The sequence below is a fragment of the Hemiscyllium ocellatum genome, chromosome 8 (assembly GCF_020745735.1).
Source record: "Hemiscyllium ocellatum isolate sHemOce1 chromosome 8, sHemOce1.pat.X.cur, whole genome shotgun sequence".
Lineage (NCBI taxonomy): Eukaryota > Metazoa > Chordata > Chondrichthyes > Orectolobiformes > Hemiscylliidae > Hemiscyllium > Hemiscyllium ocellatum.
In genome coordinates, this window is record NC_083408.1 from 100,074,974 (window position 1) to 100,219,152 (window position 144,179).

General features: G+C 42.4%; 1 protein-coding gene across 1 annotated transcript; it reads left to right on the top strand.

Annotated features, from left to right (window-relative positions):
• Positions 1–2,740: 2,740 nt before the first annotated feature.
• Positions 2,741–72,869, top strand: LOC132817987 (tandem C2 domains nuclear protein). The gene is made up of 14 exons (XM_060828563.1): positions 2,741–2,803; positions 3,501–3,837; positions 26,499–26,664; positions 28,928–29,062; positions 31,891–32,082; positions 37,971–38,141; positions 38,801–38,886; positions 45,613–45,688; positions 47,727–47,812; positions 49,800–49,916; positions 52,946–53,137; positions 56,746–56,857; positions 61,699–61,907; positions 70,845–72,869. The coding sequence occupies exons 3-14, from the start codon at positions 26,631–26,633 to the stop codon at positions 70,950–70,952; spliced, it is 1,518 nt and encodes a 505-aa protein (XP_060684546.1). The 5' UTR covers positions 2,741–2,803; positions 3,501–3,837; positions 26,499–26,630; the 3' UTR covers positions 70,953–72,869.
• The last annotated feature ends 71,310 nt before the right edge of the window (positions 72,870–144,179 follow it).

The window sequence follows — 144,179 nt, forward strand, 5'->3', positions numbered from 1 at the left end:
CTGCAGCACTGTGAGTCAGACCTGCCTTTGGGCAAAGAACTCAAGAAGAAGAAACGTAAACCAGAACTGCACTTATTCCAGCTGGAATTGCAAAGATTTCTCAGAAATACAGTACAGATTACATAGATTCTATGTGATACCTTTCAAAAAGTGCTTTTACCAAATTCCACTGATAAATCCACAAATATTTTTGATGGGTCAATCCTTGAGAAAAAAAAAATCCAAATTAAAGAACTTCTTTAAAGATCTCCCGTTGTTTCAGGAATGCTGTCTCAGGAATTCAAATCAATTGCACCCAAGCTTAGTCTGTATGCAGCACTTAAAGTCACTAATCTTTGCAGGAAAAGACTTAAGATTGTTCAATTTGTATTTTTTGCAGGTCTTGAATTTATGTTAGGTATTGGTCCATAATTCCTAATGTGGAACATAAATCCTTTTAGTATTACCTGAGTTACAGCTACATTCTGCTTAGGTTGGAAACAAAATGACTGTGAGATGCTGGTGGAAGAAGGTGTGATACTGAACTGAGGAGATTGTGTGTTTCTGTGGGCTGAGGTACTTGTATTAGTCTGGATTCAAGTGCTGATGTATTACATTGTCACAGTTGAAGAACAATCAATTAGTCACTCTTATTTTGCATGTGGAGGATTCTTTTGCTCTGAGAGCTGAGAACTAGCTAGGCAGCAAATCAGTCAGAAGAAAACAAGACAAAAGAATTTGAACTAATATGCAAATCCAAGAATCTCAAAATCAACTGCTTAACTATCAATGATGAATTAATTACTCTTTCTGAATAACCCAGAGATTGACGTGTACAACTTTTATCTTTTATTAGAATGACTTCTCATTTCTAAGTTATTTGTATATGTTTTCTATCTTTACTTCTTTTCATGTCTAAGAACATAAGAAATAAAAGCAGAAGTGAGCCCTTCAGCCTGCAAACGTGACCCACCATTTTATAAAGTCATGGCTCTTCATAGTCCTCAACTCCTCAATATTTCAAAACTATCCACCTTCTCTTTAAATACTTTCAGTGATCTAGCCTCTGTAACTCTCTGGGATAGAGAATTTTGGAAAAGTAGCCTCTGAGAGAAGAAATTCCAGTTTTACATAAGTACTTATTCTGTAACTATGCACCCTAATTCTAATAGCTAGTGAGCTTACTCTTTTATTTCTCATGTAAACTTGCTAAAATTTGTTCCTTTTTAAAACATAAATCCATTTGTGCTGGGAGAAGACCCTTTGTAAATTAACCATGTTGTGACCAACTAAGGGAGGCAGGTGATCAAAGATTAGATTAGATTAGATTACTTAGTGTGGAAACAGGCCCTTCGGCCCAACAAGTCCACACCGACCCGCCGAAGCGCAACCCACCCATACCCCTACATTTACCCCTTACCTAACACTACGGACAATTTAGCATGGCCAATTCACCCGACCCGCACATCTTTGGACTGTGGAAGGAAACCGGAGCACCCGGAGAAAACCCACACAGACACGGGGAGCTATTTCATTCATCTTCATCCAATTTAGGGTAATTTAGGGTATTCTGTCTCAACCTGTTATAATTTGGGGAACATCATTCAAGGTCTGGTTGAAACATGAGAAGTAATGCATGAGGAGATTTGTTTGGAGCTTAAGGTCCATTGGACTGAATGACCTATTTCTTTCCTGTGAATTCTATGTCAGTCTTTATTGTATAGCAAAGAGGATTTTAAGTAAAGCTGAAAAGATGCATGCTGTCAAAGTTTGTATTCATCAGGACAGAATCATAAGAACACCAAATTTCAGAGAGAACAACAATTTATGCTGCATTAGAAGATGGTGCTAATTGGTTGGAAAGTAGACTCTGATTGGTGGAGATGTTACCATGGTAAATGCAGAAGAAACAGTTAACTTAGTAACTTTCTTTTAAATTCAAAGCAACCAAGCCAACTCTGACTGGTCAATGTATTGTCACAGCAAATAATCAGGAATGGTCATCCCCTGAGCTTTTTTTGAAAAAGGCACAAAGTGTGGACATATTCCATTTGTGTTTATAGGGTTTTTTTTAATGCTCATCTATGTAAGGTATTATAGGAGCTGTGTACAGATAGAGTTACAATGTTGGAAATCTGAAAAAGTGCACATGTTAATTTAAAAAAATTGGTTACAAATGTTCCTATGTGCATAATCTCCAAATATCTTTAATATATTACCATCACCGCGGCAGATAAGTGAATGGTGCTACAATTATAAGCATTGGGTGTTGTAATTTTACTTCAATTAAAATAAAATATATGTTGGGATTAACTGAGACCCCATTGCAAGTGATAACTATAGACTTTGTAAATGTTCATGCGTTGTTATTAAACTTGAATTATTTCTTTTAGAAGACCTCATTGAGTTCCTCTAGTCTTTAACATTCTTGGATTCTCATGACTTTTAGAAATATTCAAATTAACTGATTTCCTGTTCCATTTCCTGTATTTATTTTGAGGGTTTTTTTTTCTGCCACTGACTTCCTTTCAATTTCTGGTACAGAGTAAATCTGCAAAAGTAAAACTAAAACATGAGAATATCTGCATGTCTGCATTAATAACAAAAAACAATTGATTTTAATGGGATGAATAATTCTTCTATGGCAATCAATGGGTGACTTTTGAATTGCATTCTTGTCTTGGGTAAACATGGCAGTGAATTAGTGCAGGTAAAAACAATGACTGCAGATGCTGGAAACCAGATTCTGGATCAGTGGTGCTGGAAGAGCACAGCAGTTCAGGCAGTATCCAACGAGCAGCGAAATCGGCGTGAATTAGTGCAAGTGAGTTAAGTGACCAACCGGTTCCTATAATAAATGAACTTATTCAACTTTTGATAAATGTTTATCTGAACAAACTGAAATTGAATTAATAAGAAATCAGAGAAATCTTGATGCGAAGTATTGCCAATATTCCAGTTTTTAAAAAAATTACACTGCAAATACTTGAATGCAAATACTTTAAAGATGCTTGCAAGAGGCTGGTAAATGTGCAATTTGAAAGTGATTTTATTTTTGATGAGTCAAATTAAGTGTTACGTGTAAGGACGTTTTCGATATTTTCTAATAAACCTGCTGATGCACGTCCTGAGCTGATGGGACACGAATACATGCTTCCTAGTTTAGAGGTAGATGCACATCACTGCACCTGAAGAAAGCCTACGATGATTGATAGCGAGAGAAAAAGACGCAAGCGACAGGTTCCGTGAGGGTTAATGGATCAGTGTTACGAGACGATGAGGAGCTGTAGGACCCAGCGGACGCTTGGTACTGGTTAAGATAGAGTGTGAGGTTTGCCTATCGGGGTGAGTGCAGGTAGCTGGGCTCCGGGGAGGGAAGATGGGGTTTGTGACAGAGCCAGCAGCTCGGAAACAACAAGGGCAACCTGTGACAGGGACAAGAAATCAGGAACTGCACTGAGGAGCTGGTGTGGGCGAAAATTACAGAGAAGTTCATTTTTCTCTGTCCTGACTTCACACAGGTAACTTTGTCAACCTGAACTTCCACTGGGGCTGGAACCGATTAAAATTAACAGAAAGCACCCCAAGGCTAATTTTAAGTCCCAATTCTCGAAACAACAACAGCAACGAAAGATGCACCCTGCTCAAAACAATTCCTCTGTGATTTAATTCTGAGAAAAGGCCAGTAGGAGTTGAGCGAGTTTCCTCCTCAGTTTGGAGTGCCGGCTGCGATAGGATCCGTCGGAAGGGAGCTGACCCTACATTACCTTCGGCTGTGAACCCGAATTGCCAGGACCAGGAGCTGCATGAGGAAACCCAGGACCATTCTGGAGATCGGAGTCCAGCATAAACAGAGAGGTGAGTTTGTGAACTCTTCTCTCTCTCTTGAACAAAATACCTTCGGTAGTGACCTTTGGGATGTATGTGACCCCGGCGTGCTTGTAAAAAGAAGTCACAGAATCGGGAGAGTTAGGGAAGAGTAATCCGAACAATACAAGGTTCACTTGACATTCAGCTATAACTTCCACCCAGAGTTGTGAGGTTTGTGGGAACAAGTTTCATGACATTGGGTGGTGTTGGATCACAGAATACAGCAGAGAAATGTTGAACAAGTTCGCCCAGCTGTTCAGTGCCATCCAAATAACTTCCAAACGTGGAGAGCTCTGCCTAGTAGATTAAATGGGGGGGGGGGGGGGGATCCCCCATTGCTACACAGTTGGAAACATAGATTCAAATTGAGTTACTAATTTATCTTGAGAGGATAAATGAAAGGGTTAAAAGTTTAGCCATGTCACGTCAGTAAGTGTGTTTACTGATTAATTTCACAGTCACTGATTTGCACAGCATTGGCACCCTACAGATTTACACAGTGCTGTAAGTACACCTTCAGATGTGCTTAGACACTTTTGTTTCTTAAATTACCAGCCCAGTTGTGCACAAACTCGATTAAGAGCCAGGGATTTTTACAGGAGAGGTGCCCAATTTTATTTTTAACTGTTTGCTCCTGTATGAAATACCAAATTATCTGGAAGATATCACTGGTTCATTTCTGAGATTCATTCCCTTGAGTTAGACAAACAAGAGACTCTTTAAAATTAGCACCCAATGCGGTGACCACTCACTTTTCAACTTGGTGAAATACTTACTGGGGCTAAAGGGCAAGGATTGGCACTAAACAAGGGTCAGTGGTATGGTCGGAATTAAGTTGTGAGGTGACTTTGGAATTGGGGTGGGGAGAATTGATCAGGGAAAAAGATGATAAAAGATATATAGTGCAGAGCATGGGGATTGGTGATAGAAAAGATCACATCATAATAAGTATTATCAAGCTCTCATTTGTGATCTTTTCCAATCAACCTGCTTAGGGATAGAACATAGAACGTACAGGCACTTCATCCCTCAATGCTGTGTCGGCCCTTTATCCTACTCTAAGATCAGACTAACATACATATCCTTCATTGTACTAGCTTCCATGTGCCTATCCAACAGCTGCTTAAATGTCCCTAATGTATCTGACTCTACTATGCAGTGCATTCCACACACCCACCACTCTGAATAAAGAAGCTCCCTCTGACATCTCCCGTAAAGCTTCCTCCAATCACCTTAAAATTGTGGCCCCTCATGATAGACATTTCCACTGTGGGAAAAAAACTCTCTGGCTATCCACCCTATAGTCTCTGGTTAGCCACCTATGGAGTGTGTGGGACTTGACCTCAGGTTCCCTGGCTCAGAGGTAGGGATATTCTCACTTTGCCATAAGGGCTGGCTGGTCTTTCATTCTATTTTTGTCTGTGATTGGAAACATCTCATTTGTTAAGAGACTCTGCATAATGTTTGAGGCATCTCTCCTCTCTCCATGTGTCAATGGGTTGCTGTAATACTGAGTTAAAAAGAGATTTGTTACAGGCAAATCCACTTGAGAACAATTTCTCCAATAGCCATGTTTTTTTAAAATTTGTTCATGAGACGTGTACGTCACTGGTTGGACCAGTACTTATTTCCCAAGCCTAATTGCCCAGAGGATAGTTAAGAATCACTCACGTTGCTGTAGTTCTGGAGTCACATGTAGGGCATACCAGGTAAGGATGGCAGTTTCCTTCCCTAAAGGTCATTTGTGAACTAGATTTTTTTTTTCCTGACAATCATCAATGGTTGCATGGTCATTATTAAATTCTTATTTTCAGCTTATTATTGAATTCAAATTCTGCCATCTGCCTTGGTGGAATTTGAACCCATGACCCCTTAATGGGTCTCTGCATTAATAGTTTGGTGATATTGCCACTAGGCCATCGCCTACCCAGAAATGTACATTTTTGCTTGATGGAACAATGGACTTGGCAGTGCATTGACTGAATATTCTGGAATCTCAGACTGCAAATGGAGAGCGGGGATGAGGTTGGCTGGATGTCTGACATGAGTCACATTGGTGCCAGCAACATAGGACTCGATCACCGTTCTGGCTGGTGTTGGTTTGAGACCAGCTTACCTATGGTGGAACTCACAGCAACGTGGTACAGAGCTGCATGCAGTCAGAAAAAGTCAAGGAGAAGACGGCCACTAGGATATAATAGTGGAGAGCATGATATTGAAGAAACAGCGTCTCAGAATTTGCTGGGAAAATACTGAGGAGTTAAATCCACACGTGTTGTATCTTTTAAAAAAGAAATCAGAATCTGTGATGAGGAAGTTAAAAATCACACAACACCAGGTTATAGTCCAACAGATTTAATTGGAAGCACACTAGCTTTTGGAGCGACACTCCGAAAGCTAGTGTGCTTCCAATTAAACCTGTTGGACTATAACCTGGTGTTGTGTGATTTTTAACTTTATACACCCCAGTCCAACACCAGCATCCCCAAATTGTGATGAGGAAGAGTTACTCAGCGATTAGCGAAATGCTGTGAACTGCTGGATGATTTGCACCATTATGTTTGCAATCACACACTCACCCTCACTTCTTTGTGAATTGTGAGAAAGCACCACATGCTTGCCATGAAAACAAACTAAACTTAGTGCAAAAAGTTAATCCAATGTTGTAAAGACGTTTTTAACGATGAGCTATCTGTTTTTTACAATGGCATTAAGTACTGACTTGGAATAATTGAAACAGCTATAATCTCATTCCGATAGATAGTAAATTAGTCCTGGATGATGCTTTTAAAGTTAAATTTTTCTTATTTTTTTCTTCCTGTTTCTTTTCCTGCTATCTTAATCAAATTATTATTACCTCCTATATTTCTTTCTTGGCAATTGATTTGATTTTCCTGCACTGCATTTACTCCTTCATATTGACTCCCTTTTTTTATCTTTAATTCTCATAGGAAATCAATTGCTGGCCCCAACATTCAACAAGTGTCCACTCAAATGTACCATTAACTTTGTTATCAATTTAGACCCTGGAAATTTGTGGTGAAAAGACCTGAAGGGTTGAGGGGGAAAAAAAAATCACAAAACACATCATTACAAATGACCAAATGAAACAGTAATTTCATTCTTCATTATTTGAATTGTACTTTTACTGTAATTGCATATAGAGTCATAGAGTCATAGAGATGCACAGCATGAAAACAGACCCTTCGGTCCAACCCGTCCACGCCGACCAGATATCCCAACCCAGTCTAGTCCCACCTGCCAGCACCCGGCCCATATCCCTCCAAACCCTTCCTATTCATACACCCATCCAGATGCCTCTTGAATGTTGCAATTGTACCAGCCTCCACCACATCCTCTGGCAGCTCATTCCATACACGTACCATCCTCTGTGTGAAAAAGTTGCCCCTTAGGTCTCTTTTACATCTTTCCCCTTTCACCCTAAACCTATGCCCTCTAGTTCTGGACTCCCCGACCCCAGGGAAAAGACTTTGTCTATTTATCCCAACTATGCCCCTCATAATTTTGTAAACCTCTATAAGGTCACCTCTCAGCCTCCGACACTCCAGGGAAAACAGCCCAAGCCTGTTCAGCCTCTCCCTGAAGCTCAGATCCTCCAACCCTGGCAACATCCTTCTACATCTTTTCTGAACCCTTTCAAGTTTCACAACATCTTTCCAACATCAATATTCCAACAGTGGCCTAACCAATGTCCTGTACAGCCGCAACATGACCTCCCAACTCCTGTATTCAATACTCTGACCAATAAAGGAAAGCATACCAAACGCTGCCTTCACTATCCTATGATTCCTCTTTCAAGGAGATATGAATTAGATTACTTACAGTGTGGAAACAGGCCCTTTGGCCCAACGGGTCCACACCGACCCGCCGAAGCGCAACCCACCCATACATTTGCCCCTTACCTAACACTATGGCAATTTAGCATGGCCAATTCACCTGACCTGCACATCTTTGGACTGTGTGAGGAAACCAGAGCAACCAGAGAAAACCCATGCAGACACGGAGAGAACGTGCAGACTCCACACAGTCAGTCGCCTGAGGCGGGAATTGAACCCAGGTCTCAGGCACTGTGAGGCAGCAGTGCTAACCACTGTGCCACTGTGCCACCGTGCCGCCCACAAGTGAACCTGCACTCCAAGGTCTCTTTGTTCAGCAACACTCCCTAGGACCTTACCATTAAATGTATAAGTCCTGCTAAGATTTGCTTTCCCAAAATGCAGCACCTCACATTTATCTGAATTAAACTCCATCTGGTACTTCTCAGCCCATTGGCCCATCTGGTCCAGATCCTGTTGTAATCTGAGGTAACCCTCTTCGCTGTCAACTACACCTCCAATTTTGGTGTCATCTGCAAACTTACTAACTGTACCTGTTATGCTCACATCCAAATCATTTATGTAAATGACAAAAAGTAGAGGGCCCAGCACTGAACCTTGTGGCACTCCACTGGTCACAGGCCTCCAGTCTGAAAAACAACCCTTCACCACCACCCTCTGTCTTCTACCTTTAAGCCAGTTCTGTATCCAAATGGCTAGTTCTCCCTGTATTCCATGAGATCTAACCTTGCTAATCAGTCTCCCATGGGGAACCTTGTTGAATGCCTGACTGAAGTCCATATAGATCACATCTACTGCTCTGCCCTCATCAATCTTCTTTCTTACTTCTTCAAAATACTCAATCAAGTTTGTGAGACATGATTTCCCCTGCACAAAGCCATGTTGACTATCCCGAATCAGTCCTTGCCTTTCCAAATACATGTACATCCTGTCCCTCTGGATTCCCTCCAACAACTTGCCCTCCACCAACGTCCGGTTCACCGGTCTATAGATCCCTGGCTTGTCTTTACTGCTCTTCTTAAACAGTGGCACCACGTCTGGCATCTTCCAGTCTTCCGGTATCTCACCTGTGACTATTGATGGTACAAATATCTCAGCAAGAGGCCCAACAGTTACTTCTCTAGCTTCCAGCTTCCATATCCTTTTCCACAGTAAATACTGATGCAAACTATTCATTTAGTATCTCCCCCATTTTCTGTGATTACACACAAAGGCCGCCTTGCTGATCTCCTCTCCCTAGTTACACTTTTGTCGTTAATATATTTGTAAAAACCCTTTGGATTCTCCTTAATTCTATTTGCCAAAGCTATCTCGTGTCCCCGTTTTGCCATCCTGATTTCCCTCTTAAGTATACTCCTACTTTCTTTATACTCTTCTAAGGATTCACTCGATCTATCCTGTCTGTACCTGACATATGCTTCCTTCTTTTTCTTAACCAAACCCTCAATTTCATTAGTCATCCACATTCCCTATACCTACCAGCCTTCCCTTTCACCTTGACAGGAATATACTTTCTCTGGATTCTTGTTACCTCATTTCTGAAGGCTTCCCATTTTCCAGCCGTCCCTTTACTTGCGAACATCTGCCTCCAATCAGCTTTCCAAAGTTCTTGCCTAATACCGTCAAAGTTGGCCTTTCTCCAATTTAGAACTTCAACTTTTAGATCTGGTCTATCCTTTTCCATCACTATTTTAAAACAAATAGAATTATGGTCGCTGGGTCCAAAGTGCTCCCCCACTGACACCTCAGTCACCTGCCCTGCCTTTTTTCCCCAAGAGTAGGTCAAGTTTATCTCAGGCTTATTTCACATTGAGTGCTGATTGTCAGTGACATTGCCAAACTAGACACTCACAGCATAAGTGATGAACAAGTGACTTATTCAATTCAATTTGCGCTTTGAAATTGCAACCCCATTACTGGCTAATCCGGTACTAAAACCACTTTTGCCATAACCATTTTATAAAAAAAGATTGTTCACAGGAATAGGGTGTTGCTGGCTAGGCCTATACTTACAGCTAGGCCCATTCCTATTGCTCAGAGGGCATTTAAGGTTCAACCACAATGCATGGGCATGGAGACACATGTAGCTCAGACCAGCAGCTTCCTTCCCTGAAGAACATCAGTGATCCAAATGGATTTTCCTGACAATTAGCAATGGTTTCATGGTCATCATTAGATTCTTAATTCCAGATTTTTATTGAATTCAAACTTCACTACCTGACATGATGGGATTTGAACCCAGGACCCCAAAACATTATTTGGGTCACTGGATTAATAGTCTAGCAATAAGGCCAATGCCTACACTAACAACCTGTCTTTTAGATGAGACATTTAGCAAAGCCTCATAAACTCTCTTGGAAAAACTTGGAAGATTACATTCAAAGATTGAAGGAGGTCCTGGTATGCTGGCCAATATTTATCCCTCAAGCAATGTCACTAGAAACAGATGATCAGGTTATTTACCTTGAGGTGGGAATGTTCTGTCTGTGAATTGGCTTCCTTACTCTACATTTCAACAATGACCACACATTTACAGAAATTAGAAGGTTTTAAAATATTTGAAACTCCCAAGATCATAAAAGTTCTGCATAAGTGTGGTAAAAAGCATTTTTTTTAACTGTTAAATCCTCCAACCTCACCATATTCCTGATAAATTTAACCTTTACTCATTCTGAGCAAGCTACTTAAGGCTGACCACTATACTCTGACTCGATAATACACCATCACACAAATCATGGCCATTATTAATTTGAAGGTTAGGAGGTAACCTGTTACTCTGAGTTACAATCCCATGCATGTTGTGGAAGATTCTGTTCATCTCCCAGTATATATGCCAAGATAGTCCTATGAGTACAATGGAGGTGGGAGTGAAGGTGATAGGTTGGCGAGAAGGTTGGAGTGGATAGGTGGGAAGGAAGATGGACAGGTAGGACAGGTCATGAGGGCGGTGCCAAGTTGGAAGGTTGGATCTGGGATAATGTGGGGGGAGGGGAAATGAGGAAACTGGTGAAATCCACATAGATCCCATGTGGTTGGAGAGTCTCAAGATGGAAGATGAGGGATTCTTCCTTCAGGTGTGAGGTGGTAAGGAATTGGCAATGAAGGCAGCTTAGGACCTGCGTGTGTTTATGGGACTGGGAAGGGGAGTTAAAGTATTCAGCCACAGGGCAGTGGGATGTTTTTGTGCATGTGTCCCAGAGATGTTCTTTGAAGCGTTCCGCAAGTAGGTGTCCTGTCTTCCTAGTGTAGAGGAGACCACATCGGGAGCAATGGACACAACAAATGATGTGTAAGGAAGTGCAGGTAAATCTCTGATGGAAGTGGAAGGCTACTTTGGGAGCTTGGACAGAGTAAAGGGGGGAGTTATGGGCGCAGGATTTGCGATTCTTGCGGTGGCAGGGGAAGGTTCCAGGAGGGAAGGAAGATATGTGGTTATGTTCAGTGAAGGAATTGGTCTTCCTGGGAGCAGATGCGGCGGAGGCAGAGGAATCGGGAATAATGCTATCCCTTATTTTCAATTTCTCCGCCCCCGCAGCATCTTCTCCCAGGAGAACCAGTTCCACCATAGAACCTAGAAGATTGGCTCCTTCTATAAATGCCACAGTTTCCCCTCCCACATACTTGATGGTGCCCTCCACTTCCCACAACTCCACCCTCAAACCCTACCACTCCAACCACAACAAGGACAGAAACTCCGCCCTCAAACTCCACCCCCCTCCCATTTATCTCTGAGCCCCCTTGGCTCCACAAGCCTCATTCCTGATGAAGAGTTTATGCTCGAAACGTTGATTATCCTGCTCCTTTGATGCTGCTTGACCAGCTGTGCTTTTCCAGAATCATACTCTTGACTCTGATCTCCAGCGTCTGCAGTCCTCACTTTCTCCCAGTGCTCATTATGCTGCTGGATTAGTAATGCAGACTAAAATTTGCAAATTCAAATTCTGCCATTGCAGTTGCGAAATTCAGTTCATTAAATAAATCTAACATTATAAAATTGGCATTCGTAATTGTAACTCAGGATTGTCATAAAAATTCAACTAATTCACTAATGCCTGTTAGGAAAGAAAATGGTTTGATCTATAGGTTCCTGGAAACCGACAAAAGCATGGTAGATCATAACCCCCTTTCAAATGGCTCAGTAAACCACGCAGTTGATACACACCAGACTCGAGAAGGTGATTGAGCACTAATTTCTCAAGGACAATTAGGAATGGGGAAAAATGACTACGCTTGTGACATTTATGCACTGTCAATGAAGGAGAAGAAATACCTGTTCATTCCTGACTGCCCTCCCACCTGTAGGTGGAGGCTTACTGGAAATAAAGCATTATTATTCATTCCACAGTGGAATCAAAACTAAAATAAATCTCTAAACCAAGATTTAGTCTTGGATTCAGACTGCCATTGTGAATTGTTGCTTTACTTGAATGTTTTGACGTCAGTTAAATTTACTGATAAGATTACAGCACCAGTAATCTATTGTGTGAACTACGAAATCAAAAGTATCATAAAGTGAATGGAAACCATTTGAGCAATGACTATTGATTTACAGTATCCTTGTATTAAAGCTTTATCAGTGAGTGATGATTGGTGCTTTAATGTGGGCCAACAAAAACTACATGCATAATAGAGCTGGTTTTTTTAACATGAACTTTTAGCTTTACCATGTTTTGTTGGGGGTGCTCACTTTTGTTTCTGGCGGCATTTCTCCAGCATTCTGTGTATTTGCTTGCAGAGTTCTCCTCCAGAAACATTCTGGAGCAGGCTCTGAAGATATTCAGCAATGTTTGGACCTCCTGTTGTTGAAACTACTTTCCTACTGTACCAACAGTACATTGAAATGTACCTGTAGTTGAGCCAATGAATTTGGTGGGTGACTGACAAGCTGTTTTCCATTTTTAGCATTTGACTGGAACATGGAGTAAAGAAGGGACTGTAGTGCAAGGAATTGAGAAGAAGTGTTTAAACCATCCAGACTCAGTATATTTGAGTACAATGATTTAACTGGATTTGAGTTTACCTATATATAGTTATATCTAATACATAATATGTAGTGGTTATATCAAGTACAGAGCCGCAGAGTCAAACAGACACTTCAGTCTGACAGTCCATGCCAACCATAATCCCAAGCTAAACTAGTCCTGGCCCATATCTCTCCAAACCTTTCCTTTTCATGTACTTATCCAACTGTTTTTTAAACATTTTAATTGTATCATCATCCATCTGGAAGTTCATTCCACACGTGGACCACCTGTGTGTAGAAAAAAAAATGCCCCTCATGTCTTTAAGTGTCTCCCCTCTCACCTTTAAAAATGTGCTCTCTAGTCTTGAAATCCCCCAAACAAGGGAAAAGACAGCTACCATTAACTCTATATATATATATATATATATATATATATATAAGGTAGCTTCTCAACTTCCTACACTTCAATGAAAAAATGTCATAGCCTATCTAACCTTTCTTTACAACTTCGGGTTATATCAAGTATATGATATTAGTAGCAGTCTTAACTGGTGTAGTTGTTAAACCGGGGAAGTAGACAGTACAAAAAACAAGATAAGGTGATGCTGGAAATCTGGACCAAAAAACAGTAAACACTGCAAAAATATTGTAGGTCTGGGCACATCTGTGTGAGCGAGAAACTGAGTTATCTTTTCAGGTCTGTGATATTTCTTCTTCAGAATGGGAAAAAGTTGGAGGTTTTGGGCAAATGAGGAAGGTGGCAATAGGAAGAAGAACAAGAGAAGAGATTGAAGAAGAGTCTGTTTATCTCCATGGGTCTATGTGTTAGGAGTTAGATAATATAGTCAGTTTTGCTATAACGTGTGTTAATTCAACACGAATCGACTTTAACGTGATTTAAGAATTTAGAACATTGTTTGTAGAATGCAAACTTTACCTGTACTGGCTATAATGTGATTCCAGCCCCATCAATTAAAATGACACTGCTATTGCACGAGTTTCTTGTAGCACGAAATTGCACGAAAACAGAACTGTCGCATTATATCAGAACCAACGCTACACTCCAGATCCTCTTACAGGTACACAGAAAGAAGGGTTTTGTTTTAAAAATGGAGATTAAAATATAAGCCCTGGGCCATCTTGTAATGTTAGAAATCTGAAGGTTGTGAGTTCAAATCCAGTTTTGATAAACTGTGAAATTGACTTCAAGAAGTTTGGTTTTGGAAACGGACTTTGGAAGGTCCTGGATTACTATAAATACTCAACTAGATTGCTCGTGTGATAAGAACATATAGTGCCTGAGATGCTCAGCAAATCCAACAGCATCAGTGGAGTGACAAACTGAGTTTAATGTTTAAAGTTAATTTTGACTCAGTGTTAACTTTGTTTCTGCCTGCCTGATTGTAGCTAGGTCTGCTAAACATTTCCAGCATTTGCAGTACTCTAAGTTTGTTACTATCATTTGTAAAGAAAAGCTGTCATCTTTACCTTGTCGAGACTAAATATATCTCTCTTTATGACACACCTCTATAGCAGGGGTGATTTGAATCCAGATCTTCTAACTCAGAGCTAGGAACACTGCCACTGCACTCTATGATCCCTTATCTTGTCTGATGTACATGCCTCACATTGTGGTTCACCTGTTCAATTTCAACCAGGCAATTAGAACTGACTCTGATGCAACTTTGTCAGTGTTGCAAGAACATTTAAAAATGAAGCAAGAGGATAATCTGTTCCAACTATTTAGATATTTCAGAAATCATCTGAAAATGTACTTCTGATAATTGATTTTTTTAAAGCATTGTACTTCTACATTGGTGATAAAGATTAAGCAGGACTGGAGGATTAAAAAAAAGTTACATGAGCTCATTCTCAACAACATTGCTCCCCACCCCCTCTTAATGGATTCTGCCCACTCATTTATGGTTCTGTAGAATTCCCCTGCTTAATCTCTCTGAAGATGTGGGAACAGATTTGCTAACCCACGATAGGCCCACAAAAGCAAAATTGGCCAAACTGTACCAAAACACCCAGAATTCCCATGCAGGCTCACAAGCCAAATGAGACCCACGCAGACGAAGCAATACGCTTCAAGCTCCCGCTAACAATGACAGAGCACCACAAATATCTCAAAGCCCCAAGGGCAGTTTCACAACTCAGCAATACCAAAGCCACACAAAGAGCAGGCCAGACAGAGTGGCACCAGCAAGGGGCATGCTCCAGGAACAGGACAATGGAAGCACCTCACCACTTCAGAGGAAACATTAACACCTATCTATGAAGAGGAATGGAACATCGATACTGTCAGGATGTTGCATTGTGTGAAGAAACAGGACATTCATCTGATTTTTGTTTTCCAATTAGCATCCTTGCAACTAGATTACTCCATTTCCAGATGCATTGTAGTTTCCCATTTCTTGATCAGCATCATTGTGCAGCATTATTATAAAACTGGACTCATGCTCAGTTCCGGGAAGAGAAATCTGATCTACCTGTTCAGACTGTCATCTAACCTATTGGGCAAATTTCTCCAACAGAAGATAACGCAAAAAATAAACACGACCCTGCGCAATCTCAATTCATTCTCAAATTTTAAAAAAATCACTGGTTTTGGGTTGTCCTGGATTCTTTATTCTAACCAAATAATAAATAATTCAAAAGTGTGTTTGGTGCTGCCTAAGTAATGGTTCCAGGGTGCCTGGGTGCAAATTTTCTGATGATTCCATTGCTTCTTCTTTACAAAACAAACTTCAACAAACAACTCTTTGTTGAAACTTTTGGTCAGCCCTCATTATGTCATCATCTTTCACTTTTTTGTCAGTATTGTCTCATTATCCCTTCGTAGCCCTTTGGTACTTTCTTCGAACATTAAAGCAGTTAATGAATTCTCAACCTTAAGCTATTTCTGAATAACGTGAATAGCATAAGGAATGCATAAATGAATCTACTAGTCACCTCCATCCAACTGCAATTTTATGATTCATTAACCATCTACTTTCTTTTGTCTAACCAATCTGTCATTAGTTCTGTTAGCCTAACCTTCACTAAAAACCTCAAATTGGTGGTTCTTTCAAACTGTAAATAGAATGAGGCTCCAGCAAAAACATTTAACATGTATTGTGAATAATCATGCAATTTGGCACATGTTGTAGTTACCAATGTGCTGAACAACTGTGTTTGCTGAGTTGCTGAAGAACTGGAGACACTTAATTCATACAAACTGTTCTCACGTTTCGCACCAGTGAACCCTTTCAATCAGTGTTGTCTGACAGCAGCATTTTTCTCTTTGCTATCCTGAGCTTTACTGATGGACAATTACTTCAAATTGCCATATATGGTTGGCAAGAGAGGAAGATGACCAACATATGTTTAGCAAAGTTTAGTTAGTCCAGTGATGTTCATAGAAGGAACTCCTAAACCACTGGATCGCAATCTTATAGACATTATAAGCATTTTTGACAAAGCTGTATCCATTATTTACTCTTCATTTCCCTGTTAGGGTTGAACTACTTAAGGAGTGACATGTAGGCCAGACTAGGTGAAAACAGAAGGTTCCCTTCACAGAAGGACATTAATGAATTAAGGAGGGTTTTACAGCCATCTAGCAGCTTCCATTTTCCTTTTCTAATGATTAGTTTTGTTGGATTCAGGATTTGAATTCACCATCTTTATGTTAACAGTGATCATCGCTAGGCTACATTAAGACCTTATACTTGAGGGCTGGATTTATCTTTTAGTGACAGCAACATCAGCTAGAATTCCTAGGACATGTGTCATACACACAGAATGACACTGCAAATATATTTCCAACAATATTTCCATGAAGCTTAGAGGCACAGTAGCTGTGCAGATCAGATTGGCTTTGTCATTATGTATGATACTACTTGGATGGAACTTAATATCATAAAATCCCTACAGTGTGGAAACAGGCCATTTCACCCAACAAGTCCACACCGACCCTCCAAACAGTATCCCATGCAGATGCATTCCCCTACATTTACCGCTGACTAATGCACCTAACCTACACACCCTTGAACACAACGGGCAATTTAGCGTGGCCAATTCACCTAACCTGCACATCTTTGGACTGTGGGTGGAAACCCACACAGCTACAGAGAGAATGTGCAAACTCCACACAGCCAGTCGCCTGAGGCTGGAATCGAACCTGGGTCCTTGGCACTATGAGGCACCTCTGAGCCACTATGCCAATACAGTTGAATATTTAACTTTGAACCTTTTAAAATAGGGTTATTATCTATAAAAAGTGTTCACACGGCGTCTGTACGTCAAATGCATTTTGAATAGTTACTAAGTAAGATTGTGTCTACATTACATGTCTCTGTCTTTGTCTTTGATCAATACAATATTGATACATTTCAATCATGTATCATTAATAATGACTTGAATCTTGCCCCCTCTTTTATGTAAGGACACTGGAAAAGGTGCAAAACAAAACTGGAGGAAGGTTTTCAGAATGGAGAGCTTATAACGATAAATAAAGACGGGAGACGCTGTGTTTGGTCTGCTGATATGAGAAAGTTGATAGCTGACTTAAAATTTATGAAAGTATAGAAAAGAAGTTTCCAGTTATGTGAGAATCCAAAACTGGAAGTCATAAATCTAAGATAGTCAGGAAGAAATTCAAGATAAGCTTCTTTAATTAGAGAGTGGTTAGAATGTGGAACATGGCACAAATGAGATGTATAGCACAGATGTTTAAATGCCAACAACTTAGATTAATATAGCTCCCCTGCCCTACATTTACCCCTGACTAATGCACCTAACCTACACATCCGCGAACACAATGGGCAATTTAGCGTGGCCAATTCACCTAACCTGCACTTTGGACTGTGGGACGAAACCCACGCAGCCACAGAGAGAATGTGCAAACTCCACATAGCCAGACATACATCACAACACAGTCATAGTGTTCGGTGCATTAGTTTGAGGGAAATGGGTCTGGGTGGGTTACTCTTCGGAGGGTTGGTGTGGACTTTCGCACTGTAAGGAATCTCATCTAATCTCAGAACCCCCACATCCCAAGGAATTTTTTGGGTTCAGTGTGAAGTAAAATTATACACTAAAGCACATAAGATAATATTTGGATATATTTATTTTCTTTTTGATTGAACAATCAAGTAGGTTTAAGGGAGAACCTCAAAAGAAGAAAACGAGGAGGAGAGGAGAGAGCTTTGCTCAGGAAATTCTTGTGGTTAGGGCCCAGGCAGCTGAAGGCACAGCATTGATGGGTGTTCCTAATTTTGTTTGCTACACCAAGCGGCTAGAATGGAATGAGTGCAGATGTTTCAGAGAGTTGTGGGGCTTGAGGAGCTTACAGAGATAAGGAGGGATGAGGGCAGGGGGGAATTTAAAGAGAAGGATGGGAATTCTAAAATTTAGGTGTTGTGTGGCAGGGAGCCAGTGTTGGTAAGTGAGCACATGGCTTATTCATGAATAAAATTTGTTGTGACTTAGAAAATAGTCAGTAGAGGCCTGATCATCTCAAGTTAAGAGAAAGGTGGAATATGAGAGGTCAGCCAGGACTGCATAGGATTTGTCAAATCGAGAGGTAACAAAGACATGGATAATGGATTGAACAGCAGCAGTTGAATGATGATATGGGAACAAAATAAATTGTCTTACTGATGGAGCAGCAATGTGGTCTGAAACCCATCTCAGAGTCAGGTACGACACTGAGATTGTGAATCATTTGGTTTAGCTTCAGATTGTGACCGGGAGAAGGCTAGAGTTGGTAGTTAGGGACCAGAGATTGGGAGTCTGGGCCAAAGACATAGCTTTAGTCTTCCCATTATTTAATTGGAGGAAACTTCTATTCATCCAGTAAATTGTCTCTCAGTTTAGTGGAAGAGTTGGGGTGACATGATAGCTCACTGGTTAGCATTGTTGCTTCACAGTGCCAGGGACCTGAGTTCAATTCCAGCCTTAGGTGACTGTCTTCAATGGTGTTTGCACATTCTCCCTGCATCTGCTTGGGTTTCCTTCTGCAGTCCAAAGATGTGCAGATTAAGTGGATTGTCTATGCTAAATTGCCCTGTAGTGTGCAGGATAGGTGGTAATTGTGGGAATAGCGTCAATCTGGCTAGGATGGTCTTCGGAAGGTCAATGTGAACTCAATGGGCCAAATGGCCCCTTTCTGCACTTGTAAGGATTCTATGAGTTGAGAGAGCTGGAGGTGAGGTCAAGCTGAGTCTGACCAACGTACGTGTGTAAACCAAAATTAAACACCATTGGTTGATGTCCTTGAGAGGCATCATGGTGATTAGAAAATACTATGGGTCTAAGGACAGCCATTGCAGGACACCAGAAGTAACCCTGTGGGAGCAGCAAGTGAAACCTTTTTAAATGGCTATAATTGGATGAATAAGAATGGAGCCAAATGAAAGCAATCTCACTCAGTTGGTTAACAGTGAATAATGTTTAAGAAGATAGGTCACCTTCATCACCGTTATTAAGAATGTGCTAATGACTTTGCAAAGTATCATAATGGTTGAAGAAACCTGACTGGAGGGATTCAAATATGAAATTCCTGAACGGATGGATGTGGTTTGAGGGGTGGCAATTTCCTCAAAGACTTTGGAGAGTAAGGGAAAAGATAGATAAAATATGAGAGGGAAAGGAATAGCAATATATTCATAAGGTGAGAGGAAGCAACAGTGGAGGAGACTCATGTGAAACATAAATAGCGGCATGGAGGTGTTGAAACAAAGGCTTGTTTTTACATTGTAAATCCCAAGTAATTAATCAACATTGTGTGAAAGCATCCATGTTTCCTGCCTGCAGGTCAGCGTGTGACCTGTGCACAATTAAACTGGAAGTGTTCAATCAACAACCTCTAGACTGTATCTCACATTAGCAATGACTGTGTCTCTTGTCAAAAACTTGTGTAGGTCAGAGATGTTGCTGACATTTCTTTGAGTCACTGCCTAGTCCTGCAAGTGTTCTATTCGCGGATCTCTCCCATTCATTGGACAGGAAATTAGACAGGAAGCAGGTTTTGATTTTGAGAATTTGCATACAAAACTACACAGCTCAGTGAAAGGAAAGAAAGATATTCCCTACTTGAGATGTTTATCTGAAATTTTTACATCAGAAGCTTTAATCTGCCTTAACTTTAATCCTTCTGCCTCATTGTTTATTTCAGCATCTTCTTTATATTTCTGATTTGTTGCGATTACAGATTGCATTCTTTTTGCTTACTCACAAGACTCCTAAATGGAAATATAATCGAAATGAAGCCTCAGCCTCAAAAACCAGTATATCTTTATTATAATTACACTTTCAGCGGATGAGTTTATTTCTTTTTAAGGCAGCAGTGGGCAAGGATCAGAGGTAATTAGAGAAAATTAACAGATGTAGAAGTGAATGATGGGTGGTAGATTTAGCTCCACTCCCTATAAAAGTAGATCGAGCAATTACAGAACAAAAACATTTAGTCTTGCAGAAAAACTCCTGAATTTATACAATATATTTCATGACCTCCGGATGTTCTAAGCCCTCTATAGCTAATGAAGTGTTTAGGAACTATAGTCACTGTTGGGATGTAGGGAACATAGCAGCCAATTTACACAAACCATACAAATTCCATAAAGTGAATACAGACTGGGGAAATGGAAGTAATATCATGACTCAGATTGTTGTGGTTCTGTTCGCCGAGCTGGAAGTTTTTGCTGCAAACGTTTCGTTCCCTGGCTAGGATATCAGCCTATTTGGATACATAACGAGCTGGTATGGCAACAGCTCTGCCCAGGACCGTAAAAAACTACAGAAAGTTGTGTACACAGCCCAGACCACCACTCAAGCTAACCTTCCATCCACACTTCTCATTGCCGTTGCTGCCAACATCATCAAAGACCCTCCCACCCCAGTAATACTCTCTTCCAACCTCTCCTATTAGGTAGAAGATACAGAAGCTTAAACACACATGCCAATGGGCTCACAAATAGCTTCCCTGCTGTTATTTGACTACTGAATGGACCTAGGAGAAAGTGAGGACTACAGATGCTGGAGATCAGAGCTGAAAAATGTATAGCTGGAAAAGCGTAGCAGGTCAGGCAGCATCCAAGGAGAAGGAGAATCGACGTTTCGGGCATAAGCCCTTCTTTAGGAATCATACTGAATGGACCTCTCTAATTTCAAATCTGATGTTTATCTTTTATGTACCTTCTGTGTGGCCATAACTTTGTATGGCTTCTCACTGTCTAAATACCCTATGATCTGTATGTCCTTGTATGTTATGATCTGCTTGTACTGTTCATAAAACAAAACTTTTCACTGTTATTAGGTATATGTGACAACAATAAATCAATTCAAATTACTGTGGTAGATACATTTCATAAGCAACTATTGATAACTTCACTATTCCAAAACAGTGCTCTCAATGAAAAATCATTCAGTGTATTTAACTTCCTTCAACTGTTTCATCCTTTATTAAAACTAGCCCTTGTGTTAATTGACCCATTTCAAAAACTTCATAATCATTTGGAACTGTCATTAAATCTATGAACATCAGGCAGCTGACTGAGATGTTGATAGATTGATGCTTATACTTTGATGATAGCCTTCAAACGTATGTCAGAAGACAGAGTTAAATAGCAGGACAAGATATTTAAATGCTCTAATGGCTCCCCTGAAAGACGTCTAATAGATCCAATGAGCTGGACATTTCCAATGAGTTCATCCACTTTTTTATTATATTCATGTCTACTTCGGTCAATCCAAAAAGGTCATCTTACCTCTATCAAAGAGCAACTGATCTCTTCCAAACATGTTTAGAGACCATCTCCAAAAGGGTACTACACCTCTTCAAAGAAACCAGTAACTTTAGAACTTCTCTCGTTACATCTGAAGTGCACGTGTCATATCTTGAGCACCCTACCATTAAAACTTATGGGAAGCATATGTACTTTATATATCTCGTTGCCTCTATGAGCTAAGTGCAAATTACAGCCTGGTACTGTTCAACCTGCTCCTCCCCAAACCAGCCACTTCAGAAATGGTAGAGACCAGTTTAGGGAGCAGGACCTCTGTATTTCAGCCTCCTATACCATGTTTGGTTAGAGCCCCTCTATCTGTGCAAAAGTTAAGGCAAGAATTTCTGCCATTGCAGGAAAAACTCATTTTTATTTAACAAAGAGTATTTCTCAAAAGTAAAACCCTAACAAAAATCACAAACATTGTGAAAGCTTAAAATGGAAATGACAAGATTCTCATTTTAATTAGTAATTCTGATAATTCATAAAATGCTGCTACTTCTCGAACTGTTCATATGATAAAATGACAATATGGAAAGGTATTGACATAAACAGCAAATGGAAAGATTCAGCCCCTTTCCCAGCAATGCATTTTACAGACAATCAATCCCAGTGAAGTATTAATTCTACTTTGATTTCTGCCTTAAATAATTCTTTTCAGTCCTTCTCCTTGGACTGCTGAAGATAGCTGCTGAAGCAGCTTAAGATTTCTTTATTCCAAGCTCTGAAGTCCTGAAGATTTGTTTTCAATTCTGACAGCCTAGAGATTTCTATAAAATGTTGCAACCTGAAATTTGTTACAAACTAAAGCCTCATAGTCTGAAGTCTTCTTAAAATTAAAAAAAAAACCTGCCCTTCTGCTAGGATGATTTCTCTTCGTTTGAAAGCAACCTACAAGTAGTGCAGGGCAATCTGTCTACCAGAAACATGAATCTGTCAAATTTCATTCCATTGAAATCTACTCTATCTGAAAGCCATAATGGGACAATCCACCACCCAGTGAAAATGTAAATCAATGTCTTTCTTATTGTTCTCCCACCTCTCTGCATCCATGCTTTGTAGCCTTGCCACTTTGTAAGCATTCTTGGTTAGAGACAAAATTACTGCAGAAGCTGGAAATCAAAGTAGACAGGCAGGAGGCTGGAAGAACACAGCAAGCCAGGCAGCATCAGGAGGTGAAGTTGACATTACGGTGTTCACCCAAACCGTTGTCTTCTCCACCTTCTGATGCTGCCTGGCTTGTTGTGTTCTCCCAGCCTCCTGCCTGTCTATGTTGTAAGCATTCAGCAATTCTTTGGTAGCTGATTTGAGTCATTTAACTTCAATCATGTGATTTCTTGGTAGCGTTGTCTCTTGTCAAAAGTTAAAATGACTTTCTGACCTTTGGTTAAAAAAACGGGTAAAGAAACAATTATGTTTACATGAAACGCAGAAGCTGTATTCACTATGTTTCCTCATTTTATGATGTATGTTTATGACTATTTCAGTTAAATATCTACCAACAACATATACATATAATTAGTAAGCAACAGCAGTGGATAATATCTCAACTGTGAATTTAATTGAAGTCATACACAATTTTATATCTATAATCATTTCAAAACTGTGCTAATGATAATATATGGAGGAGAAACATTAACTTGTTTTTGTTTGTTCTTGCATCACTTGATAACTGTATGTCATTATACAGGTTGCCCATAAATTGCTTAGAGTCCGCTTTGCCACAATACAGCTCTTCCAATCACCTTGTGAATGGAAGAATCATTCTATTTACCTACCACTGGTTATCTGTCAATTAGCAGGGGATTGGTATTCTTGTTTCTTAGACATCAAAGTGCGTCATGCATAATTAAGTACTTTGTTGATTGCATACGGGTTGATTTTTTTTCATTGTGTTTCCAGACATTAATTATGTTAAAGACACAGTATAAATCCAATTTGTATATCGGAGAGGTTTGAGGGAGTGGTATCAGGGAGTGATTTGGAGATTTGAAGTATGATTGGATGAGCACCTTAATCTAAAAATGAAAGTGGTGTTGCACACATCATCATTTCCTTCTTTTCTCTAATTTATGGGAACAGATCTAGGGGTGGAGTATTATGTTCACTGCTTCAGTACTGATCTAGTCAAATGATCTTGCTGCCTTTTGTGGAACTTGTCAAATTTCATTCCATTTAAACCTACACTATGAGGAAGTCATAGAGTCATAGGCATGTACAGCAGGGAAACAAACCCATTGGTTCAACTCATCCATGCTGACCAGATATTCTGAATTAATCTAGTCCCATTTGCCAGCTTTTGGCACATATCCCTCTAAACCCTACCTTTTCATATACCAATCCAGATGCCTTTTAAATGCTGCAATTGTACCAGCCTCCACCATTTCTTCTGGTAGCTCATTCCTTACACGTACCACCCCCCGTGTGAAGAAGTTGCCCCTTAAGTCCCTTTTATATCTTTCCCCTCTCACCTTAAACCTATGCCCACTAGTATTGGACACCCCTAACCTGAGGAAAAGAGCTTGACTCTTAACACTATCCATGCCCCTCAAGATTTTATAAACCTCTACAAAGTCATCAATGCTCCAGGGAAAGTAGCCCCAGCTGATTCAGCCTCTCCCTATACCTCAAACTCTCCAACACTGGCAACATCTTTGTTAATCCTTTCTGATAGCAGGAGACCAGAACTGAATGCAATATTCCAAAAGTGGTCATACCAATGTCCTGTACAGCTGTAAGATGATCTCCCTACTCCTATAATCAATGGACTGACTTATAAAGGCAAGTGTGGCAAATGCCTTCTTCACAACTCTGTCTACCTGCAACTGTACTTTCAAGGAACTATGAACATGCACCTCAAGTTCTCTTTGTTCAGCAGTACTCCCCAGGACCTTACCATTAGGTGTATAAGAACTACCCTGATTTGCCTTACCAAAATGCAGTACCTCACATTTATCCAAATTAAGCTCCATCTGCCACTTATCAGCCCATTTGTCCATCTGATCAAAGTCCTGTTGCACTCTGAGGTAACCTTCTTCACTGTCTACTAAAAAAACATTTATTTGTGTACAATAACAATTGTTATGCTAACTGAACAATTATTAGATTTATTTTTAAGACATGTTTGCTTGGCATAATATTTAGCAAAATATTGGACTTTGCTGTTCTGTTCAAACAGGTTTTCAGCTACCTTTGGCAAGTGCCTTTGCCACTTCCATTAAAATATTAACAGTCTTTTTTTCCACAAAGGCAAGCTCATGGTTAAATGAGTTAATGAGTTTTTCTCACCCAAGGCAAGTCCATAGCTAAAAAGGGCAATGTATATATTCTTTAGCCATTTACCAAAGAACTGTTAATTAGAATCAGTATCGGCATAGATTCGTAATGATGGGCACTTGTAGGTCTCCTTGAGCTAAGTCCTTATTGCTATGCATTTATGTTAGATAAGCTATTCTGTACTAAACCTATTAAAATGTAATTTTACTCCACAAACTTTCCAATTTTATTGAATTTCTAAATCCTTGAAACATCAGCCTTTGGTTGAACTCTAAACAATTCAGCTCTCACCTACTATCTTGGGAAGTGACAGCAAGAACCAGCAAAGAATGAAGACTGATAGGACATTGATATACATGTTCTGAAACATTAAACACAAGAGCAAAATCTTGAGTTTTTTTTGCATTAAATTTCTTTGGCTGCATACTGAAGCCATTGTAAGAAAATGAATGATTGGATAAAGAGAGCATTTCGCTTGACTAATTAGCATAATTGAGGTAAAAACAATGACTGCAGATGCTGGAAACCAGATTCTGGATCAGTGGTGCTGGAAGAGCACAGCAGTTCAGGCAGCATCCAAAGTGCAGCGAAATCGACGTTTCGGGCAAAAGCCCTTCATTAGGAATAAAGGCAGTGCGCCTGAAGCGTGGAGAGTCTTTATTCCTGATGAAGGGCTTTTGCCCGAAATGTCGATTTCGCTGCACTTTGGATGCTGCCTGAACTGCTGCGCTCTTCTAGCACCACTGATCCAGTAATTAGCATAATTGGATTAATTGTGTGTACTGGAAACTGAAGATACGGAATGGTCTCAGCTGGCATTATATAGTCAAGAACATCATATAATAACAAATAATTAAATTAAACAAATGAAGTCATAATGAAACAATCCACCACCCAATTAAAATGTCAATCAATGTCTTACTTCTTGCTCATCACCACCACCCCACTTCAATTATGCTTTGTAATGTAATAATGTTGTACAGATCAAATATAGCGGTCACTTGGCGAAACTGTGGAAAAAATAATAAGAAAAACTGGTATTTGATGTTGATTTTCAACTCTCTCCATTTAGGGAGAAATGTTGCCAGGATGCAGTGAGAATGTATTTCTTTTTGAATAATACCTTCAGATTTTAACAGCTACTTAGACTGGAGCCTTATCTCACCAATTCAATGCCTGACCTAACCAGTACTATTGACCATTAATTACACTCAGTACTGCATTGGAATTCCAACCTATGATTGCAGCATGGCAAGGATTTTACATTTTACAATGCAGCAAAGGTAACTCCAGTAATAAAAAAAAATGTACTGGACAAGCTGGAAAACCAAAGCTAAACGTGACATTCTGGAGCAATGTAGCTGTTTTGTCCCTCTTCTGGAGAGTGAAACAGAGTTAATATTTATGTGATTCCTCTTCAGAACTGCTACCAAAGATAAATACCAGTTGAGTGAAGCACCTGCTTTTTAAGTGCAAATTTCTAAAGGATACTTTCCCTTGATTTATTATTGGTTCTAACACAAAATATCACTGACTTCAATTGAATTTAATTTAATATGTATTGTGTACGGTAATTTTTTTTGTATACAGGGCAATAACTCATTGTTGCTGGTCCCTGTGGTGTCCGTTCCAGTTTGAACAATGCGCATTTTATTATTTTGCAATTGTATTTTAGTTATTGGATTACATAAATCTTATGGTTTTCTAATACAATACTCAATGCCTTTGAAAACTACTTAAGCTTTTTTTGAAAATAAAGAAACATTCCTTTTATTTATACAGGTGTCTTGTGATATGCAGAGAACATTCATAACTTTAAAAATACATCCAGAACCTCAACCTGAGCTACAAATCTTCTCAAAACTTACTTTAAAAATAATTCCAAAAAGTCTTGGAGTCTGAGTATCTGGGAGAATGGCAGGTCTACAGTTGGTTACACCTTCACCAGGTAAGTGACTGGATTCCACTAAGACTTAGGAGTTCAGTTTTAATGAGGGAAATGTTTGTTATGAGTTCAGTGTCTCACTCTTTGCGCTGCTCTAGAATAACCTGAAAGAGTAATCTGGGTTAGCTGCCATCCCATTTTCCTGTTACTAGGTGCCTCGTGAACTGCTTTGTGACCAATTGTAAATGTTGATGGATTTTCTAATCACAGTTTCACACCACAGGATTTGTATTGATTTCTTTCTTGAGGCATTAAAATTAAGCATATTTATGAATTAGATATCAGAATTAGATAACTTGAACATCAGCCTATTACTAAGTTAGATTACCATGGAGGTCCCATCTTCTCAACTTCTCCTCTTGCCTGAGGTATGGTGACCCTCAGGTTAAACTCTCCACCAGTCAGCTCTCTCTAATAAGGACCACAGAGCTGCTCCCTCATTTCCCCAGGACCTGAATTGAATTCCTGGGTAATGAGAGAGCAGCCCTGAGGTCCCTTGGGACTATGGTTTTACTTTTACTTTATATTTACAATAACTGCTGATTAATACTGAAGTACATTTAAGATCATGTATAAAAGGAAAAAGTGGCTGTAAACTGTCAGAAATAGGCTGCTATATTTCTATCATATATTTTTTACAGTGGGAGGTTAACATCCTTGTGTTGATACCAATTACAAATCTAACTACTTATGAGTTTGCTTTATAAATGTGCACTGTTATTACACCACCATTTATGTCTCCATTTGGACACATGACTTGTTGATAACAGACCTTGAGCTAATACTAATGCAAATTACTAAGTCAGAAAGGTTGAATGACAGACTTTCTGTCATCAATCAAAAAGTAGAATCCACCATTTGCTGATCTTATAACCTTTTGCATTTCAGGAAGTTGATCACTTATTATTCCTTGCCTGATGTAGCGTAATCATCTCTCTTTGGTTAATTATAGGGGAGGTGGTATCAGAAATCTGGTTATCTGATATTTTGGGGTTGCATCAAAAATTCCATTTGAATAAGAACACAGTGTTGTACATTCTTCATAGTAAATATAATAAAGTTAAATATTGAAATGGCTATTACCTCATCAATGCCACTCTTTCTCCCTATCCCGAACTCTAAAAATATATTTATCTCCAGGGGTTGGGAGGAGGTTTCTCCCTATCTCTCATCATCCTGTCCCCTACATAATCTCCAACTTATCCTTATCCAGAAGTATATGCCAAAATTGTTTCATGATATTTGAAAAGCATATTCACTGATAATCGATTTGAATTCAGCTTGTATTATCTGTCAATTAAATACCAATTATATATCTTAGTATTTGATTTGCCTTTCTGATAATCACCTCAACAAAATCTTGTTTAGATTTCTAATTTATTAATCAGCTCATTGAAAATGTCAAAGGATCCTTACAGTGTGGAAACATGCCCTTTGGCCCAACAAGTCCATACTGACCCTCTGAAGAGTAATCCACCCAGATCCATTCCCCTACCCTAACACACCTAACCTATACATCCCTGTACAATATGGGCAGTTTAGCATGGCCAATTTACCTCACCTGCAATTTTTGGATTGTGGGAGGAAACTGGATCACCCAGAGGAAACCCACGCAGACACAGGGAGAATATGCAAGCTCCACACAGACAGTCGCCTGAGGCTGGAATCGAACCTGGGTCCCTGGCACTGTGAGGCAGCAGTGCTAACCACTAAGCCATCACGTTGATGGTGTATATACCTCACGTTATCTATTTCATTGTCCAGAACAATATATTTGTTCACCTGAACATAGCTATTGGACATTTGTGAACTCATCTATTCTGCATAACTTTTTCATTCTGGCAGGATATAGAACTAATTAAATCAGATCAATTATTTTATACACTCCATTGACAGTGAAGTTGAGAGTTCTCTTTGAATATAGATGAATAATATCCTTGAAACCTATCACCTGAACTAAAAGCTTAGTGTCTTCAGAAAATAAAAGAAAAGTGAATTTCCACTACACTGTTTATGAATAGCAGGTAATGTAGAATAGATCCATCTCCCAATGCAAGAAAATACTAACTTGAGAAGAGTAAATTAACACAAACTCTTCAACTTGTTCTGGCTTCTTGAAAGAGTTTGACTCCCCTTCCCCTAGCTCGTTCCTCATTGCTGGTTCTCCATAGACTTGCTAATATGACTCTCTTTGTAAGCCTATATTGAGCAATTGCTCACGCGTAGCTTACACTGCATTTCTCTTAAAACTTAACATCTCTTCCAGCATCGCTTTGGTTGCTTATTCCAGTTTTCATTGGATTGTTGCTTAGTGTCATACTGGGGCTCACAGCAGATTTTCTAAAGAATTGCTGTAAATCATTTTCAAAGGACAACAAAGGAGATGACAGCAAAATTAAAGGTAAGGTTCTCTTTCTCATGTTAAATTGTATTTTGTGGTCACAATGTAGTAACTGATAGATCCAGAAGGATAGATCCCAGATGGTTAAGGGTAAGGTATTGGCTTGGACAGAGGATAATACTAAATAGTAGATTGGGATAAATGAGCCCTTCTCTGGATGACGAACTGTAACTGGGATGCCGCAGGGTTCAGTTCTCAGATCTAAACTATTTACAATCTGTATAAATGAAGTGCAAGCAGGGACAGGGTGTAACATAGTGAAATTTGCGGATGATACTGAAATAGGCGGAGAAGCAGGCAGTGATGAGGAGATCAAGAGTTTACAGATGGATATTGATCGGCTAGGAGAATGGGTCAGAATCAGGCAAATGGAGTTTAATGTGGATAAGCGCAAAGTTGTCCATTTTGGCCAGAAAAATAAAAGGGTAAATTATTATTTAAATGAGAAGTTGATTCAAAATGTGTTACTGCAGAGGGATCTGGGCATCTCTGTGTGTGAATTACAGGAAATGGGTATGCAGGGGCAGCATATAATAAAAAGGCAAATGAAATCCTAGCACTTATTGCAGAAGAACTGGATTATAAAAGTAAAGAAGTATTGTTAAAGTATATAAGGCAATGGTAAGAACACACCGGGAGTACTGTGTCAAGTTTTGGTCTCTTTACTTGAGGAAGTGATTTGGAGATGCCGGTGTTGGAGTGGGGTGTACAAAGTTAAAAATCACACAACACCAGGTTATAGTCCAACAGGTTTAATTGGAAGCACACTAGCTTTCGGAGCGACACTCCTTTATCAGGTGATTGTGGAGGGCTCGATCGTAACATAGAATTTATAGCAAAAATTGTTATGTTAGATGAAAGGCTTAACAGACAATTAATTTTTCAATGTATAATTTCAGTTACATCACACTGTAAATATTTGCTATAAATTCTGTGTTAGGATTGAGCCCTCCACTATAACCTGATGAAGGAGCGTCGCTCCAAAAGCTAGTGTGCTTCCAATTAAACCTGTTGGACTACAACCTGGTGTTGTGTGATTTTTAACTTTGTACTTGAGGAAGGATATGGTGGCACTGAAGGCAGTTCAGAACAGGTTCACCAGGTTGATCAAAGAACTATTATACAAGGAATGGTTGAATAGCTTGGAGGATGTACTTGCTGGAGTTTAGAAGAATTAGGGGGGAGTCTGATAGAGGTATATAATATGCTAAAGGGGATTGATTTGGTAAATGTTGAACAGACGTTCACCCTTGTGGGACAGTCTTGAACAAGAGGTCATAGATATTGAGCGAGAGGAGATAGGTTCAAAACTGAGATGAGGAGAAACAACTTCTCTCACAGAGTTGCGAATCTGTGGAACTCATAGCCCCAGAGTGCAGTGGAGGCAGAATCAATCAACAGAATCAAGAAAGAAATGGGTATGTTTCTGTTGGAAAATGGGTTAAAGGGCTAGGAGCAGCATGCAAGAAAGTGGAGTTGAAACGAGGATAAGATCAGCTATGATCATGTCAAATGGAGAAATGGGCTCGAAGAACTGAATTACCTACTCCTGCTCCTAATTCCTATATTCCTATAACTTAGGGTAGATTTGCAACCTTCTGTTTACATGCGTGACTGGCTTTATGGCTTAGTCAAATTCATTAGGCAGATCCAATTTCAGCCTGAAAATTCACTCCATTAGTTGCATTATTAGTCAAGTGTTTTATTGACCAGATCATAAAATGCTAATTTGTCCCTATTTACATTTTTCTGCTTGCGACTCAACTTTGGAAGAGTCCATGTGAATCCCATACCAATCATCCTTCTAGGAAGATTGTAGAACTGTAGAGTTTAGTCCCCATAAACTGAAGTTTACTTTGTCAGGTAACTGGATAATATTCCATTTTTCTTTTCAAGAAACCATCCTTTGAATACTTATGCACTGTTTTCTGTTAAATGCTCTGGAAATTCAAACATTATTGTTAACAGTAAATAATTTAGCATTAGAATAATGTGAATGGGTACTATCACAAAAATTTGGATGACCATTCGTATAAAAGACCACGTTTATTGTGGAACATCAGAATAAAGGTGAATTTGACATTTAACCTTTGTAGTATTTGGAAAACTGGTTTCTGACTTGACTTATCCGCAACTTCTAGAGCGTCAATTTAGGGTTCCATCAAACGGACAGAAATTTGTAATCTAAAACAAAATCACTTGCCATGTGGAGCAACAGTAATGTAATAAGTTATGGAGTTAAACATCCAATTTGAGTCCTGTCAACCCTTCAAGCATCCCAGGGGTCCAAAAGGCAAAGCCATCACTGGTTGGGCAGGGGAGATGCCAGGGGGAGAAATGGAGAGTTTGGAGTGGGCTGGTTATAGTATTGGAGAAAAGTACACAGATATGGAGAGACAAGAACATGGATAAATAGAAATATACAAACATACTCATTCGGAGCAGGAAAATGCAACTTGGCCCTCAAGCCTTCTCCGCTATTTAATAAGACCTTGGCCAATCTGATTATTCTACATTCCTACTGATCCTCTTGTAATCTTATACTCACTTCCTTGTCATCACTTAGCCCAGGGGCCAATAGGAGGCTGTTGGTGTCATGAATTGAGTGCGAAGTGTTAAAAATTTTCAGAGCAGCCAGAGAGATTTTTCTCTGACATTTAAAAAAAAAATGAATTGAATAGAACAGAATTAAATTGCTAGTTCTTGCTTTGTTCATTAAGTATTATTACAATTTTGGTAGTGTTGTTACACAAATAGCTCAAATATTAACAAGGTTGATAATGAAGAATAATTATTGCAAAAATCAAACAAAGTTAAAATCTTCTCAGTTCCTACAGAGCCTGAAAGTCCACCTTCTAAACCAGAGTCCAGTGCTAGCCAGAAGAAGCTCAGATTTACTGAGGACATCTTGCTGTCCAAACTGCCTCCTGATGGTAAGGAGGTACGCTTTGTGGTACCAAATTTAACACCGACTTATATACAACCAGGTTTTAACTGGAAGTATGAAGACACAGCACAAGGTATGCCAACAACATAGACATTGCTCTGATTGTTTGCATTTTTGTTTAATTGTTGAGAATGTTCTACTTTAACTTCTGATTGTAATCTTTACACTGATCCTAATCATGACAACAGCAATAATTTGCATTCGGTTAGAGGAATATAGAAGAATGACTAAGTCATTTCATTTGGTGTAAAAAGTGAAAGCTGAGACATTTGGAAAGCTGAGTGAAGATTTGAAGGGATAACTGGATGGAATTTCAGAGTGTGTGACCTGGCTGTGCAAAAGGCAAAGCCATCACTGGTTGGGCAAAGGGCAAGCGAGACACCAGAGAGAGAAGTTGGAGTTTGGAGTGAGCTGGTTATAGTATTGGAGGAAAGTATACAGATATGGAGAGACAAGAACATGGATACATAGAAATATACAAACATACTCATTCGGAGCAGGAAAATGTGTCTTGGCCCTCAAGTCTTCTCCACTATTTAATAAGACCGTGGCCAATCTGATTATTCTACATTCCTACCTATCCTCTTACCATCTTGTATTTGCTTCCTTATCAAGAATCTGACTTAAAAATATTCAAGGTTTCTGTTTTCACTACATTTTGAGAAAAAGATTTCCAAAGACCCTTGAGTCTTTGTGAAGGAAAATAAAATGCTCCCTATCTCTGTATTAACTAGGTAATCCCTTAATTTTGAAAAGCAATCCCTGGTTCTGGACCTTGTACTGTCGCTGGGTCAAAATCCTATAACTCAGTCCCTAACAGAATTGTTGTTGTACCTACACAAATAGACTGTAGTGGTTCAAGAAGGCAGCTCACCACCAACTGGCCCAGCCAGCAAAGACAACGTGCTTTGGATGATGTAAAAAAAAAGCAAAAAAAAATTCTTTCTGCAGGCACCCTGTAGACCCGTAGGATCTTACGTTTCAGTTAAGACACTTCTTACTTGTGTGAGTTTTCCTAAAACAGTATGTTATAGCTGATGCACCTATGCTTAGGTCATCTTCAATAGCATTAAAAAAAATCTGGGCATGGATATCAAGGTAATGAAGAATCCAAAAACATTTATTACATATATTACATTCCCAAGCACACCCATTTGGGCTAATAATAATTTTTTGGTTTGCAACAGAGGAGCATGCTTCAAGTCGAATGTCATTTTTCAAGTGATTTGACATAATGTGGAGTTTGAGATCTTTATGCCCTTAGGTCACCAGTTATGATGTAGTGTTGATATCATGGGCATACTGACGTACTGACCTGCACTATAATTCAGTTTTCAGATGTTTATTTACTTACTTAACCGATTTAATCTTACTTAACCTTAATAGCTTCCTCATGTCTTCTTCACAGCTTGCTTCCCTACCTATTGTTTCTTTCCTAGCGAAGTTCCAACTTCATCAAAGTCATTTATATAACTTGTAGAAGGTTAAGACCCTGGCATCTGTCCATGTGACATGTAACTCATTACATCTTACCAACCAGAAAAAGACACATTTATGTCTACCGTCAGCTTCTGTTAGCCCGCCAACCTTGTTTCAATGCCATTATGTTAATATCCCCTGATCTGATGGGGAGACGATGGCCTGGTGATATCATCACTGGACTGTTAATTCAGAGACCCAGGTAAAGTTCTGGGAATCAGTGTTGCAAACCTGCCATGGCAGATGGTGGAATTTAAATTCAATAAAAATCTTGAAGTAAGAGTCTAGTGATACCATGAATTCATTGTCGATTGTCAGAAAATCCTATCTGGTTCATTAATGTCCTTGAGAACAGGAAACCACCATCCTCACCTGGTCTGACAAATATGTGACTCCAGACCCACAGCAATGACTCTTAACTGCCCTCTGGGCAATTGGGGATAGCAATAAATACTGACTTAGTCAGAGATTCCCTCATCCCATGAATGAATTTTTAAAAATCCCTACAGCTTTTACTTGCTTCAATAGCCTTTTGTGTAGTAATTTACACCTTCTGGGAATCTAACAAATTACATCCAGTGCCCACCAACCCCCCCCCCCCCCCCCGCCCCCTTTATCCATAGCACATGTACATGTTACCCTCTCAAAAACGTGGAAAAACATGATTTTCTTTTCATTAAAAGTTGATTCTGCCTGATATCTTGAATTTTGTTGTACGCCCTGCTGTGATGTTTTTAATATTAGCTTCTAACATCTTTCCTATGCACATGTTAACTGGCCTATAGATTCTTGCTTTCTGTCTCCATCCCTTTTTAACTAAAGGAACTATAGTCATTATTTTTGACTTGAATAGAACCTTCCCTGAATAAGGGGGAGTTTTGAATATTAAAACCAACACATCAACTATCTCACTAGTTATTTCTTTGAAGACCTTAAGATGGAATCTACCAGGATGTGGGAATTGTCAGTCCACAGCTTCAACAATTTGCTCAACTAAATTCTGTGGTGATTTTGGTTTTCTTGAATTCATCTTTCATGATTTACAGCTTTGATGGGAAGATGCTAGAGTTGGTCTGAAGTAGACAAGGTCAAAAGTCAAATGGCATCAGGTTAGAGTCCAACAGGTTTATTTGAAATGAAAAGCTTTCCCCAAGTTTGCAATATCAGATAGACCTGTTGGACTTTAATTTGGTGTTGTTTCATTTTTGATCTGATTTACAGCTCTTTGTGGGTTGTCTTTTGTATCCTCTGTATTGAAGATTAAAACAAAATTCATCCACCATCTCCTTATTTTCCCTCACTTTTCTTACAGGTATATGCTTTTTAAAAACTGTTTAATGCCATCTTTAAAAAAAGTTGAAAGAATTGCAGATGCTGTAAATCAGAAACAAAATTAGAAATTGCTGGAAAAGCTCAGCAGGTCTAGCAGCATCTATGGAGTATAATCAGAATTAACATTTTGGCTCCATTGACCCTATCTCGTTCTGAGGAACTGTCACTCAACACAAACCATTAACTTTGATTTCTCTCCACAGATGTTGCCAGACCTGCTGAGCTTTTCCAGCAATTCCAGCAATGTCTGGCAACATCTGTGGAGAGAAATCAAAGTTAATGGTTGTGTTGAGTGACACTTTCTCAGAACGAGATAGGGTCAATGGAGCTAAAATGTTAATTCTGATTATACTCCATAGATGCTGCTAGACCTGCTGAGCTTTTCCAGCAATTGTTTTTTGTCCTTTAACATTTTTAGGTCACCACGGACAATGGAACCAATCCTTGCAATTTTGTTTTCTCATCGAAATGTAATTATTCTGAGTATTTTTAAGTATTCCCCTTCATGTTTAACGCTGTACCTCTATTGACCTTTCCCTTTAACTAATTTGTCAATGCAGTTTAGTTAGTTCTGCTTTCATGCCTCCACTGTCATTCTTATTTAACTTTAAAATACTAGTCTTCTTCAAGCTGAATGTACTGCAAAGGGGAATGAAAAGTATCAAATTTAAGACTTTGGAGAATTAAAAGCCACTCTAAATCAGTGAGTACATGGTAATGACCAAGCAGGTTTTGAAACACTAAGATATGGAAAGTAGGACAATAGTGGGCCTTTCTGCTCTTTAGTCCAGCATTCCATTCGATGATGGCTGATCCTCTATGTCAGTGCCATATACTTGGTTTCTCTTCATACCTTTTGATGCCTTTAATGTCTTAAAAATTCATCAATTTCTGCCTTGAATATACTTGGTGACCTGGCCTCTGCAGCCTTCTGACAGAATTCCACAGGCTGACAACTTTCTGAATGAAGAAATGTTTTCTCATCTCAGTCTGAAATAGCCTACCTTGAGACGCTAATCCCTGCTTCTCCCCAACCAGGAGAAACATTGTCTGTGCATCTAATCTGTCTAGCCCAATTAGAATTTTATACACTTCTATCAGTTCTTCTAGAACACAGAGCATAGAATAATACAGCACAGGAACGGGCTCTTTGGCCCATGATGTTGTGCTGAATAAAATACGAAATTAAATTAATCCCTTCTGCCTGCACAGGGTCCATCATCCCTCCATTCCTTTGATTAGATTCCCTACAGTGTAGAAACAGGCCCTTAAGTCCCAACAAGTCCACACCAATCCTCTGAAGAGCAACCCACCCAGATCCATTCCCCTACACTTACACACCTAACACTACGGGTAATTTAGCATGGCCAATTCACCTAACCTGCACATCTTTGGACTGTGGGAAGAAACCGGAGCATCCCGGGGAAACCCACGCAGACACGGGGAGAGTGTGCAAACTCCACACAGACAGTTGCTCAAGGTGGGAATTGAACCTCAGTTCCTGGTGCTGTGAGGCAGTATTGCTACCCATTGAGCCACCATGCCGCCAATATGAAAGTGCTTGTCTAAAATTCCCTTAAATGCCCCTATTGTATTTGCCTCCATACAATCCCTGACGGTGTATTCCAGACTCTTATCACTATCTGGGTAAAAGATTTGGCACTCACAGCTCCTTAGAACTTTCCTCATCTCACCTTAAATATATGCCCCCAGTTTTAGACATTTCAACTCTAGGGAAAATTATTCTGACCTTCAACCCTGTCAATGCATCTCATAATTGTATAGGCTTCCATCTAGTCCCCTCAGCCTCCGCCATTCTAGTGAAAACAACCTGAGTTTTTCGAGCCTCTCCTTATACCTTATACCCTGTAATCCAGGCAGTATCCTGGTAAACCTCTTCTGCAACCTCTCCAAAGCTTCCACATTCTTCCTGTAGTGTGGCAACCAGAATGATCAGAATATTCTAAGTGTGGCCTAACTAAAATCTCATAAAGCTGCAACATGACATCCTAACTCTTGTACTCCGTTCTACCACCAGTAAAGGCAAGCATGCCATATGCCTTCTTTCCCACCCTATCTACTGTGTGGCCACTTTCAGGAAGCTATGGACTTGAACCCCAAGATGCCTCTGTACATCAATGCTGTTCAGGGTCCTGCCATTAACTGTATACTTTTCCTTCACATTTGACCTCCCAAAGTGCAGCACCTCACACTTACCTGAATTAAACTCCATCTGCCATTTCTGTGCCCATATATACAACTGATCTATATCCCACTGTATCCTTTGACAACCTTCTACACTATCCACTACTCTGTTGATCTTTGTATCATCTTCAAAATTACTAATCCAAGCAACTACATTTGCATCTAAGCTATTTATATATATCACAAACAGCAGAGCTCCCAGTACAGATCCACTAGTTATGGATCTCCTGCCTTCCATGGACAAGCCAATTCTGAATCTATGTGATCAGGTCACCATGGATACCTTGCATCTTAATTATCTGGATGAGCCTACCATGAGGGACCTTGCCAAAAGTCTTACTAAGATCCATATAGACAACATCCACTTCTCTACCCTCATTGATCACCTTTGTCACCTCTTCGAAAAATTCAGTCAAGTTAGTAAGACATGACCTGCCTTGTACAAAGCTATGCTGACTGTCCCTAATTAGGCCATGCTTTCGCAAATGTACATAAACCCTATCCCTAAGAATTCTGTTCAATAGCTTTCCAATCACCACTGTGAGACTCACTGGTCTGTAGTTTCCTGGATTGTCCCTATTCCCCTCCTTAAATCGAGAAACAGCATTGACTACTCATTCTTCTAAACCTTAGTGAATATAAATCCAATTTATCCTCCTAAAATAGTCCTGCCATCCCCAGTGAGAACCTTGTGAACCTCTGCTGCATTTTCTCTGTGGCAAGTGTATTTTTTAGGTAGGATGATCAAAACCACACTCGCTACTCCAAGTGTGGTCTCGCCAAGGTCTTGTGTAACTGCAGCAAGACATCCTTACTTCTGAACTCAACTCTTGATGCATATTGGAAACAATCATGTGCAGATGAATATTTTTTATAACTACACAGCTAAGCCAACGTGTTGAACAAGCCGACTTTTAAAATAGTCGATATCCATTTTTATGGCAGGTTTCTCAAGAGCTCAATATTCTGAAAGAAAACAGGAGCTAACCAATCTACATCAACAGCGGGCACAGTTTGATGAAATCTACAATCCTAGTTTTATGATGAAGCAAGTTAGCCAAGGAGGAGGTCGTCACACGCTATCTGCAGGAAACCCAGGCACTCTGTCTGGGTCAGGTATGAAATGCTCTTGAATTAATTGTTCCAAGAGAAAGGACAGTGATTAGGAAAATTAAAAATATGGAAAGACACAACTTAAGGCCAGATAATGGAGATGACAGTGAAGGAAAGAATAAACAAAACTGGAGGGGCACAGTGTGTATGGAAGAATGAAAGAGTCAGGTGTGCCGTTTTTATTAATTAACGCAGAGGTGATTAGAATTATTTGTCAATTAACTAAAGACAGCATTTGGGCTGGAGAAATATGATCTTTTAACCTTGATGGAAACCTGGCAACTTTGTTCCATTAATAATACCCTGTGATACAATCACTTCAAATATATCAACTGATGGCCTGTACCTATGATACAAGCTTAGCTAACTCAATAATCCTTGTTGACCCATTCCCATCTAACTGGAAGCTATCAATCAGCAGGTAACTGATTTGATGATGTGTCTCTCTCTGTCATGCACATACACACGTTCAATATCAAGAGCATACAGGGCAATACTGTATTCTGGGTTCCCCAGGGCTTACTGATCTCACAACCTCCACACTGTTCCCCCATGGACCAGGGAACCAACCCTATAACAGAGGTTAGCACACATGATCATCAAAGTCCATAATTGAATTATTATTCTTTCTTGAAATGCCCGATGTACTCTTTGTGTTTCAGCTTGGGAATTGAGGAGCCCAAAAATGAGTAATGCACAAGGCTTAAGCAGTTCCATGTTTGATCTTTCAAATCCACAGTGCATGCAAGTAAGTTTTCAATTAACTTTGACTTCTATAACTAACCCTGATTACAATCTTATTGGAGTCTGAAGTTGATATTGTTGGAACAGGTGTGCATCTTCTCTTATAATCCCAGATGAAACTGTGAAATTATATTACAATCCCAGACAAGGCTGCTCAATTTATTTTACAATCTGGCTCAGAACTTTATTGTTTAAAGAAGTTGAAATTTAAAATCTCAGGCTGTGGCTAAGAGAATAAAAGTGCAAGGTCCAACAGTATTTTTAAACAAACATAAGAAACAAACACACAAACAAAACACACACAAACACATGCCACTTATACTCTCAACATCCAGAATTAATATTAGGTAAATGTGAGTTAACAGAGAAACATGGCTGAACACTCACAAAGTACACAAATAATAAATGTGGCCAAGGCAATCCCCAGAGATTTCTCAGCAACGTACCCAGATACTATGAGTCACCGAATCTCATTTATAACTGACTCCTTAACAAGGGATTCCAATGACTCAGTTTCTGAAATCTCACCATGAAACTTGTTTAACAGATCTATTCGGCCTGGAGACTTTCCTGCTTTTTTTCCTTAACCTGCAAGACCTGTCAGGCATGATCGCTCAAACCCAGGAGAGCCCATTGGCTGCTCACCACTCAGCTCCTTAGCCTCTCCTCAGGAACCTGTATCCTCTATGGAGTAGACAAACAATTTAGCTCAGGCTGATTCTACATCAGGGTTTCTCCATACTTCAGTCTTTCAGCTGCACTATGTTTCAGCTGCCTCTAACTGACCAAAAAAGACTGACTGACAAATGACTATTGAACTGCTGCTCAGTAACTCTTGAACCCATTAAAACAGTCCCAGATGGACTCTACTTACTGGGCAAATGTCACCAGCAGTGGAAAGTCCTGCACCCAAATGATACCATCTCCACAGGCTGCTAGCTTCTGCAGCACAAATGGATACAGAAAACGGAATAGGTGTATACCTTCTCAAATCCCAGCCTCTACATAAGAGGCTTATTTTGTGTGAACGGAAATATAAGGTAAATATAGATCAATTATGTCTTCTCTTGCTACTAGATATTTTCACACTGACCAATTGGCAAATCATTTTCCAATGTGAAATAGTTCACAAGATGCTTTGAAATTTGATATGATTTGTGATCTTGTTTTTAGGCAAGTGTTCTTGGTGAATTAGTTTTCATTGACACTTCATTTTGGGGAACCCTACCATTTGTCTTTTTCTATGATGGTGACAGGTTAAAATTGGATAGCTGGTTTGACCTTCTGACGTATTGAGTGAAGAAATTATGTGCCTCCCACAACTGATGTTAGTGGACAGATTGCTTTGATGTGCTGCATAGTTTGATCCTCATAGCCACAAAAATACTTCAGGTCATTCCCCCTCACCTTTCACCTTAAGGAGAGTGCCTCAATCCTTTGTGCATTCATTTGAGCACAGCCAATTGTCTTCAAGGAATGTCAAAGACAAGTTTCTCTCCTGTTGGATTGGTGCTGAGGTGGTGGCTGTATGTGGTGCATATATTCCAGGGTTCCATAGATATTGATGATGATTTGATGCCAGATGTATGAATAGAACCTACTGTTTCACAGGATGTCTGACACAGTTTTAAGTGCCTTTCCTGGTGAGTTTTTCAAGGTCCTGTGTATAGCGAGGTCAGTGCTGCTCCATGAGCTGAGAATGGTATGGCTGCTGGTTGATCTGGCTATGTCGGACAGCAGCAGGGACTACATCTTTGAAGTATTTCTGATAAACTCTCCTCACGGTAGCATTTAACTGCAGGTACAGCTCCCAGATGGGCTTTCTGCATGCACTGGTTCATTGGAAATGTGTCAACTAATGTTATGAAGAAGACCACCCATGACCCAAAAGTGGGCCCCTGGCTATTGGTCTGAAAAGCTTAAAAACATCAAATGCAGTGTGAGTCAGACCCTCATAGGCCATACCTTTCATGCAAAGCCTCATCTTCCAAGTACAGGATGCCAATGTCCTACATTTGCTCTTATTAACCTGACAGCATGTTTTGCAACCCACTATGTCAGTCTGATGTTATTGGCTTTGCAATAATCCCACTGACCTGCACTTGGATTGGACATAATGTCGGGGAATCATGTATGGATGTACTTGTTGCAATCCAATAGTTTGTCAACAGTTTTACCATGCAGTCATCATTGCAGGGGTAAGTATAATGGGCAAATTGGCCTCCTTCTGCACTTTAACACTTCTATGATGTGGTGACCTAGCATCTAGATGGGAAGCAGCTTTGAGCTGCATTGCCACTTTATTGTCCCAGTTGCCTGGGGACTTATCTGTAGAATATAAGTAAAACAGCAAGTTCCCCATGTAAACCTGGAAACAGATCTCCAAAAGTAAGTAAAATCAATAACCAGCTTGCTTATTGCTATAATAACGAACACAAAATATTGTGGATGCTGAAAATCTCAAATACAGAAAACAAAAAATGTTGGAGAAACTCAGCAGGTTTAGTATGATCTGCAGAGAGAAACAAAATTGCTGTTTCGAGTCTGATATGACTGTTCAGAATTGAAATGGGCTGGAAAGTGGTATTCTTTTATACTGTTGGCAGAGGCAGGGGAGGACAAAATGGAACAGATATTGGGGGGAGGGAAGATTCAGAGAGTATAGCAAATACACAGCAAGAGGTGAGATTAAATGAAGAGATGAGGTTGGAGTCTGGGGGAGGAAAGTTCCAGAGGAACTTTTCCTCCTAAGTGTTTTTGGAGTTCGCATGCCTTTACACCTCAAAGGGGAAAATGTTTCTTGTTAAGTGCGAATACAATAAAGAAAAAAATAGAACTGGGGCATGGGACACCTTTGGGATTGAGGTGGTGCTAATGGACAGAGAGGTCCAGAGTGTACGTGTGGCAATGCACAACAACACTGAGTGTAGATCTCAGGATGTGGTGGGAGTAGCAGTATGAAGAGTGCTGTACGTCTCTAAGATAGTTGTCATCTTGAGAGGATTCAAAACATGAAGGATGGACCTTCATTTGGAATCTGTGCAGGGTACAGAGCTGGAGACAATCATTCAGGAAGGGGATGTGTCTCTGGAAATGAGTTTTTGTGAACACTTTATCAAACTATCTGAAGGAAAAAGAACACAATGAAGGTGAACAAGCCAAAAGATTAAAATGGAAACTTTTTTCAATGTTATCAGATAAATAAGCAATCAGCATGCACAATTGCTTTGTTCACCTTTTCCCCCAGTCCTTTGCTCTTTATATTGGATTCTTCTTTAAATTTTCCTCTAAATTTGGAGAGCTTTCTGATAATTCTCAAGAATATATTTTAATTTTTTAATGTGTTCTGAAGATGGAAAATAAAAGCTCAAAATCTAATGAGCCAATTTAGCCAATAAAAATGTGTTGCAAATTCTGCCACTTCTGCTCATTTAGATGATCTAAAAAAAATAAGTACCAAATGAAATCCAAGAAAGCACCTCTGAGTTTGTGAAACATTGTTTTCGTTTGAGAGGGATTCCATCTGCCTCCCACTGTTAAGTGTCTCTTGAAGGTGTGAGGGAGTATTCTTGGCATTTTCTAAATGATATTATGATATACTCCCAGTGAGTTGGATTGCTCTGTTTATAACTGAACAGATCTGGGTATTTCCTTTGTCCTTTTCCCACTTTCCAGGGGGAGGCAATAGTCTAGTGGCATTATTGCTGGACTATTAGTCCAGAGACTCAGGTGATGTTCTGGGGACACAGGTTTGAGTCCTGCCATGACAAATGGTGGAATTTGAATTCAATAAAAATCTAGAAATACGACCCTGTTGATGATTGTGAATCCATTGTCAATTTTCAGGGAAAATCCCATCTGGCTCACTAATGCCCTTTAGGGAAGGAAACTGCCATTCTTACCTGATCTGGCCTACATGTGACTCCAGACCCACAGCAATGTAGTTGATTCTTAATTGCCATCTGGGCAATTAGGAATGGGCAATAAAGGCTGGCCTAGCCAGTGATGCCTTTGTCCTGTGAATGAGTTAAATGAAACTACCCGGTATTCTCCCAAAGTGATAGGACTCTACCCTCCCCTTGGCAAAAGTGTGGACTGCAGATGCTGGAAACCAGTGTTTAGATCAGAGTGGTGCAGGAAAAACACAGCAGGTCAGGCAGCATCCGAGAAGCAGGAAAATCGATGTTTCGGGCAAAAGTCCTTTATCTATTCCTGATTGGCCTCTATTCCTGATGAAGGGCTTTTGCCCAAAACATCGATTTTCCTGCTTCTCGGATGCTGCCTGACCTGCTGTGCTTCTCTATCCTCCCCTTGCTTGGTCTAACTGTGGTGCAGACAAAAGATCGACTGAACCCACTGGGGAATTAAAGACCTTGATATGCCAATGGTTAGGGAATTGTTGGACGAACTCAAGAACTGTGTGCAAGAACCATGAGAAATTCCAGATGTAGCAGGAATTTACTCAGATTCTGCTGGACAATTTCCCTGAGTCTGAAACCACCTGAAACAAATGATTACATTTTGGAGGGTTCTGATGCAGTTAAACTGATAATTATTGAGGGAAAGGTAGAGGATTAAAAACCTACTTTAATTCCTGAGTAATTATTAAACTGAATGCCAGACTCGCCCACCTTTTACCCCTGCACCAATTATATCCTTAACTCCTTAAAGTCCAGACCCCTAACCCTACCACTTCACCCAACCCCTTCCCTGACCAGACCCTTTCTTTCTCTCTGCATACCCCTCCCTAATTCCACAGCCACCTCCAGTTTAACACCACTGTCCTCACCCCCCCTCCAAAGACCTGACACAACCTATGCAGGTTCACTCATAGATCTCAACAAGGAATGGGAAAATCACCAGAAGTCAGAACATTTGCAATGCTAGCAATGAAAGACTGGGGTAGTGGTGTGTGAACTCAGTTTCTCTTGCAGAGATCAGGCACAGAATGATGGACTAAATAGCCTCTCTTAATGCTCTAACCATTCCGTGAATCTTTGGAAATCCTCATGGCCTCTCTGTCCAAAGCATTGGAATCCAGTGCTACAGTGTAAGGGCTGAGTGATGTTACTGGAAAGTCAAGTGGGGATTCAATGAATGTCAGTCATTGAGGTGCCTTTCAGATAAGATTATTATGTTAACTATTTCAAGTAGCACTGATTCCAAAAACGCTTTCCCTGACAGCAGTATTGGTCTTCTGTGTAGAACACTGCAGTTTTTTAAGGCTAGGAACCTCCCATATTTCTCTTGCAGTGGAGTAGCTTACTAGACTACGTCAGTGGACTATATACACACGTGTTCGACGACTGTAGACCGGGCGGGGGGGGGGAGGGTTTCAACAAGCTGGAAAACCTCGGTAATTATTTTTATAACCCTCATTTACCAGATTTCTTTTTACAAAAGCTATGTTTCACATCTTGCCTTGGAGTATTGACGTCAGAGTTTTTCATTCAACTGTGACATGCAACAGAAACATATGCATCTTCAATACTTGGTGAACCCTTTCTGATTGAGGGTTTTTCAGCACGGAAGAAGGTTACATAAGAGTAGGCTATCTAGCCCCTCGAGTCTGCTCTACCATTCAATAAGATCATGGCTGATTTTTTTCATGGACTCAGATCCACTCACCCACCCACTCACCGTAACTCTTAATTCCTTTACTGTTCAAAAATATACCTTTTCCTTAAAGACATTCAACAAGGTTATCTCAGTGTCTGACAATAATGCAGCATGACTGCTCCTTCACAGTAGCTTTAATTAACTTTCTGCAGGTATGTGCCAATGTGTTTTTAAACACCATGCCTTGAAAAGATTTCAATAGACAGCAATGCTATGTGGAATAATCCAATTAAATTAAGGGAAGGGAGGAGTCCTTTCCTTTGTACCATGCAGTGAGTCAGCAAGCTGCTACTTGCGGTTCAGAAAGCACTTCTCCAGAAAATGAGCAATCACTGTTTAGAATTTCCTTTCACTGTGCACAGTATATTCTTTTTCAAACCTAAGACAAACTTGGCCAAGTTAGTAACTAAGATAGCCACCCACACCCACTATCCTCACACATCAAATTTGAATTGCCAACATTCCAGAATTATCCTGAAGTCACTCAAAAATAAGATTAAGAAAACATTAATTTCCTGTGCAACTGTTTCCAGCAACGTGAGGAGAAAATCTCTGTGGGTCATCAGTTAGGCTAAGTTTCAGCAGAGTTTCAGTAAAATTAGAACACTGACGCTAATGATTTCGCAATAGTTCAGTCCACAACCTGGATCAGTTGTTGCATATTGTATACCGCTTGTCACCCTATCCAGTATTTCTTTAACTTTGTTCTCTTTAATGCCTGATCATTTTACTGTTCAGTACATGGAGGGGAACTGTGTGTTTTCAGCGGTCATCTACAAAGCAGTTGACCAAAGTTTAATATAAGCATAAAACATTAATTCACAATATGAGGAAATGCCTGGCAATGAAATGGGGGCAAGTTCAGCTGAGGCATTGGATGAATATTTGGATAGACATGGAGTATGGAGATAACACAAAAGATTGTCACAAGGGAATAGAATCAGTGCAGGCCTGATAGGCTAAATGACCTCCTTCTGTACCTTAATAGTTCTGTGATTCTGTGAAGAATGCTAAGGAATTGAATACCACATTCCTCTATTTCCTGCTCAAGTGACAAAATGTTTTCCCATTCCTGAATCAAAATTGTTTTTTTTTCTTTTTATGAACGCAGAGGTTTAGTTCAGCCTCCAGTATAAGCAGCACAATGTCTTCTTTGATGGATTCCCAGGGAAGCTCTCGAAGCATAGGTGAGTTTTGAAAACAATATCACCTGGATCTAGTTCACAGTGCATTTTTAATAGAGCTGATAGCTGTACAACTGAACGGTTTCAAGGAATGCAACCCCTTGGTTTTCTGCACTACAGGTTTGATGGCATGCCTGACCTCGAATTAGTTAATGTTTTTCTCTCTCCATCTATCTGTCTCTGTCACTCTCTCTCTCTTACACACACACTCACTCTCTCTCTCTCCCTCTCTCTCTCCCTCTCTCTCTCCCTCTCTATCTTGCTCCGCCCCACCCCGCAACTCCTTCTATAATACTTTGCACTGAACTTTAGGCATCTGCTGCCTTTGCAGATGCACACCCCCTCTCTCTCTCTCTCCCTCTCTTGCTCTCTCTCTTTCTCTCAAATACACTCTCTCAGAAACATAATACCCCTTATCTATCCATACCAAACACATGGCTGCAGCAAAAGCACAAAGTTTTCAATGTAGAGCCCTGCTGGAGGCTGTTTTGTACCCCTGTCCATAAGTTGTGTGCTGAGTCACTGAAAAATCTTCTTAATTTTCCTCAGACTGGGCAGCAGTGGCAAGCATATAATCAAAGATATATTTTTATTTGAATGTAAGTGGAGCCTGGGGAAGGACATGTCACAGTTATTATTTAATGTGGCAAAATCGCAGACATTGGACTGGTTCTAACAGCAGTAGAGGTTAGGGGAGAGAGGTTAGGCATGAGAGAGGTTAGGCTCAACTCTCACCTCCACTCAGCCATTGCCATTGGCTGGGTAGTGTTTAATTTGGACCCTGTATCTTACAGCCTCACTTGGAGCACTTGCTGGTGAAGATATTTTAAAACTGCAATCTTCCAGTATACTGAATAGAAGAGTTATTTTCTGTTTAGCACTGGCAATGGTCATTTATTTCAGACAGTTCCTATTCATTTTTTTTCTCTCCCGCCCTCATTCCCTTAGTGACCTATTTACATAATAACAACAATATAACCTCCTTACTCTTATAATTTCTGCCACAATTGATAAAGGCAAGTGTTCTGTATGCCACCTTAACTATTCTATTAACCTGCCCTGCCATCCTGAGGGATCTGTGCACTAGCACCTCAAGATCCCACTGTACCTCTGAGTTTCCTAGTGTATTGCCATTCATTGAGTACTCCCTCTTCTTGTTACTTCTTCCAAAGTGCATCACCTCACAGTTTTAATTCCATCTGCCACTGTTCTACCCATCTGACTAATTTGTCGATGTCTACCTGTAACCTAAGACCTTCTTCCTCACTGTGAACCATCAAGCCAATCTTTGTGTCATCAAACTTACTTATCATCCCCCGCACCCCATATTTTCTTCTATATCATTTATATATCATGATCAAGCAGGGACCCAGCACTGATTCCTGTATTATGCCACTGCACACCAGTTTCCAGTCACACAAACAGCCTTCTACCACCACCCTCCGTCTCCTCCCAATTTTATCTCCAACTTGCCAAGTTACTCTAGATGCTTTTACCTTATTTATTGGACTCATGTTGTGGACTTTGTGGAAATCCATATACTACATCAACAACACTACCCTCATATACATACTTGGTCACCTCCCCAAAAAATTCCATCAGATTTGTTAAGCAAGACCTTCCTCTGACAATGATATGCTGACTATCCCTGATTAATCCTTGACTCTCCAAGTGGACATTAATTCCCTCGTTCAGAAGTTTCTCCAGTAGTTACTCGACTACTTACTTTTATGACAACACTACTAAGCCGGTCAGCCCCTCAAGAATGCTATCCCTTTTGGTTGCATTGTGGCTGATCTATACCATGATTCCATTTGTCTACCTATTGTGTACAAGAATATTTGTTTTAACCAAATTGTAGTGACTGTGGGATGTCAGGTTGCTCAAAGCATTATTAGAAATGAAAATCTCTCAGCCTGCATCTCCATAATGGAAATTATATGGATGTCACTAATACATGGAGGACCTTATAGAGCAAGAAACATGGCATGTGGGGGTGACCGAAGATATACACATTTAGAAGTTTATGGTCTTTTTCCAGATACACTTACAGATGACTTTGGAAAGCTCAACCTGAAGCTGAGTTACAACCCAAATGTGGAACAAATCTGGATCAACATAGTACAGGTAAGGCCTAACCGAGCCCTAGGTAACGAAGACAGAACTCACTGGAGAAACTCAGTAGGTCTGGCAGCATCTGTGGAGGAAAAGCAGTGTGAACATTTTGAGTCCAGTCACCCTTCTTCAGTTCTGAAGAAAATTTACTGGAATTCAAAAATCAATCCATAAATGCTGCCAGACCTGCTGAGTTTTTTCAGCAAATTCTGTTTTTATTTCTGTTTTCCAGCAGTCTCAGTTCTTTGTTTTATATTTCTGTACAGTGGAAGCTGTGTTGTAGTCTTGCTATAATTTATTTTCCCTTCACTTTTCAATCCATCCCCTGAATGATGGTGTCCAATTTGCTGGCGTTTCTCTTTCTGTTGCAACAATAATCTGTAAGTCTATTCCTTTGCTAGCTGCTGTTCACCTTCATATAATTATTCAATATTTCCTAATTTAGGCAATGTGCAAGTGGATTTTATTTCTCATCCTCATCTCCCCCAAAACTAAGCTTGTTCAGTGGCTAGACTGATATTGTTACGACAACCCCAAACATTGTCTCCATGATACAGGGTAGGTGGAGTTGCGAGGGTGAGATTAGTGGGGATGGGAGAGGGAGGGTATAGTGTCTACTCCTGCCTGTCCATTTTTCTATTGAGGCCCAAATGGTCAAATTATTGCTCCCTTAAGGCCCTCAATCTGCTTCCACTGCCACAATACAGTCGGCAGTAGAAGGTGAGTGAGATAGAAAAGGCCAACTTGTCACCAAATGTGATGACAGGCAGGAAGAAGAGGGGAGGATACATACTGTGGCATATGCCGATGTATATTGGTGGGGGGAGCACTCTACCTAAGATCGTCTGGATCTGCTCTTCTCTCTGTGTCTGGCCCCCAAAAAGCACAGCCACGCCAGCACACCACCACGATATTGCTTTGGGTATCTGATCCCTCCCTGGCCCAAACTCCAGGATATACCTGACTCTGGCATCCATGAAGCTGCTTTGTGGAACTGTTTGTAGTCTGATACTCAGCTTAGTTAAGGCTGTTTTCGTTTAGGCCCACTTTTCTTCCAGGAATGGGGGAAGTGAGAGTCTGCCCACCCATAAAATCTAGCCCCTTGTCTAGAAACAGGGGATCTGTCAGTGTCTCTGAAGTAGGACTGGGTCAGAACTGGTCTCAAATTGGGCCATGGGCTGGTCCTGTGCACTTTTCGTGTAAATCATGTATTCAGTATTTACAGCAAACTTTGTTTTAACTGGCATTTATGAACTGGCGCTCTAGATAAACAAGCAAAAACTGTATACCTGAAATACTGCAAAGTTTACTGTATTATTGCAATCTTTGCAATGTCCAAGTAGTCTGTTGAAGGTGCGAATGAGAAGGCTATCTGCCGGTAAGTTTTATTTAAGGCAAAGTTGTATTATTATTTAAGTGACATATGCTGTAAATAAAGTGTAACAGTAATGTGTATACCCTCGTATTATGTTTCCGTTGGTTGGTGTATATTTTTCAATGGATCTCTGGATTACCTGGAATATTTGATCAACTGGTACATTCCTGGTCCTATAGATGCCGGTTAATAAAATGTTTGCTGTATTTATGTGACTAAATATAGAAAAAGATATTTCACATTGAAAAGGCCACAGCAACAGCTGATAAGTAACAATGATGATTTATTAGCTGGAGTTATGTTTTATATCCAGGTTTCATACTCTTCAGTTTCAGAATGTATCCCCTTCTCCTATCCTGATTAGGGATTGGAGGCTTCAAATCTTTCCTTTTTAGAAAAACGTGTCGATATGCAAGATTTTCTAGTAGACGCAGTGTGCAACATGATAAACGCCCCTGCTAATAACTCCGTTAACTTGTACACTAAAAAGTAAGCAGCATTAATAAAACAGCAAGTGTTAAAACTTCTTTATTAAATTATTCAAATTAAAATAGGATAGTATTATTATATTGCCATTCCGTGAATTAATGAGTTGTAAATAATTATATTCTCATCCTTGAACAGATTAGAGACTTGTATCTGCGCAGTAAACCTGCAGAAAAGGTTACTGTTTATCTGAAAGGAACAATAACATTACCAAAGCCTGTGCACTTCAAATCTTCTGTAAAAGATGGTGCCAGTGTAAGTATTCTCCAGCAAAGTCTGAACCTCTTCGTGAAGTTATTGCTGTAACCATGTAACCATCTGCTATAATTTTGTTTTCATCTCAATATTCCATGCTGTTCCTGCATTTGAACAGTCAGAGCTGTGATGATATTAATACCAAAAATGACCATATAATTGCTTCAACGTCACTAATGTCTTTTCGGGAAGGAAACTGCCATCTTTACTTGGTCTGACCTATATGTGACTCCAAACCCACAGCAATGTGATTGACTCTTACCTGCCCTCTGCATAATTAGAGATGGGCAATAAATGCTGACCTAATCTGCAATGTCCACATTGTGTGAATTAATTTTTTAAAAACTGCAATTGACAACTGATATTCCTACAGTGCTTTTTATCTAAGTATTCCAGGTTCATTTACAGGATCATTATAAAGCAAAAGGTGACAATAAACTATATGAGACACCAGGTCGGGTGACCTGAATGATTGGTCAAAGAGTTAGACTTTCAGGACTGTCTTAATTAAAATGTGTAATGTTAAATAAAAATTTTAGTAATCCACCACTTCTGTATCATAAATATTGAAGTATGTGTAAATATTATTATTTAAGTACAAAAACAGAAATTGCTGGAGAAACTCAGTAGGTCTGGTGATATCTGTGGAGAGAAAGCAGAGTTAATGTTTTGGGTCCAGTTAACATTTTGGGTCCAGTGACCCTTCTTCAAAATCCGAAATATCAACTTCGCTTTCTCTCCACTGATGCTGCCAGACCTGCTGAGCTTTTTTGACAATTTCTGTTTTTGATTCTGATTTCCAACATCAGCAGTTCTTTTGGTTTTTTTTCATTTAAGTACTTCATTGAGAACCCAAGCCATACATCGAAAAGTATTGCTGTCAAGGCAAGGTTCTGAAGGAGTAATGTTCATCTTACATTAAGATCAACCAAATCACAATCTCGAAGAGTGTGGTGCTGGAAAAGCACAGCCAGTCAGGCAGCACCTGAGGGGCAGGAGAGTTGACATTTCTTCATCAGGAAAAATGAACAGCTTATGCTCAAAACATCGACTAACCTGCTCCCTGGATGCTGCCTGACCGGCTGTGCTTTCCCAGCACTACACTCTTTGACTCTGATCTCCAACATCTCCAGTCCTTACTTTCTCCAAATCACAGTCTTTGGATGGAGACAGTTAATCCAAAAGGAACAGATCTGTTCTGTACAGTTCCTGTGAGTCCTTACTAATCATGACTAGCAGGTCACTATTGCTATCATGCAAAGATAGCTCAGTTGCTGGGTAGTTAATTAGTGATGCCAACGGTGTGTGGGTTCAATTCCTGTATCAGCTGAGGTTAATATGAAGACTCACCTTTTTGACTTGTCCCCTTACTTGAGGTATGGTGACCCTCAGGTTAAACCACTTCCAATCGTCTCTGTAATGAGAGAGCAGCTGTATGGTCTGGTCGGACAATGGTGACTTTATGATCATGCAATAAACAATCTTATTCTGTAAGATAAGTGCCTCTTTTGCTAAGACTTAGCTGTGGAATATCATCTATAAGTAACAGCTAGACAGAGAAAGGAGAATTGGTGGCAACAATCTATCCAAGCCAGAGTGTCACATGCTGATAGTGTTAATATTTAGAATATGATTGCTGTATCACTACCTTTCCAAACTGGATCTACTGGGACAAATTTAGTCAAATTTCTGAGTAGCCTTGATTGCCCTGGGTGTGGTGGTGGCAACTAGTGCTGAAATTGGGTAGACTGTATAGGAGGTTATCCATTATTTGTACAAATATTGACTCTCCTTGCTGGCAGAGTCTGGAACTTTGTGATATGAAAAGTATTACTGAGTGACTGGTACTGAGGGCCCAAGTGTGCTGTAATGTTCTATGTATTTTATGTCGAGTAAATATTAACCTGAAATGAGAAATCATTGATCTTATTTAGGCAACTGTTTCAAATAAATGAACAGTTTCTTCAAAATGACTGAATTGAGTTATCTTGGTGATGTTTTGCTACCTAGGAAATTGAGATAAATTAAAAAATTAACTGCATCAGTGCAAAGCTTCACGTCAGGAAAGTGGGTGGTGGGAGTACTGCAGTGGATGTTCATGGATGGAAAGTCAAATGGGCCAGAGATGTTAGCTGTGCTCAATTGTAAAAGAGCATATGAAATTCTCCACACCAATTGCTGAATATCAACATTTACTTTTTTATCTTCGTATCGTTTGCTCAGAATGCATCCAAGTGCTTCACAACCCATGTATTATATTATGCAGAAATGCTACGTGGGAGGAAAAATTCACTTTTCCAAATTCCTGATCATGATCATAGTTGGTGTTGCTCTGGATTTTTAACTGTAATGTAACTTTTTGGAACAATCTAATAGTCATTTAAGTTCATTCACTCAACTGAAATCTTGAATTGAAACCCCATCCTATTCTGAATATTTAACTCATGAAATTACAAACCCTGGATTCCCTTTGTGGGATGGGGAAATGATTTGTAGTATTGGGAGTAGAAGATCCTTTTGGAGAACCTTTTATTCCCTTCTATTTCCTTCCTGGTAGTCTGAGCAAATTGATAGATAGGCCAGCATCTGGGCAGGAGGATTAGAGGCAGGATATTGTAGCCAGGGGTCCTCAGGACAGGCAGTTGAGAGTGGAGTATAATGTCAGTGTCTGAGGGACTGAGGTCTTAACAAAAGGGAGGAAGTGGAAGATCAAGATTTAGGAGATGGCAACAGAGGTTTCACAGTGAGAAGGAGAGTTGAGGACATGAACATGAGGTGTTTGGTGTGAATAGGAGATTGGAAGGGGGCGAGAGGGTTGGAATCAGTTGGGAGATGGGCCAACATGGAAGATGAGGAGTGCGATTTGAGCCGGGGGGGTGGGGGTGGTGGTGGGAGGGAGAACATTCCATCATGTTTGGGGAAGATATCAACAGCAGGAGAGAAGTAGTGGAGGCAAATTAGTCAGGGGCTTTTGCAGCCCTGTTGGTTCAAAGATTAACCCACTCTCTCTTTTCTGACCTTGTTTTCAGGATTTGCTGTTTATGGAAACGTTTGTGTTTAATATTTCACTGCCTATTCTCAAAACACATGGCCTGGTTATCAGTGTTATGACTCAGACTCCACGGAAGAGGATTGTTGGTGAATGCTCAATGCCACTTAGAGAGTTAAGCAATGTGGAATCAAACCTCTGGCTTGATATTACTCCACCTTCAAAATCACCGGTGAGTTTTTGGTTATTGGTGATCATTAGGTTGTTTTGAAATTTTATTTAGAGTTTTCTAAGATGATGGTTTTATGAACCTTAAGATCAGTTTAAGGAGTTGGGAGGGATGGGAGCAGTTGGGAGGTAGGCCACCATTTATATTTGGTGACTTTTGTCCACTGGAAGCAGGGTGACTATATAATTTGTATGGTTTCCACAACCTATTTTAAAGGAACGGGTGGAAAGTTGTGGGAAAAATTATTTTCTATGGTTTCCCATCATTCACTTAAAGCAGGGCAAGGTTCATCAGCAGGAACAAGCCCACAATATGTTTTGCTGCATCTTGGGGCAAGATTTCATCAAAGGATTGAGAGGGGGTTCATGTCTGCTGACTGGAGAGCCATTGAGGGACCCATGCTGTCTCTTTTTATGGGAAGACCTCTCGACTCACATGCCAATCAGGCAGTGGCAAGGCCAGAGTGATCCTTCACCTGGAATCAAGACCTGGGAGGTGAAGGTCTCATCTAATGACAGCTGAGGCCATTCAGTGGCCTGTTGCTGGAAGAAGACCCACCAGAGATCCAGGATGGTGGAGGGACCTTGGTCACAGATATAATCAGATCCGCCATGGTCTTTATTGAATGGCAGAGCAGGCTTAAAGGGCCAAAAGGGCTACTCTTCTTTGTACCTTTGTATGAAGTTAGTGTTGTTTTGTTTTGCTTTACGGGCTGTTGACTATTATGGGAAGAAGAGGCAGCAGAGCTGGAAGCAGTGGATCTCCATAGAGTCATTGAGATGTACAGCACAGAAATAGATCCTTCAATCCAACTTGTCCATGTCAACCAGTATTCTAAATTAATCTAATCCCATTTGCCAGCACTTGGCCCATATCCCTTTAAACCCTTCCTAATCATATACCCATCCACCTCCTTTTAAATATTGTAATTGTACCAGCCTCCATCACTTCTTCTGGCAGCTCATTCCATACATGTACCACCCTCTGCTTGAAAACTTTGCCCCTTAGGTCCCTTTTAAATGTTTCCTCTCTCATCCTAAACCTATGCCTTCTAGTTCTGGACTCCCCCATCTCAGAGATAAGACCATAAGGTCACCCCTCTGCCTCCGACACTCCAGGGAAAACAGCCCCAGCCTATTCAGCCTGTCCCTATAGCTCAAATCCTCCAACCCGGGCAACATTCTTATAAACCTTTTCTGAATCCTTTCAAGTTTCACAACGTTCTTCCTGTAGTAGGGAGACCAGAATTGCACACACTATTCCAAAAGTAGCCAAACCAATATCCTGTTCAGCCCCTTGCTGATACCCAGACCCTTAATGAATCCTGAACGACCATCCCCCCACCCCACTAGCTGAGAAGCTGACAAAATGTCTTTAGCTTCCATACATACTGCATGGTGAGAGGTGTTGGGTTAGACTATAAATAATTACTCATTAGCTACGCAAGATCCTCAATGGGTAGTGGTGTGGGAAGGTTGATGATGGGCATTCCCTCCCAGATATAATTCTGGTGGAGGTGGGTAAGCAGTGGGATATGCCACCCCCCTGGCTAATAATCTTATTACCTAACTCATCAGTGAAGGCAGAAGATTCTGTGTATGAGGATGCAATGAACAAATGCATAAGGTAAGTATGAAATATTTGACAGCATCCACCAGAATGGTGAAAAACTATGTCTGTACTCAGTATTCATTGCCTGTAAATGTAATTCTTCACTGTCTACTATCTTTGTGCTTCTCAGAATATCACAGTAAAGTCATGGAATACATATGGAAGGGTTGTGTTGATCATTTTAATCATGGAATTTGAAACCAAGAACGAGCAGTCACCGAAAGCAAGACACTGAAATGACAACTCAAACTGCTGGAAATCCTCAGCAGATCCAGTAGTGTCTATACAGAGAGAACCAGAATTAATGAGGCGGCTGTTGACATTGTATCTGAATGCTACTCTTTCCAAAGACACTGTTTGACCTGCTGAGTATTTCCAGCAACTTCAATCTTCTCTTCAGTAACTTCCTTTCAGAGACCTCTTGTCCCTGGTTTCGAATACCATTAATAAAAGCAAAATGCAGTATCATGGACTCAACGCCAACTCTCTTTATCTCTCTTCACCGATGCTGCAGAACTGCTTTCTCCAGCACTATCTGTTTTTGTTACAGGTTTCCAGTAGCTGCAGTTCTTTATTTATATATTGCTATTATTAAAATAATAGGCCTATATCAACACAACACACCCACACCCTTAGTCGCTTCCTTCCAACATTTTCTGTTTCCTTTATTCCAATCAGTTTCTGTTTCTTTTTTAACATCATTTCTATCTCACTTAATGTCTTGTGCATTGAGCATTAAAAGAATCATAAAATTCCTAGTGTGGAAGCAGGCCATTCAGCCCATCGGGTCTACAATGATCCTTACGAAGATCATCCCATCCGATTCCTACCGTGTCCCTGTAATTTTGCATTTCCATCAGCTAATCCACCTAACATCCCTGGATACTGTGGGGCAATTTAACTTGGCCAATCCGCCTAACCTGCATATTTTTGCACTGTGGGAGGAAACCAGAGCACCCAGAACAAATCCACGCAGACATTTGTCTTTCTGAATCAGCTGTTTATTTTCCCATTCAGAGGCCCTTTAATCCCCATCGGAACCCTTAAAGTGAATTATAAAATGTGAGTGATCCTTGAAGTATTTGTCACTCAATCACATGATAGAAAGTAAAAAACACTTTGGAACGGTAAACCCTTTCCCTGAAGTTACTCCAAAGTAGATGATCAGAGGACTAAAAAATGAGATTAAAAAGAACAAGGAGCACAGTTTAGGGAAGGTATAGTATAATTATAATAAAAGGAATATAGTAAAGAAGCAGTGAGAATGAGCTAAGTGTCTGATGTTTTTCAATGTAAAATTGTGACACTAACATCAAAGTTAATAATATAGCAGTGGTCCTTCTGGTATTGCAGGACATGATTTACATCACATTGAGATTTTTAGTGTTCCGGTAGATAGATTTAATGCATACCTACAAAACCGGTTGACCCAGGTGAGAAACTGCTCTTAATTTGAAAGGTATTTGATATTTGTCTTCCAAACTGGCATGTGTGAGTCAGTTCCTGATTAATATGTAAAACCTGTTGCATTTTACTGTAGCTGCTTTCTAAACATAATTTCCAGATAATCTGGACTCTCAGGAAGCACATTTTAAAAGAAAAGGTGAATGATTTGTCCTGAAGCGTGAAGGATTTGGCTTCTGCTCAGTAAATGAAAAGTGCTATTTTTGTTATCATTTATACAACCCACCAGGAGCCGTGTCCCATTGCAGGTCCTGTTTAAGGTTCACATTGGACATGGACATGTTTCAATCAGGTCGAGCAGGTAACCACTGTCAATCAACTCAAGTTTGACATTATTGTGGGTGAAGTCAGCACAATCTTTGCAATCTCTGATCCTTCAAAACCCACTTAGGAATTCATCTCCAAGTTTTTCAATGCAATGGAAAACGGGAACTTGCATTGTCACTTTCTTTTCTTTGTCGTTCCACTTGTTTTTTTCCAATTTTTCTGATTCCCTGTTGAAGTATAAATATTTTTCTCCTTCTATTTTCACCCAGAACTGCCATTCACTTCTGCAAGTAGGAACATGTTTCCAAGCTGTCAGCAATCGGATCCAGCTGCAAATCCTGGAAGCACAGAATCTGCCAAGTTCTTCTCCTCTGACACTGAGTAGGTGTTAACACAGACTTTGTCCTGAAGTCGACAAGTTGATATTTGTAACATTTTTCAGCAATAAAATATATGGATTGGAAGGGCTTGGGCTGGGGATGACAGAATTGGTGTAGAACTTTGGAGATGGTCATCTTTGAATTAGGAGTGGGGAAGGTGACAGAATACAATCCCAAAACCTCAATGGTGAGGCCCTAGGGAACTAATATTAGGCCTGAGGCCTCATGAATATTGGGCCAGTATGGCTCATAGAGTCAGTAAGGTTTGACCCTGCTGCTTGAGTTTGTATTGCCCTCAGGTAAATGTGAGCTGGAAAGGACCAGAGATTGGGCGGCATGTTACCTCACAGCACCAGGGATCTTAGTTCAATTCCAACCTCGCATGACTGTCTGTGTGGAGTTTGCACATTCTCCCTGTGTCTTTGTGGGTTTCCTCCATGTATTCTGGTTTCCTCCCTCAATCCAAAGTTGTGTAGGTTAGGTGGATTGGCCATTCCTAATTGCCGTAAGTGTCCAGGGATGTGTAAGCTAGGTGGATTAGCCATGGGAAATGCAGGGTTACGGGGATAGGATAGGGGAGGTGAGTATGGGTGAGACGCTGTTCAGAGTCGGTGCAGAGTTGTTCGGCTGAATGGTCTGTTTCCATACTATAGGGATTCTATGACTGGGGTTGGAGAAATCTTCAGCAATTTACGGAATGTAGTAAAGTGAAGCCAACTCTCAACTGTGCAAATGTTACCAGCCTTTATTAAACATAACTACTTACAAAGCAAAGAATAAACAGCCGAAGAATGTGGGAAGAGAGTATTGAGTTGGATAATAAGCTCTGATCATACTGAATGACATACTCCTACTCCTATATTCTATATTTTCTACATTTCTATAACCTATCAAAGCCTTAAAGATTTAAGTTTTAGCTGCATGTATTCTGATGTTACCTTGGCTTTGGGGAGGTGATGACCGAGGATATTATTGCTAGACTGTTGATCCAGAGACCTAGTTAATGTTCTCAGGATTTGTGTTTGGCAGAAGGTGCAATTTGAATTAAATTGAATTTAAAATTCTGCAACAAATGATCATGAAACCGTTGTCAATTATTGGAAAACCTGTCAGTTCACTAATGTCCTTTAGGGATGGAAACCACCTGGTCTGGTCTACATGTGACTTGAGTCCCACAACAACATGATAGATTCTTCACTGAGCTCTGGGCAAGAAATGCTGGTGGAGTTAGTGACACCCATACTTTGCAAATGAATAAAAATAAACGACATAACTCCTTTTGCATATCCTCAGAGGCTATTCTTGGATGTTCATTGTGTATTAAATGTTCATTCAAATGTGGGGTGTTGTTAATGGCTGCATAGTTCTCTGCTGAAGTCCTTTCTTTCCTTATTTGTCCTTTGAGACATAGTCATCGATGTTCATCATCTGAGGTTGTGTGTGTGTGTGTGTGTGTGTGATGATGTACTGATTCATGATCCCTCCCCTTGCTTTGGCCCTCTGCGTCTGATATGCGTTCACTTTTGAGGAGGTCACAACATTTTTTTGCTTGTCTGTATCAGGAGCAGTGATCCTGGATAACCCTCGCCCAGAACCTGATGTCCATATCAAAATTCTTAATGGAGTCTTCAGGGTTTCCATGTACAGGTTCCTTTGACCATTGAGAGAGTTACCCCACATTTCAGCTCCCTGTACAAGATTGGTTTCCACAGGCCAGCATCAGTCGTGTTGTGGCTTCCCTGAGGTTCTGTTGATGTTTATCAGGCCAGCTCGAGTGAGTTCCCTCGTGTCTGGCATTTTATCCTGAGCGTTTAATCTTCTGACGCTTTCAAAGATGAGACTGAAAATGATTGAACTTCATGGCATGCCAGCAAACTTCATGGAACCATCACGATGAATTTCTCAGGGCAGTCAAATTTAACAATTCAAACACAGAAATTTCTGGAGAAACTCAGCAAGTTTGGCAGGATCTGTGAAGAGAAAGCAAAGTTAATGTTTTGAGTCCAGTGACTGTCTTTCAGAATAAATTTATCAGCTATCTCCAAAGGCCTTCACTGCTGACCGACAGTTTTAAAGAACTTGCTCAGAACAATAAAGAAGATTTCAAGCTCCATGTTCTGTTCTGGGTATTTCCCATGGTGTTAGCTACATGTAAGCACCATATCAATTGTTCATGAGGGTCTGACATTAATAAACCTGCTCTGATATCTGAGTAAACTGAATTGGGCATTTCAGCTGGCTTGACCATCCACCCACATCTGTTGGTGCTTCAGACCTGCATCTGGAGGTGATGGACCCCAGTCCATCTTGCTTCCACACCCCCAAGCACGACTGTGGTGGCTGGGGCCTTACCAAGGTGGCATTTGCGTTGACCCACCTGTCTCCTCCACGAAACTCTACCCCTTTTTTTTCTGTATCCACTCAAACAAAGCCTTAATAATTTTAAAAATCACCTTCAGTCTATAGCATTGCTTTCTGGTTTCAGCTTTGTAAGTTTTTTTCTGCCTCCTCTCCAATGGCTTTATTATCTTATTTTTAATCCAGTGATTTGAGAAGAACGTGGAACTTAAGCATGGCCTTATCAATTTGGAAACCCTAATGTAACTATGAATTGTATATTTAGTTGGGACCCAGTAATACATTGAAGCTGATTTAAGCAAAAGATGAAATTTTCAACCCACTTGTTTAACTCATCTGGGAGTGTCACCAAAGTGCCTGTTTTGATGTTTGTGGTTATACACTTGGCTGTAGTTAGTACGACAATTGAGTATTACTGGAAAAAGATACATTTTTGCTGAAGCCTATTCATCTTGTGTTTGTCAAGATGATTTGCAAAAATACCAAAGTAAAGAGAACCTCACATTGTATTTTTTTTTCTTATTTTTTTTTCCCCAGCACCCATGGTGTGTGTGTGTGCAGGTGTGAGACACAGTGAGAGACACAAAGTGCACGAATCTTTATTCAATTTCCACCACTAGGAAGATAGGAAAGCACCCGGGTGGCCAGTGACAAGCAGTGCCCTTCACATCAAAGGGCAATGCTGTGTGATCAAACAGTGAAGGGGAGGGCAGGGACTAAATCAAAATAGAGTTGGAGGGGGAAATAATGCACTCCACTCCCTGCGGCGCCCACCTCTCCCTGAACAACTCCAGGATGTTGGTGGACACCACGTGCTCCTTCTTCAAGGACAACTGGGCTCTAACGTAACTGCGGAAGAGGGGCAGGCAGTCGGCTCTAATGACCCCCTCCACGGCCCGCCGCCTGGACCTGTTTATGGCCAGTCCTGACATTGTATAATCTGTTAAGAAGTGATTGCTGATTGGTTGGCAAATGGATTTTGATTGGTAGAGGTGTTACCATGGCCAATGTACCAGTTAGATGAACAAAAAAGAAAAGCTTTGACAAACTATGATTTTGTTTTCAGCATTATTTAAGTTTGTTGATATTTTGTATTTCAAACTGTGACCTTTGATTGGAGCATACAGAGGAACCTCGATTATCCAAACAAGATGGACGGGCAGTATTTTGTTTGGTTAATTGATTCAAGGCCTCTCCTCTGTGGCTCAGAGTTTTCTGAAGTTTCCTTTTCCCTCACTCTGCCTGCCTTGCGCCCTCTCTCTGTCTCAGGGTTTGTTTTTGAGCAGACACACACTTGTGTATAAAGGACCTGCAGCATTGCTGAAGCCTCCCCCCACCCCAATCAGTTCAATGGGATTGACACAGTGAGCACTTGCTAAGTCCACAACCCGTTCAGGAGATTATGCAGCAGCACACTGCGCACGAGACCCTGCTTCCCCGTCCAGCCCCTCCCACCATTGCCACTACCACCCAGTCTGCCACCTGCACCCCTCCATCTGCCCCCACCCCGCCCCCGTCTGCCCCAGCCCACCTCCGTTTGTCCCCAAACCCGCTCTGTCTGCCCTCACCCTGCCCCCGCACCCCCGCCCCTCACGTCTGCCCCAATCCCATCTGCCCCCCCAACCCCACCCAAACCAGTCCCCTAGCTGCCCCGTCCTCTGTCTACTCCCCCCCACCCTGTGCTATCTCACCCACCGTCCATCCCGCCTCCCCCACCGCCTGGGCAGCTGAACTGGACACCAACAGTAAGACTGCTGCTGCCTTTAGGGCGGGGGTGGGGGAGGAGGTGTGGGGTGAGTCTCAAAATAGCTCGGGCGCGCACACACGCGCACACAACTTCTTACTGCAACACTTTGACAAATTCCACCTCTGCCCTGTGCAGGATGTTGGAGAGATTATCTGGGGAAGAGAGGCTTAGGGTACACCCCTATGTAAAACTCCAGGGAAAGTGTGGGGAGAGAGACACAAAGAGGGGGTGGGAGGTCAATCATTTGGAGATGTTGCCTGGGCTCCCATCAATGTCCTGGACAGTTCTCGGCAGCATTTCAGTAAGCTGAGTTCGTTTTTAATCATTGTAAACAAAAGACACGATCAGTGTTGGAAACACCTCTTTGATGTAGTGTTTCAATCAGGACCTTGAGATCTTCTTCGGATAATCCAAAATTTCGGATAATTGATATTTGGATAATCGAGGTTCCTCTGTATTGATGATAAACATACACTCCAAGGAATCCAAGCAGAGTATTTGTATATTTATACTTCTGGGAATGAAATTTTGAATCAGGTATTGAAATCTCTTATTTTTCTTGCTGAATGAATATTTTCTAAAGATGGAATCACTTGGAAGTGCAATCTAAATATAATGTTTCCAGGAAATCATGACAAGTGGAAGGAACTTGAACAGGTCAGATTCATTCTCTAATATATCTAAGTATTAACTATCTCTTCTCACCTGCCCCCAACCCCAACACCTCTCCAATCTAGATTTCTATGTGAAGGCAATAATGGAAACCAGGGATGGGCTGTTTGACAAGAAGAAGACGCGCCCTCTGAAAGCTGTGAATGGTCAGGTGAAATGGGGAGAAACATTCCTGTTTCCTGTTATTCAGAATGAGCTCCATCTCCAGAGAGTCAGTTTCAACCTGAAACTTTACAGTCGCAGTTCAGTAAGAAGAAAACACTGCTTGGGACAGGTAATGCCAGCTGATACACCACCATTGGTAGTACTTATGAGTGGGAAGTGAGCCTAAACTTATCTTGAGACTTGGTTACAAACTCACTTTCCAACAAAGCGTTAGTTATCGAGGATACAGTTTACCTACTGACATTTAAGCCTTTCCTTCCATTTTTACACTTTCTGTTGTTTGAGTATCTAGGGGGACAGGTGATAGAATATGTCCATAGACAGATCCCGTCTAAGGCCACTCAGTGGTTCTTGTGATCTTTTGACTGAGATGAAGATGAAGGATGTCCATTTGCAGATATACCTGAATGAGCCAACAAATCCACATTTTTAAATAAAAGTAGATAATATTAAAGAACAACAGAATTGTTGCAGTGGAGAAGGGGGCTATTCAACAAGGGAGCCTCCAAAATGTCCATCTTCTTTCTCAACCAAGGACTCCCCAGCACTGTTGTGCCCTCAGCTGTGTCCAGCCCATGTCCTGTACTTCAGCCCTTACTCACTCTCTTCCTTCACAATAGCGATAGGTGCCCCTTGTTCTTACCTATTATCCCCATGGAGAGGATCATTTGCCACTCTGCCACCTTCAGTGAGTTGCCACCACCAGACACATATTCCCCTCCTCTCCCTTGTAAGCCTTCTGCAGGGACCATTCCCTCCAGGACACCTTGGTCCATTCCTTCTACATTCTCAATACTGCCCACGCAGCCCCATTGTGCCTTCTCCTGCAACGGCAGAAGGTGTAACACGTGCCTATTAATCTCCTCCCCCCTCAGTATCCAAGGCTCAAAAATAACTTTCAGGTGAAGCAGCACTTTACCTGCACTTCTCACAATCTGGTCTACTGCATTCACTGCTCACAATGTGGTCTCTTCTTCACTGGAGATTCAAATAGTAGATTGGGTGACTGCTTCACAGAACATTTACATTCTGTCTGCAAAAAAGACACTAAGCTTCCAATTGCCTGCCTCTTCAACACACCACCCTGGTGCTTGGCCAACACCTCTGTGCCCCAGTGAAGCTCAGAGCAAACTGGAAGAACACCTTATTTTCCACCAGGGACCCTGCAGCCTTCTGACTTAATCTCGAGTTCAACAATCTTTGGGCTTGAGCTCTCTCATGTCCTTACCCTAACCCCTACATACCAGGCCTTGTTATTACATACTCTGCTATTACACATAACCCATTGTGAGTCACTAACAGTTGCCATTAATAGCTACTCACTCTCCTAGCTAGATCATTATTCAACTCCTTTGTCTGTCCAACTGTTTGAGTCACAGGGTCATAGAGATGTACAGCACGGAAACAGATCCTTTTGTCCCACCCATCCATGCTGACCAGATATTCCTGATGAAGGGCTTTTGCCCGAAACGTCGATTTCACTGCTCTTTGGATGCTGCCTGAACTGCTGTGCTCTTCCAGCACCACTAATCCAGGACCAGATATCCCAACCTAATCTAGTCCCATTTGCCAGTGCTTGGCCCATATCCCTCGAAACCCTTCCTATTCATATACACATCCATATGTTTTTTAAATATTGCAATTGTACCAGCCTCCACCACTTCCTCTGGCAGCTCAGTCCATACACGCACTACCCTCTGTGTGAAAATGTTGCCCCTTAGATCCCTTTTATATTTTTCCCCTCTCACCCTAAACCTATGTCCTCTAGTTCCTACTCCCCCACCCCAGGGAAAAGACTTTGTCTATTTATCCTATCCATGATCCTCATGGTTTTATAAACCTCTTTAAGGTCACCCCTTAGCCTCCGATGCTCCAGGGAAAACAGCCCCAGCCTATTCAGCCTCTTCCTATAGCTCAAGTCCTCCAACCCTGGCAACATCTTTGTAACTCTTTTCTGAACCCTTTCAAGTTGCACGTCATCCTTCCGATAGGAAGGAGACCAGAATTGCACACAATATTCCAAAAATGGCCTAACCAATGTCTTGTCCAGCCACAAGATGACCTCCCAACTCCTGTACTCAATACTCTGACCCATAAAGGAAAGCATACCAAACGCTTTCTTCACTACCCTATCTACCTGTGACTCTACTTTCAAGGAGCTATGAACCTACACTCCCAAGGTCTCTTTGTTCAGGTACACTCCCTAGGACCTTACCATTACGTTTATAAGTCCTGCTAAGATTTGCTTTCCCAAAATGCAGCACCTCACACTTCTCTAAATTAAACTCCATCTGCTACTCCTCAGCACACTGGCCCATCTGATCAAGATCCCGTTGTAATCTGAGGTAACCTTCTTCGCTCTTCACTGCACCTCCAATTTTGGTGTCATCTGCAAACTTACTAACTATACATCTTATGTTTGTATCCAAATCATTTATATAAGTGACAAAAAGCAGTGGACCCAGCACTGATCCTTGTGGCACTTCACTGGTCACAGGCCTCCAGTCTGAAAAACAACTCTCTACCACCACCCTCTGTCTTCTACCTTCAAGCCAGTTCTGTATCCAAATGGCTAGTTTTCATTTGATCTAATCTTGCTAACGAGTTTCCCATGGGGAACCTTGTTGAATGCCTTACTGAAGTCCATATAGATCATGTCCACCACTCTGCCCTCTTCAATCCCCTTTGTTACTTTTTCAAAAAACTCAATCAAGTTTGTCAGACATGATTTCCCATGCACAAAGCCATGTTAACTATCCATGACCAATCCTTGACTTTCCAAGTATGTGTAAATCCTGTCCCTCCGGATTCACTCCAACAACTTGCCCATTCTGACGTCAGGCTCATCGGTCTGCCATTCCCTAGCTTGTCCTTACTATCTTTCTTAAATAATGGTACCATGTTAGCCGACCTCCATTCTTCTGGCACCTCACCTGTGACTATCGATGATACAAATATCTCAGCAAGGAGCCCAGCAATCACTTCCCTAGCTTCCCACAGAGTTCGAGGGTACACCTGATCAGGTCCTGGAAATTTATCCACCTTTGTGTTTCAAGACTCCAGCACTTCCTCCTCTTTAATATGAACATTTTTCAAGATGTCACAATCTTTTTCCTCTCATTCTATATCTTCTATGTCATTTTCCACAGTAAACATTGATGCAAAATACTCGTTTAATATCTTCCCCATCTCCTGCGGCTCCACATATGAGCTGCCTTGTTGATCTTTGAGGGGCCCTATTCGCTCCCTAGTTTTTGTCCTTTTTGTCCTTAATTTATTTGTAAAATTCCTTTGGATTCTCCTTAACTCTATTTGCCAAAGGTAACTCATGTCCACTTTTTGCCCACCTGATTTCCCTCTGCAGTAACTCCTACTGCCTTTATAGTCTTCTAGGAATTCACTCGACCTATCCTGTCTATACCTGACATATGCTTCCTGCTTTTTCTGAACTAAACCCTTAATTTTTTTAGACATCCAGCAGTCCCTATACCTACCAGCCTTTCCTTTCATCCTAACAGGAATATACTGTCTCTGGACTCCCATTCTCTCATTTCTAAAGGCTTCCCATTTTCCAGCCATCCCTTTACTTGTGAGCATCTGCGTCCAGTCAGCTTTTGGAAGCCTAATACCATCAAAATTAGCCTTCCTCCAATTTAGAATTTAAATTGTTAGATCTGGTCTTCTTCTCTTTCTCTGGGCTCTATCCCCACCTATCGTTTACTCATTAATATCTCCCCCCACCCTATCTTTTGCATATAAACTGACATTTTCCCAGCTACCGTTCTAAGGATGAGTCTTTTGATCCCAAAGGTTAACTCTCACTTCTCTCCACAGATGCTGCCAGACCTGCTGAGCTTTTCCAGCAATTTCTGTTTTGGTTTCTTATCTACAGCATCTGTAGTTCTTTTGGTTTTTATTTAGTGAGAGGGTGATGTTATTGGAAAGTTGTACATTCTCTCTGGGCTTTCCCTTCCCCCACCAACAACAAGAACAACAACACCTCTTCCCATTCGCGCTCCCACTCTGCCCTGTCGTACCTGAACCTGCTACCCTCCTTGCCAGGGCCTGTCAATGTTGTTGCAGTGAGATCCCAGAGTTCGGTGCATTTGGGAGCATCCATGGTCCCCCTCCCCTCGCACTCCTAGGCCTCCTGCTATGTGAGCAGTGGCCATTGATCCCGGTATGGTACAGAGTGGCTGGCCTCTGATTGGCTGGCAGATCCACAAGGTGGACTTCCTTCTAGAGAACAATGAGATGCCGCTGCCATAATTAATCAGCTGTCACCTGACAAAGTTAATGGCAGACACGCCTGTCCTGAAGTTTACATTGACAGGCAGGTCCCCATAAATTCAATCTGTCATGCAGCGCTAGCTGGTTTAATCACTGAAAAACTCACTGCTTACATTGTCTCAACAATTCTCTATCAGTGTCAACACATGAAGCAAATCCAGACTCTGTCCAGTAATTATCTCCAGAAGAAAATATTTTAATAATTGTCTATTTTTAAAGAGGGCAGGCAAATTGATTCCTCACTAACGTCATCAATTTTTCTTCTGCAGGGTTAGGCTTTTGCTGCGTTTGTATCACACTGAACCTCACCCTTATTTTAACCTATCCGGTGTACGTAAACAGACCAGTCCCTCAATAGATATGTGACACAAAAGGAACTCTTTTAATTTAGGGTTTCTGCCCTTTGCCTGGTGGCAGCTGACTGAAATCTTTCTTTATAGCTTCAGCTGAAGAATATTAAGGGTGTGGAAACATATTTTGTAGGTTGGGGGACCCACTATTTTTAAATCACACCGTCTCACTGGAATCCATTCAATTCAACAAGAGTCTTAAATGATTACTTTCCATTGTACAACCCAAGATTAATGTCATTTTAAGCTCTCTTGCAGTCATGTTTGAAACACAGCATCTTTTAGAAGTTTCTCCCCAGTTATTGATTGAACAACAAAGGGAGCATTCATTACAGCTTCACTTAAGTAGGTGGCAATTACTACAATGCATTATCCATTACTGTCCCGCAGATAAAATCTTGACTCAGTGGAAGGTGGCAAATGTCAGCCATATCGTTTTCACTTAGTTTAATCCATTTTGCCTGCAGTTTCCAAAGCTCATTTTCCACTTGGTTGTCTTTGTAGGCCAACACTCTGCAGGTTATTACAGAAATAAGCTTTCAGCCTGAAAGTGCATGCACTTAAAACTCTCAAAATTGCATCAACTTCTCTGTGCATGCTCCGGGTTTGGAGAGATCATATCAGAGTTATGTTCGAGTTGGGGACTTTGGTGCTGTGGATAAACGAGATTCACACCCTGATGCTTGTGGGGAATAAACACGTGGCAGTGATTATCCATGAACTGGCTAATTAGCAATAAGGGTGTGTCATCTACTGTATACTGTATACAGATTCAAAGTCATGCAGCACGGAAACAGACCCTTCGAACCAGCCAATCCATGCCTGCCATGTTCTCATGACTAAACTAGTCTGCTCTTGGCTCATATCCCTATAAACCATTCCTATTCATGAACTTATCCAAATATCTTTTAAACATTGTAACTGTACCTGTATCCGCCACCAGTTTCTCCACACACTAACCACTCTGTGTAAAAACAAAAATTTTCCCTTGTGTCCTTTTTAAATCTTTCTTCTCTCAGCTTAAAAATATGCGCCCTAGTTTTGAACTCCCCCACCCAAACTGCTCAAGAAAAGTGTTGGATTACAACCTGCTCTGGCTGTTGACAACAATTGGATATCCAAAAGATGTACAGAAATGTTTCACAGCAACTGTGTCAGCAGAAGATGGGAAGAATTTTGTTGTAGAAATTCCAACCAAGCTGTAGAGACAGGTTTAAGGAATTTGTAGGTAAGCCTAAGAGGTCATCAGTGATGCTACTGTGACCTAAATAGTCATGTGTTAATGTTCTGCAAAGAGATAGAATCCTATACAGATAAGGGTAGTAGCCTTGCCATCATGTGCTATGTTAATAAACGTAGTTTAAAGTCTTGCCTTAGCTCATATGAACAACAAAAGAACCCAGATTAGAAAACAGTAAAGTGAGGCTATCAGGCTTCCAATCTATACAACTCAAATGAATGAATTAAACACCGTATTTTCTGTCTGATACACACACAGTCACACTCAACACTTAGATATGCAGAATGATATAAAGTCTGTGCTTTTAGGGCAGTAAATTTCTGACACCAAAAATAATTAAGTTTTGCATGTGTGGAATCAGATTACAGCTGATTTTAACTGTTGTTTTTAACTATTGATTTTAACAGAAAAATTTGAAATGTAATTTAATATGCTTTGTTTTCTTTTGTCTTGTGTTACTTTTATTAGTGTAAACACATTTGTTAAAATTCCTCTTGTTTTGTGTTCTGTAGCACATGATTAGATACAAACACACTAAATTAAATATTCTAACTTCCTGCTTCTGATGCTGCAGTGTTCAGCAGGGATTATTTATGGTGGTAAAGGAAATGCATAGTTAGAGACATACAGCATGGAAACAGACCCTTCAGTTCAACTTGTCCACGCTGACCAGACATCCCAACCTGACCTAGTCCCATTTGCCAGCATATCTGTCTAACACCCTTTCTATTCGTCTACCCACCCAGATGCCTTTTAAATGATTTAATTATAGATGCTTCCTCAGGTCCCAGATCTCCTAGAGAGGACATTGCCCTGTTTTATAATTCTTATTTCTGCAACTATCAATGCATTAGAGAGAAAGAGAGAGAGACTGAGAGAAACTAGCTTTTCATTTGTCATTTCTGCCATATACAACCGATACAGTCAAAATGAGACGGCATTCCACCAGGACCGAGGGTGCTACATGGACAGCACTAACTACATGATCATACATGGCATCAAGTGCATAAGAAATGAAAAGTAATGTAATAGAATAATGATAAATAATAGACATTTTTCTAGCAGCCATTCGTGATCGTGCAAAAAATTTCAGATGGGAAAGAGTTCAATTCATACTGTGTTAAGGAGCCTGATGGCTTGGGGGAAGAAACCAATGCACAGTCTGGCTGTCAGAGACCAGTTGCTCCAATATCTTCTGCTAGATGACAGGAGGGAAAAGAGTTTGAGTGAGGGGTGTGTGAGGTCTTCCACAATGCTGTTAGCCTTTCAGATGCAGCGTGTGTTGTAAATGTCTGTAATGGAGGGGAGAGAAACCCCGATGATCTTCTCACCTGTCCTCACTATCCGTTGTAGGGTCTTGTAATCTGAGACAGTGCAGTTCCCGAACCAGGCAGTGATGTAGTAGTTCAGGACACTCTCAATGAACCCTCTGTAGAATATGGTAGGGACAGGTGGTGGACTTTCCTCAGCCAGTGCAGAAAGTAGAGGCACTGCTGGACTTTCTTGGCTATGGAGCTGGTGTTGGGTGCCCAGGTGAGATTCTCTGCCAGGTGTACAGCAAGAAATTCGATGCTCTTCACGATCACCATGGGGGACCCATTGATGTCTAGTGGAGAGTGGTTGTTGCATGCCTTCCCAAAGTCAACAACCATCTCTTTCATCTTGTCCATGTTCAGAGACAGGTTGTTGGCTCTGCACCAGTCCATTAGCCACTTCACCTCGTCTCTGTATGCAAACTCATCATTCGTGCTGATAAGACCCACTACAGTATCATCAGCAAATTTGATGATGTGATTCTATCTGTGCATCAATGCACAGTCATGTGTCAGCAGGGTGAACAGCAGTGGACTGAGCACACAGTCCTGGGGGACCCCCATGCTCTGTCTGATGGTGTTGGAGGTGCTGTTTCTAATCCGGACTGACTGAGGTCTCCCAGTCAGGAAGTCCATGTTCTAGTTACAAAGGGAGGTATTTAGGCCCAGCAGACTCAGCTTTCCAATAGATGCTGAGAAATGATATTGTTAAATGCAGAACTGAAGTTTATGAATAGTCATCTGACATAGGTGTCCTTCTTCTCCAGGAGGGTGAGAGCCAGATGGAGGGTGGTGGAAATGGCATAATCTGTTGAGTGGTTGGGTCATTATGTGAACTGCTAGGTATCCAGTGAGAGGAACAGTACGCCTCATCACGAGCCTCTCATTGCACTTCATGATGATGGGTGTAACGACGCAATCAATTTTGTGCAGAGAAGCTCCCAAACACATTAATGTCATAACGAGCAGACAATCTGTTTTAGCGTTATTATAAGTGACAGCGTTCTAGAAGGGTTTTCAAATGAGGCCACCTGGATAGAGCTCAGAAATAAAAATAAGGGACAATTACCTTGCTGAGATTGTACTACAGACCTCTCAACAGTCAGAGGGAGATGGAACAGCTGATATGTAGCCAAGTCACAGAAAGGTGTGAGAGAAACAGGGCAGTAGTTGTGGGGGACGTCAACTTTGCTAACATTAACTGGGAACACCTTAGTGCGAAGGAATTAAATGAGGTGGAATTTTTAGAGTGCAGCCAGGGCAGCGTTTTCTACCAATGCATAGAAAGGCCTACTAGGACAGTGCTAGACTGAATCTAATGGAATGAAGCTTGTCAAGTGGATGAAGTTATTTTCTTTTCACATAGCACTGAAACCTGCATTTATCAGCTGCATTTTCCCAGCCACATTGTTATATTTTACAAAAAAAATAAGTTTTTCAAATGGGCCAAATGTTCAAGATTCAACTCATTTTATTTTCTCCTGTTTCTCTCACATCCTTCTTTGATTTGCCTATATATCTGCTCCGCTATCTCCCTCTGACTATTAAGAAGCCTGTAGTATAATCCCATCAAGGTAATCAGCCCTTTTTATTTATTTGAGCTCTACCCAGATGGCCTCATTTGAAGACGTCCTCCCTCATAGTAACACTAAGGCAGACTACCTGCTCGTTATGACAGTGATGTGTTTGGGAGCTTGCAGTGCATAAAATTGACTGCCTCATTTCCTGCTTTGCATCAGCAATTACACTTCAGAAGATCTTCACTATCCTGTCGGTTTTCGGAGGAAAAGTGATGGGGTTTTAATGGTAAGTTATTCATATCTGACACTGACCCAGATATTTTTTACTTTCAGGTGGTGATTGGATGGGACAGCACGGGGGAGGCTTTGGAACAGTGGCAGGACACAAGTGCAAATCCAGAGAAAGTTGTTATCAAGTGGCACAACCTGAACCTCACCTGAGGTCACAGTGTTTTGCTGAGCTGAGCATGTCCTAACCAGACTCAAATTTCAAAAACATGGGACTCAACAATGAACTGTGTCTTTGTATCATGAATTTTATCAAGAGGTTCATTGGGAATAATGTTGCATTCTTGATGGTAAAACTCTAGATTTTGTTGGCCACTGAACACTATTGGAAATTGAAACTTGTCAGAGGGCATTATGGGACAGGGTTTGAAAAGCATAGTCTGTGGATGTGTGCCAGATTGTGTAATGTCTAAAACCTAATACTTAGCATTGTCTTAATCTTCGTAACTTATGTCAATGTTGTCTTTCTTCATTCATAACTCCAATTTAATAACAATAGATCACAGTAAGAGTGGAATGCAGTGTATATAATAGGGAACTTTCACAGCTTCTGTGTATGTATTTTATAAACCTATATATTATAAATAACTGTTCCAAAAACACAAAATTTTAGATAAGTTAAATAGAGATCCTCAATTTGTGACTTCCGCTTTAAGTACAACTTGGCCACAAATTGCATGATCCAAGTATTCTCCAGATCAATACTTTCAAGTAATTTTTAAATGAAGAATGAAAGGAATCCCAAGTTAGTCACAGGTGATGAATTTCACACTAAAGCGGTGTTATTGGTGTGGCAGGGTATCTAGACAAAGACTCCAAATGAAAATGAAGTATTTAATCTTAGCAATATTCTGTGCTCTTCATCTCATAATTGAACTTTCTAATAAAATAGATACTTTCTCTGAAAACAAAAGATAGTTTTGATAGGAATATGGGCTTATTTGCTACCAGCTGGTTTTGCCTATTAAATATCCTCAGCAGGTTGGAATTTGTCCATCTGAAACGGTTGATTTTGGCTGTCAATGTGAAAGTGTAATGTATGCTTCTTTTTTTATTTAACTGTTTAACTGTAGTGTTGCTTTAAATCTCTTTTGTTGTTAAGTTCATGCTGCTATTTCCATACTGATACTGTCCTTGCCTAAATATTGTACAAATTAAAGCAATCTCGGGCACGCAAATGTGCACAACTTTTCAAGCAAGCTCCTGAACCTTTACCCCATATGTCTGTCTGTATAACTTGGGCCAGATATATGTTCTTTGAATATGGCTGCATCTTTGTGCAGTGTTCCAATATGGTGGGAGGGACAGTATTCTGCTCCCCACTTCCTAACCTGCTCAAAGTTCTGTTCACCCATCATCATTGTTCCCACTGATGGGTTTGGATCCTGGTCCATCAATGTCTTGGTTTTAAGATTCTCATTCTTGTTTTCAACTCCCTCCATAGCTTTACCCATCACTATCTCTGTAAGTTACTCCAGCCCCACAACTCTTGATATATCAGTGCTCCTCTAATTCTGGACTTTTTTGTGTCCTGAATTTAGTCACTCCACCATGAGCAGTTGTACCTTCAGCCATGCCTTTCTCAAGCTTTGAAACTCCCTCCCTTGGCACCTCCCTGTGATTTATGTCATTTTTTTAATGTTTTCCTTAAAACTTAATTGTTTGACTAAGCTTTTACTCATGGTAAGACCTTAAGACATTGAAACAGAAGTAAGCCATTCAGCCCATTGAGTCTGAATTAGCCATTCAATTAGATCATATCTGATCTGGCAATCCTCAATTCCAGTTTCCTACCTTTTCCCATCCTTATCTCCTAAATGTTTTAGTGTCAAATGAATTTTGATAATAGTCATGTGAATTGCCTGAGGAAGATTTGTTACATTTAACATCCTTGTTATAAATACAAGTTACTCTTCTTATTCATGCACCAAGTACCATTTCTGAGACATGTCCACTCCTAAACGCACACTTCATCATGAACCTACAGTGTACAATGCTGGTCACTTTATTTAGAGAAGGATGTAAATGTGACCAAAAGAGAAAATGCTGGAAAATCTCAGCAAGGCTGGCAGCATCTGTAAGGAGAGAAAAGAGTTGACGTTTCGAGTCTTTGACAAAGGGTCAGTTAGATTCAAAACGTCAGCTCTTTTCTCTCCTTACAGATGCTGCCAGACTTACTGAGATTTTCCAGCATTTTCTCTTTTGGTTTCAGATTCCAGCATCCACAGTAATTTGCTTTTATAAGGATGCATATGTGCTGGAAATAGGTCAGAGAAGATTTACCAGACCATTAACTGGAATAGGGCCAGTTGTCTTATAAAGAAGGTTTGGACAGGATAAGCTGTTAATCAGAGAAGAAGGAATGGTCCCATTCTGTTATCAATGTGGGATGCCACAGAATGAGTCAGGTGGTGTGTAGAATGTGTAATTCTTAGAATTCACCGTACGTTACACTTGAATTTGTGCTAATTGCATTTTTCCAATGTGTGTGTCCAGTACGTGATTCATAACGTAAATTCATTTTAGAGTCATACAGCACAGAAACAGACTCTTTAGTCCAACCAGAGTTGATTCTCCTGCTCCTCAGATGCTGCCTGGCCTGCTGTGTTTTTCCAGCACCACATTTTTCAACTCTGGTACTCCAGCATCTGCAGTCCTCACTTTCTCCTCTTTTGTCCAACCAGTCCATGTCGAACATAATCCCAAACTAAACAAGTCCCATCTGCCTGCTCCTGGCCCATATCCCTCCAAACCTTTCCTGTTCATGCATCCATCCAAAGTTTAGTTTCAAATGTAATGTGTTTTTACTAAAAAATGCTTCAAACTGCATAAAACTCTTATTGCTGGATAGCTTTTTAAAATAGAGGGCAGGGAATAATAAACAAGTCATTTTTGACTGATTAAGTTAGTCATTGCACCAACAAGTACTTTTTCGGACAACTGCAACTTTTCAGAGTGTAGTGACTAATAATGAGTAAAACAAACATGAACATGAAAGGTTTCCATAACAGTCTAATCTAATCTTGCATATCTCCACAATACTGGATTCCTGATACAGCCCATACTACTCAGCTCTAACCTCATCTATGTGGGGATCCAGTTCCTAAAAATAATGCTTCAAAACTTTATTCTTTAATTATTATTGCACTCCTGCCCTCTCAGTCCTTTTCTTGTAAATGTTTAGTCTGCTCTGTTTTAAAGGAGTTAATTGATTTTGGCGATAATGGCTTTGAAGAGGAGGCTATTCAGAGCAATTAATGCTATATTTGTCCTTATTTGGTTCTGTAACCATGTGGCATTATTATATATTGTATTATTTGTAAATGAAGGACTCTTGTGGGCCCTCTTGTGGCAGAGTGGTAGTGTCCCTACTGCTGGACCTGGAGACCCAAGTTCAAGTCTCATGTGCTGCAGAGGTGTTTAATAATATCTCTGAAGGGGTTGATTAGAAAAATAGGTTAATTAAATAAAATTCATATTCTGGTTCTGAGCATTGTCATTTGAAATGTAAAAAATACTAAGGATTCTTATTTTGCAGTGGTATTGTCTCTGTCTCTAGACCAGGAGGTTCAGCATCAAATTCCACCTGCCCTAGTGGTGTATGATACCAACTCTGAACATAGCTGATTAGAAAATGTATAATAAAAAAGAGCAAGGAACTCAGAGACCAATTATGTGCATGTGTTAAAGGGGTTGATCTGGCAAATCATGTTACCAGGCAACTTAGCAAACTTTGTTACATACATAGTATATTTTATCCTCATAAAACTTTGTCTGTACTCATTCAATGGAAAATGGTGACAAAAGTTTCACTTTATGATGCTATCATTACTCTCCATTATCATCGACATTGTAAGATCTCAAACTTGAATTGTTGCCTCATTTTGGATTGAGTAATAGTGGAGATATATAAATACACCATAGTGTTTCTGTGACTCCCACTGTCGGTGGCTGGACTATTTTCTCTTTGATTCCCATTACTATATAGACATCATGTCTGTCTGTGCCATCAAACCTTCCTATCTAAGGAGACCAGTGTTTGATTTATATGTCTTTGTCAATCTAATTTGCTGTGCACATACAATCTTCATATTTTCCTCCACATGACATGATGTGTCTAGCCTTTGCTCTAGGTTGAGTGTACTCTAGCTTAAAGATGGGTGTACTATTGATTTAGACTGGGTATGCTTTGTGTCTAGGCAGAGTATACACTGGCTGTGAGTTGGGTGTAGTCTGTTTTTGGTCAAGGATGGGTGATCTCTCTGTCTAGAACGTGCACAATGTGCTCTGTCACCAGCTTTCTGAACTAACTCAGAACTTCTCATGCTTGGATTGTAACTTATCCAAAAAAACAACTTTACTGTTTCCTACCTCTCAATGCCAATGATTGAAAAATAGTAGAGAAAAAATGTGATGTTGTGACGAGCCGTGTATATAGCCTCATGCAGGTGTACAGTCTTCCCCATAGCACTTCCCACAACCTCAATCCACCCAAAGCAATTTAGAGACAATGGACATCTGAAATAATTATGGTTAGATATATAGGCAGTCAATTAAACCCATTGTAAGAAACGTGACTACTAACTTTCACAAAAAAAAATGTAGTGATGGCCCACAGTACTTTTTTGGATGATTGATGATTGATGGCCAAAGCTTGAGGAGAAACTCCTCCACTCCTCTTCAAAGTAACACTGCGATCTTTTATGTTCATGTGAGAAAGCAGAGAGATCCTGTTTTACTTTTACATCTGAAAGGTGACTCTTCTAACAGTGCAACATTTCCTCAGAATAATACTCTAGTCTCGATGTGACATCAATTTCACAATCCATTTGTCATACAAATTGGAGAGTTGTTTATTTCATTTGAGTAAAGTAAAGGTTTTTGGAAACCTATATTAAAAGACTGGGTAACACTTATAGATTGATTTATAGTGCTTTGGGTTTAAATACCCAAAGAAGCAGGTGCTTGGAGTTTAGCTGAATTTCATTTGGGTTGTTGATGATTGGATTTGGTGACGTGAATTCTAAAGCTTCACCATGCTGCACTTTATTCAGTACTGGGAAAAGAATCTACATTGACCTTTCTCTGTGAAAACATCTATGTTGAATTATTTAAAGATAGATAATTCTATATAATTGTGTTTATTCATGATTTGTGTTCATTTTGATTTACACAGCTGCAATGATGAACAGCTTTCTGTAGCTGTCTCAAACTGTGTGTGTGTGTGAAATAGAGATATGAACAATGCCTCTGACTTTTGCTAATAAAGGACCAATTTAAAGCAAGAATTTATGCTTCACATTTAAGCTCAAACTGAAGAAATTCATAAATTGATTGTAAAATTAGTATTTAAAATGCGTACTTACTGCACAACTTTGTTTTAAAATATAGAAAATCTGTTCAACATTTACAATGATAATAAAGTGTAGAGAACTGATTCTCTTAAAGTGGCTGCTGTTAATTTCATTATTGCTTGACAATGTCTTTTGAATTTATTTTACATCAGAAGGAATGACGGTAAAGGTTAATTGTCTGTTAATTATTGCTAGAATATTATTTTGACATCTAAACTTCCACAGAATAGTTAGACTCAGTCCCAGAGATGAACAGAAATTGTAATGGTGAGATTGTTATTGCAGCAGCAAACCCTTGAATGACACATTGGGAGCATGTGGAAATCCCCAGACAGCTGACTCCAAGGGAATTGGCTGGGAAATTGAAAATTAGATTGGTATTTATGCTGGACCTAAAATCCTCCAAAAAAGTCCCTTAATGCCAAGAGATTTTGAAGGATCTGTTGCCCAGGAAATATTAGAGGGTTTAAGCTTACCTTTAATCTAGGGTAACTATTAAAGTGAAACCATAAGTTTCAGTGCCAGTACAATGCCAACTATGGAAGCTATACATCCCAATGACTGTCATCCATGTTAGACAACATCCAGTTGACTATTCACAGCAGACAGGATTCTGCACATGCTCAAGCAGACTGTGCTTACAAATCTCAGAAATGTGTATTCACCATTGGATGTGATTGTGCTATTGGGCAGCATGGTGGCACAGTGGTTAGCACTGCTGCCTCACAGCGCCAGAGACCCGGGTTCAATTCCTCAGGCAACTCTCTGTGTGGAGTTTACACAATCTCTGCTTGGGTTTCCTCTGGGTGCTCCGATTTCCTCCTGCAGTCCAAAAATGTGCAGGTTAGGTGAATTGGCCATGCTAAATTGCCCGTAGGTTAGGTGTAGGGGAATGGGTCTGGGTGGGTTGGTGTCGGACTTGTTGGGCCTATTTCCACACTGTAAGTAATCTAATTAAATCATTTATTAAATAATCCAGACAATACTGAGAGGCTACAACATTGGAAGCCAATTTAAGATCATCAGCCATTAGGTTTACAGTGGTTTGCACTTGTGCATTAATCCACAGGGCCATGTTTAATACAGGCAAAAATACTTCTCCTCCATTCATAGCAAACTTAGCTGCTTTCCCATGACAACACTCTGACCAATCAGAACCTACCTGCTTGGTCTGAGAATTAAGATTGACATTGCTTGCTGCATCTCCTATGGTTTTACTACTTCTTCCGCTGACGTTTTCACGAACGAGTAGGGTAATGCACTGAGACATCCAGCTGCATGCACCAAAAAAAAATCTCTCTCCCCCGCCATGAGGGAACAAAAAGACAACACCAAAGGAATCTGAGAAGAAAGAATTCAAAAACAAGAAAAGACCTAGATCCATGTGATTGGCTGTTGAATGGGTGATTGACTGTCACTCTGCAGACAAAATCATGCCATCATCACTAAAAATTAAAAGATTTGTGAGAAACAACGTAACCCTCATGTATAGTTTTGGCTGTTGATCGAGATACATTTTGTTCCCTCTCTGTATTTTCTACTTATAGTATTTGTATCAAACTGTATATGTGTTTCTGTCTGTCATGTTTGTGCAGGAATGTGATTGTTTTCCTTTGGATTTTAAAGGGGTGGAGTTTAAATTGCACAGTGATCATTAACAATTCATTTTTGCATTTGTCAAACCGTAAGTTTGCAATAAAGGTTATAAATCCATGACTCTATGTGTAATTGGGCAAATAAATATTTATGACGACTTGTGGAATAGTCGGCCTCAATGATCAGGACGCACTCCTCATTGTGACAACAAGTCTTATGGTCATTTACTGCTACATTGATACACTTTCCAAACCAAGGAGGTGTGGTCTACATTCTTTCATCTAGCCTGGTTATTAAAGTTCCAACGGTGCCTGTCATTCCAGTCTCATTCCAGTTGATCGGTCACTTTGCCTCTTTGGTTCTGATGTTCGATTAAGATTAGAACTGAACAATAAAGAAAATAACAGGGCTCCAGGTGGGCGTTGAGGCCTCCATAAATTGACTAATTCTGTTGGGCATAAATATCCAAGGAAACAAATGCTGTGACATTTTATCTGTTGGGAAGTATTTTCCTGCAGCAAGCTTCAACCACAAACAGTGTTAGGCTTCATTTCTCTCAGGGCTGCAGTCTTGAGTCATGTGTCAATGACAGCCACTTTTTGGTACATGAGTTACTGAATTTGCAAAGGACATGAAAAACTTGCAAGAGTGTAACAGAGGATCTCAGTTTACACTTGGTCTAATGAGCGACCCTGTGAAATCCTCCTTCTCTACAAACATCACTCTGCGGACAATATCATTGCTATGATCACTAAAACTCAAAAGAATTGTGAGAAACAATTGCTGTTTGTGTGCTGAGGTAAAATGGAGGAAACGCAATCTACAGCACTTTATTGCACAGTGCATTAAAACAGTTTTAATTAAATTCTGTGATGAGATGCACTTGGCTCATGAAGCAAGTGACTCTGCCAAATAACACACAGGAGTGTCTCGTGATTTCAGGAGTCTGTTGTGCTGGGCAATTTTGTGGTGTAGTGGTAAGGTTTGATTTACTTAATTTATTTATTGCCATATGTATCTTCTTACAAAATACAGTGAAAAGTGTTGTTCAGTGTCGCCACTCTCTGGGGCCATGTTAAAACACAAAACAATCCCAAAACATTGACCCTAAAGGCAGAAAAATGAGGAAATACAGCAAGTGTCCAACTCCACAGTCCTTCTTGTGAAGTGCTCCATCATAAGCCATGGGCTTTGTGGTTAGGCACGAGTCTCCTTAGCCACACCATTACCACTGGAATGAAAAGTGGCCATTCTTTGGTGCCATCCTACCTCCACTAACTGCCTTGCCACTATGAGTCCTCGCTGGATCTCGTCAGTACAGACACCATCAATTTGCTGGGTACTAAACATGAGTCGGCTGCTGCCAAGAGTCCACTTCAGGCCTACCTTGCTGACACAGCGGCTGCTGATGCCGTTGGGCCTTGTACTGAGCCCAAACTCGCCTCCACCAATGCATCTATGAGTCTGCATTGGAAGCAGATGCTACCATGAAGCCAAACTCACCTCCAATTCTGCCCCCATGAGTCTGTGCTGCTGGGACTACTCAGGTCCAGGTTTCTGGGCCCACTTGAGTCTGCGTTGCTGGGCCTACTCAAGTCCATTCTGCTGAATCCACTCGATGCTACAACTGCACCACAAAAGTCCTGAAGTGTATGTGGTTGGAGGACTAGCTTGAGATTAGATATTGCACCAAGTTTTGGAACAATCTTTTGAACCTCAAACACTTGCAAAGGAGAATAATAGAGTTAGATTAGATTACTTACAGTGTGGAAACAGGCCCTTCGGTCCAACAAGTCCACACCAACCCTCCAAAGAGCAACCCACCCAGATCCATTCCCCTACATTTACCCCTTCACCTAACACTACAGGCAATTTAGCATGGCCAATTCACCTAACCTGCACATTTCTGGACTGTGGAAGGAAACCGGAGCACCTGGAAGAAATCCATGCAGACACAGGGAGAATGTGCAAACTCCACACAGACAGTCGCTTGAGGCGGGAATTGAACCTGGGTCTCTGGCGCTGTGTGGCAGCAGTGCTAACCACTTTGCCACCATACCGATGGCTAGGAATCAATGTTTGTGGTGGAGATCACAGTCCAGTTTTCCCAATATTTTATTGGAAGGCATTTCTACCCACCCAGTACTGGATGCTAAGAAAGCAGCCTGATAATTGAGAAATGCTGGAGGAGCTGAGAATGGCATTTATGAGATCAAGTTGTGCAAATGTGACAACTGATGCTGTATTTTTGGATGATAGCATCCAAGGAACAGCATTTAAGAACTGCTTCTGCACAATAAAACATCCCCGACTTCATCCGTGAAGCAGACAAAATGTTCGAAAGTAAAAACACCAAATGTAATGATGCCTTGTTTAAACAATGAGGTGTTTGTTTATACAACAGAAATCATTAAATGCAGGCTTTTGTGGGTGTAATAAAAGTTTGCCTGAACTCAGGATCTTTTATAGCCAACCCTCACAAAGTAGCTTAATGTTGTTTCACCTTCTCAATGCTGCAGAATGAGTTGGAAGAAAAGCAAAACAAGCATTATAGTGCATAGGGAGGAAGGAATAATAGGCAAGAAATTTGAAACGTATATTTTGCTGATATGTAAACTATTAGATTAGATTACTTATAGTGTGGAAACAGGCCCTTCGGTCCAACAAGTCCACACTAACCCGCCGAAGCGAAACCCACCCATTCCCCTACATTTACCCCTTTAAACCTAACACTACGGGCAAGTTAGCATGGCCAATTCACCTGACCTGCACATCTTTGGACTGTGGGAGGAAACCGGAGCACCCGAAGGAAATCCACGCAGACACGGGGAGAATGTGCAAACTCCACACAGTCAGTCGCCTGAGTCGGGAGTTGAACCCGGGTCTCTGGCGCTGTGAGGCAGCAGTGCTAACCACTGTGCCACTGTGCCGCCCACAAACTGTATTGTACTACTGGAATTCAGTCCTTGACTATAAAGTGCAGCCATTGCATGAAACTTTCTATTTTTTTAGATTAGATGACTTACAGTGTGGAAACAGGCCCAACAAGTCCACACCAACCCCCAACCTACGCAAACCCATTCCCCTATATTTACCCCTTCACCTAACACTACAGGCAACTTAGCATAGCCAATTCACCTAACCTGCACATTCTTGGATTGTGGGAGGAAACCCACGCAGACACGGGAGAATGTGCAAACTCCACACAGAGTCGCCTGAGGTGGGAATTGAACCTGGGTCTCTAGCACTGTGCGGCAGCAGTGCTAACCACTGTGCCAGTGTGCCGCCACAAATGTGTACCTATAGGATTGCTGCAGGAGAAAAGCTTTCAAATTCTTAGAGGATTTGGCAATAACTTCAAACAATAATTTTCTTTTCCTGCCTCCCACCAACAGAAGCTACTTAGAGACTACATTTACTCCCTCAGCAATAGTCAGTATTGATCTTTACAAGGCACCAGTTCTGGGGTCATTTCCAATGACATCTAATCTGCCTGATATCCTATTCCCAACCATACACTACTCTTGCTTCGAACCCCACATTTCATTTAACTCTGATAACTTTGCAAACAATATTCTTTGCAGTATTTGTTAAGATAAAGGAAAGCTTTAGTTCAACATCCTTGTTACACAATGCAGCAGTCTGATTAATTATAGTGAAAAGTCAACAGAGTTTGTTGAACATACGAAGTTAAAGATTTGATTGCAGGTTGTTGTGGGCGTCATAAAAGTATGCACGAACTGAATCATATTGTAATATGCCATCGCAAATTCATTAAATATAGTTTAATTTTCTCAATGTTGATGAACAAGTTGGAAGGAAACCAAAGCAAGGCCAATGATGCTTTATAAGGTGGGTGGTGCTGTCTGGTCTGAGGTTCATCACCAAACTGAATTTGTAGGTTAACAGTTTCAGCTGCATCCCTATGATCCAACAGACAAGCAACCTCTTCTCAACCTGTATAAATTGATATTTCCTTTCTAAGATTGGTTTCTTTGTTCCCAATCTTGATGAGTGCAAGACAAAATGTTTCAACTTCATTGTCTCTTTTTAGAAATGTCTCAGTGCTATGTTACCAAGCAACATTTATAGAATAGATTCCCCTATAGTGTGGAAGCAGGCCTTTTGGCCCAACAAGTCCACACTGACCCTCCGAAGAGTAACCCACCCAGACCCATTTCCGTCTGACTAATGCATCTAACACTATGGGTAATTTAGCATGGCCAATTCACCTAACCTGCACATCTTTGGAATGTGGGAGGAAACCAGAGCGCCCGGAGGAAACCCACACAGACACGGGGAGAATGCACAAACTCCACACAGACAGTCGCCCAAGGCCGGTATCAAACCTGCGTTCCTGGTGCTGTGAGGCAGCAGTGTTAACCACTGAGCTACCTTGCTGTCCCTTATAGAGGGATAGAAAGGAAGGAATAAAAAGCCAGAATCATGAAAGCCTTTCTATTTTTATGGGTATTCATTGCTCAAAATAAAACAATTTCTTCCCAATTTATGCAAATGTCGTGAATTCTGTTGCATGTGATGGATCCTTCAGAGTAGGTAAACATGTTACTTCATCTTCCATAGGGATTCAAGTCCAAGAGAATGGCAGGAGTGTAGGTGATCAAGGAATATTGATAGTATAGAGACTGAGAGAGCAAAGAGCCTATGATTGGAGAAACTAAATGTAATAACAGGAACCCAAGATGGGCCAAGAGAATAAAGAAAGATGAAAGGATGCCAGTAGGTGAAACCAGTAAAACTGGTGAATGATATATACTGGTCAAACCCATCTTGTATACTTCAAAATGGTGATCCAGTGTGGCCAGTCCGGTCAATTTCAAGTATTACCCTTTTTTTTTCACGTTTTTCTTTCCTCTGGGTGATTTCAGGACTGGGGCAGTAGCTAAAAATATATGTGTGTATGGTCATAGAAGGAATTCAGTGCAGCAGGCCAGGATTGTGCAGTGAATATAATTATTTGAAACAGCCCAAAGTCATAGGCAGTGCCCTGGGGTGGAAGTAAACGCGGAAATGTACAGTCAGTTCTGCTAAAACACGATAGGTCCATCCTCATGCAGTCCCATGTTACAAGAAAATTGTTTAATAGCAGCATCACTTAAACTATTGGGGCTGGAATCGCGTTATAACCATACACACTTTAAAGGTTTTCACTTTAGAAACAATGTCCCCAATTCGTCAATCACATTATAGCAAATTCAGATTAACGAAATGCACGTTATGGCAGAATGACCAGTAATGTATTACAATATTACTTTAAGTTAATGAACTTCTTTAAATTGGCACAGTTTTACTGCGAGAAATTGAGGACTGCAGATGCTGGAGATCAGAGTCGAAAAGTGTAGCGCTGGAAAAGGAATGTGAAGGTCAACTCTCCTGCTTCTTAGATGTTGCCTAGCCTGCTGTGTTTTTCCAGTGTCACACTTTTCAACAGTTTTACTGAACTACATTAATCATTAAGAATGTTTTAAATTAGTTAAATAATATAACTGTCTTGTTGACAGATTCTGAATAATTTCAAACACAAATCTGTTCATTAATAAATTATGTAGCAGTCCAATTAAGAGTATTTTGAATGTGTCTATATCAGAAACCTGCCAATTAGTTCTGTTTTCTATGACAATGCTGTAACATATGGATTGAGACAAAAACACTCGGCCCAGTCCTGAAGAAGGGTTACACCCGAAACGTCGACTTCTCTTCCTTCTGATGCTGCCTGGTTTGCTGTGTTCTTCCAGACTCCTGCTGTCTATGTAACAAATGGATTAGCTTCCCTTCTTGAGTGGTTTATTATTTAACAATTTCAGTTCTCATAGCTGTTCAGATTGATTTGTGGACAATAGGATACTTGGTGACTGAAAGTGAACACTCCATTCAAAGGTTGCTTTGTGAAGTATCACAGACTTAAAATCCTCCCTTTGCAAAACAGGAAGATAGCACAAGATGGTCAACCTCTTAAATCGATGAAAGGACAAGTAAATGCAATGTATAAAGAAACAACTTAGTTGAACTGCATATCTATCATTTGAAACAGATAACAGTGGAGCCAGAGTGGCTAACACTAACTTAGACAGGATCTGAACTGAAACTGTGATATCGGCTTGGAAGTGCAATGGGATTTCCTTGTTTGCATAGTTTAATACCACACTCTGCAGTGCCTGGATGCGCAAAGTCTTTTGTTTACCTTCATTGCTGTGTTTAACTTTGTGTTGAGGAAAGGTATTTGGCAATTATAGTGCTGTGCTTTTGTCTAATGAATACTTGGTTACTAACCAAGTGTAAAGCAGTCCATTCATCACTTGCTGCAAAATAAATGTCACGTGGATTTCCACATAGTTTGGATTTTGAACTTTTACCTAGCATCACTAGGAATTGTCACCTGTTCTTGCCATCCTTTTGCCAACATTGCCATGAAAAATGTGTGGCAGAAGTGAGCTAGATATGGCCTTTGCAAGCTCCTATACTTTCCTGACTCATTTCTCCTTGGTCCAGAATTTGCTATCTAAGTTCAGGATACATTTCCTGAGAGACAGGAAACAGAAGAGAAAACTCAGCAGCCCTATGCTCTTAGAATGGAGCCTTGAGAAATGGGGCTGTAAATCAGGGCTGGAACTCTGTCATGATGACTTTATGTGAAACCACACTGAAATTATTGAATAAAAGGGTTAGATCGAGATAGCAGAATCAGGACAACTGATACTTTTCAGAACTGTTTTTGTGTATTGACCATAATTTATTACTTGGTGGCTGTTTACTTATATATAATGGGCATAATGAGCATTGTTACAATTTAAAATGAGGATATTTCTTATAGCATGGTTTCAATGGGAGAGTGAAGCTCTTGCACAGTACTAAAGTAATAGGTACAGTACTTTTAATGCAAGAAAAGGAGAAATTTCATTTACATAGCACCTTTCATGAACTCAGAATGTGTTAAAGTGCCTCACAACCAATGAAATATTGTTTGTGCACATGCAGATCCATAAACAACAATGTCTTCAGAGGTCAGAATTTAGTTTTCAGGCTCTTCTTAAAATTATCTGGAGACCACCTTTTGATTTTTGGGGACTATGTTTTAGTTTTCAGGTGTTCCTTTTTTCTTCCCATTTACTCCTTTATCAGGTAATGCAGTCATGTGGTAACATTGCAACTGTACTGCTTCTGGCTTGTGAAATATTGGACTCACACAGAATCAAAATTCAGAGAACTTTTTTTTTGTTCATTCATGAAACATTCACATTGCTGACTGGGCCAACATTTATTGCCCCTCTCTTCTTGCCCTTGAGAAGGTGGTAATGAGCTGCCTTCTTTAACCACTGGATTCTGTGTGCTGTAGGTTGACCCACAATGCCCTCAGGGAAAGAATTCCAGGATTTCAACTCAGCAACAGTGAACCTGCAAATATATTTCCAGCTCAGAATGGTGAGTGGCTTAGAAGGGAACTTGAAGGTGCTAGTGTTCCCAGATATCTGTTGCCCTTGTCAGTCTGGATGTAAGTGGTTGTGGGCTTGGAAGGTCTCGTCTAAGAATCTTTGGAGAATTTCTGCAGTGCATCTTGTAGGTAGTACACACTGCTGCTACTGAGCAATGGTGGTGGAGGGAATGGATGTTTGTGGATGCGGGGCCAATCAAGCAGCTGCTTTGTTCTGGATAGTGCCAAGCTCCTTGAGTGTTGTCAGAGCTGCACCCATCCAGGAAAATGGGGGGCATGCCATCACACTCCTGAGCGTTGCCTTGTTGATGAAGGACAGGCATTGGGAAATCGGGTGGTGAGTTACCTGTTGCATTATTCCTATCTTCTGACTTTCCTTTGTAGTCATTATATTATATGACAAGTCTAGTTGAGTTTCTAGTCAATGGCAATCCCAGGATAATGATAGTGGGGAATTCAGAGATGTTTACAACAGTGAATGTCAAAGGGCAATGGTTAGACTGTCTCTTATTGAAGATGGTCATTGCTTAGCATTTGTATGATGTGAATGTTACTTGCCAATTGTCAGTCCAAGCCTGAATATTGTCCAGATCTTGTTGCATTTGATCATGGACTGCTTCAGTTTCTGATGAGTTGTGAATGGTGCTGAATATTGTGTAATGAGTGAACATCCTCACTTCTGGCCTTATGATGGAGGGAAGGTCATTGAAGAGAAGCAGCTGCAGATGTTTGGGTCTAGGACATTATTCTGAGGAACTCATACAAAGATATCCTGGTGCTGAGATAACTGGCCTCTAACAGCACAATCACTTTCCTATGTGCTAGTTATTGACTCCAACCTGCAAAGAGTTTGCCCCCGATGCCCATTGATTCCAGTTTTGGTAGGGTTCATTGATGCCACACTTGCTCAAACCTGGTCTTGATGTCAAAGGCTGTCACTCTCACCTCACCTCTGGAATTCTGTTCTTGGTAGAACCAAGTCTGTCATGAGGTCAGGAGCTCTTGTGACACTGGGAGAACCCAAACTGTGTGTCAGTGAGCAGGTTATTGCTGAGCATGTGCTGCTTGATAGCACTGTTGATGACATCTTCCATCACTATACTGATGAGTGAGAGTAAGCTGATAAGGTGGTAATTGGCCAGGTTGGAGGTGTCCTGCTTTTTGTGTGCAGGATATATCTGGGCAATTTTTCACATTGTTGGATAGATGCAGTGTTACAGCTACACTAGAACATCGTGGTTAGGGGAGCGAAGAAACTCAGCGAATGTGCTGGAGACATAGCTTCAAATCACCCATGGAAAATGGAGGAATATGAGTTCCATTTTAAGAACAATTAAGAATCTACCGATGACTATAAAACCCTGATCAATTGTTGGAAAAATCCACCTAGTTCACTCATGTCCTTCAGGGACGTAAATCTGCCAGCCATACCTGGTCTGGCCTATACATGACTCCAGACCACAACAACGTATTTGACTTTCTCCCACCCTCAAATGGCCTCATAAATTACTCAGTTGTAATAAAGTCTCAATATCCTCAATGATATTTGTTCTATTAGGGCTTTAAGACTCTGGATCAATATTATGATGAAGGCACAGAGCTGCTCACCCCAGCAATAAAAAGCATAGTGTAGGTGGAGTTAATTAGATTTGACGATGGAAAATTAGAGTGAAGAGAGAAGCACATGTTAAGAACAATCTTAGTAGTTGAATAGGAAGAGTAGATCTTGCTATATCTCAGGCAACTGTATGTAGTTATATCTAGTATTCATATGCAATAATCTGAGTTCTAAAGAAGCCTAAGTTTGAAGGCAGTTCTTGACCTCACTCTCTTTGAAGCCAGCTCTAGAATGTGGCCATATAACCACACAAGAAAAAGTGATGATGGCAATGGGAATGTCTGACATGAAACTTATGGCAACCATGAAAGATTAAGAAATAGACCTGAAATTGTTTGCAGAAGAGAGATTTTAAAAAGCTGAACATCAAGTATGAAGAAAAAAACACTGAGCAGAAAATTACCAAAGGTAATTTTGTCAGTAAAAGCATCTTACAGTCAATAATAAGGGAAACAAGGTTTTAAGGGGAAAGAGAAATCAGTGTGAGCAGTGACAGCCTGTTGGCAAGTGGTTACATCCACATTGAGCAGCTGTGAAAAGAAACTGATTGCTAGAAACCCAAAGCAGATTTCAGCCCTTAAAGGAACAAGCCTGAAAATCTGGACTGTGAAACAGAGTTTAGTCTTTTGACAGTCATTTGACAGCTTTAGACTAATTACACAATGAAAAATTTAACTTGCTTGACATGTAAGTTAAGACCATTTTTCAGAAACACTCCTCTAGAGTGTGAGAATAGAAAAGGGAAATGGCAACTGAAATTTGTTTCTGTCTTCACTTTAGAGGATATAAAAGCATTCCTTATAAAGTCTTAAATAGTTGAAGAAAGAGAGAAAGTAAGCAAAATTCCAATCATGAAGGAAGTGATTTGATGCAAATTGATGGAGTTATGGGCTGTCTTCACTTTTTATTGGTGTTTGGACTGAGCCTTTGTGGAAGACATACATTCTACCAGAGGAGCTGTTCCTGTGGGAAGGCCTAGCCCTGGGAATGGGCCTCTGAAGATTGAACACCTGTGTGTGTGCACTTGCTGTACCCTGGAGTTTGGGAGAAGACCTTTCCTTCAGGAGTAGACCAAACCGCTGAGTTAACTGCACCTGTACAATGTACTGTTCCTGTGAGTGGGCCGGGTTTTCCAAGGCTAGGCCAGGACTCTAAGGAGACTGAACAAGTGTGTGCTGTGGGGTATGCATTTGCTGCCTTCAGGAGTGGACTCTGCCCTTGGTCGCAGACTCTGTTTTTAGCAACGCACTCTGCAGTTTGGAGCGGACTCTATCTCCGACAACATACATCGTATACTGGAGTGGACCCTTCCTAGAGATGGATTCTATATTTTGAAGACTGTATAGATTTGGACTGTGTACCAGAAAGGACTCTTTTTTTTGGTAACCAACTGTATTGTGGTGTTTCCTGGGTCTATCACCTACACTATCTTGTGTGTCCCTGGGTCTGGCAGACCTTGCTACGAGCTGGGAGGCTCATGCGTCGTCCTGAAAGCTGTCACCCCAAGAGCCGGAGGGTGAGTAGGCCATCCTGTGAACCTGAAGGTTGGTAGGCTGTCCCAAAAGCCGGAGGATGGGTAGGCCACCCTGATGCCAGTTGTCCCAGGAGCCATATGGTGGGTAGGCCGTTCTGAGCACTGTCGTCCCGATAAGGGGTAATCGGGACGGGCTGTCCTAGAGGTGGTCGATAGGTGTCAGAGCAGCTGAGAGCCAGAAGGTGCGTAGGGGCGGGCTGAGATCCGGAAGGCTTGTGGGCTACCCTACACGCTGTCGTCCCAGGGAAGGGGACGGGCTGCCCTAGAGGTGGTCGAAAGGTGTGCTAGGATAGCCCACTGGTTGGAGGCGCAACTGGGTGGGTGAGAGCCCAATGGTACGTAGGGGCAGACCAAGAGCCAGAAGGCGGGTAGCCGTCCTCAGTGCTGTCACCCCGGGCAGGTACCGGGGCGGCTGCTCCAGAGGTGGTCGACAGGTGATGAGGGTGGTTAGTGAAGCCAGGAGGTGTGTAGGCTGTCCTGACCACTGTCACCCCGGGCGGGTACTGAGGCGGGCTGTCCTAGAGGTGGTCGAAAGGTGTGTCAGGGCGGACCGAGAACTGGAAGGTGGGTAGGGGTGGGCTGCCTTAGAGTGGTCGGAAGGTGGGAGGGGCAGGGGCTTGCTGGGTTTGTATTGTCTGCATTTTTGTATGTAACAATATTGTCTAATGTACAAAAGTCATTGTTGATGTCTCTTTATAGTTTTATATGTGAAACTGGGATTTGAGGTTTGTCCTCATGTCCCTGTAAACTGTTTGAACGGTAGGGTTTGGGGCCTGGCTTCAAAGCCCTCCGCTCCTTCCTTTCCCGCCATACCAACCAGTACCCTTCCACTGACACCCTCCTTTGACTGACTGAACTGGTCCTCACCCTGAATAACTTCTCTTTCCAATCCTCCCACTTCCTCCAAACTAAAGGAGTTGCCATGGGCATCCGCATGGGCCCCAGCTATGCCTGTCTCTTCGTAGGATATGTGGAACAGTCCATCTTCCACAACTACACTGGCACCACCCCCCACCTTTTCCTCCGCTACATCGATGACTGTATCGGCGCTGCCTCGTGCTCCCACGAGGAGGTTGAACAGTTCATCAACTTTACCAACACCTTCCATCCCGACCTCAAATTCACCTGGGCTGTCTCAGACTCCTCCCTCCCCTTCCTAGACCTTTCCATTTCTATCTCGGGCGACCGAATCAACACAGACATCTACTATAAACCAACTGACTCCCACAGCTACCTGGACGACACCTCCTCCCACCCTACCCCCTGTAAAAACGCCATCCCACATTCCCAATTCTTTCGTCTCCGCCGCATCTGCTCCCAGGAGGACCAGTTCCAATACCGTACAGCCCAGATTGCCTCCTTCTTCAAAGACTGCAGATTCCTCCCAGACGTGATCGACGATGCCCTCCACCGCATCTGCTCCACTTCCCACTCCTCCGCCCTTGAGCCACGCCCCTCCAATCACCACCAGGACAGAACCCCACTGGTTCTCACCTACCACCCCACCAACCTCCGTATACAGCGTATCATCCGCCGTCATTTCCGCCACCTCCAAACGGATCCCACCACCAGGGATATATTTCCCTCCCCTCCCCTATCAGCGTTCTGCAAAGACCACTCCCTTCGTGACTCCCTCGTCAGGTCCACACCCCCCACCAACCCAACCTCCACTCCCGGCACCTTCCGCTGCAACCGCAGGAAATGCAAAACTTGCACCCACACCTCCTCCCTTACTTCCCTCCAAGGCCCCAAGGGATCCTTCCATATCCGCCACAAATTCACCTGCACCTCCACACACATCATCTATTGCATCCGCTGCGGCTTCCTCTATATTGGGGAGACAAGCCGCCTATTTGCGGAACGCTTCAGGGAACACCTCTGGGACGCCCGGACCAACCAACCCATGCAGGTCCTTGGACTCCTCCATCGCCAGAACATGACAACACGACGGTTGGAGGAAGAGCGCCTCATCTTCCGCCTGGAAACCCTCCAACCACAAGGGATGAACTCAAATTTCTCCAGTTTCCTCATTTCCCCTCCCCCCACCTTGTCTCAGTCGATTCCCTCAAACTCAGCACCGCCTTCCTAACCTGCAATTTTCTTCCTGACCTCTCCGCCCCCACCCCACTCCGGCCTATCACCCTCACCTTGACCTCCTTCCACCTATCACATCTCCATCGCCCCTCCCCCAAGTCCCTCCTCCCTACCTTTTATCTTAGCCTGCTGGACACACTTTCCTCATTCCTGATGAAGGGCTTGTGCCCGAAATGTCGAATTTCCTGTTCCTTGGATGCTGCCTGACCTGCTGCGCTTTAACCAGCAACACATTTGCTGCTCCTCTCCCTTGTAAAATTGCTGTCTCTTGTATGCAGCTATAAAGGTAAAATGTTAGTTGTAAACTGTTTTTGTAATTAATTTAATAAAATAAAAAAAAACCAGGAGATTCAGAATCTCCTCAGTTTAGGGGACTGACTCTATGCTAGCTGGTATTACAGTCAGTATGTTACTGTTAGTTTCTGCTTCCCTTTTTTTTGGAGGGGGAAACCTGATGCCCGAACTGGCTGAATTATTCAGCCAGTTTGTTAACTGACATTCCTTTTAGTGAGGACTGATTGTTAAACTCCTGATGCACATAATGTGTTTTAGGTGTAACTCAGTTCTCATTAGGGGGTTGTTGTTTCACGGCTGGTCACAGCCTGTGTGTTACTCTTGTCTTTTTTTTGAGTAAAGGACAATATTAATTTTGTGGTAGAGCTTAGCCCTTGGACTGTAGTTTTCTTTGTTTCTTTGTATGTGTCTTCACTTTTTATTGGTGTTTTGACTGACCCCTGTGGAAGACATACATTTCACCAGAGGAGCTGTTCCTGTGGGGAGGCCTAGCCCTGGGACTGGGCCTCTGAAGATTGAACGTGTGTGTCTGCGCGCGCTTGTGCGTGCTTGGAGGTGAGCATTGCTGTATCCTGGAGTCTGGGAGAAGACCTTTCCTTCAGGAGTAGACCAAACCCCTGTGAGTTAACTGCACCTGTACAATGTTTCTGTGAGTGGGCCTGGTTTTCCAAGGCTGGGCCAGGATTCTATGGAGACTGAACAACTGTGTGCTGTGGGGTGTGCATTTGCTGCCTTCAGGAATGGACTCTGCCCTTGGCTGTGGACTCTGTTTTTAGCAACGGACTCTATTTCTGACAACGTAGATAGTATACTGGAGTGGACTCTTCAAAATACAGAATCCATTTCTAGGAAGAGTGTATAGATTTGGACTGTGTACCAGAAAGGACTTTGTTTTGGTGATTAACTGTATTGTGGTGTTTCCTGGGTCTATCACCTGCACTATCTTGCGTGTCCCTGGCTCTGGCAGGTCTTACTGTGAGCTGGGAGGCTCATGGGTTGTCTTGAAAGCTGTCACTCTGAGAGCCGGAGGGCAGATAGGCCACCCTATCCCACCTCCTTCCCCTACACGTAGCCCACGACCTGACCTGCCGCAGCAAGACAATGCCCCTGCGGCCGTGCTAGTGTCACCCCGGCGCGGGAACCCTGACCCCCAAACCCATACCTGATCCTGGCCCCGCTGAACCCACTGACCCCACACCACCCACTAACCCCACACCCAACACCCAACACCCAACACCCAACCCCCTCCCCTTTATAGAAACCCCTTGGACTTCAACGCCTGCCCTGGCACTACAACACTTGGCCCGGGTGCCCCTGGCACTAACCTGGCGGGGGGAACCACCGCTAGCCTCACCTCCTGCAGCGACCGTGTCTCTAGGCCCCAGAGAGGGAACTGGGCCCCTACACTACCCACCATCACCTGATAAACCAGGGGCTGGACAGGAAGTGACACAGCTGACCCTCCCCACCCTGGCCATGTCCCCTGTCATCCCCCAGCCAATCTTATTCCAGGAAAGGCTTGGGAGAGGGCGGGACCTCAGGCCCCATGACCACCAAGGTGGGCGGGGAGGAAAAGGCCTATAAATTCCCCCCTGTCTCACTGGGGAAGTGGTGCTGTTCCTTGGAGGGGAGAGACACTCCACCAGCGTACTGACTGGTGCTGCCCCTCTCCAGGGGATGAGCCTATGGTGCCTCTTGACTGTCCTGCACCACGGCCTGACCTACCCAAACCCCTAGGGGCTACAGTAGGGCCTTCTGTTGCCTCAACTTCTCTGGCCCCTGGGGAGGACTTTAATAACCACATGGGCTGTGGTGCAGGTGACAATGATGAATTCTCTGCTGGGTTGTTGAGCGGTGGAGGGGAGGAAGGTGTTATCCTTGCTCCTCCCTCCTAGACAGTTTTTCCGGTGGCATGGGCCCTGGGGGAGGATCTTTTCCTCGAGGAGTGCGGCCCCAAGCTTCTGCCACCCGGTGACCCGAACTCGGGGTGTTCTGGGAAGGGATGCCCCGAAGAAGATGCCATCAGTGACCCTGGGGGTGGGTTGCCGGGGGTTTGAGGCCAGTTGTTGGTGTGTTGGTGCTGGACCAGCCCCCGTTCTCTCAGTGGGGGAGGGGTCGGTGACTGAGGGCGACCTCCCGGAGGAGGGTTTGGGATCGATGGCGGACGCTGAGGACGACGTGGAGTCTGTCTCCAGTGACATTTGAGTCCCAGTTTGCCCTCCCCCCTCATTCCCCTCGAGGAACTCTGGGAGTTTGCCAATGAAACCCGGAGTCACCAGGATAGAGCCCAACTGGCGCTCGACTGCTGGAGCTCCTTCAAAAGAGTTTACTGGTCAGCCCATGCTGCACGCCAGGTGCCTGGGCTCAACGTGAACGAGCGAAAACTTGTCAGGAACTTCCTGGGAGCACTTCTGGTGAGGGCGAGGGACTTGTGCCTGTCCCTCGTCCTCCCAGTAAATGTGTGTGTGTATATAGGTGTTTAACTGTACTGGTGGTGGTTGCACAATGTTTCCAACATAGAGACAACGATAGCCATCCTCAACATTAACGGCAGCAGGGAGTCATAGCGCAGGTTCCAGAACCTCTCGGTCCTTCGGGACGGGAGGTATGCAGTGTGCTTCCTGCAAGAAACCCACACTACCCCCAGGAGACGAAGCCATCTGGCTCCTGGAGTGGCGAGGAAGGAGGAGGGGGTTGGTGGTGGTGGTGTCTACATGAGTCACCTCACCTGCAGATCTGGTGGGGTGGCTATCTTGTTGGCCCCGTATTTTCAGCCAGAGATCTTGGGGGTCAGGGAGCCAGTGCCAGGTCGCTTGCTTCACCTGACGGTTCGGCTGGGGGGCGCGGTGCTTCACTTGGTGAACGTCTACGCTCCCCTGACCGGGCCCAGGCAAGCGAGCTTCTTTGGAGAAGTGTCAGCTCATCTCTCCTCGTTGACAAGAACCAGTGCGTCGTCCTTGAGGGAGATTTTAACTGCGTCCTCAAGGACAGGGACCACGGTAGTGCCCGCACCAGTTGGGCATCAGGGAGGAGGTTGGGGGACTTGGTCAAGTCCTTCGACCTGGTGGACGTCTGGCGGAATCTCCATCCTGACTCCATTGCCTTCATCTTCGTGAGGCCTGGGGTCGGAGCGTCCAGAATCAACAACCTGTACATTTCGCAGGCGTACGCCTCCTGTTTTCCGACGGCCTCCATGCGGCAGGTGTTGTGCACGGACCATCACCTGGTGTGGGCGAAACTCCTTCCTTTCGGTGCCAGGCTCAGCTCCGCTTACTGGCACTTTAACAACCTGCTGCTGGAGGACGAGCGGTTCCGGGACTCGTTTCGTCGTTTCTGGGCCGGCTGGAGAAGGAAGCGGGGAAGCTTCCCCTCCCTGAGGTTATGGTGGGACGTGGGCAAGGCTCACGTCCGCGTCTTCTGTCAGGAGTACGCGAGGGAGTCGACAAAGAGGCAGAAATCCAGGATCGGGGAGTTGGAGAGGGAGATGCTCGACCTGGAGTCACGCCTCGGTCAGCCCGACGCGGACCCGGCCCTGCGCGGGGTGTACGAAGAGAAGAAGGCCGCGCTCCAGGAGCCGCAGCTCATAGGGGCTCGATGCGCGTACGTGAGGTCGCGGATCCAGCTCCTCCAGGACCTGGACCACGGCTCCCCCTTCTACTCACTGGAAAAAAGGCGTGGCACCCATCAGCAGCTCCTTGTGCTGCTGGCCGACAACGGGTCCCTCGTTTCGGATCCGGAGGGTATCAGGGCCCACGTCCGAACCTATTACACGGCCCTGTTCTCTCCGGATCCGTCCAGCGCGGATGCTCGCAGAGTTCTGAGAGGACCTGCCGCAGCTCAGCCCGGAGGACGCCGGAAGGCTCAATGCTCCCATCACTTGAGAGGAGCTGACCGACGCCCTCGACTTGCTCTCGAGGAGCAGTCCCCGGGGCTGGACGGGCTGACTGTGGAGCTCTTCAGGGCGTTCTGGGACGTCCTGGGGAGCAACGATGCAGAGGTCCTGGGGGAGTGTCTAAATGCCGGACAGCTGTCCCTTGGCGCAGGGCGGTCATCGTTCTGCCAAAGAAGGGGGAAGAAGTGGCGTCCGGTCTCCCTCCTCAGCACGGACTAAAATCTTCACCAGGGTATTGTCGTCTTGCCTGGCTTCCGTGCTGGCCCACATGATTCACCCGGACCAGTCCTACATGGTCCCGGGCCGGAGGATACACAACAACGTCCACCTGGTCCGGGACCTGATCCACTTCTGTTGACAGGCTGGTCTGCCAAGTGCCTTCCTGCCTCTCGACCAGGAGAAGGTGTTCGATTCTGCAGGCATTCGGGTTCAGGACGCAGTTCGTAGCCCGGATTCAACTTTTGTACGCCGTCGCAGTGTGTCTGGTTAAAGTTAATGGGTCCCTGACGGCACCCCTTCGCTTCGGGAGAGGAGTGCGTCAAGGCTGCCCCCGTCCGGCCAGCTGTATTCCCTGTGCGTGGAGCCTTTCCTGTGCCTCTTGCAGAGGAGGTTTTCTGGGCTGGTTCTGCGCAGCGTGGGAACGGGGGTGGTCCTCGCTTTCACCGACCTGGCTGACCTGGGGAGGATGCGCGAGTGCCAGGCCGTGTACTCGGCAGCATCTTCTGCCAGGATCAACTGGGCCAATTGTTCTGGACTACTGGTCAGTCTGTGGCGGGTGGACTCCCTGCCGGAGGAGTTATGGGGGTTCAGTTGGAGTACCACCTATCTCCTCTACCTGGAGGTCTACCTCAGCCCGGCTGAGGAATCCTGGCTGGCCAACTTGCAGGAGCTGGAGGCCAAAGTCTTGGCTCGCCTAGGCCGCTGGACAGGACTGCTCCGACAGGAGCCAAGTGCTGGTCATAAACCAGTGGTGGCCGCCATGATGTGGTACCGGCTGGTCACTTTGGTCCCTCCTGGCTTTGTCGCTAACATCCAGAGAACATTGGTCGACTTCTTCTGGGACCAAAAATATGCACTGGGTCACTGCGCAGGTTCTGAGTCTCCCTCAAAGTTTGAGAAGATTTGTAGCTCGGGTGCTCATTGTTGTGGTTCTGTTCGCCGAGCTGGGAATTTGTGTTGCAGACGTTTCGTCCCCTGTCTAGGTGACATCCTCAGAGCTTGGGAGCCTCCTGTGAAGTGCTTCTGTGATGTTTCCTCCAGCATTTATAGTAGTTTGTCTCTGCCGCTTCCCAATTGTCAGTTCCAGCTGTCCGTTGCAGTGGTTGGTATATTGGGTCTAGGTCGATGTGCTTATTAATTGAATCTGTGGATGAGTGCCATGCCTCTAGGAATTCCCTGGCTGTTCTCTGGCTTGTCCTATAATAGTAGTGTTGTCCCAGTCGAACTCATGTTGCTTGTCATCTGCATGTGTGGCTACTAAGGATAGCTGGTCGTGTCGTTTCGTGGCTAGTTGAGCCTCCCTATTGAGGAGGGTGGTCAGTTGCTGGTGTGTGTCTGCACCCAGCTCGCGACGTTCCGCCTTCAGACCTTGCAGCGATACCTTTTACGTCAAGCCTCGTCCTAGGTGGTGCACCCTGGCAATGTATTTTTTCCGCCAGGTGCGTAACTTCAACTATAACACGCAGCTCCTGTTCGTCGACTGTGACGGTTTGGAGGTCGCCCTCAAGGTGCTGCCTGTCTTTACCAGGACCTGATCACTGTCTGGAACGTGGTCAAATTGCGCCACGCCTACCCTCCAGCAGGAGTAGCGGCTGTCGTCAGGGAGCCATTGCTCAGGAATTCGCACCTCCGTACTTGCAGGTTCGAGTGGCTGTTGGAGGGGAGGGCCGTTGCAGTGAGGGTGACCAGTGTCGGGAACGTGCTGGGTGCCAGGGGCCTGGGCTGGACACTGCTGCAGGACACAGCGGGCAGGGCAGTGCTAGACGTCCAGTACGTGGCCACCGCTACCTGACACCTTAAAACGGCGGTGCTCGGACCCGACGTAGTGCACCAGTTGGAGGATGCTCGGGTGTGCGGTGGGATCCCATCTGCACTCACCCCAGCCTGCACGGAATTTCACATTGGCCCTAAGGTCCCATACTCCCCGCAGGAACCTGTGCTCCACAACCTGAGCTGCTTCCGGAATTTTAATTTTGTCCCTTTTTTTTAAGAACATTTTAAAAAGGTGGGCCCAGTATCGATTGCTGCTGCTCACCCTCCACCTCTTCTCCCTCATCTACCGTCCGCACACGCCTTGGCGTGTCCATTTGTCACCAGGTGCTGGGGATCCCCAGTGGAGGGCTCTCTACATGGGAGTCCTCCCACTTTCTCTGAGATTTGGGGTGGAGGGCCTTGCACGCAGCAGTCCCCTGCAACTGCAGATTGCGGTGGTTCACAGATTCCCAGCCCAACTGCTTGTTCTGTGTATATTGTGCGTGGGTGTTTGCACTCCCTTTTTTTGATTTTCTTTAAATAGCTCCTCATCTTTGGGCACCCGGTACGGAGGAGGGAGGGCAATCTTCGTAGGTCTGCTCCTGGGCTTGGCCATAAACTGGCCTCTTTCAATTCTATTTTGACTTTAATCCCTGCCCTCCCCTTCACTGTTTGATCACACAGCATTGCCCTTTGTGAAGGGCACTGCTTGTCACTGGCCATGTAGGTGTTTCCTTTCTTCCTGCTGGTGGAAACTGAATAATGATTTGAGTACCTTGTGTCTCTCACTGTGTCTCACACCTGCGCACACATAACATGGGTGCTGGGGAAAATATAAGCACTGCCGCGGTTAGGTGGGAGTGTGGGGAAAAGGAAAAAAACAAACAGGAGGGTCAAAAAAAAAACACAGGCATGGCAGAGGTTCTTTCACTCTCTCACTTCTGGAGAAAACAAACTAAACTGCAATGTCAAAGGTTCTGTTCAATCTGACAACTGGCTCTGAGGGAGCTGGACTAGTGTCAAAGACTTTCCATTTGTAAGTAAAGGTGATAGGATGCCAGTCTGTGTGGAGTCATTTCAGTGAGATCAAAGCTGATGTGTTTTGGTCACAGGTACATAGAATCTTTCAGCTCTATCAGGCAGTTACCATCCATTTCACTACATTTCAGATCTCACATTTAAATCTAGCAGTTTGTACATAAGGGATATTTACATTCTTTTTTTATCTTTTTTTGGACTATAAATTAGAAAAAGGAACTTGGACAAAAATGAACCAGGAGACTTTTTTTTTCTGGAACTTCAAGATCAAGTGTAAATGTGCAGCATAGATATTAGCTGTAAAAAAAAATTATGGGTGAAAACTTATCACCCTGTGAGCATGCTAGGTTTGGGGGGTTTGAGCTACGGGGAGAGGTTGAATAGTCTGAAGCTGTCTTCCCTGGAGAGTTGGAGGCTGTGGAGTGACCTTAGAGAGATTTATAAAATCATGAGGGGCATGGACAGGGTAAATAGACGAGGCCTTTTCCGTGGGGAGGGGGAGTCCAGAACTTGAGGGCATAGTTTTAGGGAGAGAGGGCAAAAATTTAAAAAGGACTTAAGGGGCAACTTTTTCATGCAGAGGGTGGTGTATGTATGTAATGAGGTGCCAGAGGAAGTGGTGGAGGCTGGTACAATTGCAGTTGAAAAGCGTCTGGATGGATTTATGAGTAGGAAGGGTTTAGAGGGATATGGGCCAGGAGCTGGTAAATGGGACTAGATTAATTTAGGATTTCTGGTCTGCATGGACGAGTTGGGCCAAAGGGTCTGTTTCCATGCTGTATGTCTCTATGGCTCTATGACTTTATCTCCATAGGCAGCAGACACATGCGCCCTGGACATTGGCATTTGACACTTGCCAGACTCTATAAACCATCATTGCTCATCTCTGATCCACTTCCAGCACACTTCGGAACTTCAATGCTGAACCACAGGCAACAATCAGTGTTATGCTGCAGCAAGAACACTGTGCTGATGGACATGCAACAAGCTCATGGACTGGACCAGGCTGCAACTCTGGGCTAATAAACTCAGAGAATGCTGGAGAAACTCAGCAGGTCGACTCTCCTTCAGAACTGAAATATTTTCTGTGTTTGTTTCAGATTTCCAGCGTCCACAGTATTTTGCTTTCTTGCATCTCTGCTCACTGCCAAAGTGCACAAACGCTGTGAAACTTACTCTAAGCTCACAGCATCCCTTCTGTGCATTGCCTTGCCATACCATTTTGTGCATTGCCCCCAAAGCTAGAGATACCGGCTTCATATTACTATTTTCCTGCGCTATTTAGGGCAGACACAAAGCCATGGTTCTCAGCAGGCATCAGTCCAGTTAAGGTTAATTGCCTTCATTCAGTGGGTCCCAGTACAGTGAAGGCCAGTCTCCAATACCAGTTCAGACTCTGCTCAGAGCAGTTCGAGTTAGGATCCTCTGCTGATAAGTGAGGAGGAGCTAAATGACCGGCACAATGCTACCTGTTGTCTATTTTTTTTGTTCTATTGTAGGCTGTTTTGCTCCTGGACTGAGAGAGGCATATTTTATGGTAGAAGAAATTTGGTGGTTGCATAGCTATTATTGTTAGTGTAGGCTTTCCGAACAAGAGGGTCGACAGCTCGGAGGGCATAGTGCAGCTGGTGGTTGGAGTGGGTAGGAGCGAGTGAGGGAAATGTCTCGCTATTGCCTGAAACATGTACAGCATGAGCCTCGGTGGGTGATGGATGCAGTAGCAGAGATAGAATGAGTGCAAAGTATGGGAGAGAAGATGGTGGCAGAGTGGGGAAGGACATTAACCTCCATCCTACAATGCTGGCCATCCCTCTAGGTCAGTGAAACCGATCTAACCCAAGGGATGGCAACCTTAGACCAGGCTGTCATGGCTTCCACTGCCTATCCTTGGTGAGGACAAAGTTCTGTCAATGAACTTCTCCATCCAACAGGAGCTTCAAGACCACAGCCCACAAAGCAGAGCTCTGATTTCTTCCTGTCTGACACAACTAAGGCAAATGTCAGGAAAGGTGCAGGGCACCTCTGGACTGGCAGGGCTTGTCCGGGTGCACAACAGGCTTTTAAAGATAGTGCTTGTCAATTCTCTGGTGAGTAGCGGGTAGCTTAATGAGTAGGAGTCATGAAGGGCTTTTGCCTGAAACGTCGATTTCGCTGCACTTTGGATGCTGCCTGAACTGCTGTGCTCTTCCAGCATCACTGATCCAGAAGATGCTTGATGAGTAGTGTGTATTAGCATGGGGTAGTCATCAGACATGATACTTGCTGTCAGGGCTGAAATGTCAATTGTTGAGGTGAGTTTGGTAAGAAATATGAAGACTTCATGGGTTGAGTCACATCACTAAACTCTATATGACTCGCACATAGCCCAAAAACCCTGAGATTCAGCCCTACATTTCATTTCAGAGAAGTGAGGTGGATACTTTGAGCCAGAGCAGTAATAGGAATATAGGGAGAGGGTGGAAGAATGACAGTATGAGAACTGCTCCTTCACAGGGCCAGGAAAGACAACAGCTCAAATGGCTTCTTCTGTGATGCCACGATTCTATTCTATGACCCTGGCCAACTAACATCACCATAAATGGTTATTATCACATTGTTACCTGGAAACAATTTGGAGATACCAGTGTTGGACTGGGGTGTACAAAGTTTAAAAATCACACAACACCAGGTTATAGTCCAACAGGTTTAATTGGAAGCACACTAGCTTTTGGAGCGATGCACACGATCACCTGATGAAGGAGCGTCGCTCTGAAAGCTAGTGTGCTTCCAATTAAACCTGTTGGACTATAACTTGGTGTTGTGATTTTTAACTTTTTACTTGGAAACAGTTACTTTCTTGCCATTATTACACCAACAATTACTCTTCAACAGACCTTAGTTGGCTGTAAAGCACTCTGGAACTTCCAGAGATCAAGAAAGGAGCTGAAGACATGCAAGTCTTTCTTTCTGCTCTCAGAGGCATAGATGCTCTCCATACAGAGGTCTGTGATTTCAGCTGCTCAGCTTTTGTAGCAAAATCTCCTAACTATTTCAGGGACTACATGAGAAAGAATGTTTCACTGTGTAAATGGCCAGCAGCTGTTACCTTCTGTAGTATCATCAGGGCTTCTCCATTCGACACTGTTGTCCAAAGGTGTAACAGCTGTGCAACATTTCTATTGAACTTCTGAGAATTAATCCCACCCCACTGTGACCAAAACAAACAGCAGATCAAGGCCTTTTCTCCCACTTTAATTAAGCAGGATCACATATGGTTTGAAGTTACATAGCTCCTTGGATTCTGAATCTTTCTTTTTAAGTAATGATTATCCTTCAACAGATTGAAAAGTTCACATGGATTTCAATCTGTTGGAATAGTTTGGATACTTAAAGTTATTGGAACACATTAACACTGAAGAAAACAATGACAAGAGTAAACAGCCCATGATTGCACTTTTAATTAAATCAATATTTATATTTCATTTCCTAACAGTTTACTGAAAGCATGGCTTTCAGCAGAGGTATTACTCAGTTTTGGAACTTTGCCTCTAAAACTAACAGAGGACTGAACGTTACCAGAATTTGGCAAGTGAGAGTTTCTCAACGAGAGTTTCTCTCACAGGTTTTTTCACTCTATTCCCTGTAGCTCACTACATAGTGAGCATAGGATGCACTGCTGCCTCATGGGGACCCAAGTTCAATTCCAGCCCTGGGTCTGTGTGGTGTTTGCACATTCTTGCATGGGTTTCCTCCAGGTGCTCTGTTTTCCTCCCACAGTCCAACAGTGTGCAACCTAGGTGGATTAGCCATGATAAATGCAGGGTTACAGGGGTAGAATGAGGGTCTGGGTCTAGCTGGGAGGCTATTTTATTGCTGGTGCAGACCTGAGGGACTGAATGGCCTCTTTCCACATGGTAGGGATTCTATGATTCTGTCAAAAGAAACAAAGAACTACAAATGTTGGAAATCTAAAACAACAACAGAAATTGCTGAAAAACCTCAGCAAGTTGGCAGCATCTGTGGAGAGAAAGCAGAGTTAATGTTAGGGGTCCAGTGACCCATCTTTGGGGTCTTCTGCAAGTTCTGCTTTTGGTTTTGCCTTTGCTTTTTTCCCCGATTGATATCATTCTCAGTTGTAACATTTTTACAGAACAGAGTCTAACAAATACAGGATTATAATGGCACAGAACTATCAAACTAAATCAATTTTCAAAGCACAAGTCCAATGACAATAACTATAAAAGCTGTAAATTTCATTGTGTGTTCTTGATGTGGGTATCAGAGTTCTGATTCATTTTTGAGTGCTAATGGCACACAATTATTTTGGGAACCTTGCTACAGATCTTCCATTCATTGCTCTATATCTAGCTGGACAGCTGACGCATTCAAGAAACCCAGAATATTGATTCATTTTCCAATACTATAAGTACTGGTGTTATCGCATTCATCAATATCTGTTGGATTACTCAAAAGTTGAGCTGAGATTTTCCAAAATATCTTAAAGACCAACAAAGTAACTGACTGACTTTACCTGTTCAAAGAGTTACCTGAAAGGCACTTTGCGGGTTAGTCAATAGTGATTGGAATGATGAATATATGAGTAGAAAGGGTTTGGACATATATTGGCCGGGTGCTGACAGGTGGGACTAGATTGGGTTGGGATATCTGATCGGCATGGACGGGTTGGACCGAAGGATCCATTTCTATGCTGTACATCTCTATGACTCTATGTTAGCTGGATATCCATGTTTTTTTTAACTGAGTTTCCTGATTGGGGCTGTTAATCTGGTCCAATAATGAGTCCTAGCTGACAGATAAAAAGAGAAGTGTCAGAGATTCTGATACTCTGGGGTTCTGACTGCACGGTGGCTCAGTGGAGGGTGGCACAGTGGCTCAGTGGTTAGCATTGCTGCCTCACAACGCCAGGGACTCAGGTTCGATTCCAGCCTCAGGCAACTGTCTGTTTGGAGTTTGCACATTCTCCCATGTCTGTGTGGGTTTCCTCCCACAATTCAAAGATGTGCAGGTTAGGTGAATTGGCCATGCTAAATTGCCCGCAGTGTTCAGAGATGTGTAGGTTCGGTGAATTAGTCAGGGGTAAATGTTGGGGAATGGGTTTGGGTGGGATACTCTTCGGAGGGTCAATGTGGACTTGTTGGGCCGAAGGGCATGTTTCCACTCGGTAAGGACTCTAGGATTCTGACTCTGAAGAGGCTGTGCCAGAGTCAAGAACTTTACAAGTGAAAATAAGTGGTGGCTTGGTGATGGGATGCTGGCTTTTGTGGAGTCATTTCAGTGGCAACAAGAGTTAAGCATGTTCCAGAAGAAACTCACTTGCAACATTTGCCTTTGAGTTGGGGTAAGCATTTCTTGCATCAGGCTACTATTCAGGAAGCTTAACTCATTCAACCTTGCCATTGAAGATTGGGCCCAGTATGTGGGAAGAATGCACTATTTTTTTCTGGGCAAATGGCATTGGTGCAGATGACAAGCAATGAGCAGCTTTTTTGTTATCAGGAACCTTTCAAAACTTGACAGATTTAGTTAAAGAATATTCCAACCCTAAGCCTCCTTTAATTCTGAGACACTATTGTTTTACTTGGCAATTCAAGGACTGGGAAATCAGTGTCGGGATTTATGACTGGGTTAAGATGACTGGCAGAGGCATGTGCGACTTTGGCTTATCCCTTAATGAGGTGCTTAGGGACTGGCTGGTATATGGGATTAATGACATAACCATGCAAAACGCCTACTAGTTAGCCCAACTGGACTTCAAACAGGCTTTGCAGCTTGCTTTATTATTGGAGAACGTGGTAAGTGGAGCACATGAGTTACAGGGCATTCTGTTGGAGGTGGACTGATTTGCCAGTCTGATTGAGCCAGAAAACACCAATTGCATAGCCTCAATTAAGGCATATCCTGATTGGAGGGACTCTAGGTTGGCCCACAGCAAAATCCCAAAACAAAGCCAAGTCACGATCAAACAGTTAAAACTTTCTTCAGGATCTGGGCCGGCAAGCTATTGTAGTTGCTGCCAGCATGCGGATTTAAGACAGCAAATGGGTCCTACTGGATCTAACGAGAGTAAAAGAACTCATAGGCCGGTATTCAGGAGGGCTCACGTCTTGGAAAGTCCACCTGCATCTGGATTAGGACATTAAATTGCTTAGCAACATGCAAATCAGAACCAATCAAAATAATCAGATGGTTAAATGGTCAGCTGGTTAGAATGGAGGTCGATACTGGTGCGGCCGTGTCAGACAGAACCAGTTTTCAATAACATTTTTTCGATAAAGTTTGCATAAGACCTCAGCTAGACTGAGAACCTATACCATTGCATCATAGGATCATTGAAACTCTATAGTGTGGAACCAGGCAATTAGGCCCATTTACCAGTCATTGTACTGAAAGGCTTATCCCAATTTTGATGGGGTGATATTGGTTGAGAAAAATTCTTCTGAATTGGGTCAACATTTTTTGATTATAAAACGGCTGCCTGAGTGAAACCCTATTTAAATACCCAGAAGTTTTACATTAATGTCAAAGAACTATCATATGAGCCAAGGCCACCTTGTATGTTGACCAGGAAGCAATTCCATGATTCTGCAGGACCTGCCAAGAGCTATATGCCTTATGGGCAAAAGTAGAGGCAGAAATCAGAAGGTTGGAAAGTGAAGGAATCATAAAATCAGGATGTAGTTTTGCTTGTGCGTGTCTCGACACCACTTCGATGGGACAACACATGCATCCTAGGACAAGCCAAACAGAAACATGCACGAGAACTCCTAGAAGTATGGCATTCCAACTGGAACTCTATCAACGTGTTCATCAAGTTCGACCCCATCTACCAGCCCCTGAGAAAAAGAACAGGAAATGACATCACCAACCCAAAGAAACCCAAACATATAAATAGAAAGCAGGAATCATCAGCAGTGCTTCGCCCGGAGGCCCACTGACTATGTTACCAAGTAGGGCGACGAAACGTCTGGAAATGTACCTTCCAGCTCAGCGAGCAAACCTACATCCAGAACCTCAACCTCAGCTACAAATCTTCTCAAAGCTCACTATTCATCAAACCCGCCCAAGTTCCAGAATGGGCAGCATCAGTCATACTGATTTTGAAGTCTGACAGTTTGGTTTGCCTTTGTGTTTTAAACAAACAGTAAACCACTTTTTGCAGCTGGAAATGTACCCAATGTCTTGGAGGCCTATACGCAGGGCTGGCAAGGTGGCTGTCCTTCACAAAGCTAGACATAAGCCACATTTACTTGGATTTGTGTTGAGATGAGATTCTCAGAGGTATGTTACGATTAATATCCATAAGAGTTTGTACCAATATATGATATTGCCATTTGGGGTATCATCAGCCTGTTCAAGTTTTTAATGGAAGATGGAGAATATTTTGCAAGGTCTACCTCGGGTCACAATTTATTTAGATGTCCTGCTAATTACATAGAAGATTAATAAGGAGGACTTAGAGAACTTAGACACAGTCCTCAGATGTTTTCCAAGGCAGCCATATGCCTAAGAAGGGAAAAACAAATGTTCAAGGTCCAGTAGCTGACCGACTTGGAGAAGGTAAAATGAAGATGATCAACTGGCAGCTTAACGTTCCAGGATACAAACGCGATAGGAAGGGTAGAAAGGGACACAAGAGAGGAGGGGGGTGGGGGGGTGGAAATGTTGATAAGGGATAGCATACTGCTATACTTAGGGAAGATATTCCTGCGAATACATCCAGTGAAGTTATTTAGGTGGAACTGAAAAATAAGAAAAGGATGATCACTTTATTGGGATTATATTGTCGACCCCCTAATAGTTTGCAGGAAATTGAGTACCAAATTTGTAAGGAGATTTCAGTTATCTGTAAGAATAATAGGGTGGCTATGGTAGGGGATTTTAACTTTCTAAATATCGACTGGGACTGCCACAGTGTTAACTGTTTAGATGGAGAGGAATTTGTTAAGTGTGTACAAGAACATTTTCTGATTTAGTATGTGGATGTACCTACTAGAGAAGGTGCAAAACTTGACCTACTCTTGGGAAATAAGGAAGGGCAGGTGACTGAGTTGTCAGTGGGGGAGCACTTTGGGGCCAGCGACCATAATTCTATTAGTTTTAAAATAGTGATGGAAAAGGATAGACCAGATCTAACAGTTGTAGTTCTAAATTGGAGGAAGGCTAAATTGGATGGTATTAGGCAAGAACTTACAAAAGCTGATTGGGGGCAGGTCATTATAGCATTACCTGTCCACAGGTAAAGGGGCAGCTGAAAAATGGGAAGTCGTTAAAAATGAGATAACGAGAGTCCAGAAACAGTATATTCCTGTTCGGATGAAAGGAAAGGCTGGTGGGTGTAGGGAATGCTGGATGACTAAAGAAATTGCGGTTTTGGTTAAGAAAAATAAGGAAGCATATGTCAGGCATAGACAGCAGAGATCGGGTGAATCCTTAGAGTATAAAGGCAGTAGAAGTATACTTAAGAGGGAAATCAGGAGGACTAAAATGGGACATGAAATAGCTTCAGCAAATAGGGTTAAGGATAATCCAGAGGGCTTTTACAAATACATTAAGGACAAAAGGGTAACCAGGGAGAGAATAGGGCCCCTCAAACATGAGGAAGGCAGTTTATGTGTGGAGCCACAGGAGATGGGGGAGATATTAAGAGTATTTTACATAGTGTTAACTGTGGAGAAGGGCTTGGAAGATATAGAATGTGGGGAAATAGATGGTGACATCTTGAAAAATGTCCATATTACAGAGGAAGAGGTGCTGGATGTCTTAAAGTGCAGAAAAGTCATTAAATCCCCAGGACCTGATCAGGTGTACCTGATATTTGTATCATCAATAGTCACAGGTGAGGTGCTGGAAGACTGGAGGTTGGTTAACCTGATGCCACTATTTACGAAAGGTGGTAAAGACAAGCCAGGGAACTTTGGACCAGTGAGTCTGATACTGATGGTGGGCAAGTTGTTCGAGGGAATCCTGAATGACAGAATTTCCATATATTTAGAAGGGCAATGACTGATTAGGGATAGTCAACATGGCTTTATGCATGGGAAATCATGTCTCATGAACTTGATTGAGTTTTTTTGAAGAAGTAGCAAAGAGAATTGATGAGGGCAGAGCAGTAGATGTGATCTATATGGACTTCAGTAAGGCATTTGACAAGGTTCCCCATGGGAGACTGATTAGCAAGGTTAGATCTCATAGAATACAGGGAGAACTAGCCAGCTGGATACAAGACAGGCTCAAAGGTAGAAGACAGAGAGTGGTGGTGGAGGGTTGTTTTTCAGACTGGAGGCCTGTGACCAGTGATGTGCCAGAAGGAGCGGTGCTGGGTTCACTACTTTTCATCATTTATATAGATGATTTGGATGTGAGCATAAGAGGTATAGTTAGTAAGTTTGCAGATGGCACCAAAATTGGAGGCATGGTGGACAGCGAAGAAGGTTACCTTCGAGTATAACAGGATCTTGATCAGATGAGCCAATGGGCTGAGAAGTGACAGATGGAGATTAATTCAGATAAATGCGAGATGCTGCATTTTGGGAAAGCAAATCTTAGCAGGACTTATACACTTAAGGTAAGGTCGTATGGAGTGTTGCTGAACAAAGAGACCTTGGAGTGGAGCTTCAGAGCTCCTTGAAAGTGGAGTCGCAGTTAGATAGGATAGTGAAGAAGGCATTTGGTATGCTTTCTTTTATTGGTAAGAGTACTAAGTACAGGAGTTGGGAGGTCATGTTGCAGCTGTACAGGACATTGGTTAGGCCACTGTTGGAATATTGCGTGCAATTCTGGTCTCCTTCCTATCGGAAAGATGTTGTGAAATTTGAAAGGGTTCAGAAAAGATTTACAAGGATGTTGCCATGGTTGGAGGATCTGAGCTACAGGGAGAGGTTGAACATGCTGGGGCTGTTTTCCCTGGGGCGTCGGAGGCTGAGGGGTGACATTATAGAGATTTACAAAATTATGAGGGGCCTGGAAAAGATAAATAGGCAAAGTCTTTTCCCTGGGGTCGGGAAGTCCAGAACAAGAGGGCATAAGTTTAGGATGATAGAGGAAAGATATAAAAGAGACCTACGGGGCAACTTTTTCACCCAGAGGGTGGTACGTGTATGGAATGAGCTGCCAGAGGATGTGGTGGAGGCTGGTACAACTGCAACATTTAAGAGGCATTTGGATGGGTATATGAATAGGAAGGGTTTGGAGAGATATGGGCCGGGTGCTGGCAGGTGGGACTAGATTGGGTTGTGATATCTGGTCAGCATGGACAGGTTCGACCGAAGGGTCTGTTTCCATGCTGTACATCTCTATGACTCTATCTTGCAGTGCAGGCTCATAGTTCCTCAAAAGTGGAGTTGCAGGTAGATAGGATAGTGAAGAAGGCGTTTGGTATGTTTTCCTTTATTGGTCAGAGCATTGTATATGAGAGTTGGGAGATCATGTTGTGGCTGTACAGGACATTGGTGAGGCCACTTTTGGAATATTGCGTGAACTTGTGGTCTCCTTCCTATCGAAAGGACGTTGTGAAATTTGGAAGGGCTCTGAAAAGATTTAACTGAATGTTGCCAGGGTTGGAGGATTTGAGCTACAGAGAGAGAGGCTGTTTTCCCTGAAGCATCACAGGCTGAGTGTGATCTTATAAAGCTTATGGAGGTTTATAAGATCATGAGGGGCATGGATTTGGTAAATAGACAAAGCCTTTTCCCTGGAGTGGGGGAGTCCAGAAATAGAGGGCATAGGTTTAGGGTGAGAGGGGAAAAAGTTAAAATGGACCTAAGGGGCAACGTTTTTACGCAGAGTGTAGTGCGTGTATGGAATGAGCTGCCAGAGGAAGTGGTGGAGGCTGGTACAATCACAACATTTAAAAGGCACGTAGATGGGTATATGAATAGGAAGGGTTTAGAGGGATATGGGCCAAGTGCTGGCAAATGGTACTAGATTAGGTTAGGATATCTGGTCAACATGGACAAGTTGGATTGAAGGGTCTGTTCCTGTCCTGTACATCTCCATGTCTCTATGACACTCCGGGAACCCTGGCTCCCAATCCTATCCAGGAGCTCAGGTCATTTCTTGGTTTGTTAAATTATTACAGAAAACTTATACATAACCTGGCCTCCATCCTGCATCTTTGTATCAACTCCTTAAAAAAGGGTCAGCCTTGGAAATAGTTGCGTAGCCAAGCCATAGCTTACAGTGATGTGAAGAAACAGCTACTATCCTCTAAGATGTTGGTACATTATGATCCCAAGCGTGATCTGAGATAGACCTGCAATGCCTCCCCATACAGCACTGGGGTATATTAGCTCATAGGTAGCCCAGTTGAGAGGAACACCCAAAAGCATATACATCGAGTAATTTAGCTAATGAAGAGTGTAAATACTCATAAATAGAGAAAGAAAGCTTGGCAGTCATCTTTGGAGTCAGGAAGTTTCACTAATGCCTTTATAGATGAAAATTTGTGGTAATAGTGGACCACAAAACCCTAATAGGTCAGCTTAAAGAGGGCAAGACAGTGCAATCCCTAGCTTCAGGTCAAATTCAGTGGAGGGCTCTCATACTAAGTGCCTACAATTACAAGTTAGAACATTGTCCAGAAGGCCAAGTAGTGAATGCAGATGCATACACCACCGATGGTACTATCAATGGAAGCGTCTGTAATGTTTTACATTTTCTGGACACACTTCCAGTCACAGCTAACAATATCAGACTTTGGACACAAAGATCTGACCTTTTCAAAGCTGAAATAACTGGTGGTAATAGGGGAAACTGTAGGGCTGTCACAACCAGAATTGAAACCTTTTTTGGACCCAAAGAGACCAGCACAATGTTGGGGACAACATACTGTTATGGGAAGCAAGAGTAATTGTCCTGAGCAATGTCACCAGCAGATACCAGTTGAACTCCACCAGGGTCATCCAGGGGTCTCCAAATTGAAAATGCTATCTGGTGGCCAGGATTGAAAACAGACATTGTTGTATTGGTGGGGCAGGACCCAGAGTGCCAACAGGGACAGAAATTATCACCAGCAGCTTCCCCCACATCCTTGGGAATGGCTGGGTAAACCTTGAACTTGGTGAAATGTTGACTATGCTGGTCCTTTCATTGGGTCAACGTTCTTAGTCATTGTAAATGCCCATTCAAAGTGGCTGAACGTGCATAGGGTCCATTCATCAAACATGGGATGCCAATAAAAAAACTGTGTGCAATACATGGGCTCCCAGAAGTGTTGGTCACAGATAACTGGTCAACGTTTGTCAACAGAGAATTTGGGTATTTCCTAAAGTTGAATGAGATTCAACATATAAGGACAGCTCTGTAACATCCAATAGCCTGGCAGAAAGAACAGTCCAAATTTTGAAGTTTGGTTTGAAGAAGCAACCTACAGCCTCACTAGAAACCAAGATTTCATAGTTCTTATTTGATTCTGGGATCATGCCATGTGCAACTCTGCCAGTGCTACCTCTCTAGTTACCAATAGGTAGAACACTCTGCACCAGGTTAAATGTAATCTTCCCAGACCACAGTGTTTGGATAGGTGCACTGGTCCTAAACAAACATATGGACCATATGAATTATTGAATTCTTTGAGGATGTGACAAAACACATTGATGAAGGTAGAGTAGTGGATGTTGTATATATAGATTTGAGCAAGGCATTTGATAAGGTTCTCCATGGTAGCTCATTCAGAAAGTAAGGAGGCATGGCATAAAGGGAAATCTGGCTGTCTGAATACAGAATTGGCTAGCCCATAGAAGACAGAGGATGGTGGTAGATGGAAAGTATTCAGCCTGGAGCTTGGTGACCAGTGGTGTTCTGCAGAGACCAGTTCTAGGACCTCTACTCTTTGTGATTTTTACAAATGACTTGGATGAGGAAGTGGAAGGGTGGATTAATAGGTTTGCTGATGACAGAAAGGTTGGTGGAGTTGTGGATAGTGTAGAGGGCTGTTGTATGTTCCAACAGGCCATTGACAGAATGCAGAACTGGGCTGATAAGTGGCAGATGGAGTTCAACCTGGAAAAGTGTGAAGTTATTCACATTGGAAGATCATGTTTGGATGCAGAATACAGGGTTAAAGGCAGGGTTCTTGGCAGTGTGGAGGAACAGAGGGATCTTGGAGTTCATGTCCATAGATCTCTCAAATTTGCCACGCAGGTTGATAGCATTGTTAAGAAGGTATATGGCATGTCGGCTTTCATTAGTGGGGGATTGAGTTTAAGAGCTGTGAGGTTATGCTGCAGCTCCAAAGAGCCCTGGTAAGACCACACTTGGAATATTGTGTTTAGTTCTGGTTGCCTCATTATAGGAAAGATGTGGAAGCTTTAGAGACTGTACGGAAGAGATTTACCAGGATCCTGTCTGGATAGGAGGGTATGGAGTGAAGAAGGATGAGAGGTGACTTGATAGAAGTGAAAAAGATGATGAGAGGTACAAACAGAGTGGCTAGTCAAAGGCCTTTTCCCATGGTGGAAATGTTTGTCACAAGGGAATATAATTTTAAGGTGACTGGAGGGAGGTTTAGGGGAAATGTCAGAGCTAGGTTCTTTACACAGAGAATGGTGAATGTGTGGAATGCACTGCTGGGAGTGGTAGTCAAGTCAGATACATTAGGGACATTTAAATGACTCTTGGATAGGCAGATGGAATATAGTACAATGAAGGATATATACGTTAGTCTGATGCTAGAGTAAGTTGAAAGGAAGGTACAACATCAAGGGCTGAAGGGCCTGAATTGTGCTGCACTGTTCTATTTTCTATGTTCTATGAAAGCCGGAAACTCGCAAACAGTGCGGCAGCAAAGCATGTCCTATTCCTTGTAACAGTTGGAAAGGCTACGGGAACCCATGGGTTCACTCTCTCCATCAAGTGTTGATGCCACTTCTGAATCTGAGATGGACAGGATAGATGTAGGCATATCAACACCTTTGCTAGTGGAAGAAACTGAATTTCAACCAAGGCAATCCTGGCATAAGAGGCAAACTCCCATGCGTTATACACTTCCTATGTCAAATGCGAGTCAGAGGAACCTGACCCAGTGCTAAACATCCCCAGAAGTTCCCCAAGAAAACAGACCAGCCTATGTTCTCGGACTCAATCGGGGAGGGATGTAGTGATTGTAATGAGATTAGCCGGCTAGACCTCATAGAATACAAATTCCCTGATTGGGACTGTTAACCTGGTTCAATCTGTTACATTACTGGGTTTTCCTGACCGATATGGCATAGGAAAGTTTTGGAAAAATTACTGTTACTATTCAAAAATAATGGAATTCCTACAGTCTAGGCTTTTAATTGTATAAACTTTCCTGAGTAATTGTTTAAGTAATTTCAGCAGAACACCCGAATTCTCCAATCTACATGAAGTGATATTCCCAAGCATCAAACAAGATTAGGAGTGACAGTGTCACATAGTTTGCCACTCCATTTCTTATTTTTGTAGAAAAAAAGTGCTTCATATCTCCAACGGGAAATTGTGATCAGGGCTCCTACAGAAATACGGAGACATTTTTCCATTCTGACCTTTCTCTGAGTCCAGAATGGATGGGGGTAAGGAAAACCGTGCCATCACTTTCTCACTCCAGTTGGTTGTCATGTTCTGAAATATAAAGTTCCACTTTAACAGCCCTTGTGAAAGATTAAGTAAATGATAGGATATGTACGAGGGAAAAGTGCTGGGAGGATAGGTTGCCAGGTGGTTACTGGAGTAGGGTACTAAATTAATTAGAGTGCCAGGCCGGTAAGAGGTTAAGAAAAGTGGGTTACCAGGTGAGTGACGTCCCAGGGTTCAAGAGTGCTGGGAGCAGGAAGTCATGTATGTGTAGGGTAGGCTGGGATTGAGTAGGAGATATCAGATCCTGTAGGAGTAGTGTGGGTGCAGTGTGTGAGTTTGGGCCTGGGGTGGTGCGTTTGCTCCCTGGAGGACTGGGGTGCAGTGGGGTAATGTTTGGGTCTTGAATGGAGGAATGTGTAGGGGACTATAAGATCCTGTGGTGGGAGAAGGGGGCAAGTTTAAAACAGGGACAAGTGGAGGGTTGGATTCAGCAGTGGGGAAGAGAGTTGGGTTCTGGGGCAGTGGGTGTTGTTCAGGGTCTGAAGGATGGAAGGGGTGAGTGTGTATTAAGTTGGAAGGGGTCAGTTGAAAAATTACTCAAAATTTAGGCTAGGCTTTTAATTGTATAAACTTTCCTGAGTAATTGTTTAAGTAACTGCAGCAGAACACCTGAATTCTCCAGTCTAAATGGAGACTTTCAGAGGGTTTCAGGTATAGAGGAATTGCCCAGCAGAATCCTCAACTCTCTGTGAAATTCCTTTGAAGTCTGCTACATTGCAGATTCTGTAGGGTCTCCGTGCACAACTCCTGTCTACTGTTCAGTAACAATTATCTGGTCATCAGAAAATTCAGGGAGAGCTACTTAGCAGATAAAAGCAGAAAATATTGGACAGACCAGGAAGGTCTAGCAGCCTCAATGGAGAAAGGAAGTTAAACTTTCAAGTTCATGACCCTTCCTCAGAACAATTGCTCTGTTACTTGTTTGTCTGGGTATTTTCGTCTGGTTGCACTCCTATCAAATGCTTTGATAAATTTCACTGTTACCAGGATATAATGAATCATCAAAGGTCGCTGTGTGTGACTAGATTTTTATAAAGCTTTTGAAATTTGTGTTCAGACAGTCTGGATCAAAAGGATTGAAAAAGGTTATACTTATTCCATGTATCAAAGTCTTGATCAATGTAATGAAAGAAGTGCACTCCAATTAATATTTGATTGTTAGATTTGAATGATCTTTTGGCCCACTCCTTCCTTTATCAATAATGAGACAGTATTCATGCATGGGTCATTTTTCAATGGCATTGAATGCTGTTTCCAACAATGACTCATCAGTCCAAATTTCGTAATGGAGAGAGAGAGACAAACACACCTTTCCTGTAGTTCTCCATCCAAAAAAATTGCAAGAAAAGTATTTTTTAAAATCAGAATTTGAAGAGCCTATCTTTAATGCGATACATTTCAGCAGCCAATAGATGGATCAATAACCTGAAGAGCATTCAATTTATGAAAGCAGTGATTGCCTTCTGAATCAAGGTCAAAATTACAATTCTTTGACTGACAGCAGTTTCCTCAAACAACTGCTATTTTCTCTGTGTTCAAACACTATTGACACATTTTCACTGAGCAGAGAAATGTAAGTATAAATTTCTCATTATGCGACACTGTATGTTTACACAATGTTGCAACTATATTATTATTACTCATATGTTCACTCATAGTTAAAAATCACAGAGCACCAGGTTATAGTCCAACAGGTTTAATTGAAAGCACTATCTTTCGGAGTGCTGCTCCTACATCAGGTGATTGAAGGGGCAGCAGCGGCATCAAAGGCAGCTCAGTGGCTCAGTGGTTAGCACTGCTACCTCACAGCACCAGGGACCCGGGTTCGAATCCTGCCTCGGGCAACTGCCTGTGTGGAGTTTGTACATTCTCCCAGTGTTTGCATGGGTTTCCTCCAATCCAAAGATGTGCAGCCCAGATGAATTGGCTATGCTAAACTGCCCATAGTGTTAGGTGTGTTAGTCAGGAGGTAAACATAAGGTAGGGAAATGAGTCTGGGTGGGTTACTCTTCAGAGGGTCGGTGTGACTTGTTGGGCTGAAGGGACTGTTTCCATACTGTAGGGAATCTAATCTATTCTCCAAATCATGTCCTGTCCTGACATACTGTCTGTAGCAGATGGTAGAAGACCAAACCTTACATGATACCACTGTGCACCATTTAGTTCAAGAAATTAGCAAGGGTTCATCAGTGGAAGCTGACCTATCCAACATTCTCAGATGAGATGGAACCTTATCCCTCTGCCCGTGAAAGTCTTACTGGAGCCTTTCATTCTCTCTGCAGTGGTTTTTATCCCTTCTACCATTGATCTCTTTAGGTTTGAGTTCAAGTTAGACTGAAGGTGGATCAATTCAGGAACAATATCAGCAGATTTTAATTCATTCTCAACAATGTTTTTTCAGCAGAGTGAGTTTAATTATCTAAAGAGCACTAGATGTCAATGGTGTTGACTGCAATGACATCAAACACACATCCTTCGTTGACTCAGTGCATTGAGCATTGACGCATTGTACAAGATTTAAATAAGGACATTACCTTAGGTACATTTTATTGAGTTTGCAGGGAGGAAACAGCACTTTACAGAGAGATATGAAAGTTCACTATTGACATCACCTGCTGATCTTACTCAAACAGGATTCACTGTAACCTTTGATGAAACTGAAAAGCAACATTACACAAAGTTATCACTAGTTTTACATCAAAGTTTATTAGATATGCTTTTATATGATGGTATTTTGCATTTTTTTATCAAGTTTATTTTAAACTATGTCACTATTGTTTTCTGACTTTGACCTTGCAATGATCTTGAATGTATTATCACAAAAACACAATAAGCATCTGAAAAGAATGAATGGTGTTTTAAACACATGGCCATAGATATCAACCTGGTGGCACACTCTCATTAAATAATGGATAAAAATTCTGACCCTACGGATGGCAAGGTGTCAGATTTGACATTTGATTCAGGCCAGTTAGCTAATCTTGATTTGGTGTAAAACTTTTAAAGGGTCTGTGCAGAGTTAAACAATTCTTTACTGGTTAGATTATAATTAGGGTTTTCCTCGTTAGAACCTTTTTTCTACATCTGAGATCTTTTATTTAAAATTGCAGTTTTCTACAATAGTATTCTTTTCATCCCTTTCTTTCTCTCTCTCTCATGGCTCTTTTCCTTCTTCTTACAACTTAAGTTGCAGCCTTGTAAATTCTGTCTCTTTATCTCTCTCTTTTGTCTTAAATTTAAGTATTTTTACTTCAATTCATTCTTACTCATTTAATGTTCCTTTCCATTTCAACCTACTTTAACTGTAATTGAATTTGCATCAAACTAAATAATTCCATGTTTGCATTCCTAGTTCTTCTTGTATTTTCACTAGTCCTAAATACTGCATTTAAGATTTTATCCTGCTGTCGTATCTTTTACAGAAAATTCCACCTTTAACTCCTTTACTAATTCTAATCCAATCTTTAGTTAAACCTTGGAAATTAGTCAGGAATACATTCTTCACCTGCAGGATAGTTTTCGCTGCTTCCATTGCCATCTTATTTTATGCTTCATGTTTTACTGATTAATCTTACTCCACATGGAATATCACATTGCTCATATTCAAAGATCCCATACCAAACCACCAAACCTTTCGCATGAACCTCTAAGAATTCACTGGATGTCAAACCCCGCTATTTCACAAATTATCACAAATGTTTAAATGATCAATTTTATCACTAAGATGATGAGCAGAGGGATCTTGGTGTCCATTGATGAGCAGAGGGATCTTGGTATCCATGTACACAGATCTCTGAAAGTTGCCACCCAGGTAAATAGTGCTGTGAGGAAGGCATATGGTGTACTGGGCTTTATTGGTAGAGGAATTGAGTTCCGGAGTCCTGAGGTCATGTTGCAGTTGTATAAGACTCTGGTGCGGCCTCATCTGGAGTATTGTGTGCAGTTTTGGTCGCCATACTATAGGAAGGACGTGGAGGCATTGGAACGAGTGCAGAGGAGGTTTACCAGGATGTTGCCTGGCATGGTAGGAAGATCGTATGAGGAAAGGCTGAGGCACTTGGGCCTGTTCTTATTGGAGAAAAGAAGGTTTAGGGGAGATTTGATAGAGGTGTATAAGATGATTAGGGGTTTAGATAGGGTAGACACTGAGAACCTTTTACCGCTAATGGAGTCAGCTGTTACTAGGGGACACAGCTTTAAATTAAGGGGTGGTAGGTATAGGACAGATGTTAGGAGTAGATTCTTTACGCAGCAGGTTGTGAGTTCATGGAATGCCCTGCCAGTAGCAGTGGTGAACTCTCCCTCTTTATGCTCATTTAAGCAGGCATTGGATAGGCATATGGAAGTTATTGGGCTAGTGTAGGTTAGGTAGGATTTGGTCGGCGCAACATCGAGGGCCGAAGGGCCTGTACTGCGCTGTATTTTTCTATGTTCTATGTTCTATGACCAATTTGCCTGACTTTGATCAATATCTAAGATTAAAGAAACTCACCAAGTTTCACCAATGAAAATGAAAACCAAAACTTAATAAATTTGGACAAACATACCCTTTAGTGATGTCAAAAATAGGCTATTAATTACTAATATGCAAACATAATCTACACATAAAAACAAACATGCACAGACTTATTCACAAATTGTATGGGCAAGGCAGACAGTTCTGCAGAAAAATCATGGGTGGAAACACAAGGCAAAAAGGAACACATTTTGTAGATCCAAACTCCAATCCACATGGAATGGAATGAGGCCTAAGTTTTTTTTATGGTTTTTGCTGTCAGCTTCAATGTCCCCCAATTTGGTAGCTGGTCAGTGCACATAGACTTTTGCTTGAGTTGCAGATTCTTCTTTTTAAACTCTTTTAGTGATGGTCTTCTATCATTCACAGCGGAAGAGAGTGAGAGTGATCTGTCTTGCTTACAAGTGGAGTGCAACGGCCTCTCAATTCCGGGATATCCTACAACTAAAAGCCAATCCAAAAGCAGTTGCTGGGTATTTGTTATTGTTAACCTAAAGCACCTGGTGCCAGCTGGTCTCACTAAAGTACCAAATCCAACTTCTTTACAAAGTTAACTTGTGTAACTATTATCTGAACACCACAGTTCTATGTTTCCGTTAAACAAAACTAATAATTCAAACTTTTATTTTGCATTTTATATTTCCAAATTAAAGTACATGTAGTCCTTACAATTCATGAAATGATTTACCTACTCACAACTGCACTGCTGTGTTTAGCCTATATCATATCATGTTGTACAGATGAATTGTCAAGTCCTGTGAAGAAATAGGCAATGTATCAGAAATGCATATAATTAATTACCTATCACAAAGAATAAAGAACCAGATACCAAAAGTACTATGTTAGTACCAGACAACAATCAATAACAAATGGTCATATTGATCTATGATAACAGACAGCACACCAAAGAGTGAAGGTACACAGATACATTGTGATAACTGTGTAACAACCAATCTGATTGTGTTATAGATTCGCTGTAGCATTACCTTAATATGTTGACAATAGACAATAGACAATAGGTGCAGGAGTAGGCCATTCAGCCCCTCGAGCCTGCACCACCATTCAATATGATCATGGCTGATCATTCCTAATTAGTATCCACTTCCTGCCTTATCTCCATAACCTTTGATTCCACTATCTTTGAGAGCTCTATCCAACTCTTTCTTAAATGAATCCAGAGACTGGGCCTCCACTGCCCTCTGGGGCAGACTATTCCACACAGCCACCACTCTCTGGGTGAAGAAGTTTCTCCTCATCTCTGTCCTAATTGGTCTACCCCGTATTTTTAAGCTGTGTCCTCTGGTTTGGCACTCACCCATCAACGGAAACATGTTTCCTGCTGCCAGAGTGTCCAATCCTTTCATAATCTTGTATGTCTCAATCAGATCACCTCTCAGTCTTCTAAACTCAAGGGTATACAGGCCCAGTCGCTTCAGTCTTTCAGTGTAAGGTAATCCCTCCATTCCAGGAATTGACCTCGTGAACCTACGCTGCACTCCCTCAACAGCCAGAATGTCTTTCCTCAAATTTGGAGACTAGAACTGCACACAGTACTCCAGGTGTGGTCTCACCAGGGCCCTGTACAGCTGCAGAAGCACCTCCTTGCTTCTATACTCAATCCCTCTTGTTATGAAGGCCAGCATGCTATTAGCCTTCTTCACTACCTGCTGTACCTGCATGCTTACCTTCATTGACTGGTGTACAAGAACACACAGATCTCTCTGCACTGCCCCTTTTACCTAAATTAATTCCATTGAGGTAGTAATCTTCCTTCCTGTTCTTGGATGTGGATAACCATACATTTATCCACATTAAACTGCATCTGCCATGCATCTGCCCACTTACCTAACTTGCCCAGGGCACCCTGTAGTCTCCTAACATCCTTATCACATTTCACCCTGCCACCCAGCTTTGTATCATCAGCAAATTTGCTAATGTTATTGCTGATACCATCTTCTATATCATTAACATATATTGTAAAAAGCTACGGTCCAAGCACTGATCCCTGCGGTACCCCACTGGTCACTGACTGCCATTCTGAAATGGAGCCATTTATCACTACTCTTTCTTTTCTATCAGCCAACCAATTTTCAATCAAAGTTAGTACTTTGCCCCCAATACCATGCGCCCTAAGTTTACTTACTAACCTCCTATGTGGGACTTTATCAAAAGTTTTCTGAAAGTCCAGGTACACTACATTTACTGGATCTCCCTCGTCCATCTTCAGGGTTACATCCTCAAAAAATTCAAGAAAATTAGTCAAGCACGATTTCCCCTTCATAAATCCATGCTGACTCTGTCCTATCCTGTTACTACTATCCAGATATGCCGTAATTTCATCCTTTATAATAAACTCCAGCATCTTTCCCACCACTGAGGTCAGACTAACTGGTCTATAATTTCCTGCTTTCTCTCTCCCACCTTTCTTAAAAAGTAATATAACATTAGCCACCCTCCAATCCTCAGGAACCGATCCCGAATCTATCGAACTCTGGAAAATAATCACCAACGCATCCACGATTTCCCGAGCCACCTCCTTCAGTACCCTGGGATGTAGACCATCAGGCCCCGGAGACTAATCAACCTTCAGACCTAACAGTCTCTCCAACACCAAATCCTGGCAAATATAAATTCCCTTAAGTTCAGGTCTTTCAGTCGCTGTTACCTCAGGGAGATTGCTTGTGTCTTCCCCAGTGAACACAGATCTGAAGTACCCATTTAATTCTTCTGCCATTTCTTTGTTCCCTGTAATATATTCCTCTGTTTCTGTCTTCAAGGGCCCAATTTTAGTCCTAACCATTTTTTTTGCCTTGCACATACTTAAAAAAGCTTTTACTATCCTCCTTTATATTATTGGCCAGTTTACCTTCGTACCTCATTTTTCCTCTGCGTATTTCCTTCTTAGTAATCCTCTGTTCTTCTTTAAAAGCTTCCCAGTCCTCTGTTTTCCCACTTATCTTTGCTATGTTATACTTTTTCTCTTTTAACTTTATATGTTTCTTAACTTCACTCGTCAGCCACGGCCGCCCATGCCTCCTCCTGGGATCTTTCTTCCTTTTAGGAATGAACTGATCCTGCAACTTCTGCATTATACACAGAAATATCTGCCATTGTTCCTCCACAGTCATCCTTGCTAAGGTATTGCACCATTGAACTTTGGCCAGCTCCTCCCTCATAGCTCCATAGTTCCCTTTATTCAACAGAAATATTGTCACTTCCGACTGTACTCTCTCCCTCTCAAATTGCAAATTGAAGCTTTAATGTATTATGGTCACTACTTCCCAATGGCTCCTTCACTTCGTGGTCTCTGACGAATTCTGGTTTGTTACACAATATAGATCCAGAATTGCCTTCTCCCTGGTCGGCTCCAGCACCAGCTGCTCTAAGAATCCATCTCTGAGGCACTCCACAAAGTCTCTTTCTTGAGGTCCAATACCATCCTGATTCTCCCAGTCTACCTGCATGTTAAAATCCCCCATAACAACTAGTAACATCTTTACCAAAGGCCAATTTCAGCTCCTGATTCAACATACAGCCGACATCCAGACTACTGTTTGGGGGCCTGTAAATGACTCCCAAGAGGGTCTTTTTACCCTTAGTATTTCGCAGCTCTATCCACACTGACTATACATCCCCTGACTCTAGGACCCCCCACGCAAGGGACTGAGTATCCTCCCTTACCAACAAGGCCACCCCACCCCCTCTGCCCGTCAGTCTGTCCTTACGATAGCACGTGTAGCCTTGAATATTCATTTCCTAGGCCCTGTCCACTTGAAGCCACGTTTCAGTTATCCCCACAATATCGTATCTGCCAATTTCCAAAAGAGCCTCAAGCTCATCCATCTTATGTCTACTGCTTCGTGCGTTCATATACAGTATTTTTAATTTGTTACTGCTCTCACCCTTCCCATCAACCCCTATTTCACTCAACCTTACAGCATGATCCCTTTCCGAATTTTCTGCCTCATTGATACAGTTGTCTTTCTTGACTTCTCTTGTTCTAACTTTCCCTTCAATTTCCTTTTTATACATCCAGTTTGTCCCCTCCCTCCTGCTACTTAGTTTAAATGTAACGGTGTTGCAGTAGAAAACCTGCCTGCCAGAATGCTGGTCCCTAACCTATTTAGGTCTTTCTTGTAGAATTTATGTTTACCACAAAATATACCCCAGTGATTCAAGAATTTAAATCCTTGCTTCCTGCACCAGTTCCCCAACCACACGTTCAAGTCCGTTATCTCCCTGTTTCTGGCCTCACCAGCCCGAGGAACTGGAAGCAAACCAGAGATAACCACTTTGGACGTCCTGCTTTTCAGCCTTCTTCCTAGTTCTCCGAAGTCTCGCTGTAGTATGTGCCTCCTCTTCTTCCCGACATCATTTGTGCCGACATGTACCACCACCTCTGGCTCTTCACCCTCGTCCTTGAGGATTTCCTGCACTCTGTCCGCGATGTCTTTCACCCTGGCACCAGGAAGGCAACACACCATCTTAAATCCTGTCTGCTGCCATGAAAACCCCAGTCAGTTCCTCTCACGATGGAGTCCCCTATTACCACGGCTCTGTGCGATGTCCGACTCTTCCGCTCTGCCTCTGTGCCAACTTTTGATTGACAGACCTGGCTGCCTTGCGAACTGGCAGTGTCATCTGTCTCTACTGCTTCCAAAAGCTTCAACTTGTTCCTGACAGGTACTTATCCCGGGGTCTCTTGCACCTGTCTCCTCTCTGCCTTCCTCATCGTCTGCTCTCTTCTGCTGTCTTCTGGCATGATTGGTGTAATAACCTCGCTGAAGGTCTTGTCCAGAAAGATCTCGTTCTCTCAGATGAGCCTAAGGTCCTCGAGTTCTTTCATCAGTGCTGCAATATGCTCAGACAATAGCTGAATGTGCACACACTTTCCGCACATGTACGTGCCAGACACACAGAGTCGTTGACCTCCCACATCAAGCACGCAGCGCACTGAACCAGCTGGGCAGTCATGTCTTCACCCTCTTCATCTGTGGCGTAATCACTTCACTCAACCTCCTTATCAAAGACTCCTGAGCTGAAGCCTCACTCTTCGATTAAAAAACTTCCTTAGACCCTCTTTTTGTGGCAAGTCTGGACTCTTAATTTAGGTTAGAGGAGGGAGGGAGGGAGGGAGACCCTACTTTGTAGGATCTGGGGTTTAGAACACACCCACTCTAATAGCAATCACTTACCTTCCCGACCGGCTTTGCGCTCCGCCTGAACTTCCGCCCACCTCCCGCCGCTCTCAGCTGCAAATATGATGAGATAATATAGCAATATGAACCATTGCATATGAGTATCATAAAAAAAGTTCCCATTCATTAAGAGGAAAAGGGGACATATTATATCATTGCATAAATTCCAGATTAGACGAGCAATATACCTTTAACACAGTTAGATTACATCGTGAGATGTGACATAACAGTATAGTTCTGGCTTATCTACAGTGCCATCACTATTATTATTATTATTATTATTACTACTGTTGGAGCAGTAGTCACATTAACATGACGAAGCACAGTACCCAGACTATGTTTAACTCTGAGATTTTATTGTAGTATTAGTAGTTTGTGTTGCTAATAAACCTCAAGACATCTGTATCAATAAGAACTTAGTCTTTGTGGTAGATATTACTAGGGCTAACATATAGAGAACACTCAGACCATATCCGACTGGTTGTGGTGTTTAGCCAGAAACTATTTCAAAACTGTCGATCTTCACCATCATTACTCCATACAAGGAGTCTGCGCATGCACAGAAAAATGCGGAAATCCAAAAGTTATTGCTGGTGATTCTGTACTTCTCCAGAGGATGAATTGTTCAAGCAAGGCCAAACTGCAATTGATGGGAAATGAATTGACCATAGGCTCTACTTTTATGCTAGGAGAAAGTGAGGACTGCAGATGCTGGAGATCAGAGCTGAAAATGTGTTGCTGGAAAATCGCAGCAGGTCAGGCAGCATCCAAGGAGCAGGAGAGTCGACGCTTCGGGCATAATCAGGAATGAGGAGAGTGTGCCAAGCAGGCTAAGATAAAAGGTAGGGAGGAGGAGCGTTGGAAATGCGATAGGTGGAAGGAGGTCAAGGTGAGGGTGATAGGCCGGAGTAGGGGTGGGGGCGGAGAGGTCAGGAAGAAGATTGCAGGTTAGGAGGGCGGTGCTGAGTTCGAGGGATTTGACTGAGACGAGGTGGGGGGAGGGAAAATGAGGAAACTGGAGAAATCTGAGTTCATCCCTTGTGGTTGGAGGGTTCCTAGGCGGAAGATGAGGCGCTCTTCCTCCAGCCGTCGTGATGCTATGGTCTGGCAATGGTGGAGTCCAAGGACCTGCATGTCCTTGGAGGAGTGGAGGGGGAGTTGAAGTGTTGAGCCACGGGGTGGTTGAGTTGGTTTGTCCGGGTGTCCCGGGGTGTTCTCCTTGATGTGGCCTCCTCTAAGTCATCATTTCCAAACGGACCCCACCACCAGGGATATATTTCCCTCCCCTCCCCTATCAGCATTCCAAAAAGACCACTCCCTCCATGACTCCTTTGTCAGGTCCACACTCCCCACCAACCCAACCTCCACTCCTGGCACCTTCCCCTGCAACCGCAAGAAATGCAAAACTTGTGCCCACACCTCCCCCCTCACTTCCCTCCAAGGCCCCAAGGGATCCTTCCATATCCACCACAAATTCACCTGCACCTCCACACACATCATTTACTGCATCCGCTGTACCCAATGTGGCCTCCTCTATATTGGGGAGACAGGCTGCCTACTTGTGGAACATTTCAGGGAACACCTTTGGGACACCCAGACCAACCAACCCAACCACCCCGTGGCTCAACACTTCAACTCCCCCTCCCACTTCACCAAGGACATGCAGGTCCTTGGACTACTCCATCGCCAGACCATAGCAACACGACGGCTGGAGGAAGAGTGCCTCATCTTTCGCCTAGGAACTCTCCAACCACAAGTAATGAATTCAGATTTCTCCAGTTTCCTCATTTCCCCCCTCCACCTTGTCTCAGTCCCAACCCTCGAACTCAACACCGCCTTCCTAACCTGCAATCTTCTTCCTGACCTCTCCGCACCCGCTCCACCCCTACTCCGGCCTATTACCCTCACCTTAACCTCCTTCCACCTATCGCATTTCTAACGCCCCTCCCCCAAGTCCCTCCTCCCTACCTTTTACCTTAGCCTGCTTGGCACACTCTCCTCATTCCTGAAGAAGGGCTCATGCCCAAAACGTCGATTCTCCTACTCCTTGGATGCTGCCTGACCTGCTGCGCTTTTCCATCAACACATTTTCAGCTCTACCTTTATGTTGTTAGACTCACTAAAATATCATTGCATAAGCTACACCTTGCTGATGATACAGTTAATGCAATCACCACCATTGGACCTGAGAAGAAACATTTGTGCAGAAGAACATAAAATAGGAGCAGGTGTGGATTAATCTGCCCCTGAAGCTTAATCCTCATTAATTAAGATCATGGCTGATTTTGGCCTCAACTCCAATATCCTTCCCATTCCCCAGAGCAATTTCAAGAATCTGTCTTTCTCAGCTTTGAACATACTCTTGAACAGGAAAGGAGCAGTCACTTTATTGGGTGCTTTCTATAGACCCTTCCCCACCTCCCTCCACCCAATAGCAGCAGAGAGATGGTAGAACAGATTGGATGGCAAATCTTGGAAAGGTGCAGATGTAACAGTGTTGTTTTTATGTGTGACTCCAAATTCCCCAATATTGATTAGAACCTCTGTAGTGCAGATGGTCTGGATAGAACTGATTTTGTCAGACATGTCCAGAAAATATTTCTGACTCAATATGTAGATAGGCCAATTGGGGGGAGGCCATATTGGATTTGGTGCTAGGCAACGAGCTAGGCCAAGTGTTAGATTTCTGGTTGGGAGAGTATTTGGTGACAGTGACCACAACTGCCTCACCTTTACCACAGCCATGGAAAGGGATAGGAACAGATAGTATGGGAAGGGAAACTATACTGCTATTAGACAGGAGCTGTGGAGTATAAATGGGGAACAATTGTTCTACTGGAAATGCACAACAGAAATGTGGAAGCTGTTTAAGGAGCATTTGTGAGTGTTGGATAACTTTGTTCCACGGAGACAGACAAGGAATGGTAAGGTGAAGGATCCTTGGATGACAAGAGAAGAGGAGCTTCTCGTCAAAAGGAAGAATAAAGCTTATTTAAGGTTGAGGAAGCAAGGATCTTACACAGTTTTAGAGGATTCCACGGTAGGCAGGAAAGAACTGAAAAATGGACTAAGGAGAGCTAGGAGGGGGCACAGACAAGCTTTGGCAGGAAGGATTGGGGAAACCCAAAAGGTATTCTATAATTAAGTGAGGATTAAGTGAAAAATCAGAGGGGGATAGGGAGATTGGGGATAGTGAAGGGAACTTGTGCCTGAAGTCTGAAGAAGTGGGGAAGACCCCAAATGAGTATTTTGCTTCAGTATTTACTACAGAGAGGGATCTTGCTGATAGTGAGAACACCATGGACCAGGATAATAGGCCTGAACAGATTGATATTAAGAAAGTGACTGTGCTGGAAAATCTTGGAAGCATCAAGATAGAGAAGTCCCAAGAGCTGGACCAGAAATATCCAAGGTTACTACAGAAAGTGAGGAATGAGATTGCTGTGCCTCTGGTGATGAACTTTGCATTCTCACTCTCCACTGGAGTAGTAACGGATGATTGGAGGGAGACGAATATTGTTCCTCTGTTCAAGAAAAGGAATGGGGAAATCCCTGCGAATTACAGACCTGTCAGTCTTATGACTGTGGTAAACAAGGTACTGGAAAGGATTCTGAGAGATAGGATTTATGACTATTTGGAAAAAACACACAGTTTGATTAGAGATAGTCAGCATGGCTTCGTGAGGGGCAAGTCTTGCCTCACAAGCCTTATTGAGTTCTTTGAGGATGTGACGAGACAAGTTCACAAAGGTCGAGCGGTGGATGTGGTGTATATGGATTTCAGTAAGGCATTTGAAAAGGTTCCCCACGGTATGCTCATTCAGAAAGTTAGGTAGTATGGTATACAGGAAATCCGGCTGTCTGGATACAGAACTGACTGGCTGAAAGACGACAGAGAATGGTAGTGGATGGAAAGTATTCCACCTGGAGGTCAGTGACCAGTTGCAGGGATCTGTTATTGGACTTCTGCTCTTGGTAGTTTTTATAACTTACTTGGATGAAGAAGTGGAAGGGTGGATTAGTAGGTTTGCCAATGACACAAAGGTTGGTGGTGTTGTAGATAGTGTCGAGGGCTGTTGCAGCTACAAGACATTGACAGGACGAAGGGCTGGGCTGAGAAGTGGCAGATGGAATTCAACCTGGATAAATGCGAAATGATTCATTTTGAAAAGTTAAATATGAATGTTGAATACAGGATTAAAGACAGGTATCTTGGCAGTGTAGTGGAACAGCATGATCTTGGGGGCCATGTATATAGATCCTTCAAAGTTGTCAAACAAGTTAATAATGTTTTTTAAGAAGGCATATGATGTTTTGGCTTTCCTTAACAGGGGGATTGAATTTAAGATTGGCGAAGTTTTGCTGCAGCTCTATAAAAGTCTGGTTAGATCACACTTGAAATATTGTGCCCAGTTCGGGTTGCCTCATTATAGGAGGGATGTAGTTGCTTTAGAGAGAGTGCAAAGGAGATTTACCAGGATGCTGCCTCAATTGGAGGTTTGTCTTATGAAGAGAGGTTGAGTGAGCTAGGCCTTTTCACACTGGAGAGAAGAAGGCAGGATGGTGATTTGATAGAGGTGTACAGGGTAATGAGAGGCATAGGGAGAATAGATAGCCAGAGACTTTTCTCCAGGGCAGAAATGGCTTTCATAAGAGGTCATAATTTTAAGGATTGGAGGAAGGTATAAGGAAGATTTCAGCGATAGTTCTTTTCGCAGAGAGTGGTGGGTGCGTGGAATGCATTGCCAGCGATGATAGTAGAGTCAGAGACATCAGGGCTATTTAAGCAACTACAGGACAAGCAAATGGATGACAATAAATTAAGGGGGGTGTAGGTTAGATTGATCTTAGATTAAGATAAATGCTGGCACAACATCGTGGGCTGAAGGGCCCATTCTTTGCTGTACTGTTCAATGTTCTACGTTCTGCACCCAGCTTCCAAAGAAATCCTTTGAATTTTCATCAGTTGATTATTCCCAATACAGTTGTTCTTTTTTGGATTTATGTGAATTAAATTAAACCCAAGAGAAATGAGAATTGTTAAGTCATTCTCAAAACGAATTTCTCTTTAATTAGTAGCTTATCATGATATAACTAAGTGAACATTAACTTCGAGACTAAAGAGGGTAAAAGCTGTAAGTGGAGCAACTTAAGCTTAATTATTCTTCTTCCTGGACGCTTAAAGATGCTGGCTTAAGTATTCTAATTTCACAAGGCCTTTAACAGTTATCTTTTTGCATACCGCTTGTTGGAAACACATAAATAAGTATAGACTATGAGAAACTGAACCACGGAACAGTTTGCATATTTCTGGTTGAAGAGGCTTTGTCATGTGTTTCCTTGGAAATTAGAAGTCATAAGATCAAAGAGGATATTGATTATTTGCTGTTTACTGGGAAAGCAAATAATTTTGGGAGAAAGACGTTTTTAAAAAGAGATGAGATCAATTTAATTGCTTAATTTCAGTTTAAACAGACTTGATAAAGCCTTGGATCTGTACTATTCATTGTCTAGCATAAGTCTCTTGGATCAGATTTCTATGTATTTTCACAAATCTGAGGTATAAGTTGTTGAAGAGACGTTCAACAGAAAACAGCTCTCCCTGCGTCATGACAAGATGGATTTCAAAGCTAAACCAAGTTCTCTCTCTCACTCAGTGAAATATTTGTGAAACCTGATAAAGTTTAAATATCGGTTTTCCTAACTGCTTCACATCTGAACCTGAAATCTGGCCTGAATACCTTTCATCATTTTGAAACTCACAGCAATCCATCCTTACTGATAAGAAATTGAAAGGATTGTCTGAACTTGTATCCTTGACCTGCAGGAGTATTGTTCCTTTTTTGCCATTTTTTTCCACGAACCCATGATATTTCCAAAGAGCTGTGTGTCTTCTCTGTGAATGCATGATGTTTTGCAGATTAATTTGGCTTAGCTCTACACTGTGCCGTAATTGATAGCCAGTTTTGTTGCTTGTCTAAAGAGTAATTAAACCAGTTATGGACACATATTACTTGCCTTACATTGCAATATTTTGATCAGTAGGAAACAAGTTGTGAAAGAGAACATATGAGCATCAAATTCCTGAACATGACGTCTAGTTCAGAGAATAGATTCAAGACCAGAGAGTAAGAAAAGCTAGTAAGCTTTATCCTTCTATGAGTCATATGAATTGCCTTAATTAGATAGAAGATTGAAAAGAGTTTGAGATTCCTGGAAATGTATACATTGAAGAGTAGGAATGCTCAAGCACAATGGAGAATGATACTGCTTATAATATTGAAAGTATTTTATATGGTTTGATAAAGGTACATTACAGCTTTATTAAAACATCTTGCAGCGTACTCCAACATTTGTTAGTTCTAATTCATACTATTTTTTTAGTGGATCATATATTTTATAATCTCATCTCACTTTAAGCTTCATTCATGTCACTTACTGGAAATAAAACTCCAAATACTTTTAGTAGATCTCATTTTGCCAGCTATTTAGATAGTGTTGTGATTGAATTTTTATTAATCAATATAACTATTGCAAATTCCAATTTCATGGGGGGAGGGCTTGGTGACGATATTATGTTTTCAGATCATTTTCATGCAACTTTATTGGTGCCACAAGACTGTGGGTTGAGATCTATTTGAGGATTAGAATACAATAATCTAGTAGATACTCCAGCACAATACTGTAAGTTTGCTGTACTGTCAGAGATGCTATTTTTCAGGTGTGATGTTAAATTAATGCTCTGCCCTCTCAGGTTGATGTCATAATTTCCAGGCACTATTTCAGTGAAGGGGTATTTTCCCATTGACCTGACTAGTATTTATCCTTCAATCAACATCACAAAAGAAGCAAAACAGTTTTTTGTTTGTAGAACTTGGTTCAAGACACCACCCACACCCTCCACCTCCTCCAAGACTTCCGTTTCCCCGGCCCCCAACGCCTCATCTTCACCATGATTATCCAATCCCTCTACACCTCCATCCGCCATGACCAGGGCCTCCAAGCCCTCCTATTTTTCCTCTCCAGATGTCCCCAACAGTACCCTTCCACCGACACTCTCATTCGTTTGGCCGAACTGGTCCTTACCCTTAATAATTTCTCCTTTGAATCCTCCCACTTCCTCCAGACCAAAGGGGTAGCCATGGGCACACGTATGGGCCCCAGGTATGCCTGTCTCTTTTGATCTTCAGTAATTACACTGGCACCACTCCCCAACTCTTCCTCCGCTGCATTGATGACTGCATTGGCGCCACCTCATGCTCCCGCGAGGAGGTTGAGCAATTCATCAACTTCACCAACACATTCCACCCTGACCTTAAATTTATGTGGACCATCTCTGACACCTCCCTCCCCTTCCTGGACCTCTCCATCTCCATTAATGACGACTGACTTGACACTGACATTTTTTACAAACCCACCAACTCCCACAGTTACCTGTATTACACCTCTCCCCACCCTATCTCTTGCAAAAATGCCATCCCGTATTCCCAATTCCTCCGCCTCCGCCGTATCTGCTCCCAGGAGGACCAGTTCCACCATAGAACACACCAGATGGCCTCCTTCTTTAGAGACTGCAATTTCCCTTCCCACGTGGTTAAAGATGCCCTCCAGCGCATCTCGTCCACATCCCGCACCTCCACCCTCAGACCACACCCCTCCAACCGTAACAAGACAGAACGCTCCTGGTGCTCACCTTCCACCCTACAAACCTTCGCATAAACCAAATCATCCGCCACCTCCAAAAAGACCCCACCACCAGGGATATATTTCCCTCCTCACCCCTTTCCGCCTTCTGCAAAGACCGTTCCCTCCGTGACTACCTGGTCAGGTCCACACCCCCCTACGACCCACCCTCCCATCCTGGCACTTTCCCCTGCCACTGCAGGAACTGTAAAACCTGTGCCCACAGCTCCTCCATCACCTCTATCCATGGCCCTAAAGGAGCCTTCCACATCAATTAAAGTTTTACCTCCACATCCACGAATATCATTTATTGTATCTGTTGCACCCGATGCGGTCTCCTCTACATTGGGGAGACTGGACGCCTCCTAGCAGAGCGCTTTAGAGAACATCTCCGAGACACTCGCACCAATCAACCACACCACCCCGTGGCCCAACATTTCAACTCCCCCTCCCACTCTGTCGAGGACACGGAGGTCTTGGGCCTCCTTCACCGCTGCTCCCTCACCACCATACGCCTGAAGGAAGAATGCCTCATCTTCCGCCTCGGAACACTTCAACCCCAGGGCATCAATGTGGACTTCAACAGCTTCCTCATTTCCCCTTCCCCCACCTCATCCTAGTTCCAAACTTCGAGCTCAGCACTGTCCTTATGACTTGTCCGGACTTGTCCGATCTGCCTAGCTCCTTTTCCACCTATCCACTCCACCCTCTCCTTCTTGACCTATCACCTTCATCTCCTCCCCCACTCACCCATTGTACTCCATGCTACTTTCTCCCCACCCCCACCCTCCTCAAGCTTATCTCTCCACGCTTCAGTCTCTCTGCCTTTATTCCTGATGAAGGGCTTTTGCCCGAAACGTCGATTTTGCTGCTCGTTGGATCAGCACCACTGATCCAGAATCTGGTTTCCAGCATCTGCAGTCATTGTATTAAAAAAAGACAGCTGTACTTCCTACATCAGTGACTGCACTTTATTGTTTATGAAATGCTTTATGATGCTCTGTTGATGTAAAAGGCATATTGAATTACTATAGTATTTATACAATTTGCTTTGTTAATCTGATTCCACTTAAGACATTAAGTATAAATCGTCCAAACAAAAATAGGCATCAATCTGCTTTTATTTTTAATCCACTTGGTGCAAGTGCAATTCAACTAGGTAGTACAGCCAGTTGTCAAACAAAAATTCCAAAATGTTGACTGAAATAAACATATATATGCTACTTGAATCAATCTCAAAAAAGCTCTCTTTTACATATATTTAACATTTTTGTGCTAGCTACTTAAGTATTTTAGTCCTGAATGATGTATATAGTCAACAAACAACAGGACTTGTACCAGCTAGATGGAAATGAGCAAATAACAAGAAGTTGGTGTGCTTCTTACTTTGTAATCATGACTGTAGGTTAATTGAAAGTTGTTTGCTTTCGGGTGCCAATCAATTTGATCTTCAAGTGAGGATGGAGCTCAAACCTAGTGGCACTGAAAAGCTTTGCCAAGTTTAGATACCTACACACAATTCATTCTGCATCAGTTAACAATGCAAAGAAAATTCAGTAATATGCATGGTTTTACTTGTAGATTTATTTTTTGCTTTTTAACCCTTTTTTCCCTGGTAATGGACCTATCTTAAACTTCCAGCATGGGCTTCTGATGGCAAAGCTACTCCAATAGTGTTGCAAAATGAAATAAAACATAATAAATGCCCCCAGAACAATGGCAGTTATCATGCTGACCAAGTAGTGGAATGGATATGCCATTGGTGGATTGGAAACATAGATCTGTGAAAAGCAAACATAGTATCATGTTAAATAATTACCAATATTTATGCAGTTTGCATAATTAAATTTGAAATAACATCTACTTAAACTGAAAATATAAACTATCTAACCAGATAATGGAAACGTTCTACTTTATTATTTTATTCTGCAAGGTATTAACGTTGTTCTATAAATTGTCTCAATCTTCCTTAATATTAACTATTCCCACAGAATAGAGTTTCGCTTTAGTTTATTCATTCGTTGTTTTGATGTTTCAGATTAATTTATCTCATTCATCACCACACATTTAATGTCATATTCACTTTTTCAATCTCCTTGGTAAACACCAAAGTGAAATAATATTTTAATATTTCTGTGATTTTGCCATTGTTTCTTTTGTGTTTATCCTTTAATTGTCCAATATCCATTGTGCTGAAAATGTGTTGCTGGTTAAAGCACAGCAGGTTAGGCAGCATCCAAGGAACTGGAAATTCGACGTTTCGGGCCAGAGCCTTCATCAGGAATCATGATGAAGGGCTCTGGCCCGAAACGTTGAATTTCCTGTTCCTTGGATGCTGCCTAACCTGCTGTGCTTTAACCAGCAACACATTTTCAGCTCTGATCTCCAGCATCTGCAGACCTCACTTTTTACTCCAATATCCATCGTGGTCTTCCTTTCTTCATTGATATAAGTACGAAGGATTTTATTACTTTGCTTTATGTTTCATCATAATTTAATTTCATTGTTGCTCTTTGCTTTCCCAATTGCTACTTTTGCCTTCTCTCCTAAGATCCATTATTGTCTATGTCCTTAACATATGCTTCTTTCTTAATCCTCATCTTGAAGCATATTGTATTATGGTAATTATTGGCTAGAGATGCCCCTATTTTACTTTGTTTTATCTGCTTTAGTACCATACTTCCTACATTTTCCTTAAAGAACTTAGAGGAAGTAAATCTGTTTGAACAGAATTACTCGGTGAGAAAATTGTACATGAAATACTTCAGTTGCAACTATGCAGAGTTATAATAACTTCTTGGAGGCAGGCACTACTGCATGACCCACAAGGTTCTTTTATCTATTTATATTCCTGAAGAACACTGTGCAGGCTTCATAAGTAGTATGCTACCTGTTTTCTGGGGAACAAATTTTACGCTGCATCCCAAATATTCCAACCACATTTTAGTCTCCTATAAATATGTCCAAGAAAACGGAAATAAATTAACTAAAGCAAGTACTGCTAATTCATCTGACTGGAGGCATTTTGAAATTTAAGTGGATTTTAAGTTGCACCTGTTTATTTTATGGAGAAAGTGAGGATTGCAGATGCTGGAGATCAGAGTCAAAAAGTGTGGCGCTGGAAAAGCACAGCAGGTCCGGTAGCATCCGAGGAGCAGGAGAGTTGAGGTTTAGGGAATAAGCCCTTCATCAGGAATGTAGGGGGGTGAAGCGAGCTGAGAGATAAATAGGAGGGAGGGGTGGGGCGAAGGTAGCTTGGAAGGTGATCGGTAGATGCAGTTGGGGGTGATGGTGGTGGGTCACAGTGGAGGATGGAGCGATAGGTAGGAAGGAAGATGAACAGGTGGGACAGTTAAAGAGGGCAGTGCTGAGTTGGAGGGTTGGATGTGGGTTGATGTGGGGGGAGGGGAGATGAGTAAACTGGTGAAATTGATATTGGTGTTGTGTGATTGGAGGATGCCAAGGCGGAAGATGTGGCATTCTTCCTTTAGGCTAGGATTTGGTGTTAGAGGAGGCCCAGGACTTACATGTCCTTGGCAGAGTGGGAGGGGAGTTGAAACGGTCGGCTACAGGCCGATGGGATTGTTTGGTGCATGTCCCAGAGATGTTCTCTAAACCATTCCGTAAATGATATCCTGTCTCCCAAATGTAGAAGACACCACATTGAGAGCAATGGACACAGTAGATGAGGTGTTTGGATGAGCAGGAAAATCTCTGCTGGATGTGGAAGGTTCCTTTGGGGCCGAGGATGGAGGTGGGGGGGAGGTGTGGGCACAGGTTTTGCACCTCTTGCAGTGGCAAGGGAAGGTGCTGGAAGTGAAGGGTGGGTTGGTGGGGGGTGTGGATCTAACGAGGGAGTCGCGGAGAGAATGGTCTCTGCAGAATGCTGACAGGGGTTGGGAAGGAAGTAAATCCCTAGTGGTGGGGTCTGACTGTAGGTGGCGGTAATGGCAGAGGATGATGCGTTGTATCCGGAGATTGGTGGGGTGGAAGGTGAGGACTAGGGAGGTTCTATCCATTTTGGAGTTGGAGAGGTGGGGTTCAAGTGCAGAGGTGTGGGAAGTGGAGGAGATGCACTGAAGGACATTGTTGACCACATGGAAGGGGAAATTACAGTCCTTGAAGTAGAAGGCCACATTGGCTGTTCTGGAGTGGAATTGTTCCTTCTGGGAAAAAGATACAGCAGAGGCAGAGGATTTGGGAGTAAGGGATAGCATTTTTACAGGCGTGGGGGGGGGGGGGGGGGGGTGGGAGGAGGTGTAGTCAGATAGCTGTGGGAGTTGGTGGGTTTGAAGTAGCTGTCCTTGTTGAGTCATTTGCTGGAAATAGAGATGGAGCGGTCCAGAAAGGGGAGGGAGATGTCTGAGATGGTCCAGTGAAGTTGAGGTCGGGGTGGAAGATGTTCATGAAGTTGATGAACTGTTCAACTTCCTCGTGGGAGCATGGGATGGCGCTGATACAGTTATCAATGTGGTGGAGGAAAAGGTGGGGAATAGTGCCAGTGTAACTATGGAAGATAGACTGTTCCATGTATCTGACGAAGAGGCAGGCATTGCTGGGGCCCATGCAGGTGCCTATAGCTACCCCTTTGGTCTGAAGGAAGTGGGAGGATTCGAAGGAGAAGTTGTTGAGGGTGAGGACCAATGCAACCAATCACCTCCATCCAAGACCTCAAAGGATCCTCCACAACCAACAGAGATTGTCCTGCACATCCAATCACCTCATCTACTGTGTCCGTTGCTCTCAATGTGGTCTCCTCTACATCCTTTAAGCCAACTTGCAGAATATTTCAAAGAACATCGCTGGCAAACATGCACCAAACAGCCCCACTGCCCTATGGCTGACCATTTCAACTCCCCCTCCCACTCTGCCAAGGACATTCATGTCCTGGGACTCCTGCACTGCAAAACCCTAACCACCAGACACTTGGAGGAAGAATGCCTCATCTTCCACCCTGGAACCCTCCAAGCACATGGCATCAACATCGATGTCACCAGTTTCCTCATCTTCCCTCACCCCCCCCATCCCAGATCCAACCCTCCAACTTAGCATCACCCTCTTGAATTGTTCCAACTGTCTATCTTCCTTCTCACTTATCCGATCCACCCTCCTCAGCTCTGACCTATCACCATCACCCTGAACTGCATCTACCTATCACCTTCCGAGCTACCTTCACCCCAGCCCACTAATCCCCATTTATCTCTCAGCCCACTTCACCCCTCCACATTCCTGAGGAAGGGCTTATTCCTGAAACGTCGAGTCTCCTGCTCCTCGGATGCTCCCCGACTGCTGTGCTTTTCCAGTGCCACACTTCTCGACCCGCTATCTATTATGTGTCAAATTTAGTGCATATGTGTATTTATGAACTTGGTATAAATGCTTATCACTATTTTAAGTGGTGCTCTGAAATACTTTCAATGTGAAAGCTGACAAATAATAGGTGGTTACATTTTTTCTCTTTTTGTTTCTTTATTTCTTCACTTTTCATGAGGATGACTGCTATTCAGTTACTCATGCCTCATTATTAGGTTTCTTTACCCATTACCACCCATTTTGGCTTTTGTACCATGAAATATCATATTATTTGACCTCTCTGCCTTCCAACGTGTCAGGTAGCTTCACTTTTTTTATTGTTCCATCCTCACCCACTGGTTGGTCCTGTTAACATGATACAATCAGTGAGTCCTGTCTAACAAATCTAAACAGGAGTGTCAGAAGTTCTGCTCACTCTAGCAACCGGCTCTCTGCTAGCTGGGTCAATGCCATGTACTATGCCCATATAAATAATGATTTGGTGATGGGATACAGGCCTTCGATGAGTTATTTCACAAAGTACTTTGAAAGTGGAAACACAGGTAGGAGGAAGGCATTTGGCAAACTATTTGAGTATAGGAGTTTGGAGATTTGGATATCATGTTGCGACTGTACAGGGCATTGGTGAGGCCACATTTTGAATACTGTGTATAATTCTGGATACCCTGCTATAGGAAGGATGTTGTTAATCCTGAGAGGGTACAGAAAAGATTTTCAAGAATTTTGCCTGGACTGGAGAGCTTGAGATATAGGGAGAGGCTGAATAGGTTGGGGCTTTTTTTCCTGGAATGTCTGAGCCTGAGGCATGATATCATAGAAGTTTAGAAAATCATGAGGTGCATGGATGGGGTGTATAACCAATGTCTTTTTCATAAGGTAGGCAAGTCCAAAACTAAAGGACATAGGTTTAAAGTGAAACCTTTTCACAAAGAGTGTGGTGCATGTATGGAATGAGCTGCCAGAGGAAGTTGGGGGGGGGGGGGGGGGGAGCTGGTACAATTACAACATTTGAAAGGTTTCTGGATGGGTATATGAATAGAAAGGGTGATGGCAAATGCTGACAAATGGGACGAGGTCAGATTGGGATGTCTGGTCAGCGAGGGTAGAATGGGCTGAAGGGTCTGTTTCCATGCTATATGACTCAAATGATGCTATGGTGTGATTTGATGCCTTCGTTGTATTTAAAGACTTCAGCCTTTTAAGAAATGGTACTTTTTTGGATATTACAGATTTTTTTGTGAAATTAATATGCACAATATGATACCAGATGGTAGAAAAATAATTTCCCTCTTGATCAGAACAATCAGTTCATGTTGACGATACCCTCAATCACTTTGTGTGCCACTATTGCCATGCTAATTTGGGTATATTTTGAACAACACTACCAGAACACTGGCATTGGCCCAACAATGTAGAGAACTGTCGAGAATTTGAGCAAGAAGTTAATTCCCCAGCATGCACAAGAAACCTTATGGCATTTCAACTCCAGGATCAGATCTATGATGCAGTTGAGTCAAGTCCTAACTCCATGATTTCTGTATATATCTATAGGCAAGACTTACATGAACTCTTTTGCAAGCAAGTATGTCTCTTTGCACAAGTTGTAAATTACATTTTACTCTGTAATATGATAGATTCCCAATACTGGAGACCCTGTGCCTATTTCCAATCCAACTAATGTGTGTGACATTTTAAGGAATGGATGGAGGATCTTGCCTGTATAAATATCTATAGGATTAGCAAGGTTAAATCTCATGGAATACAGGGATAACTAGCCACTTGAAGACAGAACTGACTCAAAGGTAGAAGACAGAGGGAATCCTGAGCGACAGATTTTCCATGTATTTGGAAAGACGATGACTGATTAGGGATAGTCAGCATGGCTTTATGCATGGGAAATTATGTCTCATGAACTTGATTGAGTTTTTTGAAGAAGTAGCAAAGAGGATTGATGAGGGCAGAGCGGTAGATGTGATCTATGTGGACTTCAGTAAGGCATTTGACAAGGTTCCCCATGGGAGACTGATTAGAACATAGAACATAGAAGGATACAGCGCAGTACAGGCCCTTCGGCCCTCGATGTTGCGCCGACCGAGTCCTACCTAACCTATACTAGCCCAATAACTTCCAAATGCCTATCCAATGCCCGCTTAAATGAACATAAAGAAGGAGAGTTCACCACTGATACGGGCAGGGCATTCCATGAACTCACAACCCGCTGTGTGAAGAATCTACCCCTAACATCTGTCCTATACCTACCACCCCTTAATTTAAAGCTATGTCCCCTAGTAACACCTGACTCCATTAGCGGTAAAAGGTTCTTAGTATCTACCCTATCTAAACCCCTAATCATCTTATACACTTCTATCAGATCTCCCCTAAACCTTCTCTTCTCCAATGAGAACAGCCCCAAGTGCCTCAGCCTTTCCTCATAAGATTTTCCTACCATTCCAGGCAACATCCTGGTAAACCTCCTCTGCACTCGTTCTAAAGCTTCCACATCCTTCCTATAGTATGGCGACCAAAACTGCACACAATACTCCAGATGAGGCCTCACCAGAGTCTTATACAACTGCAACATGACCTCAGGACTCCGGAACTCAATTCCTCTGCCAATAAAGCCCAGTACACCATATGCCTTCCTCACAGCACTATTTACCTGGGTGGCAACTTTCAGAGATCTGTGTACATAGACACCAAGATCCCTCTGCTCATCCACACTACCAAGTAGCCTACCATTAGCCCAGTAATCCATCATCTTGTTATTCCTACCAAAGTGAACGACTTCGCACTTAGCTACATTGAATTCCATTTGCCACATTTCCGCCCAGCTCTGCAACTTATCTATATCCCGCTGTAACCTACCACTTCCTTCCTCACTATCCACAACTCCACCGACTTTCGTGTCATCCGCAAACTTGCTTACCCAGCTTTCAAGTCCTTCCTCTAGATCATTTATAAAGATAACAAAAAGCAATGGTCCCAAAACAGATCCTTGTGGTACACCGCTAGTAACTGCGCTCCAAGATGAACATAATCCATCAACTACTACCCTCTGTCTCCTTCCAGCCAGCCAATTCCTAATCCAAACCTCTAATGTATCCTCAATGCCATACCTCCGAAGTTTTAGCATTAGCCTACCATGGGGAACCTTATCGAACGCCTTACTAAAATCCATATACACAACATCTACTGCTTTACCCTCGTCCACTTCCATAGTCACCTTCTCAAAGAACTCAATAAGGTTTGTGAGGCACGACCTGCCCTTCACAAAACCATGCTGGCTATCCCTGATCACGTTATTCCTACCCAGATGTTCATAAATCTTATCCCTTACCATTCTCTCTAAGACTTTGCCCACCACTGAAGTCAGACTCACTGGCCTATAGTTACTAGGGCTATCCCTACTCCCTTTCTTGAACAATGGGACCACATTCGCTATCCTCCAGTCCTCTGGTACTATTCCCGTTGACAATGACGACATAAAAATCCAGGCCAATGGCTCTGCTATCTCCTCCCTAGCTTCCCATAGGATCCTGGGGTAAATGCCATCAGGCCCAGGAGACTTATCTATATTCATCCTTTCCAATATTCCCAAAACCTCTTCCCTGCATATTTCCAGGGCATCCATTCTAATTATTTGTGATTTCATATTCACATCAGCAACAGTGTCCTGTTCCTGAGTGAATACTGATGAAAAGTACTGATTTAATGTCTCTCCAATCTCCTCCGCCTCCACACACAACTTCCCACTACTATCCTTGACTGGACCGATACCTACCCTAGTCATCCTTTTATTCTTGACATACCTATAGAAAGCCTTTGGGTTTTCCCTAATCCTACCAGCTAAAGACTTTTCATGTCCCCTTCTCGCTTCTCTTAGCTCCCTCTTTAGCTCCTTCCTGGCTACCTTATAACTCTCAATCGCCCCTACTGAACCTTCACGCCTCATCTTTACATATGCCGCCTTCTTCCCTTTCACAAGGGACTCCAATTCCTTACTAAACCACGGCTGCCTCACAAGGCCCTTTGCACCATGCCTGACTGGTACATACCTATCGAGGACACGCAGTAGCTGCTCCTTGAACAATCCCCACATCTCATTAGTGTTCTTCTCTTGAAGCCTGTTTTTCCAATCCACACAACCTAAGTCATGCCTCACTGCATCATAATTTCCCTGCCCCCAGCTATAGCTCTTGCCCTGCGGCGCACGATTATCCCTCTCCATCACTAAAGTAAAAGTCACCGAGTTGTGGTCACTGTCCCCGAAGTGCTCACCTACCTCCAAGTCTAACACCTGGCCTGGTTCATTACCTAGAACCAAATCCAATATAGCCTCCCCTCTTGTTGGCCTGTCGACATATTGTGTCAGGAAACCCTCCTGCACACATTGTACAAACACCGACCCATCTAATGAACTCGAGCTATAGCTCTCCCAGTCAATATCTGGGAAGTTAAAGACCCCATAACAACCACCCTGCTACCTTCACTCTTTTCCTGAATCATCCTCGCAATATTATCCTCTACTTCTCTAGGACTATTAGGAGGCCTGTAGAAAACACCTAACAGGGTGACCTCACCTTTCCTATTTCTAACCTCAGCCCAAACTACCTCAGATGGCAAGTCCTCTTCCATCGTCCATTCCACTGCTGTGATACTGTCTTTGACAAGTAATGCCACGCCTCCCCCTTTTTTACCCCCATGTCTGATCCTACTAAAACATTTGAACCCTGGAACGTGCAACAGCCATTCTTGTCCCTGTTCTACCCACGTCTCTGTAATGGCCACAACATCGAAGTCCCAGGTACCAACCCACGCTGCAAGTTCTCCTACCTTATTCCTTATACTTCTGGCATTGAAGTATACACACTTCAATCCACCTTTCTGGTTACAGGCACCCTCCTTAGAGATCGCTGCATTATTCCTAACCTCCCTACACTCAAGGTCCTGTACCCTAAAGCTACAGTCCTGGTTCCCATGCCCCCGCGGAGTTAGTTTAAATCCTCCCAAAGAGCACTAGCAAACCTCCCCCCAAGGACACTGGTGCCCCTCAGGTTCAGGTGTAGCCCATCCTTTTTATAGAGGTCCCACCTTCCCCAGAAAGGACCCCAGTTGTCCAGAAACCGGAATCCCTCCCTCCTGCACCATCCCTGTAGCCACGCATTTAACTGCTCTCTCTCCCTATTCCTCGACTCTCTATCACGTGGCACGGGTAACAAACCAGAGACTACAACTCTGTTTGTTCTAACTCTGAGCTTCCAACCTAGCTCCCTGAAAGCCTGTCTGACATCCTCACCCTTCTTCCTACCTATATCGTTGGTGCCAATGTGGACCACGATCTGGGGCTGCTCCCCCTCCCCCTTAAGGACCCGGAAAACACGATCAGCGACATCACGTACCCTTGCACCTGGGAGGCAACATACCAAACGTGAGTCCCTGTCGCCCCCACAAAACCGTCTGTCTGTACCCCTCACTATCGAGTCCCCAAGAACTATTGCTCTACCTTTCTCCACCCTACCCTTCTGAGCAACGGGGCCAGGCTCCGTGCCAAAGGCCTGAACCTCGTTGCTTGCCCCTGGTAAGTCATCCCCCCCCACAAGTATCCAAAACGGTATACTTGTTCTTGAGGGGAATGACCGCAGGGGGTCCCTGCACTGGCTTCCTCCTCCCACTCCCCCTCACTGTCACCCATCTATCTTGAACTTTCGGAGTAACTACTTGCCTAAAGCTCCGATCTATGACCTCCTCTGCCTCCCGAATGATCCGCAGTTCATCCAACTCCAGCTCCAGTTCCCTAACACGGGTTTGGAGGAGCTGGAGATGGGTGCACTTCTTGCAAGTGTAATCAGCAGGGACGCTAATGGCTTCCCTCACCTCATACATGTTGCAAGAGGAACATTGCCCTCTCTGCACTGCCATCCCTCTAAAAGTAAGCTTTCCTTAAAAAAAGGAACAAAAACCAACTAAATCTAAAGAAACAAACGAGGAGAATGCAGCACTTACCCGCTAGTCACAATTGGTCTTATTATTAGGTTAGAGGAGGTGGAAGGGTGGGAGGCACTACTCGTGTAGTGCCTCGGGTGACTCGCCTACGCCTTTAAATAAGGAGGGAAAAAAAACCTTACCCAGGTAACCTAGCGCGCCTTCCGGGTCTGCTACCGCTTTTTTAAAGGAAAACTTTAAATTTACAACTATTAAATAAACAACCAAACTTACCCACCAGCCGTCGCGAAGTCTTCCGAGAGACTGAGGCCTAAAACTCGGAGCCCGCCTTTAAATAAGGGGGGAAAAAAAACCTTACCCAGGTAACCTAGCGCGCCTTCCGGGTCTGCTACCGCTTTTTTAAAGGAAAACTTTAAATTTACAACTATTAAATAAACGACCAAACTTACCCACCAGCCGTCGCGAAGTCTTCCGAGAGACTGAGGCCTAAAACTCGGAGCCCGCCTTTAAATAAGGGGGGAAAAAAAACCTTACCCAGGTAACCTAGCGTGCCTTCCGGGTCTGCTACCGCTTTTTTAAAGGAAAACTTTAAATTTACAACTATTAAATAAACGACCAAACTTACCCACCAGCCGTCGCGAAGTCTTCCGAGAGACAAGCGATTAGCAAGGTTAGATCTCATAGAATACAAGGAGAACTAGCCACTTGAATACAGAACTGACTCAAAGGTAGAAGACAGAGGGTGGTGGTGGAGGATTGATTTTCAGACTGGAGGCCTGTGACTAGTGGAGTGCCACAAGGATCGGTGCTGGGCCCTCTACTTTTTAATCATATACATAAATGATTTGGATGTGAGCATAAGAGGTACAGTTAGTAAGTTTGCAGATGACACCAAAATTGGAGGTATAGTGGACAGCGAAGAAGGTTATCTCAGATTACAACAGTATCTGGACCAGATGGGCCAATGGGCTGAGAAGTGGCAGATGGAGTTTAATTCAGATAAATGCGAGGTGCTGCATTTTGGGAAAGCAAATCTTAGCAGGACTTATACACTTAATGGTAAGATCCTAGGGAGTGTTGCTGAACAAAGAGACCTTGGAGTGCAGGTTCATAGCTCCTTGAAAGTGGAGCCGCAGGTAGATAGCATAGTGAAGAAGGCATTTGGTATGCTTTCCTTTGTCAGAGTATTGAGTACAGGAGTTGGGAGGTCATGTTGCAGCTGTACAGGACATTGGTTAGGCCACTGTTGGAATATTGTGTGCAATTCTGGTCTCCTTCCTATCGGAAAGATGTTGTGAAACTTGAAAGGGTTCGGAAAAGGTTTACAAGGATGTTGCCAAGGTTGGAGGATCTGAGCTACAGGAAGAGGCTGAACAGGCTGGGGCTGGTTTTCCGGGAGTGTCGGAGGCTGAGGGGTGACCTTATAGAGGTTTACAAAATTATGAGGGGCATAGATAGGATAAATAGGCAAAATCTTTTCCCTGGGGTCGGGGAACTAGAACTAGAGGGCATAGATTTAGGGTGAGAGGGGAAAGATATAAAAGAGACCTACGGGGCAACCTTTTCATGCAGAGGGTGGTACGTGCATGGAATGAGCTGTCAGAAGATGTGGTGGAGGCTGGTACAATTGCAATATTTAACAGGCGTTTGGAGGGGTATATGAATAGAAAGAGTTTGGAGGGATATGGGCCGGGTACTGGCAGGTGGGACTAGATTGGGTTGGGATATCTGGTCGACATGGAGGGGTTGGACCGAAGGGTCTGTTTCCATACTGTATATCTCTATGACTCCTATGCAAAGCCTGGGCCTTGTGTGAGGCTTCTAGAATGTATTCCAGCTTGTCATTACATTCTGCATGCATCTCTTTCAAAATGCTAACTACATTGACGATTACAAATACAGTCTTGCTGATGAAAAGAGATATCAGAGGTAATGATTAAAGCTGATGGCTATATTAAGGGCCAATTTAAGAATCAGCCACAGAATACAAACTGAAATACATTACTTACAGGTGATGCTACTAGAATTAGTTAGTGGTCTAACTGAAGGACTTGCAAATAGTGAAAAGTTAACTTTCTTAAATTAAGATTTGTTTTGGTTTAATGTCTTTATAAGTGACTACTTAAAATTAAATGTCCTTCCCTCTTTCCTTTGACAAAAATACCCAACAAAAATTGCATTACCAGAAATTCCTCAACCAAGTTACAGAATGATACTCCAGGAATCACTTCTACTCTGAAATGGTACAGTTCTGAACCCTACATAGTAGAATGAAATAAAGAAAGTTGGTATCATTTTATGATAAGAATAATATTGATGCTAAGTGCCATATTATAGCAGCATAAATTTTGCAGTAAAACATGGAAGTCCCACAGCTACAATCAGAGATACACCACTCCTCCACAGCATACTCTGTAACAGTTCATACGAATACATGTCATAGTGAAATCAATACAATGTCATGCACTTGAGATATTTGCTCACGGTTAGTTCAGTTGGCTTGACAGCTGGTGGCACTGCAGAGTGATCCCCACAAATAAATCTAAGGAGTGGAAAATGCCAATTGAACTTGTGTCCCTCAGGTCCTATCGTGGCTAACCTCAGGCCCACGGTCTGAGTGCACTTTCTATCTATTTCCTTCAGAACAATTTTTGGGACCTTCCTGAGATCATGTACCACACCAATTTAGAAAGTACACAGATTCTAGTGTAAGTCAGAGATTTTAAGATAATAATTTTGCATTGTAATTGATTCTAGTGGATTGAATTCAGGGATCATAGTTTTTTGCTAAATAATCAAAAATAAAACCTTACTTACAAATAAGCAGATAGTTAATCCGTCTGGATTATGCACATTTATGGAAGCTTCAAAGTATTTTCTTAATTTGGCAAAACTCGGAGTAATTTTTGTACCTAGACAAAACATAAATATCATATATAGGTAATCATCAAAATCTGTTATAATTCACATTGAGATGTAGTTTAAAAATCAACTACAAATATACACTATTTTACTTCACCATTGGAACCATTTCTTCAATTTTTATAAGAGCTAAAAACAAATTGGTTCGGGTGGTTGTCTTTAATTGTTTGCATTATTTTTCAGCACATAGCTGAGCTAATTCCTAGAACAGGCACCTACAATCTGCATATTCATGAATGAGTAGAGCAGGCAATCTTTTTCCCTTCTTCAATTCCACATTTATTCCTTTTGATGAAGTTGGGGAGTTAAGTTTGTGACTTTCACTGGTTAAGGCTTACTCAGCAGGGATCTATCAAGATAGATGTTTAA

What these genes read in the sequence shown, in the direction of transcription:
- LOC132817987 (XM_060828563.1), top strand. Translation starts at nt 26,631, where the DNA reads ATGGCAGGTCTACAGTTGGTTACACCTTCACCAG. An exon ending in CAAATCCACAGTGCATGCAA is followed by an intron (nt 38,887 to 45,612) that starts GTAAGTTTTCAA and finishes TTATGAACGCAG; the next exon opens with AGGTTTAGTTCAGCCTCCAG. An exon ending in CTGTAAAAGATGGTGCCAGT is followed by an intron (nt 49,917 to 52,945) that starts GTAAGTATTCTC and finishes CCTTGTTTTCAG; the next exon opens with GATTTGCTGTTTATGGAAAC.